The sequence below is a fragment of the Chiloscyllium punctatum genome, chromosome 32 (genome assembly GCF_047496795.1).
Source record: "Chiloscyllium punctatum isolate Juve2018m chromosome 32, sChiPun1.3, whole genome shotgun sequence".
NCBI classification, from domain to species: Eukaryota; Metazoa; Chordata; class Chondrichthyes; order Orectolobiformes; family Hemiscylliidae; genus Chiloscyllium; species Chiloscyllium punctatum.
The window spans coordinates 28076403-28220581 of record NC_092770.1 but is presented as its reverse complement, the minus strand read 5'-3'; the positions used below and the strand labels follow the sequence as shown (position 1 = coordinate 28220581).

The 144179-nt window shown below is 42.4% G+C and overlaps 1 protein-coding gene across 9 annotated transcripts; it reads right to left on the bottom strand.

Annotated features, from left to right (window-relative positions):
* Nucleotides 1–24138: 24138 nt before the first annotated feature.
* LOC140458002 (sodium-coupled neutral amino acid transporter 4-like) lies at nt 24139–134854 on the bottom strand. 9 transcript variants are annotated; one of them, XM_072551936.1, is made up of 17 exons: nt 134712–134854; nt 80135–80245; nt 73645–73879; nt 69039–69132; nt 68471–68586; nt 62072–62145; nt 61688–61780; nt 54250–54331; nt 49375–49457; nt 47732–47790; nt 45150–45434; nt 44982–45061; nt 43103–43203; nt 42749–42873; nt 29357–29501; nt 28737–28834; nt 24139–27329 (listed from the first exon to the last, which is right to left on the bottom strand). In XM_072551936.1, the coding sequence occupies exons 3-17, from the start codon at nt 73758–73760 to the stop codon at nt 27228–27230; spliced, it is 1653 nt and encodes a 550-aa protein (XP_072408037.1). In that variant the 5' UTR covers nt 73761–73879; nt 80135–80245; nt 134712–134854; the 3' UTR covers nt 24139–27227. The 9 variants fall into 9 exon arrangements, with proteins under 9 accessions (XP_072408037.1, XP_072408044.1, XP_072408039.1 ...); XM_072551943.1 differs by having other exon boundaries at nt 80191–80245; XM_072551938.1 differs by lacking the exon at nt 134712–134854 and adding an exon at nt 134470–134696.
* Between the last annotated feature and the right edge of the window lie 9325 nt (nt 134855–144179).

The following is a 144179-nucleotide window of genomic DNA, read 5'->3' as shown; positions in this document are numbered from 1 at the left end:
TGGTCTTACCGTTAATTGAAGATTGCATGTTCCTTCTGTATGATCAGTTGGTTTATATTAAAGAATAATATGATGCCTGTTAGGTTTAAGAAACATGAAAACCTAATGTTTGACCCACTCTTTGATGAGGAGCTGGGTGATGAGTTAACCAAGCTACTGTTCACACTGCTGACACACGGTGATGCACAAGCTGAATCAGTGGGCGGCATGGTGGTTAGCACTGCTGCCTCACACCAGGGACCCGGGTTCAATTCCTGCCTCAGGCGACTGACTGTGTGGAGTTTGCACATTCCCCCCGTGTCTGTGTGGGTTTCCATTGGCTGCTCTGGTTTTCTCCCACAGTCCAAAAACGTGCAGGTTAGGTGAATTGATCGTGCTAAATTGCCTGTAGTGTTAGGTGAAGGGGTAAATGTAGGAGAATGTCTGGGTGGGTAGCGCTTCAGCAGATTGGTGTGGACTTGTTGGGTTGAAGGGCCTGTTTTCACACTGTACGTAAGTAATCTAATCACATCATCAGGTTCACTGATGACACGACTGTAGTGAGTCAGCAAACAGAGAGGAGGTGCAGCAGCTAATGGACTGGTGCGGAGCCAACAACTGTCTCTGAACGTGGACTAAATGAAAGAGATGGTTGTTGACTTCAGGAGGGCATGGAATAACTACTCTCCACTGGACATTTATTGCTCCCCTGTGGAGATTATGAAGAGCACCAAACTTCTTGGTATACACCTGGACCCTCAACACCAGCTCCACAGCCTAGAAAGCCCAGCAGTGTCTCTATTTTCTGCATAGGCTGAGGAAAGACCCACCTATCCTCACCACATTCTACAGAAGGTTCATTGAGAGTACCCTGGTTCAGGAATTGTCCTGTCTCACATTGTAAGACCCTACGACAGATAGCGATGACAGCTGAGAAGATCATCGGGGTCTCTATTCCCTCCATTACAGACATTTATACCACACGCTGTATCCAAAAGGCTAAGAGCATTGTGGGAGACCCCACACACCCCTCACTCAAACTCTTCTCCCTTCTGCCATCTGGCTGAAGATACCGGAGCACTAGGTCTCTCATGGCCAGACTGACAACAGTGTCTTTCCCTGAAACACTGTATGATCAGACTCTTTCCCATCTGAAATTCTTTGCATGACTTTGAATTGCTGCTAGAACAATGCCTATTAATTATCATTCTTTTATTACACTGAAATTTGAGTGTTTTGCACTTCTTATGCACTTTATGCTGCCCTGTGAATGATTGTGTAGTTTGTGCTGTCCTTGCAGCAGTTAGTCCTGGAGGAACACTGTCTTATTTTTTATTCTATCAGTTATGCACGGTAGAAATGACAAATAACATCTACTCTCCTAGTTAGGGACAAGATGCTGCTATCATGAGGAGTTTTCTAAAGACGGGCATTCCATCTCCATCCTCCAACTCACTGCTGAAGACAAACCCTGGCCAGAACATGGCAATTGCCCCTTCCTAAGGGTAGCACAGTGCTGCCTCATAGTGCCAGGGGCCTGGGTTCAATTCCAGCCTTGTGTGACCCTCTGTGTGGAGTTTGCACATTCTCCTTGTGTCTGCGTGGGTTTCTACCCGCAGTCTAAAGATGTGCAGGTTCGGTGAATTGGCCATGCTAAACACAGGGATAGTGTGGGATTCCCTTCAGAAGGTCAGTGCAGGACTCAATGGGCCAAACAGCCTTTTTCTGCACCGCAGACGTTGTATAATTTATGATTCTCAGTTGCAATCCAGGAGCCTAATGAGACCTTCTCTAAATCTCCCCATCTTAGAGGGTCAAAGGCCCAGAGCTGTGGCCACTGACGCCAGATGTTTTCCCTCTTCATTTTAAAATTTCTGTCTATTTTCAGGTGACATCTCCAGTTTGAGATACCTTACTGTCACCTGCCTATATCCTTCAAAAGCATCAACCTCTTGGTGGTGGAGCCATTAGACACCATTGGGATAGGGACCTGGAGATTGCAGTGATGCCTCAGAACCTTCAAAGTTCCAGAGATTTATAGAATCCGTACAGTGTGGAAACAGGTCATTTATCCCAACGAGTCCACTCTGACCCTCCAAAGACTATCCCCTCCAGATGCATTCCCCTATCATATTACTCTACATTTTATCTTAACTAATGCACCTAACCTATACATCACTGGACACTACGGGCAATTTCACATGGCCAATTCACCCTAACCTGCACACCTTTGGACTGCGGAAGGAAACTGGAGCATCCGAAGGAAACCCACGCAGACATGGGGAGAACATGCAAACTCTTCACAGATAGTCGTCCGAGGTTGGAATTGAGCCGGGTCCTAGCACTGTGAGACAGTTGTGCCAACTACTGAGCCACCATTCCAGCCTCATTGTGAGGAACTGTGTACAATGTAATCCTAACTCCAGCATTCAGTCTCTCTGAGTGAAGTCTCTTGTTGCAAGGTTTCAAATGCTAAATGCCACTTAGCAGCACAATAGAACTGAAACAAAACCGAAAAATTTCAGCAACAGGTCAGACTGCATTGATAAAGAAAACAGACATGCTGACTCTCCGTGGATACCTTTAATTAAAGTAATGAAGATATCGCAAATGACCAGTTTACAAGAAGGAACTGAGCTGGGGAGTAGGTGAATGAAGAAAAATATCAAACCATGGGAAAATAAATGAAGCATAAAATGATTAGTTGGAGAGAAGGAGATGTTTGACTGATCACAGAATTATTCCGTGGCAGAAGGAGGCTATCTGGGCCATCGTGCCTCGTTCTTTACCTCATGCCAACCTCTTGCCTTTCCCTGATCTCCCTGCTCACCATCTCTATCCAAATAATAATCCAGTGTTCACTTAAATGTCTTGATTGAATCTGCCTCCACCACATCTCCAGGCAATGCATCGAGACCCTAACTACTCGCTGGGTGAAGCATTGTTATTCCCACATCAGCTTTCTTTCGTTGCTTGTTACTTGTTAGCTCAGAGTCAAAAAGTGTGGTGCTGGAAAAGCACAGCCGGTCAGGCAGCATCCGAGGAGCAGGAGAGTCGACGTTTCAGGCATGAGCTTTTCATCAGGAATCGTGTTGAAGAGCTTATGTTCAAAACATCGACTCTCCTGCTCCTCGGATGCTGCCTGACTGGCTGTGCTTTTCTCGTGCCACACTCTTTGACTCTGACCTCTCGCGTCTGCAGTCCTCACTTTCTCCTACTTGTTAGCTCAGTTGGCTGAACAGTCAGCTTGTGGGGCAGAGTGCCCACGCACCCGGACAGCACCTAGAGAAAACCCACACAGACACAGGGAGAATGTGCAAACTCCACACAGTCTCCCGAGGCTGGAATCAGACCTGGGTCCCTGGTGCTGTGAGGCAGCAGTGCTAACCACTCAGCCACTGTGCCACCCAAAAAAGATGGAGCTGTTTTCCCTGGAGGGTTGGTGGCTGAGGGGTGACCTAATAGAGGTTTATAAAATCATGTGGGGTATGGATAGGATGAATAGCCAAGGTCTTTTTCCCAGGGTCAGAGAGTCCAAAACTGGAGGTTTAGGTTTAGGGTGAGAGGGGAAAGAATTAAAAAGGATCTAAGGAGTAACTTTCTCACTCAGACGGTGGTGCGTGTATGGAATGAGCTGCCAGAGGGAGTGGTGGAGACTGGTACAATTACAACATTTAAAAGGCATCTGTATGGGGTATATGAATAGGAAGGGTTTAGAGAGATATGGGCCAAATGCTGGCAAATGGGGCTAGATTAATTTAGGATATTTGGTTGGCATGAATGAGTTGGACCGATGGTTCTGTCTCTATGCTATATGATTCTATGACTCTATGACACTGATGGTGAAAAGATATGGCAGAGCCACCAGTTGAGGAACAGAAAGGTTGAGCAGCAAAGTCAACGTTTTTAAACAGAACTGACAGCTTCTGAGGGTTTAGTCTGTGCCCTTTGTCAAAATGACAGTGTGAACACTTTTAGTTTCTAGCTTTAATGAAGCATATTCTCCTGAAATAGTCCACAATGTCCCTTCACAGACACTCTGCAGCCGTTTCAGTTCAGGTTGGAGATTTCCAGTGGTTCCCTGTGTGTGTTTAGATGGGGATATATGCCCTTGAAAATCACAGGCTGGATTTCCTGGGGTTGGGGATGGGGTAAACAAGAGGGTGGAATGTTCCCCCTTCTTCTGGTGTAGATGGTGACTCCAACCTCCTGCCCCCTGCTCTCTTGTCAGTGCAGTCTGCAGCCATTACCCCACCCCTCTACATACTACACCCCTCCCAACCCCCACATCTCCAAGACAGGTTAGACTGGGAGTGGGGGGGGGGGGGGGGGGGGGGGTGAGGGGAGCAGTGTGGGGCTCCCAAAAAGGACGCTGACAAGTCGGTGGAGTGGCAAGATAGGTGGCAGAGGAATTGTGGGGTGATACACTTTGGTCAGAAGAACACCGAAAGACACTCGAAAACAGGCAGTACAATTCCAAAGAGGGTACAGGAGCAGAGGGAGCTGGATGTATAAGTGCAGAGATTACTGAAGTGACAGCACTGGGGGAGAGAGCAGTTAATAAGACACCCAGTGACCTGAACTTCTATTAACAGAGGCAGGGAGTAGCAGAGCAGGGAGGTGATGCTGAACTTGTACAAGATGTGTATTTGACCCCAGCTGGCGTACTGTGTACAGTTGTGGGTGTCGCGTTATGGGAACGGTGTGAGTACATTGGAGAGAGTGGAGAAGTGATCTGAAGGCTGGTTCCTGGGCTGAGCAACTTCAGTGATGAGGAGAGATTGAAGAGATTGGGACAGTTTCTCCTTGGAGAGAAGAGGGCTAAGAGGAGACCCGATAAAGGTTTTCAAAAATGGGCAAGCTGGACAGCATAGATTTGGAGAAACTGTCTCCGTTCCTAATAAGAAAAAAACATGAGATGGTATAGGTTTAAATTGATGTTCAAACAAACCAAGAGTGAGGTGAGAGAAAACAAAATTCACCTGGTGAGTAGTTAGAGTGTGGGATGCGCTACCTGTAAATGACGTGGTTGTGATGAAGGAGCAACGGTCCGAAAGCTAGTGCTTCCAAATAAACCTGTTGGACTATAACCTGGTGTTGTGTGATGTTTAACTTTCTACACCCCAGTCCAACACAGGCATCTCCAACATCATGGCTTTAAACGAGGTGGAGCTGGTCAATTGTGAAAGATTTTGAAAAACATTGGAAAATCGTTGTTACCTGTAAAGAGGGTGAGCTTAGTATTGGGTTTCAGTGACCTGTGGGGTGGTGTGGACAGGGGAAGATCATTCTTAAACTCAAACAACTAGCATTGATAACAGATTTGACTGAAAATTGAGTAAAAATAACAAAACAAATTACTCATGCAAACTTGTTTTCAGGGAAGGCCATTATTACAAACTAGACGGCACAGAAGGGAAGCAAAGGTATTATTGTTAGACTCTTAATTCAGAGATCTGATTAATGTACTGGGTTTGAATTCTGAGTAGATGGTGGAATTTGAATTCAATTTTAAAATAATCTGGAATTAAGAATCTGATGGTGACCATGGAACTATTGCAATTTTTTGGAAAATCCCATTGGATTCACTAACGGTCTATAAGAAGGGAATTGTCATCCTTACCTGGTCTGACCTGCATGTGACTCCAGACCCATGGAAAGGTGGTTGACTCTCAACTGCCTTTTGGTGCAGCTCGGGACAGGTCATAAATGCTGTGAATGAATGTATAACAAAATGCTCTTTGATCCATAAAATGTTTATAATTCTTGATCTTAAAATTACACTGCAAGTTAAATGTCGTTTCAGCATTCTATTGCTATTGGCATGCAGTGCATTTTCAGCACTAGTAGTTGATGAAGAAATATCAGCTCTTTCTTTTAATATATGAATTGTCCTTTGGAAATGACGTAGTTGTGGTTGCCTGGAAATGTGAAGGCAGATTTAGTTGAGAAATTCAAGAGGAAATTAGATATTTGTTTGGATGGAAATGGTGTGCAGGGATATGGGATAAGGGCAGGAGATTGGGTAATATAGCTGGTGCAGGCATGATGGGCTGACTGGCCTCCTCCTGTGCTATCATAATTCTGTAATTCTAGTTTTGAAATAGATGCAACCACTTCTCCATCTCAATCCCTTGATCATCTCAGTTGATGCAAGTGACCAGGAGTGGGACTAATTAGAATTCCCCTAGACATAGCTGTCCAATGACTCAATGTCTTACCTTCTGTGTTGTGCCATGATTGGAGGAAATTACAGATATTAGATAGGAATTGTGAACATTAAATAACCTGTTGCTTCCAAGACCAGGTTGTTAATTTCAGCCAAATTAAAGTCATTAAGACACAGGGGAAGCCATTCACTCCAACTCCAAGTGATGCAAAGCATTAAACTACATGGAATTGTAAAATGAATATTCATGATTAAAAACACAGAGAATGCTGCAGAAACTCAGCAACCATAGGCCTTGAGGATAGTGGGGAGGCCAAGCCTGACAGAGTGAGGAGAAACCAGTCCTCACAGAGAGAACAGGAGATAAGCCTCATGAGAGAGGAGGAGCTAGGCCTCATGGGAAAAGAGGTGCCAGACCTTCTGGAGAACGGAACTAGGCCTCATGGAGAGAGAGAAGTGGCTAGGCCTGGCTCAGAGAAAGGAGGAGTCAGACCTCATGGATAGAAGAGGAGCTTTTTTCACAAACAGAAGATGAAACAGGCCTCGTGGGTGAGTTAATGCTGATGAAAGTGACAACTCAGTGACTTCTGGTAAGATTCAGTGTATTCTGTTCACAACCATAATACGTCAGTCCTCTTTTAATTTCGACCCTTCATATTGAATCCTGAGGATATTCCTGCCTTGATCTTACTGCTTTCTATTCTGTTTAGATTAAATTAAACTGTTATCTGGCACTAAACGTGAATGTTAGAGTATAAAATATATTTAGCTTTGTACTTTATTATTCAGATAATTGCATTAGATGCCTGAAATAAACACTTATTTACTTCCATGGTGAATTTTGTGTGAAAATACTAAACTGAAATCCTGTCCCAAACTTTCAATCCATTTAAATATGTACAACCTCCTATGTATAATGTGCACTTCACCATGACCAAATTGAAAAATATTCAAAAACAAGGTTAGATTAGATTACTACAGTGTGGAACCAGGCCCTTTGGCCCAACAAGTCCACACCTATTCCCCTACATTTACCCCCTCACCTAACACTACAGGCAATCTAGCATGGCCAATTCACCTAACCTGCACATTTTTGGACTGTGGGAGGAAACCCACACAGACACAGGGAGAACGTGCAAACTCCATAGTCAGTCACCTGAGGTGGGAATTGAACCTGGGTCTCAGGTGCTGTGAGGCAGTAGTGCTAACCACTTTGCCACCCAAATGGGGAAACGAGTCAATAGTCAACAAACTAAGATTATGACAATAATTTGAAGCAGAGATATGAAAACAAATACAAGAAGGTGAAGTTTGATTTTCATTAAAAAGGCACGTTGACCATGTCTATTAGGGCTAGCGTTAGATTTAAACTCAGAGGTAAGATTAGCCATGGCTATTTACAGACAGGCCTTCCACTGTTGCAGTACTTTCAATTTACCAGCAGATGGTAGTGCTGCACTGTTCATGAAGTGACACACACACACACACACGGAGGTAGGCAGACAACAGAATGTATTTTTTGGTTTGCAAACAGGTTTTATTCCTTAATGCTTTTGTAAGTCATTTTGTGCACAAATCAGGACACAATTCAATATAAAATAGTCTTATATACATACAAGCATGTCAGATCTGTAAAATTAATATAAATATGGAATCTCACTGGTACATTGGATGTTTGTAAATTGGGGATGACCTGTGCAAAACTATAACAAAGTTATGCCTGGGTGGATCTTTACATTTTTTTGGATTATTTTCTCTGTTCTGTAGTTATGTACAATTTGCAAAAATAAAAAAAAAATCGATTGTTTCTGACTTTTTATGGATAAGGATTCATCTGGAATTGTGGATAATCAGGAATATCAAAAATCGATCCCTGACTTTTGTTCCAGATTTCTGAGATCCATCCCAAATGTTTTGCAATGAGAAATGGCAACTATCTCTTTTATTGGCATATTTTTGGGAAGTTCTGTTCTTGGGCATGATCCTCACTTCATGAGTGATATTTGGGACTGGGAAAACTAGGGCTAATGCTGTGCCTTATAAATTGACCTGGGTTTGGCAAGTATGCTTGTTGTTAATCTTGATGAAACCAATATTTCTAAGATCCAGCAAACTCTGTAGTGAGTACTTTACCTCTCCCAATTTGCTGTTGATTGTGACATTATAGCTTAATGGGGTTAAGTACACTGTCCAAAGGCAGCCAATCGAAGTGAAGGATTCTCACAGACAGCCAATGTACATTTGAGAAAAAAGTTAAGTTTATTCCACAAAAGAAAAAAAACACATAAAAGAAACTTGCAAAGATTTTAACACAAACAGTTACAAGAAAAATGCAACACTTCTCTCAGCAACATCCTTTACAGATACTCAATCTCACAGCAGCATCACTCCCAGCTTCAGTCAGTCCAGGAGAAAAAAAACGTGAAATTAGTTTTTGTCCTAAGTTCTGACTCCCTGATGCAATCTCCCCAGTTTTAGAACCCCCATTCCTTCCATTAACAATCAAGGTAACCCAGAAATGTAGCTAAATTCAACTCCATAAGATGCAGGATAGAAAGGTAGTCATATTCCTGACATGATTCAGGTCCTCAATGAATGATTTAAATGATAAAATGTATAAGCACTTCAATGTTATATTTGAATGGTGTACAGGTTAGTCATTTTTAAATAATCGAGAATTTATTTACCTCTGCCTTAAAAATATTACAAGATTCTATTTTGACATATTGAGATGTCTGTTTGTTGTGAAAAAATATTGTGGAAATGAGAGTTTTTTGATCATTTAGAAGTGGTCAGTTTCCTGATGTCTATTTTATTGCTAATTTCTTTTGGCCGTGAATCTAGATAGGATCCCAATTTAAATGACCCTACCACCATGAGTTGATGTTGGTTTAATGTCTGATGCGTTTTGGTTCAGATTGATTGGGAATTGTATAACGAAGAAGGGCTTATGCCCGAAACGTCGATTCTCCTGCTCCTTGGATGCTGCCTGACCTGCTGCGCTTTTCCAGCAACACATTTTTCAGCAATTGTATAATGGTGTGTTTGTGATAGTCTGTTTGAATGATTGAACAGTTCCAATAGCCAGGCTGAACCATTTTCTTATACCGAGACACTTGGGTGATATCAAAAAACAATCTGCTCGTTAGCATTGCATCAGATTTCATATCCATACAAGTCTTTGATAGTCACTGCATATTGGTCATTGTCAGGAGTTGATGTGCAAGTTCCTATTTGCTGCTGATAGCATATTCCTGGAAGAATCTGCAGAGGCTGGATTGGTAACATTAGTGAAGAATTAACACTTGCCCTTTGTCTTTAGGTAAACCAGTGACACACTGAATTACAGCCAAGGCAAACCACACCAAAGTGTTCAGTGGTAATGAAGGGCCTGGAGTAAACTATGCACTGGTCTTGCCACATCAGAACGGGTGATATTCTGCTGCTGTCAGTGAACAGACATTGCCTGTTCACGTTAGAAAGACCAACTTGGCTTTTGTCCAGTTGAAGGGACAGGCCTTCCCTCTGCCATGTAACTGGTTTCAAACGCAACTCCCCACTTTATCACACTGCTCTGAGCTTGACCTTTTTTAGAATTCGTTTGTGGGATGTGTGTGTTGCTGGCTGACCAGCAGTTACTGCCCGTCCCTAGTTGCCCCCTGAGAAGGTGGGGGTGAGCTGCCTTCTGGCTGTTGTGGGTGTGTTCGTTCGGTTGTGTAAATTCACTTCCATTTTGTTGATTCAATTTCCAAAATAATGACAAACGTCACTTTTTCATAATGTTACCCCTTCTTATCTGCTTATTGTGAACCACATTGTTCTTAATGATCAAAAGGCAATGGGGGAGAAAGCAGGAACAGGGGACTGAGTTGGATGATCAGCCAGGATCATATTGAATGGTGAAACAGGCTTGAAGGGCCGAATGGCCTACTCCTGCTCTTATTCCTTGTGTTTCTAATCAAACTTATTTTAAAACAAGTGGCAACTGCTGGTTAACAGCCTAAGCTGTGATCTGGAATGAAGAGATATATCTTTATACAGAAAAATGTCAAAATTATTCCATCTGTTCCAGATACCTTCACATTGTCCTTCAATGATATGTGTTCCTGGGCAAGAGTTTCAGAAAGTAAATACAGCCATTCAGAATTCTGCCAAAAATATTAACATAATATTTCTCCGTTCACAGATGTACAAGTCAAATAAATTAATTTTCAGAATTTGAAACTGTATAGACAATAATGATGTTTATATGGCTGTTTACCAGAACAAATGATGTCTAATGTCTACATCCTGACACTGAGGTTAGCTCAGGTGGCTGGATGGCTGGCTAACAGCATGGGTTCAATTCCTGGACAGGCTGAGGTTATTATGATTTAATTCTCCTTCTCAGTCCCTCCCCTTGTCTGAGTTTTGGTGGTCCTCAAGTTAAACCATCAGCAAGTCACCTCTCTCTAATGGAAGAGCAGCCAAGGTCTGATAAGGCTATGGCAGAGCTACCTGACATTAACATACCCTGTATTTGAACTTGTCAACACTTTTCCTAAATTATATGTTGTTTGGAAATAAACTCTATTGGAAATAAAGTCAGTTATCGAGATGGATATTTTTCTGCCTGGCATAAGGAATGTTCCAGAGCAATGATTAATTAATCACAACAATCTGGTAGTGTTTCTGGGCTGTAATGTATTGAGTTGGGGCTATGAAACTGGTGCATTTTCATCAGTGCTGTATACTTGCTTTGGATTTATGACGTTAATTGAGTTCTACTTGAATTTTTCTCACAGTTGAAATCTTTAAGGAATGAAACTGTTTGTATTCCCAAGTACAAAAGGTGATGGATCATCAATCATAGACGGGTAGAGCCTAGAGTAGGTCAACAAGTCTATGTACCAACTGTATCTCTATGTCCCATGATAATTAAGTTTTATGCAGGAGGAATACTTGCATTAATGTATCCATTACTTCCTGGACCCTTGCAGTTAGTTGTGTCTTTCCTAATTTCATTGTTTTTTGCCTTCCCTTCACTGTCTCTGCTCCTTTTTCTTTGTCCCATTTAAGTATTTGTTTGGTTATTTTTATTTATGATTGCCTCATATTTATTATGCTCCCAAAGGGACAGATGATATTTACAAAGAAATTCAAACTTCCATGAAAGACTGACATGCAGAGATTTCACTTTTTTTCCAAAACAGATCCTTACTTTAACAAATGACTCATAACCATTGAGTAAACACTCTGTTCATTCTGTCCCCGATTTATCGTTAGCGGGTTAAACCACCAGCATAATCAGCGCTTCTGCTGATTTTCAGATCCTCTTCCTATCAGAGGCTAATGCCTAATTGGATATGATTGGGATGTTGGTGCTTGGAGTTATCAGAGCTTTGTGGCTTTTATCCCTTCAGTGTGAAGCCTGAATCTGTGTGCTCACCCAATAGCAGAACTGGTCGGAGGGCAGAAGACCTGAAATAATGATAGCTACTGATTGGGAACAAAAGGAGCCCGTTCAGACCCCAGGAAGCCTTGTAAAAAGACTGCAATGTCTATCTTTTTAAATTTATTTCATAATTTCCTGACTTCTACTTATAGTATATTACAGATATATACAGTACAACATTTTTCTGTTTTTTTTGTACCTAACATGGCACTGTGTCAGCGACATTGCACACCGTTCACTGTACTTTTGTTCGTTTGTAACTGGAGTACACTTGATAATAAACCTAATTCTAATTCTAATTCTGGTATTGTTCAGTTTCTGTTTTAATTCCCTCGGTTAGGTGTATTTGTGTTTTTGTAGGGACGTGCAAGTAGATCTTCAATTGGAACTGTGCATTGGCTGAGATATCTTGCTTTGGAAAATGGGTTAGAGAAAGATAGCGGATGTTTTGATTTCTTCACCCAGTGCCTTCCCTTTCTAAAATACTCTTTCCTCCACTAGCACTCTCGTGTAAAATGGCAAACCTGTGAATTGGTGAGATGGGAGTTTAGGGTTTTAAATTTTAAGGGTTATTCTTGTCCAAAGCTCTTTCTTTCAAAATTCTCTGGACTCTGGGATTATTCCTGCAGTTTGGAAGACAGCAAATCTCATTACTTAAGAAAGAAGCAAAAGAGAAAATAGTGAACTGCTGACAGCCTGATGTCAGTCATAGAGAAAATGCAAGAATCTATTACTTAGGATATGATAACTGGACACTTGGTTGGTAATGATATGATAGGTGGCATGGATTTGTGAATGGGAAACTGTGTTTGAGCTTGTTGGAGTTGTTTGAAGATGTCATGACCAATATTGATAGAGGAGAGCCAATGGAGGGTGTATACTTCGATTTTCGGAAGTCTTGCAATAAAGTTTTCCACAGGAGGTTGGACAGTAGGTAATGTACTGGGGGATTGATGATTGATTGTGTCTGTTTGTTACTGAAAGAGCAGAAGTAAATAGGTAATTCCTGTGTATTTATATCTGTGATAATACAGCAAACATTGCTTTAAATGGCACCATATCAAACCGGCAAAATTATATCTCTCAAATACAGCAATCTATGTGATGTCCAAGTATTTAAGGTGTAAATAAAGTGCATCAGTGATGCGTCTACCCCTTGCATTATGTTTTTATGACCTCCTGTGTGTTACTAGAATGACTTTGGAAGGTGTGCGGATGTTTTTCCATGGAGGTTTTGATGGATGTTGATGTCTCGAAATTTCAAGGTTTATTGCAGTTGTGTTTATTTTTATTCATTGATGGAATGAGGGCGACACTGGCTAGGCCAGCATTTATTGCCCATCCCTAATTGCCCAGAGGGTGGTTAGCAGTCAATCACATTGCTGTGGGTCTGGAGTCATGTTGGCCAGACCTGATAAGGGTGGCCGATTTCCTTCCCTAAAAGGCATTAGTGAACCAGATGGGTTTCTCCGACAATTGGCAGTGGTTTCATGACCATCGTTAAACTCCTAATTCCAGATTTTTAAATGCATTCAAGTTCCACCATCTGCCATGGCAGGACTTGAACCTGGGTCCCTGGAATTAACAGTCTAGCAATAATCCCACTAGACTATTACCTCCCCTGATTGCATGCCACTTGATTATCTGGAAGATTTGATCAACCAACATACTCCTGCTCCTGTAGGTGCGGGTTATTGAATCATTTGCTGTATTTCCAAATTTGCAGATGATGCAAAACTCAGTCAGAATATGGGAGGAAGATGAGAAACCAGTTTGAGGAGGATTAGGACAGACTTGGTGGATGAGCAAGAATATGAAATAAAATGTGGGAATATCCAGAGAAAAAAAGATGTGCAGAGAATTTCTTAAATGGTAAGAGGCTGGGAGGTGTAGATGGACAAAGAGACCTCAGTGCCCTGTTGATAAGTCACTAGAAGCTGCCTATGGGTGAAGAAGCTGTTAGGAAGGTGAATGGAATGTTTACCTTGATTGCAAGAGAGTTTGAGTACAGGAATGGTGAAGTCTTGCTTCAGCTGTCAAGGAGCATGGTTAGACCACACCCGGAGCACTGTGTGCGGTTCTGGTCTCCTTATCTCAGGGAAGATATTATTTGCATCGAGGGAGTTCAACAAAGGTTCACCAGACTTGTTTCCGGTATGGTGGGCCTATCCACTAAAGAGAGATTGGGCAAACGAGGCCTATATTCTGTAAAGCTTTGAAGAATGAAAAATGATCTCATTGAAATTTACAAAATACTCAAAGGGATAGACCAGATCAGATAGTCAGATGTTCCCCTGGGTGGGGGAGTCTACAATCAGAGTGGACCATTTAAAAATAAATAGGTAATACTTGGGTCTAAGAGGAGGAGAATCTTTTCTCTCAGAACTTTTGGAATTGTCAATCACTGAGCGCTGTGGAAGTTCACCTTAGTGTATGTTTCAGGTGGAGGTTGATAGATTTCTGATTATCAGTGGCACACAGGATTATGGGGGTGGATTGGGTCAAACACATTGAAGTGTTTGCTCAGCCAAGATTGTATTGAATGTCAAGAAAGGCTTGAGGGGCTGAATGGCCCAGCCCTGATCCTATGTAACATCTAGAACTGCTTGAATGCAGTTTAACATTTTACTTGGAAGTTCTTGTTTGATTTTAAATTCTCTTAGAGGGCTCAGGGCAAGGTTAAGTAAACAAATCAAGGCGCCCGTTACACAGCAGTGAAAGCAGCCAATTAAGGAACGGGTTTTTGTATCTTTCTGTTAATGGGGTGATCTGACTCCCAGGATTATAATGAAGGAAGGTTAAGTGTTCTATCATAGAGTGCTCTGGTAGTAACACTGTGAGTGTGGTGACTGGGGAGTTTGGTGAGATGGGGAGGTGGTATTTTTCTTCCTTCTCTTTTCTGTATCTATCGACAAGGAGAGCAGGAGTTGAATAACTGCACAGGAGGGGTGAGTCTGAAAATATGTAAACGTGAATAGGAAACGTGAACAGGAAAGCAGGTGTGAGGAATATCTGATTGGTCATGATTGTATTGAATGGCAGAGCAGGCTTAAGGGGCTGAATGGCCCCCTCCTGTTCCTTTTTTTTATGGCTTTATGGAAACATAAGCTCATCAAATGGGACAAGGAGCCCACATAGACTGATCCTTGGTTAGTAAGCGGAGGTGAGTATTTCTACTGTCCAATCTTCAGAGAGAACATTGATCTTTAGTTTAGATTAAGAGTGTTTAAACAATAAAGAATAAACTAAGGTCCCTGGTAAATAGTACTCTTTTAACCAGAGAAAGTACATAGAATATAGAACAGTATAGTACAGATGTGGTGCTGGCCTTTTTATCCTACTCTAAGATCAGACTAACCTACATTCCCTTTATTGTACTCACTTCCATGTGCCTATCCAAGAGTTGCTTAAATGTCCCTAATGTGTCTGACTCGACTACCACTGCATTCCATGCACCCACCACTCTCTCTGTAAAGAACCTATCTCTGACATCTCCCTGAAAACTTCCTCTGACTAACTTAAAATTATGTCTCCCCCACCCCCTTGATAGACATTTTAGTCCTGGGAAAAAAGTCTCTGGTTATCCACTCTATCTACGCCTCTCAACATCTTGTACACCTTTATCAAATCACCCCTCATCCTCCTTCACTCCAATGAGAAAAGCCCTCAACCTTTCTTCATAAGACATGCCCTCCAGTCCAGGCAGTATCCTGATAAATCTCCTCTGTACCCTCTCTAAAACTTCCAATTCTTTCCTATAATGAGGTGACCAGAACTGAACACAATATTCCAATGTGGTCTAACCAGGGCTCTATAGAGCTGCAGCATAACCTCGCGGCTCTTAAACTCAATCCCCCATTAATGAAAGCCAATGCGCCATATGCCTTCTTAACAACCCTATCAACTTGGGTAGCAACTTTGAGGAATTTATGGACATGGACCCCAAGATCCCTTTATTCCTCCACACTGCCAAGAATCCTGCCTTTACCCTGTATTCTGCATTAGAATTCAACCTTCCAAAGTGAATGACTTCACACTTTACCAGGTTGAACTCCATCTGCCACTTCTCAGCCCAGTTCTGCATCCTGTCAGTCTCGTTTCATCCGAGAACAGTCTTCCACACTATCCACAACTCCACCAACCTTTGTGTCATCTGCAAACTTATTGCCCCTTCCACTTCCTCATCCAAGTCACTTATAAAAATCACAAAGAGCAGAGGTCCCAGAACCGATCCCAGGGGAACACTACTTATCACTGAGCTCTAGACTGAATACTTTCCATCTATCACTACCCTCTGTCTTCTATGGGCCAGCCAATTCTGTATTCAGACAGGTTTCCCTGCATTCCATGCCTCCTTACTTTCTGAATGAGCCTACCATGGGGAACCTTATCAAAAGCCTTATTAAAATCCATGTACACCACATCCACTGCTCTACCTTGGTCAACCTGTTTTACCATATCCTCAAAGAATTCAATAGAATTAATGAGGCATGACCTGCCCCTCACAAAGTAATGCTGACTATTATAATCAAACTATGGTTTTTCAAATATTCACACATCCTGTCACTCAGAATCCTCTCCAATACTTTGCCACCACTGGTGTAAGGCCGACTGGTCTGTAATTCCCAGGATTATCCCTATTCCCTTTTTTGAACAAAGAAAGATATTGCCACCCTCTAATCATCTGGCACAACTCCAGCGAACAGTGAGGATGTAAAGACCAAAGGTACAGCAATCTCTTCCCTCACTTCCTGTAGTAACCTTGGGTATATCCCATCTGGCCCAGGGGATTTATCTGTTCTTATGTTTTTCAAAAACTTCCTAACATCAACCTATCAGTCTTTTTCACACTCTCCTCAGAAACATCAAGGTCCAGCTCAGTAGCCTCCCCTACCTTCTCCGACTGCAAGTGCAAGTGCCCTCCACTACCCCTGAACGACCCTACCCTCATGCTGGCCATCCTCTTGTTCCTTACAGAAGTGTAGAGTAAATGGAGAAAACTTTAAAGGTAAGTTATGGCAAGGCAGTTGGACGAGGATGAATGTTTCTTCTGGGCAATTTGGGAAGTGAGGGGTGTTTCTAGTAGCCGGGTGACCATGCTTGTCGGAAGTTTCTCCCATTGCAGATACTGGAAATCTACATGTCCTGGATTCACTGTGGATTATGCAAAGCTGAGATCTTAATGGATACCATATAGAGTGAGATGGTCCTCTCCAGTTCGAAGGCACATTTGGAAAAGGTATGGGCAACTGCCAGACAGAATAAATGCAATTGGCCGGTGGTGCAGGAGTCCCCTAGGGTCACTGACCCCTCTCCCTTACAAATTAGCAATTTGGGATACAGCTGCGGGAGATGGCTTCTTGGGGAAGGTAGTGACAGTGAAACCCAGAGCACCAGGAGTGGCTCAACTTCACAGGAGGAGAGAAAACTTTATTTAAACAGAGTAAGAGACAATAAAACAGATAAATGTAGGCCTGTTAGCTTAGTGTTTGTTATTGGGAAGAGGTTAGGGTCTATTATAATGTATGTAACTATGACCAAGCAGAGTCACCATAGTTTCATGAAGTGGAAATCTTGCTTGACTAAATTTACTAGAATTGTTTGAGCAGGTAATGAGCAGAATAGATAAAGAGAAAGCTACAGATATAATATACAAGGTCAGTAAATGTTGGAAAAAACTCAGCAGGTCTGGCAGCATCTGGGGAGAAGAAACAGAGTTAATGTTTAAGGTCCAGTGGCCCTTCCTCAGAACTGAGTAGATGTATTTGGATTTACAGAAGATGTCTGATAAAGGTGCCACACATTAGGCTACTCAATAAGAGCCCATGGTTTTGGAGGTACTGTGTTAGCATGGGTAGAGGATTTGCTAACAAAAAGATGACAGAGTTCAGGATAAGGAGCAATGTCTGGAGGGTAACCAGAACTAGGAGAGTGCCACAGGGATCAGTGCTGGGGCCACAATTATTTACAATGTACACTAATGACTTAGATGAGGAAGAGAAGGTTCTATTGCCAAGTTTTGAGAGTGACATAAAAATAGATGGGAAGGCAAGTGGTGAGGGTAACATAAAGAGTCTGCAGATGGACACAGACAGGTTAAACACATGGACAAAATTTGCCAGATTGAATGTAATGTGGGAAAATTAGAGGTTATGATCTTTGGCAGGAAGAATAGAAGAGCTGACCATTATTTAAATGGTGAAAGACAGCAAAAAGTTAAGAAACAGAGGGGCTATGAAGTCCTTTTGAATGAATCACAAAGTAGCGTCAAGCTCATTGGCTAATAGAGAAGGCAAATGATTAGGGGCAGTTGTGCCAGATAGCTCCTTTGGCTGGACAGCTGGTTTATGATACAGAGTGACACCAATACTATGGGTTCAGTTCCCATACCCACTGAGGTTGCCATGATGGTCTTACCTTCTGAATCATGCTCCTTACCTGAGGTATGGTGCCCATCAGCATAACCCACCACCAGTCAGCGCTCTCTAATGAGAGAGCAGCCCTATGGGATATGGTGACCTTGAAATAAGGGCCAACATTCCAATAGCCTTCCTGATAACCTGCTGTCCCTGTGTGCTAGCTTTCTGTGTTCTCTACACAAGTCCCTCAATGGATAGGATAAATAGAAAAAGTCTTTATCCTGGAGTTAGGGGGAGTCCAGAACTAGAGGGCATAGGTTTACGGTGAGAAGGGAAAGATATAAAAGGGACATAAGCTGCAACTTTTTTCACACAAAAGGTGGTGTGTGTACGGAATGAGCTGCCAGAGGAAGTGGTGGAGGCTGGTACAGTTACAGCATTTAAAAAGCATCTGAATGGGTAGTTGAATAGGAAGGATTTATAGGGATATAGGCCAAATGCTGGCAAATAGGATGAAATTAATTCGGGATATCTGGTCAGCATGGACGAGTTAGACCAAAGGGCCTGCTGTCCAACTCTCCGACTCTTCCACAGCTATTAATTGCCTGTTTCTATTCAGCACCCATCTTCTCCATCTTCTCTCTTGTTCCTCCTCTACCTCTATCAGAAAAAAACATGTTCTAACATCTTTCAGTTCTGCAGAAGAATCATACCAGAATCAAAATGTTAAATCTGTTTTCCTCTCCCTACAGATGATGACAAATTTGCTGAGTTTCTCTGGAATTCTGTGATGGTTTCATATTTCCAGCATCCACTTGTTTTACTCCTTTAGAGTTGATCAGTTCAGCCCTGAACACTGAGAGAATCCATCACGACCTGACTGAGCAGCGGTCTGAGGACTCTGAATATCCATCTGAGAATGAAGACACAGCGTTTTTTAGATATATCATGAGAGACAGTCCTTCTAACAGTTCAGTTCTCCCTCAGTACTACACTGAAATGCAAGCTTAAGTTGGATATTTAAATATCTGGAGTACTATTATGAACATAGAATGTTGAACAGCACAGAAGAGGAACAGGCCCTTTGGTCCATCATGTCTGTTCTAACCATGATGTGGAGGCGCCAGTGTTGGACTCGGGTGGTTAAAGTCAGAAGTCACATAACACCAGGTTATAGTCAAACAGTGACTTCACCTGATGAATGGTTAGCGCTCCCATAACTTGTGATTTTTAACTAAACCTGTTGGAAAATAACCTGGAATTAAGATAGCATGATACTGTTCTAAACTAATCCCATCAGTCTACACGTGGCCTGTATCCCTCTATCCCATGACTGTTCATGTCCCTGTCTAAATGCCTCTTAAATGTTGCTCTGGTATCTGCTTCTACCGTCTCCATTGGCAGCATGTTCCAGGCACTGATCACCCAAGAAAGCCTTACCCCACCTTTTAAACTTTTCTTATCTCACTATAAACTTATGCCCTGTGGTATTTGACATTTCCGCTATGGAAAAAAGAAAATACTTCTATTAGGTTGTCTCTCAGCTTCTGAAACTCTTGGGAAAACAATCCAACCTCTGCTTATAGCCAAAACATTCCAATCCAGGCAACATCCTGGTAAACCTCTTTCGCACCCTCTCCATAGCCTCCACATCCTTTTTATAGCAAGGTGACCAGAACTGCACACAATATTTAAAACGTGGCCTAACTGAAGTTTTATACAGCTGCAACATGACTTGCCAATTTTTATATTCAATGCCTCAACTAGTGAAGGGAAGCATGCCCAGTGCCTTCTCTACCATGTTGTTCACTTGTATTCATGGAACCATAATTATCTGATTCAACCAGGCAAGATAGTGATATCATTGAGTTGACAGAAGTGTAAGGCTGGTTTGTCTTTTACAGTACAAAGCTAATGAAGTGAATATTTGAAAAGATGATTGATCTTTTAATACACATAAGTTATTTGTTTTTTTAACTTGGTAAAAACAATGACTGCAGATGCTGGAAACCAGATTCTGGATTAGTGGTGCTGGAAGAGCACAGCAGTTCAGGCAGCATCCAAGGAGCTTCGAAATCGATGTTTCGGGCAAAAGCCCTTCATCAGGAATAAAAGGGCTTCAGGGCAGAGGAAATGACCTGGGTGTTGCAGTGGGAGAGGGACTCCCTGAGATTCTTGTAGAGAGAGGAGGAAAACGTCTTCAAGGCAGGCATCCTTGCAAGAGGATACACAGTAGGGTTTTTTTTTAACTTGTCCATGCATTAAAGTAACAAAAGTCAATGTCACCACCTCTGTGCACTTTTACCTGTAATGTAAACACTAACAAAGTGATTTAAAATGAAATAGCATTGGTGTGCTGGACAATCAAGGGAGAATAAAAAACCCTGCAGTTATTCTATTCCACACCTTCAAGTATTCTAATTAAAAACCTAAAGAACTGCAAACGCGTTAAATCAGAGACAAAAAAATAGAAATTGCTGGAAAATTTTAAGCAGGTCTGGCAGCAACTGTGCAGAGAAATCCGAGTTAACAGAGTTTGAAGGAAGGGTCACTGGACTTGAAACGTTAACTCGGATTTCTCTCCACGGATGTTGCCAGACCTGCTGAGCCTTTCTATTTTTTTTCTTCAAGTGGCCCAGTGGTTAACACTGCTGCCTCACGGCGCCAGGGACCTGGGTCAGATTCCAGCCTCGGGCAACTGTCTGTGTGGAGTTTGCACATTCTCCCCGTGTCTGCGTGGGTTTCCTCCGGGTGCTCCGGTTTCCTCCCGTTGTGCAATTAGTTAGAGGGAAATGTAGGGAAATGGGTCGGGTGGGTTGCTTTTTGGAGGGCCAGTGTGGACTTGTTGGGCCAAAGGGCCTACTTCCACACTGTAGCGAGTCTAATCTAATCAATTTAAGTTTTGCATATGAATGCTGTGACCTGAATAATCCTCACCTTGTTCATAAACTGCTGTCTCTAAAATGTGAAGCCATAGTACAGAATTTAGTCACAGCCTCAACGCAATATGGATTTTGACCTTTTGAATGTCTCGTCACTAACTGCGAGTAAATGTTTGGTTTTACGTTACCCTTCACCTGTGATTATGCAGCTTAAGTGTTGAAAAGCTCTGCGGATGTCCTCACTGGCTGTAAAATACTACAAGGAGTACTGAGTCTGCACTCTGTATCACAGAAACAGAAATAAATCCATTGGCTCACGTCATTGGCTACAGACTAGTCTGCTCTGTCTTATCAAAAACAAACTGGCAATGTGATTGACTCTGTCAGGTGAACTCAGAGAGATCTATGTCTTTAGTATAAAAATCCACTGGAACATTTAACTTCCCACTCACTTTACTCAGCAGAATCATTTGTCAGTGACTAACAAATAATGACCACTTGCAGCCTCTTCATTAATCTTTAATATGTATAATTTTCGTCAGTTAAGAACCAGCTCTCTATTGGGAACATTATTTCATTTTCAGATTAGGCAATTTACAACCTTCATAACTGAACATCAAATGATGAATTCTGTCCTCTATTTGAATAACCTCTCTCCTCATAATACTGCCAGGGTTTTCTTTACATGAGCTTGTTCTCAGTAGACACAACCTAGTTTCTGCTATTAACACCAACTCTTCAATCTATATAATTTCTTTACTATTATTAGCATTCCCTTTGCCTTCATTCTGTGGCATCTTTACCATCTGCTCCTCCTCTCCCTTTTTGTCTAGAGTATGATCCCATCACTTTCCTAGCCCTTTTCATTTATGAAGAAGTCATACTGGACTCAAAACGGTAACTCTCTGCTTCTCTATCCACAGATGCTGCTAGAATTGCTGAGATTCTCCAACACATTCTATTCTTATTTTAGGGATCTGTAGTAAGTGAAGGACATTACAGGGAAAAGGAATAGAAGTAATCTCCTCTATCCATGTTCCCTGGACCGCTGGAGACTGAGAGGTGACCTTATAGAGGTGTAGAGAATCATGAGGGGCATGGATAGGGTAAATAGAAAAAGTCTTTTGCCTGGGCTGGAGAGTACACAACTAAACAGCATAGGTTTAGGGTGAGTGGGAAAAGATTTACAAGGGACTTAAGGGCTAACATTTCATGCAGAAGGTGGTACGTGTATGGAATGTGCTGCCAGAGGAAGTGGTGGAGGCTGGTACAATTGCAGCATTTAACAGACATCTGGATGAGTATATGAATAAGGAAGGGTTTGGAGGGAAATGAGTTGAAAAATGTGTTGCTGGAATTTGTGAATTTGTGATGGATGTCCATCCATCCTTCTCCATTGCCAGACCATGGCAACACGACGCCTGGAGAAAGAGCGCCTCATCTTCTGCCTAGGAACCCTCCAACCACAAGGGATATCCGTCACAAATTCACCTGCACCTCCACACACATCATTTACTGCATCTGCTGCAGCCGATGTGGCCTCCTCTACATTGGGGAGACAGGCTGCCGACTTGTGGAACATTTCAGAGAACACCCCTGTGACACCCGCACCAACCAACCCAACTGCCCCGTGGATGAACACTTTAACTCCCCCTCCCACTCCGCCAAGGACATACAGGTCCTTGGCCTCCTCCATCGCCAGACTATGGCAACACAACGCCTGGATGAAGAGCGCCTCATCTTCTGCCTAGGAATCCTCCAACCACAAGGGATGATGCAGATTTCTCCAACTTCCTCATTTTCCCTCCTCCACCTTATGTCAGTCCCAACCCTTGGACTCAGCACCGCCTTCTTGACCTGCAATCTTCTTCCCGACCTCTCCGCCCCCACCCCCTCTCCTTAACCTCCTTCCACCTATCGCATTCCCAACGCCCCTCCCCTAAATCCCTCCTCCCTACCTTTTATCTTAGCCTGCTTGGCACACCTTCCTCATTCCTGAAGAAGGGCTTATGCCCGAAACGTCGATTCTCCTGTTCCTTGGATGCAGCCTGACCTGCTGCGCTTTTCCAGCAACACATTTTTCAGCTCTGATCGCCAGCATCTGCAGTCCTCACTTTCTCTTTTGGGGGGAAATGAACCAAGTGCTGGCAAATTGGACTAGATTAATTTAGGTGATCTGGTTGGCATGGATGAGGTAGACCAAAGGGTCTGTTTCCATGGCATACATCTCTATGCCTTTCTTCAAAAGAAGTGTCCAGACAATTCACTTCTGTGTCAGCATTTCAAAGCATCGTGATTCTTTGCTAAGCTAATGGTAGGTTTGACTTTCTTCTCCAGCTGGTGAATGATAGAAACACAGCCAATATTTACACTGTTATTTTTCTTTAAAGTGATAAACACAAGAATACACCTCCTAACCTGACAATCAGTTTATTTTTTTCCAGTGACCAGCAATGCCCTTCTCTCCATTTATTTTATTTTTTCTCCTCCTCTTTTTATTAACCCCCACACTCCCGCCTAACTGCGGTAGTGCTTATTTTTTCCCCAGCACCCATGGTGTGTGTGTGCAGGTGTGAGACACAGTGAAAGACACAAAGTGCACGAATCTTTATTCAATTTCCACCACCAGGAAGATAGGAAAACACCCGAGTGGCCAGTGACAAGCAGTGCCCTTCATATCAAAGGGCAATGCTGTGTGATCAAAACAGTGAAGGGGAGGGTAGGGGTTAAATCAAAATAGAGTTGGAGAGGGAAATAATGCACTCCACTCCCTGTGGTGCCCACCTCTCCCTGAACAACTCCAGGGTGTTGGTGGGACAATCAGTTTAATGTATCTTTTGTATATGTGCTCAAGAATCCCCAATTAATGCCCACTACCTGCATATGATCGAGCATAGTTAACATGTGACTTCTCAATATGAACCTTCAGCTGTGCAATGCCTGAATATTCTATATATGGATTTCTAAAAGGTTTTTTGGTCAAATTTAACAGGAAAGATAAATACAAATGAAATTGGTATAATTAATTAGAGGGAACGCAAGGAGAAATTTTCTTCTTTTCACACATATTATGATCTAGAAATCATAGATGGAAATGGTTTCAGTAATAAATTTCTAAAGGGAGTTGGTTATACACCTGAATATGATAGAGAACGAGCAAAGATTTGGGACTAATCCGATATAGATTCAAGAGGAGGTACAGGCGCATTGGCCCTCAGTCCTCCTCTCCTTGATCATTTTATAGCTATATATGTGTGATTGCCAGTTCGGAGACAGAACTCACATAATTCCAGCACAAATAAAATGAAAGAAAAATGTCTTTAAGCAGCTTTATTGAGCATTATGCATTTTCTCACAATTTTTCTTGTTACAAAAAAAAGCCTACGTCTGTCTTTCCAGTAATGATAAGTCAGAAAGATTATACAGATTTTCAGTAAACTAGAACATAATTTCTATCTTGCTAGCAGCTTCACAAAATTGTACAAAAATACGAACCACTTCATGAATATTATACATAATTTATATCATAAAACAAACCAGAACTGATCACCACTCCAAATGAATCATGGTAAGACATTTGATAGATCATGGTTGATCAAGTGTAGCTTTACTGAAAAGGGTAAGATGGGACATTTATTTTAAACATGAGAAAAGAAAAGCAAAGAAGTCAGTTGTCATATTATGGCAAACTTACCAACGCTGATTGAAGCATATCCTTAAAAGATCTTCAAGGTAAACTGTTCATCAGGCTCTTTTAAAGTTGTTGAATACTCCTGGGTCAATTATGCATGGCTCTCCCACTAGCTCAAGTGCTTATCGTCCAAATACCGTATGCCTTACTGCCTGATTTCCCCAGGACTACAGAAATGATCAATCAAGGACAAATGCAAATAGTGGGAAGCCAGCCTAGAAAGGCAGAATTCATTTCTGAACGAGTCTCAGCCAAGCATCTCAGTGCCATTGAGCCCTAAATTCTGAGACCCTTAGGATCTAATCCCAAGGAGAGGTTGGTGGAGTGAAGTTCTGTTTTATCTGAGATGCCATCAATAATTCTGTCCAGCTGGGCCTACACATCCAGTGCCCATTTTGCTGAGGACATATTAACTTCTCCTCTTACATCTTCTACTGTGGAACTTCCTTCCTTAGCACCAGCAATGGTGACACTGAACATCACAAACCATTTGATTGAATACACGTGTAAAAAAAAAGTCTGTCAAGTTGCCGAGAATGACTGTTACACCAGGCATCAAAAACTTACACAAGTTTAGCAGGGGGATCCTGATTTACAATGCATAAAATACTCAAGTGAAGACACACCATTTGAGTAATCAAAAACATTCAAACAAGAACAAATCTCATCAGCAGGAAATTCACTTGTCACACATACCTACATCTATAAATAAAGTTCCACTTTGGCTAGTTAAATACAGATACTTCTGCTGAGTATTTGTTGCCCATCAGAATGACCACAAGCCTTTATCATGATACAAACATGTTTGTACAATAATGCAGAAAAGACATAAACTAGCTTGAAGTTCCAGAGTACCAAAAGTCACTCAGAAATTTGTTGCGCTATCAGTACTTCAAAGCATGATCAAAATCAGGAAGTATGATTTTTTTCATATTACATTTTTTTAAAAATGCTGTTTTCAAAGTACATCAAACACTGAATTTAATCATAGTGGATTAGAGGAACTTCTGGGCAGCCAATTCAGATGTCAAAGTGTACTGTGCGAACGAGTAAATATTTGTATTGTAATACAGTTGAATTAAATTGCTGGACAACTCAACAATTAAAATGCTAAGGAGAGGCTAGTTTAAAACTAAATCTGATTCATTGATAATCCTAGAGATTTTTTTAAAATTGCAACTGAACAGAAACAATACTATACATTTTAATTTCAAATACATCAACTCATAAAAAGAATACATACACTGACGAAATCATTGCCTGTGGTATAACATTCTCAATAACTAGTGCTAGTTTAAAACCATTTCACTCTCTCACACCTTTCTGTTTATGTATGGAAGACAAAGCAATCTTTAACTTGTTCTGCAATTTTAAGAGTATTTGCAAAACACCATAAGAAATATGACCTTGAAATGTTAGAAAAACATAAATTTATACATGTTGGCGAGGTAAGGCAATAGCTTACATACTTGACTGGATTTTGTGAAATGATCCAAAATTTCAGATTGATATGAATCTTCTACCTTTCTAAGAGGTAATAACTAATGTGTATGCTATACTAATAATCCAGTGAAGTTAAAAGATTCCTGACATATTGCATATCTTTACAGATTAAAAGTTAGAATGAAATAAGTTTAATTAGTTCAAATCAGATAACACAGGTATAATTTTATATTAAATCTTATGCAGCTTTCATTCATGAAAGGCTATTCATGACTACAGATGACTAGTCCGGTGGCTCAGTGGTTAGTACTGCTGCCTCATAATGACTGGGACCTGGGTTCGATTCCACCCCATTCCCATTCACCCCATGTCCGTGTGGGTTTCCTCCAGGTGCTCTGGTTTCCTCTCAGTCCAAAGACATGCAGGTTAAGTGGACTAGCCATGCTAAATTGTCCCATAGTGTCCAGGGATGTGTAGTTAAGTGGATTAGCCATGGGAGATACAAGGATAGAGTAGGGTGGGTACGTCTGGGTGGGATGCTGTTCAGAGGGTCAGTGTGGACTTGATGGGCTGAATGGCCTATAGTGATTGTATGATTCTACTTCCAGGTGTTGTAACTGGCATGAACGAAGGATTGGAGGAGGTAAAGAAGGAGTTCAAAACAAGGTTCTGGACCTTTACTCCAGACATGCAAAACTTTCTAACGAAAGACCGTTTAATCAATTGTAATCCTAAACTGAAAAATGAAGAAGCTGTTTAAAAAAAGGGATGCTTTTACTTTACCAACCCTGTATGTTGTAGCAGCTAGATGCAATTTCTATGTCTAAAAAGATAAGAGGCTAACTCTAGCAGAGGTGTTTTATAAGTTAGAAAATGCATGCGCACGCTTGGTGTAATATTTGAAAATGATGTACAACCTCAGAGACAAAAAGGTTTCCAATATTTGAGCAATAGGTACATACTTTCCGAAACTGACTATAGTCAGCGGTCAAAGCATGCTTTGTCTGACGTATTGTGCTTTTATTCCCAGCACATCCTATGATTCGGAATTTTATTTTCTCTGTGAAATCCAAAGACATCTTATGTTCAACCAAAGCAATCCCTTGCAAGAGCTAATCTTCAGATATCTACAGCCAACAGCTAGTTGTAACTCTTCATTAGCTCAAATCTCTGGAATCATACTGTTGAAAGAAAGAAAGAGGAATGGCACAGTCTCTGTCCTTCGGAGTGGATTGTAAAATGCAGAAATCAATGTTTCTGCTCAGTGGCATTAATGGCCACCTGAACTGGGTGAGTTGTGAATCCAGTCAACGACTATGAGAGTCATACTTCCAATCATAAAGATAATGCCAATGGTAAGAAAAATCATAGCCTAGAAAACATAAGGCACAGAAAAAAAATTAACATTTCACAACATTTTGCAACTCAGACTTAACATATTGCTTACCATATCAATAGTGATTGCATTTTTCAACACAAAACAAGAAATTATAGTGGGATTCCCAACTATAATTAAACATTTTAGAAAATAGTGCAAGACTTGGAATCTCCAATGTCTATGGTAAGAGACACTTCATTATTTTAGCAATTCATCACCTGGCAAGTAATAATTGCAGAGGATGGTTGAGGTCAAGTCATTGAGCGTACTTAAGACAGAGACAAGATTGGTCAGGGGATCAAGGGTTACAGGGAGAAGGCAGGAGGATGGGGTTGAGAAATATATCAGAGTGGCAGAGCAGACTTGATGGGCCAAATGGCCTAATTCTGCTCCTAGTTCTTACAGGAAGTGTTTCTTTAAGATCCTTCAGGATGTAGAAAGGGAGTTAAACATGTGTGCATTCTCAATTAGAATTAGAATCCCTACTGTATGGAAACAGGCCTTCAGCCCAACAAGTCCACACCAACCCTCTGAAGAGTATCCCACCCAGACTCATTCCCCTATTATGCTACATTTACCCATAACTCATGCACCTAACCTATAATTTAGCATGGCCAATTCACCTAACCTACACATCTTTGGACAGTGGGACAAAACTAGAGCATCCGGAAGAAACCCACACAGACACGGGGAGAATATGCAAACTCCACACAGACAGTCGGCCAAAGTCGGAATTGAACTCGGGTCCCTGGTGCTATGAGGCAGCAGTGCTAACCACTGAGCCACCTTGCCACCCCACTTCCCCTTTGTGGACTTCCAGATGGCATCATTGTTAACCATCTCCTTTATTATCCCCAGGCTTTGGGAGCTGGATCAACACTTGGGCAAATGGAAGTGTCCTGTATTGTTGAACATTGCTGGCACAATAGCCCACTAACGTTTCTGAGCACAAGTACCTGCCTGTTAATGATTTATGAAGATAATAAATACCTGAAGAATGGTATGGACAGCAAATGAAAAGAAAAGTTGTTACAGTGTCACTGAACTAACAATAGGTGGGTTAGTCGTGGGAAATACAGGGTTAGAGGGACGGGGTAGGGCAGTGGGTCTGGGTGGGATGCTCTTTGGAGGGTCAGTGTGGACTTGATGGACTGAATAGCTTGCTTTCACATTGTAGGGATTCTGCGTAGCAGAAAAAGAATCAAGGGGCTAAAAGGTCTACTTGCATTGCTATGTTTTTACGACAGTGGGCGAGATGTGAAGTTAAATTATGGTCATAAATATCAGAAAACATGTTTCAAGATGTTGAAATATTGGTCTGTGCAACCCACGACTTCAAAGCTTACCCTAAGAAATTTGTCATAAACAATTTTAGCTCGTAATCTTGTATCATTTACTAACCCCAATCTTTTGCATGGATTTCATTGATTCTTTCTTCACAAGTCTGATGTAACAGGCTGACGGGAGGATGAAGATAAGCATTGTTGCTGCAGATGCACCTAGAACACAGAATAAAGAAAAACCATCAAGATTAAACATCTTCATGCTTTACCAGGATGCTGCCTGGACTGGACGGCATGTCGAAAGAAGAATGGTTAAGGGAGCTTTTCTCATTGGAGTGAAGAGGAGTGAGAGGTGACTCGATAGAGGTGTCTAAGATGATGTGACACACAGAGTGAATAGTCAGAGACTCTTCCCCAGGGCAGAAATGGCTGTCATGAGGGGCATATTTTTAAGGTAATTGGAGGAAGGTTTAGGGAGATGTCAGAGGTAGGTTCTTTATGCAGAAAGTGGTGGGTACATGGAATGTGCTGCTGGGTATGGAGTCAGAGACGTTAGGGATATTTAAGCAACGCTTGGATAGGCACATGGATGTTAGTAAATTGAAGGGTATGTAGGTTAGTCTGACCTTAGAGTAGGATAAAAGGTCGGCACAACATCAAGGGCCAAAGGGCCTGTACAGTACTGTTCTATTTTTCAATAACGTAATGCCAGTTACGCAGTGATACCCATGAGCTTACCTATAAACCCAAAAATGTCCCGAATGTTTGGAACAAATATCACAAGAAGGTTGTCTAAAATTAGCAGGATTGTTCCGATTATAATGTGTCGTATCCAGTTGAAAGGTCTTCTCGGACATACCAGTTCCTGAATCGATGTTCGGATCTGTAGACATGAAATATGATGAGAAAAATGTTTCAAACATTTTGCAAACTATGTTATATTGCATACTCACCCACACCCCTAAAACTAAAATTGCATAACAGACAATCCCAAAGGACTGCCCTAGCAACAGAAGAATAAAAAAAGTTTGCAGCCCCCCCCTCCATTTCTGATCTACGCCAGCCCTTTTTCATTGTCAGAACCGGATGTTGCAAACTTTCCTGCACTTACTTAAGATATTCAAAGGCAACTTTTACTAATTAAAATCAGACTTGGCATATGAATGCAACTTTGCCTTGGTGCTTTTAGCTGACAGAAGCCGTTAAATAGATAGGTTGTCCACTTTAGTAGCAAAAACTGGAAGGCAAGTTATTATCTGAATGGTAACAGATTGGGAAATTGGGAGCTGTAATGAAACTTGTTGTAGCCCAGCTGCTGGAAGGAAACATACAAGTGTAGCAGACAGTGAAGACAATAAATGGCCTTCATAGCGATGGGATTCGGGTATAGGAGCAGGGATGTGTTGCAGCAATTGTTCAGGGCCTTGGTGAAACCACACCTGAAATACTCTGTGCAGTTTTGGTCTCCTTATCAGAGGATGGATGCTCTAGCTATGGTGGGAGTGAAACAAAGGTTTCCCAGACTGATTCCTGGAATTGTTAGGACTTTATTCCCAGAGTTTAGAAGAATGAGGAGGGACCTCATAGAAACCTATAAAATTTGAACAGGAATAGACAGGATAAATCAGGAAGGATATTGCCGATGATTGGGGAGTCCCGCTTACGGAATCAGGGGAACAGTTCGGAGATATGGGTTAGGCCACACAGGATTGAGGTGAGGAGAAATTTCTTCACAGACTGTGAGCTTGTGGAGCTCTTTGCCACGGAAAGCAATTGAGGCCAAAACATTAAATGTTTTCAAAAAGTTGTTGTAGCTCTTAGGGCTAAAGTGAACAAAGGGTATGGGGAGAAAGTGGGACGGGGGTTTTGAGATGAACTTTAATTACACTGAACGGGGAACAGTTTAAAGGGCCGACTGGGCCTGCTTCTGCTCCAATATTCTATTACGAGACAGCAACAGCAACTAAAGTCTGAAAATAAGGGTCTTACTCCACAAGCTGCATGCGCTCCTTGAAACGTGTTCCAACATTCTGTTAAGGTCATGGCTGATCAGTGACCTAACTCCATATACCTGCATTTATTCCATATCTCACAATACCTTTGGCTAAAAAAACCCCACAATCTCTGGTTTAAAGTGAACAATTGATTTTGGTGTTCATTGTTGTAGTGAAAGACAGTTCCAAATGTCTACAACAATTTGAGGACCTGTCTCCCATTTACATGCCTCAATAGGTCTTACTCTAACTTTTGAATGAGGCCCAAACACTGCCCACTAGTGGAGTATCTGGGTAACAAAGTTGTCTCATAATTTACTCAAGTGCTATTTCCTGTCTCTGAGTATTTATTGCTGACAAGCATTTGAAATCATTAAAAGGAATTGAGGAGTAGTGTGTCCCCTGAACCTCTGTAAGCACTCTCCTGGTCTCTCAGTGGAGCTATGAAAGGAGAACAGCCATAAAATTTCAAGTAAAATCAGAAGAGGATGTAGCAAACCCATCGTTCAGTGACTTCAAAGCTAATTAACATGAGAAAAATTTATTTAAAAAAATACTGGGGAGGCACGGTGGCTCAGTGATCAGTACTGCTGCCTCACAGCACCAGGGTCCCAGGTTTAGTTCTAGCCTCGGGCAACTGTCTGTGTGGAGTTTGCACATTCTCCCTGTGTCTGCATGAGTTTTCTCTGGGTGCTCCCGTTTCCTCCCACAGTCACAAAGATGTGCAGGTCAGGTGAATTGGCCGTGCTAAATTGCCCATAGTGTTAGGTGCATTAGTCAGAGGGAAATGGATCTGGGTGGGTTACTCTTCAGAGGGTCGGTATGGACTGGTTGGGCCAAAGGGCCTGTTTCCATACTGTAGGGAATCGAATCTTAAAAATTGCGAGTGACAGGCTTCCCCTATTGCGCAGGTTAGAAGACTAAATAAAGGTTTGGACGCGGGATAAAGATAGCATTGAACTTTATTTGAACCATCTGAAAGAAATACCAATGTGAAGTCTGAAGCAATGAATTAGTTGCAATGAAACACACAGAAAAAATCATTCAAGTGCAGTAGCTGCGAGTGTAAATGCAGATGGAGGAGATGTTTGTCTGTTTAAGTCTATGGTGGTAAATATAAAATATTTTGTTTTGGAATAACTCTCGTCCATTAGAATAACTAGTGTCCTTTACATATACATCTGCCAGCACAAAAAAAGTGGCTTACAAATATTATTGACTCCTACAAGGGTAGACTCTATGATATTTACAAACTGTTGCTCCAGTTTTGAATGTAAATTACTAAAATGATGGCATAACATATATCTCTATTTTAATAATTCCAACCAGGTAATTCTCTTGTTGGAATATCACACAAATAAATTTCATTCTCATCTTCTGAGCAGGTATATGTTAATGTACCTATACCGCAATGTCAACGAGATTGTTTTACAGCTGAAAACTCCATAATTGTCCCTCTTGTTTAGATATAATCAAGTTAGAAAAATAATTTATTGTTGAAAACTGTCGAAGCATGAATGAAAAAGCATGAACAAACGCTACAGTTGATTCAAACCTTCCATTTTATCTCCAAACCCCACCCCTCCCCTCAAAAGTATTAGCATTTCCCAATGATGTACTCACTACTCCAGTAACATCCCATTCAAATCAATGCATCGTTTGTGGTTGCTATATTTCAGTATCATTCATTGGCCTCTTCAATGTGTTCAACTGCCTCTCTTCCATAGTCCCCTTCAGCTAAACCTCTCCTTGTGTGTGCCGCTAATAGCTGTCTAATCACAGCCAGCAAAATGTGAGCAACTTCTCTCTGCCTGTCCTTGAGTACTCCAAGTTCCATCCTTGGCCTCCTTCATTTGTTCACTGTCAAACTGCCCTTTGTTTAGAGTCAGTTTCCACAAACCCACTGTGATCACCCAGCTTCTCTTTCCACCATCTTGTCTGTCCTTGCTGCCTGACATTAATTTGTAGATGAGACTAGAACTTCATTTCTGGCAACTATCCCTCTCTTACCAAGGATGACAAGATGGAAATCATTTTATTCAGACACTATCAGCCAAAAGCTCTTTGCTACTGACATCCCCTCACCCTTTGCTTGTTATCCAAGTCAACTGCAGTATCTGATCACCACAGAATCCGATCCTCTACTGTGTGTTTCCACCTCTGCAACATTGACCAGGTTTGTTTTTACTCCACTCCCATTAAAATGCTTACCCACGCTTTTGTCATTGCTCTGCAACTGCTCCAATTGATCCTCTCAAGCATCATCCTTCACAAGCTCTGACGAAGAGTCATCTAGACTTGAAATGTTGGCTTGTTCTCTCTCCATGGGTGCTGCCTGGCCTGCTGTGATCTCCAGCATTTCTTGTTTTCACTTCATAAGCTCTAACTTGTCCAAAACTGTGCTGCCTACTTCCAGGTCCAATTCACCACAACATTCACTGTTACCGCGGCCCCCAGTTCATCAAATTTAAAATTTGTGACCCCTGACAAAAGACTCCTTGGTTTTTGACCCTCCAAACATCGACAGCTTCTCATCCCAGCCTCTCCTCTCTAATGTTGTACTGCTGGACACATATCATTTTCCTGTTCCAAAGATTTTAGTTGTGACATTTCCCTTTCTCACCCTCAGCACCTTAAAATCCCTTGATTGTAAAAGTCTATATTACAAAACATCCTTTTATCATCCATGCTTCTAGTCATCTTTCCTAACTTCCACAACTGTTGCTCAGCATCCATTTAGGCACCCTGGTTCCAATTTCTCCATTGCATACAGACATTACTTGGCAAAATTATTACTTTATTCTAGATGGCTGTTGCTTTATGAAGCCTGCAGTACCTCTAATTAAACTCAAGGGGATGCTCATTCAGAATTGGTCATTTGTGAATCATGTGATATGGTATGAGGACAAGAGTTCTTCAGGCAATGAAGAAAAGGCAGAATTCAAGGAAAGCTTCAGTGAACTTACCCAAAGTACTGACAGCTTTTTCTGACATAAAATGCACTGCAACAAAATGTTGATTTTAATTACTGTTGCAGTTTTGCAACTTCCAAATTTTTTAGCTAAATGATAGCAGGCCATTCAAGTAGTTTGTTATGTATTTTGTGTTTAAATCCTTGAAAACTATTCAGATTGTAATCTGTCTCGCTAGTCTACTAGGTCAGTGTAATGCTCCCTAAAGAAACATCTGATAAAGGGTATAAGGAATGATTGTTAGCAGAAACAGTTTGAAAGATTTTGCATTAAAGGGTAAGATAGTAAACAATGTTTCAAAGATCAGAGCACTCGATAACACCTTAAAATGACCCATTTTTGTGATCAGGCCATTATAGTTCTGAGAAACATTAAGGTTAAATTCCTGCAGGGAGGCGATGGCCTTGTGGTATTACCACTGGACTGTTAATACACAGACCCAGGAAAGATCTGGGTTTGAATGCCACCAGGACAGATGGTAGAATTTGAATTAAGTAACAAAACAAAACTGGAGAATCTAATGATGACCATGAATTGATTGTCAGAGAGAAACCCTCCTGTTCATTCACGTTTTTTGGGGAAGGAATCTGCCATCCTTACCTGGTCTGGACTCCCCCTCCCACTCTGCTGAGGACATGCAGGACATGGGCCTCCTCCACCGCCACTCCCTCACCACCCGACGCCTGGAGGAAGAACGCCTCATCTTCTGCCTTGGAACACTTCAACCCCAGGGCATCAATGTGGATTTCACCAGTTTCCTCATTTCCCCTTCCCCCACCTCACCCCAGCTCCAATCTTCCAGGTCAGCACCGCCCTCATGACCTGTCCTACCAACTTATCTTCCTTCCCACCTATCCATTCCACGCTCTTCTCTGACCTATCACCTCCATCCCCACCCTATTCACCTTTTGTACTCTATGCTACTTTCTCCCCACCCATTTATCTCTCCACTCTGCAGGCAACCTGCCTCTATTCCTGATGAGGGGCTTTTGCCCGAAACGCTGATTTTCCTGCTCCTTGGATGCTGACTGATCTGCTGTGCTTTTCTCTAATCCAGACTCTGGCCAATATGTGACTCCAGACCCACAGCAACATGGTTGACTCTCAGCTGGGTTGAGGGATGGGCAATGAATGCTCACCCAGCCAGTGATGCCCTCATCCAAAGAAAGAATAAAAATCCCCCACATTCAGCTCTTATAAGCCCCAAATGGAAGAGAAATCTGGTTTGCTGCCCGTACCATGTGCGAATGAGGTGAGGAATAGGGAGAGAAAGGAGTTGAACACGTGGCTACAGGGATGGTGCAGGAGGGAGGGTTTTGGGTTTTTGGATAATTGAAGCTCTTTTTGGGGTAGGTGGGATGTCTACAAGCAGATGGTCTTCATCTAAACCAGAGAAGTACCTCTGGTTGGATTTAAACTAATACAGCAGGGGGATGGGAATCAAAATTGTAGGACAAGTACAGAAGAGGATGAGAGTAGGGAGTTCCCAAATCAAGTATCTGACACTGGCAACTGGTTTGAAGTGTGTGTACTTCAATGTGAGGAGCATCTGAAATAAACTGCCAGCGTGCGTTGGTACCTGGGACTTCGATGTTGTGGCCATTACATGGATAGAACAGGGACAGGAATGGCTGCTGCAGGTTCCAGGATTCAGATGTTTCAGTAAGAACAGAGAAGATGGTAAAAGAGGGGGAGGTGTGGCATTGTTGATCAGGGACAATATTACAGTTGTAGAAAGGATGTTTGGGGACTCGTTAACTGAAGTAGTATGGGCTGAGGTTAGAAACAGGAAAGGAGAAGTCACCATGCTGGGTGTTTTCTATAGGCCTCTGAATAGTCCCAGAGATGTAGAGGAAAGTGTAGCAAAGATGATTCTCGATAGGAGTGAGAGAGGCAGGGTAGTTGTCATGGGGGACTTCAACTTTCCAAATATTGACTGGGATCACTACAGTACGAATACTATAGATGGGACAGTCTTTGTCCTGTGTGTGCAGGAGGGCTTCCTGACACAGTATGTAGACAGGCCTACAAGGGGCGAAGCCACTTTAGATTTAGTACCGGGTAACGAGTCTGGCCAGGTGTTGGATTTGGAAGTAGGTGAGCACTTTGGCGACAGCGTTCACAATTCTGTCAGGTTTACTTTAGTGATGGAAAGGGATTGGTGTACTCCACCGAACAAGAGTTACAGCTGGGGGAAGGGAAATCACGATGCAAATAGGAAAGATTTAGGAAGCGTAGAATGGGAAAGGAAACTGCAGGGGATGAGCACATTAAAAATGTGGAGCTTATTCAAGGAAAAGCTCCTGTGTGTCCTAGATAGGTATGTACCTGTCAGGTAGGGAGGAAGGTATAGAACACATGAGCTGTGGTTTACTCAGGAAGTGGAATCCCTGGTCAAGAAGAAGAAGGCTTATGTTAGGACAAAATGTGAAAACTCAGTTAGGGCGCTTGAGGGTTACAAGGAAGTCAGGAAAGACCTAAAAAGAGAGCTCAGAAGAGCCAGGAGGAGACATGAGAAGTTGTTGGCGGATAGGATCAGGGTTAACCCTAAGGCTTTCCATAGATATGTCAGGAATAAAAGAATGACGAGAGTTAAATTAGGGCCAATCAAGGATAATAGTGGGAAGTTATGTGTGGAATGAGAGGAGATAGGGGAAGCACTAAATAAATATTTTTTGACAGTGTTCACTACAGAAAATGAAAATGTTGGCGAGGAAGATACAGAGATACTTGCATCTAGACTAGAAAAGATTGAGGTTCACAAGGAAGAGGTATTAGAAATACTGCAGAGTGTGAAAATAGACAAGTCCCCTGGGCCAGATGGGATCTATCCTAGGATCCTCTGGGAAGCGAGGGAAGAGATTGCTGAGCCTCTGGCATTGATCTTCAAATCATCATTGTCTACAGGAATAGTGCCTGAGGACTGGAAGATAGCAAATGTGGTTCCCTTGTTCAAAAAGGGTAACAGAGACAACCCTGATAATTACAGACCAGTGAGTCTCACTTCAATTGTTGGTAAAGTGTTGGAAAAGGTTATAAGAGATAGGATTTATAACCTTCTAGTAAAGAATAATCTGATCAGGGACAATCAGCACGGTTTTGTGAAGGGTAGGTCGTGCCTAACGAATCTTGAGTTTTTTGACAAAGTGACCAAACAGGTAGATGAGAGTAAACTGGTTGATGTGGTGTATATGGATTTCAGCAAGGTGTTCTATAAGGTTCCCCACAGTAGGCTATTATACAAAATGCGGAGGAATGGGATTGTGGGAGACATAGCAGTTTGGATCAGTAATTGGCTTGCTGAAAGAAAACAGAGGGTTGTAGTTGATGGAACATGTTCATCTTGGTGTCCAGTTACTAGTGGCGTACCGCAAGGGTCGGTGTTGGGTCCACTGCTGTTGTCATTTTTATAAATGACCTGGATGACAGCTTAGAAGGGTGGGTTAGTAAATTTGCGAATGACACGAAGGTTGGTGGAGTTGTGGATAGTGACGAAGGATGTAGTAGGTTGCAGAGAGACATAGATCGGATGCAGAGCTGGGCTGAGAGGTGGCAAATGGAGTTTAATGTGGACAAGTGTGAGGTGATACACTTTGGACGGAGTAATCGGAATGCAAAGGACTGGGCTAATGGTAAGATTCCTGGGAGTGCAGATGAGCAGAGATCTCGATGTCCATGTACACAGATCCCTGAAAGTTGCCACCCAGATTGACAAGGTTGTTAAGAAGGCATAGAGTATTTTGGCCTTTATTAATAGACGGATTGAGGTCCGGAACCAGGAGGTTATGCTGCAGCTATACAAAGCTCTGGTACGGCCACACTTGGAGTATTGTGTACAGTTCTGGTCACCACATTATAAGAAGGATGTGGAAGCTTTGGAAAGGGTGCAGAGGAGATTTACTAGGATGTTGCCTGGTATGGAGGGAAAGTCTTACAAGGAAAGGCTGAGGGCCTTGCGGCTGCTCTCGTTAAAGAGAAGAAGGTTGAGAGGTGACTTAATAGAGACATACAAGATAATCAGAGGGTTAGATAGGGTGGACAGGGAGAGCCTTTTTCCAAGTATGGGGACGGCAAACACGAGGGGACACAACTTTAAAGTGAGGGGAAATAGGTATAAGACAGATGTCAGAGGTAGTTTCTTTACTCAGAGAGTAGTAAGGGTATGGAATGCTTTGCCTGCAACGGTAGTAGATTCGCCAAGTTTAAGTGCATTTAAGTTGTCATTGGACAGGCATATGGATGTACATGGAATAGTGTAGGTGGGATGGGCTTCAGATTAGTATGACAGGGCGGCGCAACATTGAGGGCCGAAGGGCCTGTACTGCGCTGTAACGTTCTATGTTCTAAACCTCTTTCTAACAAACTGCTCAGATCCTACAGGGAACTACAATATTGTTTTTGCAGATCATTTAACAGAAGGTTGTGAAGGAGCCCTTTGGTATAGTTAAGATATATACGACAGAACCATTATACTCTGGTCCAGATTGGTGAAGTTTCACCTTGTGGTACTGGTGACACTCAAAAGTTTGATTACGTTCATTGTTACAGCTTAATCTATGCCCGTGACAAGACCCAAATCAGATGCTAGTCTTTTCTATTTTGAACGAATTACTCCAAGGCAAGCTGATTTTGTTCATGCAATACAGATAATTAACAGCACCAATATCAGTTTAATTTGTTTCATTAAAGTTCATTGTAGAATTAAGATTAGAAAGTTCATCCAAATGTCATTGCCATTAGGCTGAACACATTTATTTCTTGGATTATGAATGGGCTTTACAAGTAAATTAAATTATCAACAAAGGTTAGTTCATCAAAAGCACCTTTATTTTGTCAGTGATGAGAAAATGAAACATATTTCTCTTTCAGGCTGCTCTAGGTTATGTGTAACAGAGTTGTGCTATCCTTCTGTTCAATTCAAATCAGCAGAGTCCTCACAGTAGGAATTCTTGAGTTCCCACACTAGCCATGTTATATTCTTGGGGTGATATTACAGTATTGTTCAAAAGTTACAGTAAATTAAAACTCAAACCTATTTCATTTATACACTGCCTCACCACCCAAATAAACTTCCATCCCATCAGCAGGGCAGGATTTGAATCAAAAGTGGAGGACAATGTTCTACCTGTGTGCAGTCCACAAATAAATAGGGCTTTTAAAATAAATTAGGAGAAAGTGAGGACTGCAGATGCTGGGGATCAGAGCTTAAAAATGTGTTGCTGGAAAAGCACAGCAAGTCAGGCAGCATCAAAGGAGAAGTAGAATTGACATTTCGGGCAAAAGCCCTTCATTCCTAAAGAAGGGCTTCTGCCCGAAACGTCGATTCTCCTTCTCCTTTGATGCTGCCTGACCTGCTGCGCTTTTCCAGCAACACATTTTTAAGCTTTTAAAATAAATGGCTATATGGTTTAGCTAATTCCAAGTTAATTCACCAGGAGACAAGTGCCTAGAATAGAGCATTACAAATGTCTGCAAGGTTAGAGGTGCTCTTTCAAGTTGTGATTTGTTTTAAGAAACCAAAAGGAGGAAGAATATCCAAGGACTCTCAAAATGTGGTGCCTTTTAGAAACCTTCAAAGTTTAATGAAGACTTAACTACTTAATTCTGTCTGAATGCATTTTCTAATGAAATCATTATCCATCATTTATTGTTGAAGTATATTTCCTGCACTTAAACACTACCTCCTTCAGTGAGTAATATATATGATCAAGCACATTCCTTTCTCAGTCTCACCATCTATATGCTACATTTAACTCTGTAACTAACCTGCTTGCCAGTGACCACAATTCTAACTACATCCTTTGGCTGTAAAGCACATTGAGTCATAGAACAGCACAGCACAGGAACGGGCCCTTCAGCCCACAATGTTGTGCTGAATGTGACCCACACTAAACTAATCACTTCTACCTGCCCTTGGTCCATAACCCTCCATTCCTTGCGCATTCATGTCCCTATTGTATTTGCCTCCACCACTATCCCCAGCAGCATGTCCCAGACTCCTTCCACTTGGTGTTAAAAATTTGCCCCTCATATCTCCGTGGGCGGTATGGTGGCACAGTGGACTTGTTGCTGCCTCACAGCGCCAGAGACCCGGGTTCAATTCCCGCCTCAGGCGACTGACTGTGTAGAGTTTGCATGTTCTCCCCGTGCCTGCGTGGGTTTCCTCCCACAGTCCAAAGATGTGCAGGTCAGGTGAATTGGCCATGCTAAATTGCCCGTAGTGTTAGGTTAGGGGTATGGGTGGGTTGCGCTTCGGTGGGTCGGTGTGGACTTGTTGGGCCGAAGGGCCTGTTTCCACACTGTAATCTAATCTAATCTCCTCTGAACATTCCCCCTCACACTTTAAATGCATACCCCCTAGTATTAGGCATTTCAATTCTGGGGAAAAGATTCTGACCATCAGCCCTATCTGTGCAGTTTATGATTTTATAGACTTCTATCAAGTTACCCCTCCAGCGCTCCAGAGAACAACAACCTGAGTTTTTCTTGCCTCTCCTTTGTGATAATAGATGTATAAAGATGCAATTTATTTCTTTACAGTGGTCGTTACCTTAACAAAAGTACAATGACAGAATTTATTTGAACATCAAGAGCAAAGTCAAACTTTAGAGATAGGATAGAATCCCTACAGTGTGGAAACAGGCCAGTTAAGCAACAAGTCCACACCAACTCTATGAAGAATAACCCACCCAGACCTATTCCCCTACCCTATAACTCTACATTTATCCCTGACTAATAAAATTAGGAGAATTTTATTCTCCTAAACTACATATCCCTGAACACTATGGGCAATTTAGCATGGCTAATTCACCTAACCTGCACATCTTTGGATTGTGGGAGGAAACCAGAGCACCCAGAGGAAACCCACGCAGACATGGGGAGAATGTAGAAACTCCATACAGACAGCTGCCCGAGGCTGGAATCGGCGCTGTGAGGCAGCAGTGTGAACCACTCAGACACTGTGTCACCCATAGCTCCTGAAATCCAACATGTTCAGCCTAACCAAGCAAACAGTAGGTATACATAATGCTGTAGCTTAGCAACACTAACTTATACTTAAAGTAAGGCAGATGGCATAAAAGAAGTTTAATGAATTTTATTAAAGGTGGAGTCAGCAACAACAGAGGCTTGTCATCATTAGGAAAGCCTGGGTTTACTAAAACGAGGGGTACGGTGTTGCCTGATTTGGCTACCCGAAGTTCCCAAGCTGAAGTAAGCAGGCCTGCAGGCCTAAAGCAGAAAGTTGAAGCTACCAGCCTGAACAACACAAGCCACCACTGTGGCTGACCTGGCAAGAAGCACAAGGAGGAGATTTGAAGAGTCAGTGCCCTTCACACCTGTTTAAACCAGAGTGAGAACTGACATAAACACCTTTCAGGACAGCCCCAAACAACCAGATTCATTCAGTCAGTCAATTATAAAAGCTTCCTTGCTAATGTTCTCTTTTCCTTAAAACGTTCAGCTGCTAGAAACCGAGCAACAAAAGCTGCCTGTTGCCAACGGTTTCAGTTTGTAAAAAGAATAACGAGATTTCATCCAAATTATTTGCTTCAGTGCTGAGGAAAATGTTCTTCAATGTTGCTACTCATTACTGGTTAATAAGCTTTATACAAACATGCTTGATGTTATTTTTCAGGAAGCTAGGTCTGATATACAGATAAGACCGACTGGACAGAACCTCTTCACACTCTGGCTATTTTAACCATGTTAATTGTTTGAAGGGAAGGAACACTGAGTTAGAGCAGTACTGTGACCGAATAAAAAAAGCTGCAATTTAAAGTTCAATCCATCATTGCCTGACCCTGGGAAGATACACTGCTGGTGAAGTATATAAACTGGAGTGAGTTTTTCAAAACTCCCAGAACAGGCCTTATTAAAATCGACCTGTTCAGAATGCACAGACTCCCTCATGTCATCAACATGTGCTAAAGCAAAGAAACCTCAACAGATTTTAACAAAATACAATTAATTGTCAAGGCACATTTTTATAAGCATTCAAGAACATACTGAAGACATTTAGACCTCCCAACCTTTAAACATCTCTTTATTTCCAGCAACAAAAGCCTGATCCCTCATGTTGTAATTTGAGAGAGCATTTCCACTGCATATTATAATTCTTATGAAGGAATATCAAATGAAAAGGTTAACAGCTAGTAATACAGTTTACATAGAGAAACATCAATGATATTCCTTTGTACAGGACAATTTACTGAATGCATGCTTTTTTTTTCCAGGTAACAGTTTATACTACTGTATCCAACTCACACTGTAGCTTGTAAATTCAGACATTATTAGGTACTCAGGGTAAGGGGACAGGGAGGGGGACAGTGGGGCATTGGTGAGAGGAGCCGAATAGAGAAGGGGCCCAAGGTTTCCTGGAGAAGGGTGCCTGGAATTGTAAGCATTCTTCCACTAGTGTCAAGTTTAGGAATCATAGAATCCTGAATTAATGTCAGAAGCTTTACACAGAGCCTGAACTGTGCTGTAATATTCTTCGGCCCTCAATGTTGCGCCGAACTGTGAAACCAATCTGAAGCCCATCTAACCTACACTATTCCACTCTTGTCCATATGCCTATTAAATGACCAGTTAAATGCCTGTAAAGTTGGCGAGTCTACAACTGTTGCAGGCAGTGCGTTCCATGCCCCTGCTACTCCCTGAATAAAGAAACTACTTCTGACATCTGTCCTATATCTATCACCCCTCAAACTTTACTTCATTGAAGAGTGTATTTTCCACTTGCCACTCCATGCATGCATTAATATAATGTTGTGCTGTATCAAATTTGCTGCAATTGTCCAAATTTGTTTGCTGTTCTCTCGGCTCAAACTCGATTTTTAACCTTCCCGCTCTGGGTTGGATTTGAACTTAGAACTCAGGGATTGAGAGGACTATATTATAGTTCATGAGCCAAGGTAACACATTCTTTAGAAACAGGAGTGGTGTGCCGATGGACTTTTTGAATGAATTGTCCAAACTTCAACATCCCTGGCAATCGTTCCCAATTTGGATGTTGACAAGGAAGGCACCTTCCTGAGTGTTATCCGTGACAATGAATAGATTGTGGATATTTTCTCTCCCCACAAATGTCAAAATCATCCAAAAGTAACAGAACAAAAAGTAGCCATTTGGGCTTCAATACCATGAGCCATGTCCTTACTTACCGGGAAAAGTACAATGGGTACTGTTAACGTAACTGCCACCAGCACAGCCAGACGGACACACAACAGTAACACATCAAAATTATATACTTTTGTAAAAGTATGAAGCAACTCCGTTTCAACTTGTCCTGTGTGGAAGGAGAAAGGGAAAAAAAGCACACAATCATAATCTGAAAGCAAAAAGAGATAGAATGAGCAGCAAAAGATGGCACTTTATTTGCACTAATTGACATTTTGCAAGTTTCATCAATTGGAGCAGTGGATTGACGATGCACACTTCGCATTTGATTCAAAGAAACAAAGGTTTGGATTATCAAATGCAGCAGATTTTGCGTCAATGTTCCTTTTCTCACTCACCATAAAAGGTCAGGTATCCAAAAAGAGCTGCCAGGAGATACATGATGAACATCGCGGCAATTGACACATTGGAGACATATTGCATTTTCTTTTGAGAACGACTGAAAAGGTAAGCAGAGGTTTTTTTTTTAGAAAAATGTCTATATACCAGATTTTCCAAAACAATTAAAGATTCTATTTTATTTCCCATTCTAAGACCTACCTGGGCACTTGCAGAACACAGGTTGGCAGAACTGTTCATGCAAAGTGGCATTAAAAACAGAAAATGCTGAAAATATTCAGTATGGCAGCTACCATGGAGAGAGCAAGTTAACCTTTTCAGGTCCAACATCTTTCAACAGAACTCATCAGACCTGACTGATGGTTAATTTTTAAAAAGTTAACCTGATTAGTTTAGACAATAGAACAATACAGCACAGAACAGGCCCTTCGGCCCACGATGTTGTGCCGAACATTTGTCCTAGCTTAAGCACCTATCCATGTACCTATCCAATTGCCGCTTAAAGGTCACCAATGATTCTGACTCTGCCACTCCCACAGGCAGCGCATTCCATGCCCCCACCACTCTCTGAGTAAAGAACCTACCCCTGACATCCCCCCTATACCTTCCACCCTTCACCTTAAATTTATGTCCCCTTGTAACACTCTGTTGTACCCGGGGAAAAAGTTTCTGACTGTCCACTCTATCTATTCCTCAGATCATCTTATAAACCTCGATCAAGTCACCCCTCATCCTTTGCCGTTCCAATGAGAAAAGGCCTAGCACTCTCAACCTATCATCTTACGACCTATTCTCCATTCCAGGCAAAATCCTGGTAAATCACCTCTGCACCCTCTCCAAAGCTTTCACATATTTCCTAAAATGAGGCAGCCAGAACTGCACACAGTACTCCAAATGTGGCCTTACCAAGGTCCAAGGTTTAGTGTCTCTCTACCTAGGCACTGTGGAATATTTCAGCATTTTCAGTTTTTTTTTTCAGTTTTTCCAGCTCCATTTATTGTTTTGGTCAACTCCTCGTAAAGAACAAAATAATTTTGTTTTGATCCATTCACAAGATATGTGCATCACTGGCTGGGCCAGCGTCTATTGGCCAACGCCACACTGTCGAGAGGTAAGGGTTAACCACATTGCTGTGGGTCTGGAGTCACATGTAGGCCAGACCAGGTAAAGTAAGGATGGTAGATATCCTTGTCTAAAGGATGTCAGTGAACCACTTGGGTATTTTCCACCCAACAATCAGCAACTCTTTCACTGTTATAATTAGACTCTTAATCCTAGATTTTTATTGAGTTTGAATTTCACCATTTGCAACAGGAGGATTACAAACCTAGGGTCCCAGATCATTCTTTGGGTCCTTGCATTAATAGTCTAGCTATAATAATTACTAGGCCAAAACCTCATCCTCCAATTAAAATTAACCGCTATAACTTCTTCAGCTTTCATTTGAACAGAATACAGGGACGTCAGTAGACATGGTCTTGCCCCCAGGATACACGAGTCCAAAACTAGACAGCTTAGCTTTAACATGAGAGGACAAAGACTTAAAACTGACCTCAGGGGGAGACTTTTCACGCAGAGGATGGTGCGTGAAAGGAATGAACTGCCAGAGAAAGTGGTGGAGGTTGGTACAATTACAAACATTTAAAGGCATCTGGATGGGTATATGAATAGGAAGGGTTTGGAGGGATATGGGCTGGGTGCTGGCAAATGGGACTAGGTTAGGTTGGGATATCTGATCGACATCTGATCGATGGACTGAAGAGTCTGTTTCTATGCTGTACATCTCTATGACTCTACTCCTTCAAGATTTCAACCTGTATTTTGTTTTACTGGGATATTTACTCTTTGCAAAAGTAAAGGACTGTGAGAAGTTCCTACCCTTTAAGTTCGCTGTAGATTGGAAGTACCTCAGGGTGACACACAAATGAAAAGGCAAGAATGGGGATGGTGTACGCCGTCTGAAAGAGAAATGAAGACAGTCTCTTGAGGTTCTGAAAAATCAGAGAGGAGAACTGTTCCCTCCCGATAGTTAAAAGTCTGACATACCTGTGAGTTGAACACCAGGTATTTTGGTTTGCACATATCAGCTTCAAGATGGGCTTCATAACTGACCCCATTGGTGTGGATGAGGGCATAATCTTCATCTTCTGCTGCTGTGTGTCCATTAACGTAGGGCATCATAAGGTTCAGGTCGTGATGAGTGGTTATGTTACGGATCACTGGATACTCTGTTAACGAGTGCCCTGTGGTGTTTACCAATGTTGTGAAGTTTCCTGAATGATGATCCAGTGGAAGCAAGGGGCAGGGAATCTGAAATTTCTTATATATGACCTGGAAGAATATTTCAGGAGATTTACTTTAAAGTAGGGTGTTTTGTGCAAACATGTACTGAATAAACATAGTTAAGGTACAGAGCAATCCTCCACATTACAAAGAAAATAGACGACTATATGTGGGGTTCTGGATTAGTGGTGCTGGAAGAGCATAGCAGTTCAGGCAGCATCCGAGGAACAGTAAAATTGATGTTTCAGGCAAAAGCCCTTCATCAGGAAGAAGGGCTTTTGCCCGAAACGTCGATTTTACTGCTTCTCGGATGCTGCCTGAACTGCTGTGCTCTTCCAGCACCACTAATCCAGAATCTGGTTTCCAGCATCTGCAGTCATTGTTTTTACCAAGGTGACTATATGTGGGGGCCAACAGCCCCAGCTGAAAAGTGAAGGAATGAGCCCAAATCATGTTGTGGTTGTACAGGACACTGGTTAGACCGCTTTTGGAATACTGTGTGCAATTCCATTCTCCCTGCTGTTGGAAGGATGTTGTGAAACTTGAAAAAGGTTCAGTAAAGATTTACAAGGATGTTGCCAGGGTTGGAGGGTTTCAGCTATAGGAACAGGCTAAACAGGCTGGGGCTGTTTTCCCTGGAGCGTCGGAGGCTGAGGGGTGACTTTATAGAGGTTTATAAAATCATGAGAGGCACGGAGAGGGTGAATAGTCAAAGTCTTTTCCCTGGGGTGGGGGAGCCCAGAACTCGGCTTAGGGTGAGAGGGAAAAGATTTAAAAGGGGCCTAAGAGGCAACTTTTTCAGGCAGAGGGTAGTGCATGTACGGAATGAGCTGCCAGAGGAAGTGGTGGAGGCTGGTACAATTGCAGCATTTAAAAGGCATTTTGCTGGGTACGTGAATTGGAAGGGTTTGGAGGGACATGGGCCAAGTGCTGGCAAATGGGACTAGATTAGGTCAGGATATCTGCTTGGTGTGGACGAGTTGGACAGAAGGGTCTGTTTCTGTGCTGTGTGTCTCTATGACTCTATCTCCACCAGATTGGGAGTGATGATTGGAACAGAAACAATTTTCAGCTCTTACATTGAGTTTAGCTTTTATTACAATTGCCAAGTGTCAAAGCATTAACAACCAAGGTGATTGCTTTTAACCAGCATGGACCCAATAGGCTGAAGGGCCTTTTTCTGTATTGTAGACCTCCATGACTATGGGAGGTCACCACTGGAAAGGTAGGTGTGTGGTTGCGTGGGGGCAGACTCCAGTGATGAGGCTTGAGGGTGCATGGTTCATCAGGATGTGGCAATGGGGAAGACACAGGGTGGGGGCAACGACCTTGGAGCCTGGAGGCTTCCACTGGGCAGAGGATACCTGACCAGGAGCTCTTCCCTTTCTGAACAGACAATAGGCCCATCAGTCAGCCTGGCACCCATGGACGCAGGGAAAACCCTATCAATGACAAGAGAAGAACCTCTGAAGATGCCACTGAAAATTCTCAGTTAGCCCAACACCCTCACTGCTGTGGATAAAATCCTGGAGAATATTGGAATAACAACATTAGTTTCTGTAACCCCTTTATCAATTGGGACACATAAACAGTGTGCTTTCTGCCAATCTCTCCCATGGCTCATATGACTGTCTCTTCCAGGCAGAGAATCCCAGTCCAACTTTCCCAGCCCAAGAGGTAAGCCTCTCCCCTGCATGGCATAGATATTGAAGCTAAACAGACGTACTGAGCTTGGTGTGCTATTGGTCTAAACAGCAATTTACAAGGGATTGTAATGATTTCATCGAATTATATATATAGTGCAGAAGAGGACCTTCTGCACATTAGGTCTACACCAGCAAAAAAAAACTAAATCTACATTAGTTCCATTTTCCAGCACTTATTGTTTCTTCTGGTCATTGTTTATGGAAGCTTCTTCTATTATTCTGCCATGCAAGTTTTGGGGGTCTGTTAGCTCAGTTAGCTGGATAGCTGGTGTGCTATGTCGAGTAATACCCACAGCATGGGTTCAATGCCCGCACTAGTTGAAGTTGCCATATTGCCATAAGGGGTTCCCTTCCTCAACCTTTCCCCTCGCCTGAATCATGGTGCCCCTTATGTCAAACACCCACCACTCGTCTCTCTCTCTATATAATGGTGCAGTAAGATTATGGTGATTTGACCTTTATTATACATTCCTGCTGTTTATCACATACCCTATTACAAAGGGCTGGTCATTTTCTGGAACAAAGGCCTGCAATTGACATGAATTGGTAGATTGATTGTCACTGCTGCCTCCAGAAGAGGACCTGCTTTTTCTATAGCTTGCCTTGGTTTATGGTATAATGCAGTCAGTCTGTACTCACAACGCATATGAAGAAAACCATACAAGAGAGCGAAAATCCACTTGTGTATCCAAGGTACCCTGTTCAGGGAAAAACAAAATAACAGCGATTGGAATTATTTTATATCACTTCTATGACAATACCAACCATCTCTTTAACTTTTTTTTAACAAAATGCCTGAATATATGGACAGTGAACAATATGATTAAGACAAAATCAAAACAAATTAAGAGTTGTTTCTGAGCAAGTTCAATGGGTTGCTCACATAAATCAAACTACAGAGAACATACAGCATTCACTCAAATCTTCTCCTACCCATCCTCATCTAGGTCTATCGGCATAAACCTCCATTCCTTCCTCTCATGTTTATTTAGCCTTAAGCTTATGGAGCAGAGCTCCAAAAGCTTCTGATTTCAAATAAATCTGTTGGACTATAACCTGGTGTCGAGTGACTTCTGACTTTGACCACCCCATGTCCAACTCTGGCACCTCCACATCACATTTAGCTAAAAATCACACAACTCGGGGTTTCAAATAAATCTGTTGGACTATAACCTGGTGTTGTGTGATTTTTAACATTGTAAACCCCAGTCCAATACCGGTGTCTCCAAATCATCATATTTAGCCTGCACTTAGATCCATCTATTGTATTTGTCTCAATTATTCAACAGTTGTGGTAGTAAGACCGTAAGACATAGGAGTGGAAGTGAGGCCATTCGGCCCATCAAGTCCACTCTGCCATTTAATCTAGGTGATGAGCATTTCAACTCCACTTACCCACACTCTCCCTGTAGCCCTTAACTCCTTGCGAGATTAAGAATTTATCAATTCTGGCCACTGTAAGTTCCACAGTCTCACCACAAACTGAGTAAAGAACTTCTTAATTCCTTACTTGGTGGCTGCTAATTTTCCAGTTCCCACAAGTTAGAAGCACTTCCTCTGTATTTACACTAATCAAAATCTTTTAAAGACCTCCACTATAACCCCACCCCACCCCCACTCAGCCTTCTCTCTTCAAGAGAAAAAAGAGTGAACCTGCAATCCTATTGCCATGCTCTTGATAATTGCTGCAAATTTGTTAAAACAGATCTTGAAACTAAAAATATGTTTTGACACATTAAAAAAAATCAAAGAACTGTGGATGCTGGAAATCTGAAACAAAAATAGAAATTGCTGGAGAATCTCAGCACGTCTAGTAGCATCTGTGGAGAGAAAGCTGGCTCGAGTCCAGTCACCCTTCTTCAGAACACATTTTGATACTACATTTCTCCTGGGACAAACATGGTAACTGGAACAGTGCAATGTCTGTACTTTTATTATGTTTATCATTGCAAAACCAGTTGGTTAAAGCCATATCCTCAACAAAATGTTAATACGTGCAGCACAACACACAAACATTAGCTGCAAATACAGATTATGAAGTTAAGCAATAATTTCAAAATCTTAGAATAAGGCAAGAGGGGCCTAAATAAACGGTTTGAGGCCTAGTATTCCTGATGCTTCATTTTAATTGCAACACACCAGAAAGGCACTTAGATTCTGTTAATACAGCGCTAACAATGTAATTTAGTGTAAATTTAGCACTCCCTTTGGCGCTCTCAGGACAAACTGCAGAAACAGAATCAGAGACCATGCAGGAATTACGTACAGGTGTTATAACCTACCTAAGTTCTTGAGAAACGTAAGTGGCAGAATAACACATAGCGACACAAGTACAACAAGGTAGTTGCCATTTGTATACCACACTCTGGAACAGAAAATTTATATCCATCACAAAAACAAGGCAATAAATTGTGAAATATTGTCATGTTTCAAGTTCAAATTGCTTGATATCTTTTCTCCAGGAATGCAACTCAAAAATTAACATAAAAACTCTGCACAGATCCCATGACAAATATATTCAGGTATCCACTACAGATAATAATTTAGCAGGTTAAGCATTTTGGTCACTATTTATGACTTGAAACTAGGTGTTGCCTTATACATAGGTCATTGTGGTGCATGGCACCTTATCAGATCCTGGCTGGTACACCCAGTCTGCTAATAACTTGATTCTGCTGTTGTTCTTCTGTTGTTAGAGTCTGAACTCAGCAACTAAAGGCGACTGGCCCAGATGGAGTCCCTGGCCGTACACTCAGATCATGTGCAGACCAGCTAGCTGGGGTATTTGCTGACATCATTAACCCCTCCTTACTATGATCTGAAGTCACTCCCCGGTGCCAACGAAGAATCATACAGCGTGCTTCAATGACTACTGCCTGACCTTCATTATTATGACATGCTTCAAGAGGTTAGCCATGGCTCACATCAACTCCATCAGACTGCCTTGATCCTTTGCAATTCACAGTTCCATGGAACACACCATCTCCCTGGCCCTACACTCATCCCTGGAACATCTGGATAACAATAATATCTGTCAGGTTCTTACTTATTAACTGCAGTTCTGCCTTCAACACCATAATTCCAAACAAACTGATCTCTAAATTCTGAGACCTCTAAAATTCGGCTCCCTCGTCTGTCACTGGACCCTTGATTTCCTGACCCATAGACTGCAATCAGTAAGGATAGACAACAACAACACCACTATCATCACCTCCACTGTAATCTTCCAAACCGGTGCGTTGCAAGGCTGCAGACTCAGCCTCCTACTACACCCCTTTTACACTCAGGGATGTGGGGTCAAATTCCAACTCTATTTGCACATTTGCTGGCAACCCCACTGTTGTAGGTTGATCTCAAACAATGAAGAGACAGGGTACAGGAAATAGATTGAGTGTTTAGTGGCATGGGGTAAAGGCAGCAATCTCCTCTTCAACATCAGCAAAATGAAAGAGCTGGTCATTGACTTCAGGAAGAGGAGTGGAAGTCAAGAATCCAGTGACAGAGGTGGAAGTGGTTGAGAGCGACAAGTTCCTGGGAGTGATGGTCACCAACAATCCATCCTGGTCCACCCACGTGGATGCAATGGTCAAGAAAGCACAACAACGCCTCAACTTCTTCAGGAAGCTAAGGAAATTCTGCTTGTCCACAAGAACTCTAACCAAGTTTTAAAGAAAACACCACAGGAAGCATCCTGTCTGGAAGCATCCTGTTGGGATATGGCAACTCTCTTCCCGACATCACAAGAAACTACAGAGAGTTGTGAACACAGCCCAATCCATCACACAAACCAGCCTTCCACCCACTGATTCTGTCTGCCTCGGGAAAGCAACCAACATAATCAAAGACCTCTTCCACTTCTGTTAAGCAGAAGATATAAAAGTTTGAATACACGTACAAACAAATTCAAGAACAGCTTCTTCCCCACTGCTATAAGACTTTTCAACGGACCTCTCAAATGATAACTCTGATCTCTCACCCTGTACCTTCTCTACGCTGTAACACTGCGTTCTGCGCTCTATTCTGCTACCCTGATGTACTTTGTATTGTCCAATCTGCCCAAAGAGTATGCAAAGCAATACTTTTCACTGTATTTCAGTTCATGTGACAACAATAAATCAAATCTAATAAATCACATCAAATCAACTTTGCTCATATCACACTAGCTCCCAATCTCCTACGTAGGCTTCTATTTCACAGTGACCTACCTTCTCACCATACAAAGCAGCGAAATCAAACTGTGCTGTCTTTATGCAATGCATGAAACTCTTCACTCTCCATGCACTGGACAACAGAGAGGTTGCAGCACTGGAAGAGGCCACGAAACCATCATGACTGAACTGGCTGAATAAATTAACTACTTATTCAAATTTTACTTTGTAGCAGCTGTTCTGCAGGCTACTGCTTTCAGGACCAAATCCAGACTGCTCTCAAACTGGGCAGTGAATTCCAGCCAGCCAGCACCCTCTGAGCAAAAACAATTTTCCTCATGTCTCCTCTAATCATAGAGTCATTGAATCATATAGCATAGAACCAGGCCCTTCGGCCCACCAAATCTATGCCTAAATCAAGCACCAATCTGCACTAATTCCATTGATCTGCAATTGGCCCATTGCTTACTGTGCCCTGGTATTTTAAGAGCTCATCCAGATGCTGCTTAAATGTTTTGAGAGAATTTCTGCCTCCACTACCCTCTCAGACAGCAGGTTCCAGATTTCTGTCACCCTCTGGTGAAAACATTTTTCCTCAGATCCCCTTTAAACCATTGACTCCCCACCTTAATCATATGACCTCTGATCTTCGCCGTATCTGCCATTGTGAAAAGATTCTGATGATCTACTCTATCTCTGCCTCTCAAAATCTTGTATACCTCAATCAGATAGCGAGTTTTGAGAAGATTTGTAGCTTAGGTTGAGGCTCTGAATGTAGGTTTGCTTGCTGAGATAGAAAGTTGGTTTTCAGACATTTCGTCAACATCATTAGTGAGCCTCTGGATGAAGCACTAGTGGTATGGCCCGCTTTTTATTTATGTGTTTAGATTTCTTGAGTTGATGATGTCATTTCCTGTGGTGATGTCATTACCTGTCCTTACTCACAGGGGGTGGTAAATGGGATCCAAGTCAATGTGTTTGTTGATAGAGTTCTGGTTGGAATGCCATGCTCGCACGTGTCTCTGTTTGCTTGTCCTAGGATGGGTCTATTGTCCTAGTCAAAGTGGTGTCCTTCCTCATCTGTATGTTAAGACACTAGTGAGATAATAGTGGCAATGAACACTAACTAGCCACAAAAAGAAATGACCCACTCTAACTAGTATCTTAACATACAGATAAGGAAGGCCACCACTTTGACTGGAACAACACATCCATCCTAGGACTCAAAGCATGAGAATTCCTAAAAGGATGTCCTTCCAGCTGGAACTGCATCAACAAGCACATTAACTTGGAACCCATTTATCACCCACTGAGAAAAAGAACAGGAAATGACATCACCAACCCAAAGAAATCTAAACACAAATAAAAAGCGGGCCATACCACCAGAGCTTCATCCAGAGGCTCACTGATGATGTTACCTAGTATGGTGACAAAACGTCTGAAAACCAACCATCCAGCTCAGTGAGCAAACTTACATCCAGTGCCTCAATCAGATTTTCCCCTCTGCCTCCTCGGCTCCAAGGGAAACAAACCCAGCCTATCCAGTCTCTTCTCATAACTGAGACTTTCCATCCCATGCAATATCCTGCTGAATCTCCTCTGTACCCACTCCGGTATAAATCACATCCTTCCTATAGTGTGGTGACCAGAACCGCATCTGTGGCCTAACCACTGATGTATGAAGTTGTAATAAGACTTCCTTGTTCATATATTCAATCTTCTGGGTAATGATGGCAAACATCCCTGCCCACCTGTACTGACACCTTCAGGGATTCTATGGACTTGTACACCAAGTTCCCTTTTGTTCCTCAGAACTCTCTAGGGGCCACCCATTCATTGTGTATTTCCTTCCCTTATTAGATCTCCCAACATCCCACCTCACAATTCTCAGAAATAAAATTCCCTCTGCCATTGCTCTGCCCAATTTATCAACTGATCGATATCAGGTTGTAACTTGAGAGCATCCCCCTCAATATTAGCAACACCAATTTTTTAAAAATCTTAATTGGAGAGGAGATGATAATCTTATAGGAGAAAGTGAGGACTGTAGATGCTGGAGATCAGAGTTGAGAGTTTGGTGCTGGAAAAGCACAGCCAGTCAGGCAACATTCGAAGGGCAGGAGAGATGCATTCCTGATGAAGATAATCTTATAACTATATATTGAAACACACAATTTTTAAACAAACTTTGAACTTAAGAAGGCAATATTCTAACCCATACACTTTGTATAATAATCAATATTCACAGTACTTGTTCTAAATTTAAATGGTTTTCATTCCATTAATATAGTGTCCACCTTAGCATTGCAAAATTTTCCAGTTATAAGTCCTAATAGCAAATTAATGCAAAGTCCACACTATATGAATTCCAGCTGGGGTTTGATTAGAACCTCTCACTGCTGACTCATTTATTAAATTCTCAGAGTTATGATTGGCAAATGTAAAAACCATTAAGGGTGATGGTTACTTAAATAAAGTAGAAATAATGTTACGATAGATCACAATTATTTGGGAATTTGCTGTTTAAGTCTTTCCTTCAGATCAAGTTGTCCACCAGATTCCTGGAAATGGTGATTTATTGAATAACCTCCTAAGAAACACACACTGGAAACTGACAGGCAAGACAGCAGCAGCACCTGGGAATTTTCAGCGGATAAAATGACAGGAAGGGTGCTTTTCCAAATGAACAGCTGCAACTACAGAGGGAGGCCAAGCATCGAAATGTAAACGGAGAATCTCCCACTGAAGTTACACTGGGGAGAAAATTCCTGGGAAAAGTTTCTATCAGAAGGCAAAGGGGTCGTGAAACCTTGTTTGTGATTGTGAACAAGTGCTAGGGAAAAACGTTTATATCAACTCCAATAGAAAATAATTAAAATTTGGAACTGAAATTTGTCAGGGACCAGTATTCACTCAGAATACAACTACTGTACTATTCATTTGTGATTAGCCATGAACTACAGTTACATGTATCAAATTAATTGCTTCCTTTAAAGCTATAATGCATACCCATTGATGTCTTCAATTCCCATAAATGACCGTATTACTTCGGGTAGTTCATACTTGACTATGAAGAGGTAACTTGACATAGCTGTAACAGGAATGGTTTTGTTAGGTACACTACTGTCAAAACTGTCACTTCACTCAGTTTTAAGAAACATTTCTAAGGGGAAAGGAATTTGACAAAATAATTTTGATCTACTTTCGAGAATGCCAGGGAATGATTATGCACATCATCAGTGTTCTCCTGAATAAAACCCGCCAACAAAATTTATTTGATTGTTTCGTGGAAACGTTTAGATTGCTCAGTAGCAGCAGTGTGTACCACCTACACAATCCACTGCGGAAATTCACCAAATCTCCGTAGACAGCACCTTCCAAACCCATGACCACTTCCATCTGGAAGGATAAGGGCAGCAGATAATGGGAATACCCTGCAAGTTCCCTTCCAAGCCACTCACTATCTTGACTTGGAAATATATCACCAGTCCCTCGGTGTCTCTGGGCCAGTAATGCTATTGTGGGTAACATTTTATAGAAATTAGAAGCAGGAGTATGCTATTCAGTCCTTTGAGTCGGATCCACCACTTAATGTGATCACTGCAGATCCTCAATGTCATCTTCCTGCTTTCTCCCCATAACCTTTGATGCATTTACTATCTAAATTTTTATCAGCGTCTTTCCTGAATCTACTCAAATGACCCGGCCTCCATAAATATCTGTGGTAGTGAATTCCACAGGGTGACCACCCACTGAGAAGAAATGTCATCTCAGTTCTAAGTGCCCTCCCCCCGCATCCTGAGACTGTGTCCCCTGGTTCTAGACTCCCCAAGATGGAAAATATTCTCCCCGCATCTAGTCCTCCAGTCCTGTTCCAATTTTCTACAATTCAATCCAATCCTTTTTCATTCTTCTAAACCCTAGCGAACACAGATGCTGGTAAGTCAGTGTTTAAACAAGAGTAAATGTGAGGTTAGGGAGAGAGGATGGGGCGGGGGGAGCTGAGTCTGGGTGGGATTCTCTTCAGAGTGTGTGTGGAGTGGCACGGTGGCTCAGTGGTTAGCACTGCTGCCTCACAGCGCCAGGGACCTGGGGTCAATTCCAGCATTGGACGACTGTCTGTATGGTGTCTGCACTTTCTCCCAGTGTCTGCGTGGGTTTCCTCCAGGTGCTCCAGTTTACTCCCACAATACAAAGATGTGCAGGACAGGTGAATTGGCCATACTAAATTGCCCAATGTTAGGTGCCCTAGTCAGGGTTAAATGTAGGGAAACGAGTCTGGGTGGGTTACTCTTCGGAGGGTCGGTATGGACTTGTTGGGCCTAAGGGCCTGTTTCCACGCTATAGGGAATCTAATTTAATCTGAGTGTAGACTTGATGGGCTAAATGGCCTCTTTCCCCACTGTAGGGATTCTATGAATGTCTCTTCATACTTGCGGGGAATGAACAGCAGTGGTTCAAGAAGGAAACTCACCATTACCTCCTGAAAGGGGACTAGGGATGCGCAATAAATGCTGGCCCAACCAGCACTGCCCACAGCTTATGACTAAATAAAAAAAATATTTTTTGTCAGGGGAAATGAGAATAGAAATAAACCATAATTAAAAAGAAAATAACATCACACACAGGACAAAGTACTGCTTCATGTACTGGATAAGCTAGCTATAACCTGGCAATATCCACAAGGTTCACCTCAGGTAGAATTACATTTGTCAGCAAGCTATATAGAGAATTCTGCCTAACATGGTGTAATGGGAGAGATGAATTTTCTGGAGTTTGACCTTGCTGCATTGGACTGCCTTGACGGTGAAAAATAAGAAACAGACAGCGATGAATGCATGATGAAGGGCTTTTCCCCAAAACGTCGATTTTACTGCTCCTCGGATGCTGCCTGAACTGCTGTGCTCTTCCAGCACCACTAATCCAGAATCCATGAATGCATGCACGTCAGGGAACTTGCTGAATCTTCCATGTATTGAGCTAAGTGGATAAGGAATCAAACACTTCAAATTTGGGATGATGCAGAATTAGGCCAACCTACCCACTGATTAAGCTGAAGTTTCAGGTATTCATTCACAGGATAGAGGGTGTTGCTGGCTAAGCCACATTGCTGTGGGTCTGTCAAGGATCAGACCAGGTAAGGATTGCAGTTTCCTTCCCTAAAGGGCATTACTGAACTGGAAATGCTTTTCCTGACAATTGACAATGATCTCATAGTCATCAATAGACTCTTAATTCCAGATTCTTATCGAACTCAAATTCCACCATCTGCCCTAATGGGAGTCAAACCCAGGTACCTGGAACACTACCTGGGTCTCTGGATTAACAGGGAGAAAGTGAGGACTGCAGATGCTGCAGAGTCAGAGTCAAACATTTGGCGCTGGAAAAGCACAGCAGGTCAGGCAGCTTCCGAGGAGCAGGAAAGTTGATATTTCAAGCATAAGCTCTTCGTCAGGAATGGGCTTATACCCGAAACGTCAATTCTCCTGCTCTTCGGATGCTGCCTGACCTGCTGTGCTTTTCCAGTGCCACACTTTTTGTCTCCGAATTAACAGTCCAATGATAATACCACTAGGTCATTGCCTGTTTGTACTCAGTTTTGTGAAAGTCATTGATTCATTGAATGTGTTAGTGGGACTTATTTGCAGGCTTTAAAATTTTTACCACATTTTATTTCACATAAAAAATCTTTACAGGTGCACTTGTTCCAATTTTGTTTTAATTGGAGATGCTAAAATGTTCATTTATGTGTACGTGGGATGTGAGCATTGTTAGCTAGGCCCTCATTGATCGCCAATCCACAAGAAGCCCAGAGAGGTTGCTGATGCACTGTCTTCAACAAGCAGTACTGTGCCTGGGTGTGTAGGATCATGCGTGATGCTGTTAGGAAGGGAGCTTGAGGATTTTGTATTTTTGAATTAATGTTAAACTCATGCAGATGTAAAAATATCGCTAATTACTTCTCTGACATTTTTAAAGAGTAGGAGAAAGTGAGGACTGCAGATGCTGGAGATCAGAGCTGAAAAATGTGTTGCTGGAAAAGCGCAGCAGGTCAGGCAGCATCCAAGGAGCAGGAGAATTGATGTTTCGGGCATGAGCCCTTCTTCAGGAATGAGGAAGGCGTGCCAAGCAGGCTAAGATAAAAGGTAGGGAGGAGGGACTTGAGGGAGGGGCATTGGAAATGCGATAGGTGGAAGGAGGTAAAGGTGAGGGTGATAGGCCGGAGTGGGGGTGGGGGCGGAGAGGTCAGGAAGAAGATTGCAGGTTAGGAAGGTGGTGCTGAGTTCGAGGGTTGGGACTGAAACAAGGTGGGGGGAGAGGAAATGAGGAAACTGGAGAAATCTGAGTTCACCCCTTGTGGTTGGAGGGTTCCTGGGCAGAAGAGGAGGTGCTGCTCATTTTTAAAGAGTCACCAAGCAGAAAAGATAAAACATTAACCATAATCGAAAATTTGACATGAAACAGTTGTTTTAAAAATTTTGCATCAATTCTTCTGAATCGTCAAAGTTAAAAATCACACAACACCAGGTTATAGTCCAAGAGATTTACGTGTAAACATTAGCTTTAAGAGTGCTGCTCCTTTAGCAGGTGGTTGTAGGATCATAAGGCACAGAGTTTATAACAAAAGTTTACAGTGTTGATGCATATGAAATTACATACTGAAAAAGACCTGGATTATTTGTTAAATCTCATCTTTTAGAATGACCATGTTGGCTTCAGTTCTTTCATATGTAAATCCCAGAACTTTTTAAAAAAAATTACAATCTCAAGTGAACTTTAACAATAGGTGCCAGGTCGGCCCAGATAATGTATTGAAAGTGTGAGCTTCCCTGTGAGGCTGCCTGTGCCATAATGGTCAGACTGATTCTAATCTAATAAAAGGGATTTACAGAATCTTACATGGAGGCATGCAGTTTTTGAGCAAAATAAAATGTAATTCTGCAAGTACAAATTCACCCCACAAACCTGTGTGTGTGTATGTGTGTGTGTGTGCGCAGGTGGCGGGGGCATGAGTGTTTGTGAGAGAGCGTGTCTGTGTGAGTGTAAAGGGGTATAAGTCTGTGAGAGGGTGCGTGTGTGGTTGTGATTGTGAATGTGTATGTGCGAGCATATGGGAGAAAGCTTGGACATGAGAGAGGGCATGCATGAATGTGTGTGTGTGCACGCGCGTGCGTGTACTGGGGTCATCTGTAGTGTGACATGAACCCCAGGTCCTGGTTGAGGCCATCTCCATAGGTACTAAACTTGGCTATCAGCCTCTGAAGGGCTGAAGTCGAATGTCCCAGACTGCTGAAGTGTTCTCCGACTGGGAGGGAACACCCCTGTCTGTTGACTGTTGTGCGCTATCCATTCATCCGATGCCATAGACTCTGCTCGCTCTCACCAATGTACCATACCTCATGGGGTGTTCCCTCACAGTTGGAGAACATTTCAGCGGTACAGGACATTTGACCTCGGACCTTCGGGTGACCATCCTCCAAGGTGGACTTCAGGTCAGACAACAACGCAAAGTGGCCGAGCTGAGGCTGATAGCCAAGTTTGGTACCCATAGGGATGGCCTCAACCAGGACCTTGGGTTCATGTCACACAACAGGTGACCCCATTACATTACACACACACACTCACGCAGACCCTCTCTCATACACAAGATTTCTCTTATACTTTCATAGACTTATAGCCCTTTATACTCACACTCATACACATCCACACCCTCATGCGACTGCACCCCCCAAACACACACACACACACACACACACACACACACAAATAAAAGTTTGTGGGGTGAATTTGTACTTGCAGAATTACATTTTATTTTGCTCTAAAACTGCATGAATCCATGTAAGATTCTGTAAATCCCTTTTTAGAAATAGAATCAGTCAAACATTGGGGCACAGGCAGCCTCACACAGGGAAGCTCACATCTTCAATGGTTGGACATGGCACCTATTGTTAAAGTTCACTTGAGATTGTAACTTTTAAAAAAAAGTTCTGGGATTGACATATGAAAGAAGATTCTAAAAGATAAGAGACTTAATCCAAGTCTTGTTCAATATATAATTTCAGTTGCATCACACTGTAAACTTTTGCTATAAATTCTGTGTCTTATGACCTTCTACTCTACAACTACCTGATGAAGGAGCAGCGCTCTGAAAGCTAGTACTTCCAAATAAGCCTGTTGGACTATAACCTGGTGTTGTGTGATTTTTAAACTTTGTACACCCCAGTCCAACAGATCCAAATCTGAACAGTCAAACACCAAGTGTCATTTAATTATTTTCACATGGAAACCATATGCTCAGTTTCAAAGGAGGCATTTAGCACATCAAACCTAAGCTAACTCTTCCAAGGTATCCCCATTCCTTTTCTCTTTCCTCATATCCCTACATTTTCTCTCTTCCAAGGTTTTTGTGCAATTTCCTCACGAAGGCTGCTAAGCAACCTTTCTCTATTACATTAGGAACCACAAATCCAAATGGCTGCAAAATATTCTTATCATGTCACGTCTTAATCTTTTGACTGACCCTCCATCATAAGGTCAAAAGAGGGGATGTTCGCCGATCTTTGCTCAATGTTCAGCACCATTCCCAATCCCTCCGCTATGAAAACAGTCCATGTTCAAATTCAACAAGACCTGGTCAATATTCAGGCTTGCGCTGACAAGCAACCATTAACATTCACACCACACAAATGCCAGGCAATGACAATCTCCAATTAGAGACAATGTGACCATAACATTGACATTCAATGGTGTTAACATCACTGAATCCCCTACTCTAAAATTTCATGGGGTTACCATTGAGCAGAAACTCAACTGGAGTGGCTATAAGAGCAGGTCAAAAGCTAGGAATACTGCAGTGAAAGTGAGTAACTCACCTAACTTCCTAAACCCTCTCCACTATCAATGAGGCACAAGTCAGGAGTGTAATGGAATACTTCCCACTTGCCTTGATGGTGCAGCTCTAACAACACTAAAGAAGCCTGACACCATTCAGAACAAAGCAGCTCGCTTGATTGGTACCACATCCATAAGCATCCACTCCTAGTACCAACGTTCAGCAGCAGTAGTGTGCACTATCTACAAAATGCACTGCAGAAATTCACCAATGATTCTTAAACAACACTTTCCAAACCATGACCAGTTCCAGCTAGAAGGACAAGGGCAGCAGATACATGGGAACACCACCCTTTGCAAGTTTTTCTCCAAGCCACTCACCATCCTGACTTGGTAATATACCACCATTGCTTCACTGTCGCTGGGTAAATTCCTTCCCTAATGACACTGTGGGTTAGCCTAAAGCACGTCACCTGCAGTAGTTCAAGAAAGCAGTTCACCACCACCTTCTCAAGGGCACGTAGGGGCAGGAAATAAATGCTGACCCAGGCAGTGACACCCACATTCTGAGTGAATGAAAAAACAAAGTAGCTGTGTCCTTAGATGATCAACCCTCTGGTAATTTAAAACAGCTTGTCTTTATATACTCTGCATCCTCATTACGATTGTAATCACCTCTGTCATGTCTCCTCTTAGCTTTCTCTGCTATCAGGATACTTAGCTGGTGGATGCATGAGGATGTGGCATTTAGAGGTGAAGATTAGAGGATCTAAAATCTTCTTAAACACAACAGTGGGTCGCCTAAACAGTTTGGCTTGGCAATTTCTCACCCCCTCAGAATTTTCTGGGTCAATGGGCCTGACTTCAGTTCACACATACCACTACAAGGAATGTTATAATGTGTTCCCCTCGAGCTGAAACAATAGCCATTTACAGGTTGGCTCTGTGGTCAGCACTGCTGCCTCACGGCACCAGGATCCCGGGTTCGATTCTACCCTTGGGCAACTGTCTGTGTGGAGTTTTCACATTCTCCCTCTGTCTCTGCGGGTTTCCTCCTACAATTCAAGATGTACAGATTGGGTGGATTAGCCATGTTAAATTGACCATAGTGTGCAGGCTAGGTGGATTAGCCATGGGAAACAGAGGGTTACAGGGATAGGATTGGGCCTGGGTGAGATGCTCTTTGGAGGGTTGGTGTAGATTTGATAGCCCAAATGGCCTGCTTCCACACTGTAGGGATTCTATGAAAATTTTATTTTTAATATCACTTTGTCAATTTTCTATTTTTGCTGCTGATGCCCTTTCTCACCTCATGGGTTTCAACCTTTCTAACAGACTAATGTATGGGACTTTATCAAATGCCTTATAGATCTTCAAAACCCTTGTCTACTTGGAGTTTTTTAAATGAGAAAATAGAATCAGTTTGTCAAATTGTGATTTTCCCTCCATAAATCTGTGCTGGCTCTCCTGCTTCCCCACCACCAGGATTAAACCCAGGATGAAAATGGTTTTTGAATAGACACGCCATAATCAAAACTCGAATGGTCAATTCCTCTGTAAAGTATTACAAAAACAAACAGACTTAAGTATACATTCTGCCAAACAGAATAATTACCTCCAATATTTTGCAGCGTAATAGAACCAAAGGCTGCAATTTTCCCAGGCCACCCGAAGGCTCGTTCTCCTAATTTCTCATAAACCAAAGAGCCTGTTTTTCCAAAACAAAACCCAAAGATTTTAGTTAAACAAAATTATAATACATACTTGGAACAAGTGATGCTGTCAGATAGGAATCGGAGACAGTAGGCAAAACGAACAGATCAGTTGCTAGGTTTTACTCATGCCTGATATTCATTAAACCCTTTCTGTATTTCATGTTCAATTCTATTACAGATTATAAGCAAATGGCTGATACAAGGCTGTCCTTCAGTGCAGAGGCAATTTTCTATCTTATCTCTCAACACATGCTGCTAAATCTCTAAGAAAGTCATGCCCTTACCTCCTTCCTTTGCAGTCTTTAGTAAGAGATGAATAGAATACAATGACAATACAGCCACTGTAGCCAACAAGATCCTGTAAGAGAAGGAAAGGTGAGGAATAACATGGTTGTTTTTGGGTACAGCACAGCAAGCACAGTGTCACATTGTTGTCAAACTAAGCTAACTGAGTTTTAACATCTCATAGGAAGTTCAATAGTTCATTTATTGTTTCTGTTATTACCCCTTTCAGTTTTGAATGCAAAATGTTAAAATAGTCACATGTGAAATCTATCCTGGTCAATTCTAACTGAGATAAACAAATTGTGTAAAATGCTGAAAATCCAGAAGAAAAACAGAAAATGCCAGAAACACACAGCAGTTAGTCAGTCAGTAGCTGTGGGATGTGGACGGATCTGTAGGTGACTATTGCTTGCAACTGATCTCTTTTTGTTTCTCCAAAGGATGTTGATGAGACAGCTCAAGATTTGTCAATATTAGTACAACTGTGGGTATTGAATGCTCTGAGCATCATATCAACCTCAGTTAGAAATGAACACAAAAACTTTAGTTTGATATTACAACCTGTAGCAATTTGAAAGAAGAGGTAGTGTGACTTCCTGAACAATTATTCATTAAAAAGGTTTGAGCCATTCTCTTTGCTAAGTCTTTGAAAACACAGTATAACCAAGAGACTTTGAAAGCAATATTTTACAGGACAATTTGATTAACTATTTTAGTTTATGACTCCTTCAGTATTTTTAATTATTAATGAAACTTTTGAGATGAAATGTAACAAGACCAGATTAAGTTTTGAGGGAGGCATGTTAAAAATTAGAGAATAAAAACTGTAGTTGAGAACGCAATGATTTTGCACCAAACCTTTGTGATCTATATATTTCCCTGAAAGTTTATACCTTAATCAAGCCAGTGTTATTAGACTTTTAACTTTTAATACCTCAATTAAAGGTGAGTCAATATCACTAACAATTTTGTGGATGTACTAATTTTGTGGATGTGCAATGTTCCATATTAAATTTACATACAGTTAAAAAGTCCAGCATTCAGATATTGACTGATCACAGAGTGGTCTGGTATGTAGAAATATAATCATGACTCTTTACAGAAATAACTAACAGCTGTTTCTGTTCATCAAGGTTGCTATCCTACATAGTTTAGACTGTCTACTGTGCCATTCCTCCACTACCTCCTTTGATTCTATAAACCATTTTTCAGAATGTAGAGATGTACCCTCAATGTGCCCTTGAATCATTCTTCAAAACAATTACCGTCAGGAGGTATAAATGTTATCCCATTACAAATCAGTCCACCTTATTCAATATTCATTTTAAGTTTCAAATGTCACTTTGCTTGTAGTGAACATTCTGTTCCAAAATTAAGGTAAAATCTAACATTTTAAATGACAACTTTATATGTTAGAAGTAATATTCAGTGTTGCTGGATCAAAAACCTGGGGCTTTCTCCCTATTGGCATTAGGGGTCTACCTAAAGCACATGGACTAGGTCAAGGAGGCAGATCACCACCACCTTCTCAAGGGCAACTAGGAGCAGGCAATTAATGCTGGCCCAGCCAGCAACACCCACATCCCATGAATTAGAATACAAAACAAAAAGACTGTAAACAAAGTTGGTCAGACAGTGTAGAGCAAACAAAGAGTTCATATCCTTATGTGTTTTTCTTTGTTCATGGAATGTGGGAGATTGCTGATTAATTGAACATCCGTAATTCCCCTTTAGTTGGAGATGGTGAGCCATCTTCTTGAACCGCTGCAGTCTACAGTGAATGCACATTGCTGTAAGGAGGGGAGCTGTGGAAGTCTGACCCAGAAAGAGGTGCGGGCATGGGTGATATAGTTACAGGTCATGGTAATGTGTGGTTTGGAGGGAACTCACAAGCGGAAGTATTAATATGATTGTTCTTTCCTTGTTCTTCGAGATAGTGGTGAAAGGGAGTGCTGTTGAAGGAACCTTGCTAAGGTGCAGCAGTGAGTCTTGCAGATGGACACATTGGAAAGAGGAGCAGGAGTATGCGTTTCAGTCCTAGAACATAGAACATAGAAAAATACAGCGCAGTACAGGCTCTTTGGCCCTCGATGTTGCGCCGATCCAAGCCCACCTAACCTACACTAGCCCACTATCCTCCAAATGCCTATCCAATGCCCGTTTAAATGCCCATCAAGAGGGAGAGTTCACCACTGCTACTGGCAGGGCATTCCATGAACTCACGACTCGCTGAGTAAAGAATCTACCCCTAACATCTGTCCTATACCTACCACCCCTTAATTTAAAGCTATGCACCCTCATAATAGCAGACTCCATAAGTGGAAAAATGTTCTCATGGTCAACCCTATCTAAACCCCTAATCATCTTGTACACCTCTATCAAGTCACCCCTAAACCGTCTTTTCTCCAATGAAAACAGCCCCAAGTGCCTCAGCCTTTCCTCATATGATCTTCCTACCATACCAGGCAACATCCTGGTAAACCTCCTCTGCACCCGTTCCAGTGCCTCCACATCCTTCCTATAGTATGGCGACCAAAACTGCACACAATACTCCAGATGCGGCCGCACCAGAGTCTTATACAACTGCAACATGACCTCAGGACTCTGGAACTCAATTCCTCTACCAATAAAAGCCAATACGCCATATGCCTTCTTCACCGCACTATTTACCTGGGTGGCAACTTTCAGAGATCTGTGTACATGGGACATCAAGATCCCTCTGCTCATCCACACTACCAAGTATCCGACCATTAGCCCAGTACCCCATCTTTTTGTTACTCATACCAAAGTGAATCACCTCACACTTACCCACATTGAACTCCATTTGCCACCTTTCTGCCCAGATCTGCAGCTTATCTATATCCCGCTATAACCTGACACATCCTTCCTCACATTCAACCCCACAACTCCACCGACTTTTGTATCATCCGCAAACTTGCTCACCCATTCTTCTAGCCCCTCCTCCAGGTCATTTATAAAAATGACAAACAGCAATGGTCCCAAAACAGATCCTTGCAGAAAACTGCTAGTAACTGCACTCCAAGATGAACCCTTACCATCAACTACTACCCTCTGTCTTCTTCCAGCCAGCCAATTCCTAATCCAAACCTCCAACTCACCCTCAATGCCATACCTCCAATTTTTTGCAGTAGCCTACCATGTGGAACCTTATCAAACGCCTTACTAAAATCCATATACACCACATCTACCGCTTTACCCTCGTCCACCTCCTTAGGCACCTTCTCAAAGAATTCAATAAGGCTTGTGAGGCACAACCTGCCCTTCACAAAACCATGCTGACTATCCTTGATCACATTATTCCTATCCAGATGTTCATAAATCCTATCCCTTACAATTCTCTCTAAGACTTTGCCCACAACAGAAGTGAGGCTCATCAGCCTATAGTTACTAGGATTATCCCTACTCCCCTTCTTAAACAAGGGAACCACATTTGCTATCCTCCAGTCTTCTGGCACTATTCCTGTAGACAATGAGGACATAAAAATCAAGGCCAATGGCTCTGCAATCTCCTCCTTTGCTTCCCAGAGAATCCTAGGATAAATGCCATCAGGCCCAGGGGACTTATCTATTTTCACCCTTTCCAGAATTTCCAACACCTCTTCCCTGCATACCTCAAAGCCGTCCATTCTAATTAATTGTGACTCAGTATTCACATCGGCAACAATGTACTGTTCCTGAGTGAATACTGACGAAAAGTATTCATTCAGTGTCTCCCCAATCTCTTCAGCCTCCATACCCAACTTCCCACTACTATCCTTGACTGGACCTATTCCTACCCTAGTCATTCTTTTATTCCTGCGTGTTTGCTCTGCCATTCATGATGACCGTGGCTGAACATCCATCTCAATACCCTTTTCCTGCATCTCACAACCCCCAACCCATATCCTTTGATCCCTTTAATACTATATCTAAATGCTATATCTACCTCCTTTTTGAAAGTATATAATACTTTGGCCTTGGCCAAATGGAGGAGGGGTTAAACACTGAAGGTGGTGGATGGGCTGCTTTTTCCTGGTTGGTGGGGGGAGGGGGGTGGTGAGCTTCTTGGGTACAGTTTCTATCTGGATAAGCAAAAGTAAATAAGGGGTTGGATGTGTTTAGCACGTAGTGACCCCAGTTCTGCCTCTGGGAATGAAAGCAGGAATGGATTCCATTCTGGCAGGATACTGGGACATTAACAGACCACTGTCCAGGCCTCGAGTTGAGATGATAGGCTGGCACCAAGAGCTGCTAGCTGAATTGGAGCTGTTGGCACTGCCACTGCTTGTACAGACTATTGCTCAGACTGCAATACCAGGGAGATATTAGAGCCCTTGAAGGATGGAGAGCTTGGTTGGGGGAATCCAGGTCCCAGTGACTGTGAGGGGGATTGGGTTTGGTACTTGGCACAGGGAAGTATCATTGCTGGGAAGGTCAACCTGTTATATCTGCAGGCTACTCCATAGACCATGGAATGCAGATCAAGGAGAGTGCCTCGGATGGGGTCAAGTGATTCTTAACTCATCAGTCACAAGGTTTATTTTCTCTCCCTTAACAACCTTAACTGTTGCTGGTAATATGTGATGGGATAGGAAAATGCTAGCTTTCACTGAGAAGTGGTCCCCCAGTATATCTGTTGCCCTCCTAACTCCTAGTCCATCTTTACAGAAAATATTCAACCCCAAAAGTGGTAGATAACCCTTCAAGAGCAAGCATTGGTAGAAAAATGTCGCACATTATCGCAATCAAACAATAGACAGTAAGCATAGCCCAAGTGAATAACCAAAGCAGTGAAATTCAGTAGCAAGACTGTGGAAGCCTGGATCGGTGAGATGTTTATCAAGAAAGCTATTTTGAAAATGAAACAGAGAGCTGAATCTTCTTGCTTTTTGATTAAGTGTGAGCTGTGTAGTGTTTGTTGGAGGTTTTCTTGATGTGGGGTCTAAGTGAGATTTCTCTCAGTTTCTCATCAAACTCACCTCATTAACTGCCAACTGACTCCCCCATAGCATCCCTCTTACCCCACATCATTCCAGGATAGTCAATGAAAGACTGGTATCCATTGCACCCACATCAGCTAACGAAAGCCCACTGTGCACTTGGATAAATTCCCCTACATTTACCCCTTCACCTAACACTACGGGCAATTTAGCATGGCCAATTCACCTAATCTGCACATTTTTTTTAGACTGTGGGAGGAAACCGGAGCACCCGGAGGAAACCCACACAGACACAGGGAGAATGTGCAAACTCCACACAGACAGTTGCCTGAGGTGGGAATTGAACCCGGGTCTTGGCGCTGTGAGGCAGCAGTGCTAACCACTGTGCCTGTAACATCTTCCCTCACCCACCACTACCTATATACCACTAGTGCTGCATGCCCTCTGTGCTGTCTTCTCACTCAGGACATCTCTCCACCAACAGCAACAGCTCTGCCACCCACTTTCTTCTCCTGTAGTATCTGCCTACCTCTTATGTAGGAGGAAAGCAGCCAGCTATAGAGCAGTAAGAGGCAAGGGGCATGGCTAGCTTCCTGACTGTAGCTCCTCACCCTTTACGAGGGAAGTATGCTGACTGTTACCACTCTGAGTGGCTGGCTGACTGACCATGTCCAAGCCCCTGGACTGGTGCCACAGACTGCGCATGATGTACAGTCCTGTGACCAAACATTTCTGAAGAAGAGACTCAAAAAGGTAGCTTGGTTTCACTATCCACAGATCCTGCCAGACCTGCTGAGTGTTTCCAGTATTCTCTCCTTGTTTCATTCACATGCTGCCATCGTGACAAGAGTGGTCACTCTCTCCTGACTTCTTGGGTTACAGCTCTTTGATTCATGTTCAGACTAAGGTAATACTGTAATGAAGTCAGGGGCTGAGTGGCCTGAAACTGAACATCAATCAACAGTTTATTCAACCTGATGCAACCTTAAAATGTACTTCAAAGACCTGCAGACCCTGGAAATTTGAAACTGAATTTGCTGGAGGAACTCATCAGGTCTGGCTGCATCTTCGAAGAGAGAAAGCAGAGTTAACATTGAGAGCCCAGTTCTGAAGAAGGATCAGTGAAATCCAAACTCTGCTTCTCTCTCCACAGATTTTGCCTGACTTGCTGAGTTTCTCTAACATTTTAAACAAAACAGTGGAAATTACATTTCACCAGCTGTCAGGGATTTTGGGATAGACTGAACCTGAGAGAGCGAGAGAGAGAGAGAGAGAGAGAGAGAAAAAAAAAGAGAGAAAGAGAGATGATGCAAAGGCTAGTCACTTTTTTTCTCTCTTTTTGGACATATTTATTAGTGCTGCCTATTTTCTTTCCAGTCTGTTATAATTTTGGATTGCACACTGTAAAATCTAAATTCCATCCCATTTTACGAGATAAACCAGCTTTGGAATACTCACACAAACAGGATAATCCCAGTATTGGCCAAAGCGTAGGAGAGACCGAGAATGCCGCTCCCCATGATAGCATTGCTGAGGTTAAAAGCTGACATACCAAATGACATCATTCCAGGGTGCTGCAGATGATCAAAGATGCAAGTCAGTATAAATCTAAACTGGAGTCTTCACTATCAATTTTCTGTCTGGTACCATTCAATGTTGATGATTTTGCTTTACGTTAATATTTAATGCTAATGTTACTGTATTGTAACACTTACTGTTAATTTTCTGTATTATATTTCTTAATGTTATTTTATGTCTTGTAACATTACAGTTAATATTACTGTATTGTAACATGGCAGTTAATATTACTTTAATATAACATATCGTTAATTTTCTGATTTGTAACTTCTTAATTTTACTGTATTGTAACATTCACTGTTAGTTTTCTGTGTAGTAGCATTTAATATTGATTTTCCTGTATTAGAACATTTACTGTTAATTTTACATCAGGAATAAAATTAGGAACCTTTCAAATAAAAAAAAAGCCTGAGAAAATGAAAAGCAATAGACTGATAACATTACTCACATATTCTTCCTGATATTCTTCAAATTTTGTTTTCCCTGAAAATTCGTTTGTCAGAAACCTTTGAGTTTCGATATCTTCTTCATCATGGAATTGACTGTTGAAGGGAAGCAAAGCAAAGTTAGCCAAGTTTCAGGTAAACGATCAAATTCTTAAGATGTGTGGGTTTGATGGCTTGGTCGTGCTAAATTGCCCATAGTGTTCAGGGATGTGTAGGTTAAGTGTATTAGTCAGGGGAAATGCAGAGTAATAGGGTCTGGGTCGGTTTACTCTTCGAAGGGTCGGTGTGGACTTGTTGGGCCAAAGGGCCTGTTTCCATACTGTCGGGATTCTATGATTCTATGAAATCGCTATCAACATCCTGGGGGTTACCATTGACCAGAAACTCAACTGGATTTACTATATAAATACAATGGCTACAAGAGGTCAGGGGTGCGGAATACTGCGGTAAGTAACTCACCTCCTGACCACCCCCCCACAAAGCCAGTCCACAAGGCCCAAGCCAGGGGTATGATGGAATACTGCACACTTGCCTGGTTCAACAACACATAAGAAGATTGACACCATCCAGAACAAAGCAGCCGTTTGATTATCACAAGTATTCACTCCCTCCACCATCGAAGCTCAGTACACAGTGCTGCTACTGCTGTCTATAAGATACACTGCAGGAATTCAGCAAAGATCCTGAGACAGCACCTTGCAGACGCAAGACCACTTCCATTCAGAAGGACAAAGATGGTAGATAAGAACACCACCACCTGCAAATTCCCCTCCAAGCCAATCACCATCCTGACTTAGGGACTTATATTGCTGACCCTTCACTGTCACTGGGTCAAACTTCTGGAGTTCCCCATCAGCATTGTGGGTCTACCTATAGCACAGGGACTGTGGTTCAAGAAGGGAGCTCACCACCACTTCCCAAGCTCAAATAGGGTGGATAATACATGCTGACCCTGTGATGCTCACTCATAGAGTCACAGAGATATACAGCATAGAAACAGACCCTTCTGTCCAACCCACCCATGCCAACCAATTGGTATCCCAAACCAATCTAGTTCCGCCTGTCAGCACACAGCCCATATCCCTCCGAACCCTTCCTATTCATATACCCATCCAAATGCCTTTTAAATGTTGCAATTGTACCAGCCTCCACCACTTCCTCTGGCAGCTTATTCTATACATGTACCACCCTCTGTGTGAAAAAGTTGCCCCTTAGGTCTCTTTTATATCTTCCCCCTCTCACCCTAAACCTAGTTAAAAATTACACAACACCAGGTTATAGTCCAACAGGTTTAATTGGAAGCACACTAGCTTTCGGAGCGAAGCTCCTTCATCAGTTGATAGTGGAGGGCTCAACCCGAACACAGAATTTATAGCAAAAATTTACAGTGTGATGTAACTGAAATTATACATTGGAAAATTGATTGTTAAGCCTTTCATCTGTTAGAATACAGTGATAGTTTCACTTCTTTCATGTGTAAATCCCACAAAATCTTTTTTTTAAAAAGTTGCATTCTCGGGTCAGCTGTTAACAATGGTGATAGCTAGACAATATGTTGAAGGTGTTGGCCCCCTGTGTTCTCTGTCTATGCCATGACGTTTAGATTGATTCTAGTCTAATAAGTGAGATAACAGAGTTTTACATAAATTCATGCAGTTTTTGAGCTCAGAGTTCGACATGAATGCATGCAGTTTTTGAGCAAAGTACAATGTAATCCTGAAAGTACAAATTCACCCGACAAAATATGTGTGTGCATGTGGGTCTTTGTCTGTGTGTGTGTGTCTGTCTGTCTGGGTTGGGGGCTGTGAGTGTGAGAAAGTGTATGTGTGTGTGTAGTGAGTGCAGAATGTCTTAAGTCTGTGAGGGGGTGCATGTGAGAGTGTGGGAGTGTGTGTGTGTGTGTAGTGCAATGGTGGTCACCTATAATGTGACATGAACCCAAGGTCCCAGTTGAGGCCCTCCCTATGGGTACGGAACTTAGCTATCAGCCTCTGCTCGTCCACTTTGTACACCCCAGTCCAACACCAGCATCTCCAAATCATGACCCTAAACCTATGCCCTCTAGTTCTGGACTCCCCACCCCAGGGAAAATACTTTATCTATTTATCCTATCCATACCCCTCATAATTTTGTAAACCTCTATAAGGTCACCCCTCAGCCTCCGATGCTCCAGGGAAAACAGCCCCAGCCTGTTCAGCCTCTCCCTGTAGCTCAAATCCTCCAACTCTGGCAACATCCTTGTAAATCTTTTCTGAATACTTTCAAGTTTCACAACATCTTTCCGATAGGAAGGAGACCAGAATTGCACGCAATATTCCAACAGTGGCCTAACCAATGTCCTGTACAGCCGCAACATGACCTCCCAATTCCTGTACTCAATACTCTGACCAATAAAAGGAAAGCATACCAAATGCCTTCTTCACTATCCTATCTACCTGTGACTCTCTAGGACCTTACCATTAAGTGTATACATCCTGCTAAGATTTGCTTTCCCAAAATGCAGCACCTCGCATTTATCTGAATTAAACTCCATCTGCCACTTCTCAGCCCATTGGCCTATCTGGTCTAGATCCTGTTGTAATCTGAGGTAACCCTCTTCACTGTCCACTACACCTCCAATTTTGGTGTCATCTGCAAACTTACTAACTTTACCTCTTATGCTCGCACCCAAATCATTTATATAAATGACAAAAGGTAGAGGACCCAGTACCAATCCTTGTTGCACCCTACTAGTCACAGCCCTCCATGACCTCCCTCTGTCACCTACCTTTGAGCCAGTTCTGTATCCAAATGGCTAATTCTCCCTGTATTCCATGAGCTCTAACCTTGCTAACCAGTTTCCCATGGGGAACCTTGTCAAACACCTTACTGAAGTCCATATAGATCGTATCTATCGCTCTGCCCTCATCAATTCTTTTTGTTACTTCTTCAAAACACTCAATCAAGTTTGTGAGACATGATTTCACACACACTAACCATGTTGACTATCCCCAATTAGTCCTTGCCTTTCCAAATACATGTACATCCTGTCCCTCAGGATTCTCTCCAACAATTTGCCCACCACTGAGGTAGGCTCATGGGCCTATAGTTCCCTGGCTTGTCTTTACCACCCTTCTTAAACAGTGGCACTCCGTTGGCCATCCTCCAGTCTTCCGGCACCTCACCTGTGACTATTGATGATACAAATATCTCAACAAGATGCTCAGCAATCACTTCCCTAACATCCTACATCCCATGAGTGAGTTTTAAAAAAATAACTCTCAACTCATGGCAAAACTAACCTTTTGTCTCTTTAAAGGAAACATCCACTTATGGTAACTGTGGATGAGGATTGCCATTTGGTTCATTCGATCATTGAGATGCTACCTTCTCCTCATCAGTGTATCTAAAATTATTCATCCTTTGATTCCCAATCTACCTAGATTTTAATTCTGCTCCAAGCAATTGTTGAGATAGAAACTGAGACACTATGCTTTGTGAATAGAGTTTATTTACTACTCAGTCTTACAGCTCTTTCCACACACCATTCCTATCTGTTCTCCCTCTAAAGATATTTTCTAATCAACCCATTCAGTGATGTTATTAGATACTGCTGGAGCAGATGGCACCTGAACTCAGGCCACCCAGCTCAGAGATAGGGACACTACTGCTGTGCCACAACAGCCCCTAAATCCCTCCTTTACAACTACCTGGCCATTTCCTCATCAGTTAACCAATTACCTTATTAACTGCCAGATTAATAAGCAAATCTTTCACATATTCATCACTTTATTAGAAGTTTAATCCCATGATCAGCTGTAAGTGTTCATTTAACCAGTTTGGACTACACTCCATTCTGATGGTAGATCTCCTCTGAAAACCTCTTTCAACTTCACCTTTAACTAGTTTAGCAGCATCCATGAAGTAGTTATTTTACATGTTAAATTATATTTGGTACTGTTCCAGCTACTTACATGTTTTGTCCAACTTTATGTATCGTTTCAGAGCTGTCAATATGTCAAAAGCACGAGCATAACAAGTAAACAGCTGCTCTTTGTTTGAGACAGCTCATGTTAACTAAAATGACTCAGAACAGAATTGAATCACTACAGTGTGAAAACAGGCTGTTTGGTCCAAGTCCACACTGACCCTTCGAAGATTAATCCACCCAGACCCATTCCCCTAGCCTATTACTTGACATTTCCCCTGACTAATGCACCTAACCTAGATATCCCTGAACACTATGGGCAATCTGATATGGCCAATTCACCTAATCTGCACAACTTTGGACTGTGGGAGGAAACTGGAGTGCCTGAAGGAAATCCACATGGACACTGGGAGAATATGCAAGCTCCACACAGAGTTGCTGAGGTTGGAATCAGACCCAGGCCCCTGGTGCTATGAGGCTGCAGTGCTAACCACTGAGCCACTGAGTCATCCTGCTTGCTTCATGTTACATTATATACCTTAACCATCTTTCCATGGAGACATTAATTTGTTTAAGTCCCAGGTGAAATATTAAAATACAGAACCCAAACTCACATTAAACCACATTCAGCTTTTGAGATTAATACTTTTATAAAATATTGATTTTTAATCATCTGCCAGAGTTGGTTTTCTCATGCTTACCTGCTGATGGTAGCCTTCTCTGAATTTGTCAGTTTCGTATAGTCATCATCCATACCACATTCACTGTGACTGTCATCAGCCTCTGTATTAACTCTCTTAAGCTCCATGCGATCCATACTTCTTGTCAAAATAAGACCAGTCCAAAAGGAAAAAAAACAAATACAGTGGTCCTTTAAATCTTTCAGGAGGTTCGATACCTTTTCAACTTCAATATTTACTTCTTGGACACAGTGTTCTGTTGAATAAAAGTAAGAAAAACAAATGACGTTAGTTTAATATTCTCTGTGTAACAACTAGCATACCTATTCCAAACAGTTACCCTTCTTTAAAGTATTGAAGGGAGGGTTGTCATACACTTGCCAGGGTAACTATTCTTGCCATTGACATTCAGAGTATCACTATGTAACCAAGCAGGCTACAAACAGAATACACTGAGAGTACCATAAAGATAATGTGGAAATATTTGCACAATCCATAAGCCCACAAACAAACAGAACATATGTCTCCAAGTGCTTGTCCTTTCTCTCCATCATAACATATCATTTGAACATGGATTCCTTAGAATCCCTAGAGTGTGGAAACAGGCCCTTTGGCCCAACAAGTCCACACTGACCCTCCAAACAGTATTCCAACCAAACCCATTCCCCTACCCTATTACTCTACATTTACCCCTGACTAACGCACCTAACCTACACATGCCTGAACACTATGGGCAATTTAGCACAGAGTATAATGCTTAATGGAAACTGGATAAGAACTTGAACAAAAGAAATATTAAAACAAGGGATAAGAGATCACTATTAAAGCAGTTAACTTCATCTGAACTGCAAGAGGAGTCAAATGGCAGAACTTAGTGTTGAATTCAGTAACGTGGACCAGTTGAATTTGGAAAACACTTTCTGAGATGATGGTGGAAGTAGACTCAAATAGGGCTTTCAAAAGGAATTCAATATATATTTGGAAGGGAAAAGTTTGTGGGGCAATATGATTATAGTTCAATTGCTGTCCCCAAGAGCTGGCATAAGCTCAATGAAGTGAATGGCCTTCATCAATGCTGGCTCAATGAAATGTAGTAAAAATACATTGCAGGGTCCTCTTGTGACACAGTGGTAGTGTCTCTACCCCTGGACCAAGAGACTTGGGTTCAAGTCCCATTCATTCCAGAAGTCTGTCATAACATCTCTGAATATGTTGACTAGAAAAATAGATTAAAACTAAATTGCACTGCCAACAAATAAGCTTGGAGGTGCTCAAAGTAAGTAGTTGAGGACTAAAGACATGGAGTTTAATTTAGATAAATATGAGATGTTACATTTTGGGAAGGCGAATTGGGGCAGCACTTTTACACTTAAATGGTAAGGTCCTAGGGAGTGTTGCTGAACAAAGAGTGCAGGTTGATAGCTCCTTGAAAGTGGAGTCTCAGGTAGATAAGATAATTAAGGCAGCATTTGGTATGCTTTCCTTCTTTGGTCAGAACATTGAATGTAGGAGTTTGGGAGATCGTGTCACGGTTGTACATGACATTGGTTAGGCCACTTTTGGAATACTGTGTGCAATTCTGGCCTCCCTCCTATAGGAAGAATATTAAGAAACTTGAAAAGGTTCAGAAAAGATCTAAAAGAATATTGCCAGGGTTGGAGGGTTTGAGCTGTTGTGAGAAGCTGAAGAGTCTGGGCCTGTTTTTCCAGGAGCATAGGCACCTGAGAGGTGACCTTATAGAAGTTTACAAAATCATGAGGGGCATGAATAGAGTAAATAGACAAGGCCGTTTCCTTGGGATGGGGGAGTCTAGAACTAGGGCATAGGTTTAAGGTGAGATGGGAAAGATACAAAAGGGACCGAAGGGGCAACTGTTTCACACAGAGGGTGCTGGCTGTATGGAATGAGCTACCAGAGGAAGTGGTGGAGGTTGGTACAATTACAGCATTTAAAAGGATCTGATGGGTATATGATTGGGAAGGGTTTAGTAGGATATGGGCCAAGTGCTGGTAAGTGGGACTAGATTAATTTAGGGCATCTAATTGGCATGGATGAGTTGGACCGAAGGGTCTGTCTCCATGCTGTATATCGTTATGACTCAATAACAGGTGTATTATTTTGTTTTCCTGTCCAGCGGCCTTGGCAACAAATGACCAATTATGTTAATTGTGTATCACTCATGGTAAACTATAGGAATGCAAGTTGTTGATTGGGCTGTTACTTGAGTATATAGAAACATAGGAAATAGGAGCAGCAGTTGGCCATTCAGCCCTTCGAGTCTGCTCCACCATTCAATATGATCATGTGTGATCATTCAAATCAATACCATGTTCTTACTTTCACCCCATGCCCTTTGATTCCTTTAGCCCTAAAAACTATATCCAACTTCTTCTTGAAAACATTCAATATTTTGGCCTCGACCATAAGATAGATACTCTAATCAACCTGTTCAGACAAATTATGTCACAACTTTGATACTTGAACCCAGATCTCCAGAGATAGGGACATTATCATAGCACCGGAAGAGCTTGAAACATCAGACAGACGATTTGCTTTTAGCTGAAATTATTTTGTCTGCAGCACTCATTGAGGTAGTCAGAAATTAGCCATAATCCACAATCCACAAACCATTAGAGAGATATTCAATTGCTTCAGAGCTTAAGAAGCACCACTCTGATCAAATGTGGAGTAAGGAAAAGAGGGAGATCTCCATGAACTCGCCATTATGGGACTGAATCAGTGTTACCGGCATTTCTCTGCACCATAGGCGAGCTATTGGATCCACTAATTCCACTCTGTCCCAATTCAATGTTCTGGATTTTCAGAACACACAGTATGATTGCTCAATACAACACATTGATCATGCCAATAACTAAGCACTCCCCAAATATTTACCCTTTACAACCAGTATTATCAAACTTTGTAACTGACTGAAGTCACTCTAATAGTTGTTTTAGGAATTGTGCAATAATGGGAGATGATTAAATAGAAACCTCATTGATAATCAGGCTGCACTATTTATTAAAGTGACAAAGTGAGTTTGATACTATAGAAAACACTGCTAAAGGTAGATTTTGAGGGGGTTATGGGTCAGGTGCAGTGCCCAGCTGGAGCCTGGGTTGAACTGGGAAAAAGGCACACACCTCAGTACATCGGGAGCAAGACAGTGCTGCATTTTATGGAGAAACAATATCTGGCTCCATGCTCTAGGTTAGGAAATTACTCAAACAAGCAGAAGTAGTGGTGTAACTTGATGTTCCACATATTGTGGATGCTCAGTGCCAACATATGGACAATGCTGAGACAAACCTTGTTCGATGAGACATCGAAGAAAAGACAAATTATATTTTTGCTTTTGCCATTACAATTTGTTTGGTACCCTCTCATGCACTGTTACAGTTTTGGCTCAACTCTTGCCCATGGATTAGAAGGTTATGGATTCAATTCAATTCAATTGAACATAATCCAGGCTGTGCAAAGGGTATGCTGCACTGTCAGTGATCCTGTTTTTCAGATGAGCCATTAAACTTTAGCTCTGTCTGCCCTCACAGATGGAACTTTAAGGCTTCGTGCTTGATTTTGAAGCAAGATAGAGGCATTATCCCTAATATCCTTAATCTCTTTTTGAGAGGTTGCTTATCTGGTCATTTTACGATTGCTGTTTGTAGGAGCTTGCTGTGTACAAATCATCATTTGTATTTCCTTAATTCTAATAATGGCAAGTTGGGATTTGCTGCTGTTATGAAAGGTGCTATAAAAATGCAAATCTTTGGTAGTACAGCACCCTCTCAGTACTGCATTGACACAGCGTGCAGTGTTTTGGATGAGTGTGGGCAAATGAGCAAATTAAATCAAGACCCTCTGTGCCCTACCCAGTAAAAGTATGGCATTATTGCAAAGATAAGGCCAGTTCTCCCTGGTGCCCAGGCCGATAGTGATTCCTCAATGGACATCATTAAAGATAAATCATCTGGCTATTATCACATTGTGCAGTCACGCTGTGCACAAGTTGACTGTTGCATTTCCTACATTACAGCAGTGACCGCAGTTCAGAAATCTTTTATTGTCTATACATTTTGAGATATCAGAGATTCAAAAACATTCACGAGTCTAAATTGCAAGCCTGTGAATCCTGTGTCGGTCTGAGGTTAGTGGGGACTGACTCAGTGGGATGGTGAGAGGGGGAGAAGAGCTGTTCTTACCTCTGGCAGAGGGGATGATGTGGGTTCTGTTCTGTAATTAAGCGGGCACAGTCTCTGTGGTTTCTGCACCGACTGCATTCAATCTAGCTCTGTATTTTTGCTGCTACACCTTGCTTGGTGATGGTGAATCCCTGTCCTTTAGACTCTCTACACCTTGCACCAATCTCTGAGCTTTTCAATTCTGGGTATCCTGTTTCAAGCAAAGGGGGCAGGCTTGGCATCTCAGAACGTGGTGTCCCTTCACCACCAACATCCCCTCCCCCCAAACTGGCTGTGGAGAGTCTGTGCCATGGTCTGCTCTAACCCATTCTTATCAGAGTGACAAACAGAGTCCTCGTCGTATTAAAACCAGTGTCCCATCTGAATTCTGCCAAGGTTTGATCAAGTTAGAAGTATACCACATTATTGGAAGCTAACCAGTACATCATATATGAAAAGTGAAACTTTTTTAATGTGAATCAGTGTGCAGTACCCGCTGGTTAATTCTTAAATAAAAATCGTTTGCCTTGAACTTATTCATGTAATTATGCTGCGCTGAATAGAGAATTTAAATAAATGAGAATGAGAAAAGCATGACTGGTATGAAAAATATCCTGCTGGCATTAGCGTTTGATATTATCATCATCTGAAAATATATCAGTTTTAAACCAGGCACGACGAGACAGAAATTGTGAGCTCCTGTTGTGGACAGTGGCAGATGGTAGCTAAAAATAGCCCTGCTGCCTGGCCTGGCAATTCTCTGGCTCCCCCTCTAAACCCTACCTCCATTCAATGGGTAGAGGACAGCTCATGAAGAGCCAATGGAGGCCTATTAAAGGAGGCAAGCTGGACAAACTTCAGGAAACGCTCAATCTTCTGGAGGCGGGGTTACAAATCAGGAGGTGGCACTGAGTGGCAGACCAGTGGGAATGGGCAATGCTGTAGGTAAACCATGGAGACCCACATGGGTGCAGGAATCTTCCTCCATGTCATTTAAGGGACACTTCCGTGAGCATCATAATGAGCAGCTATTTTCCCCAAGAGTAAGTTCAGGACCCAGAGGAGTCCTGACCATTAATTCCCAACCTGGGGGATGTCTTACTCAATGTCACACAGAATCATAGTTAAACTACCTCATTCTTTAATTAGATTGACAATATAAATCCAACTTTCTTGAAGCATCACAGGAGAAGCCGCTAGTAAATAATGGCACAGTCTTAGCTTTTTCAATGAAATTATTGAAAGCAAAATTCTTTCTTGGTTTAATGAAGAACAAGTCTGTGTTATTACAATTGCATATCCTTTACTTTCATTGCGGTGTGTCTGAGGCACTGATACAATCAATGCAAACAAGAAGCAAGTGCCAAAATTTAAAATCAAATAGATATCTATCTGAGAAAATAGTTTTTTGCCTCAACTTGGATATACCAATTGGTGAACAAATCCCTTGCTTAGTTTAGAACTCATGTTATATGAGCAAAACTTACACGGAACAGTTTCAAAGTGTGATTAAGATGTCAATGCTAAAGTCTTTTGTCATTTGCAGTGACCCCAGGGAAGAATATTTCAATGGTTTATTCATCCTCAAAAAGCCGAGGATGACAAAGATTGGAAACAGAAACCATTGGCCTGTATAGGAATAATAGGTCGTTTTGGATAATGCTGGTGCACTGATGACTGGGTACTGTTACCAAGGGCTTGAGTGCAATATAGCCTGATGGGAATGTAAAGAAGGTATTGGAGATGTTGGCACAACATTCCTGATAAAACAAAGTATTTTCTGATGACATAATCTCAGTTAACTTGGCATTCCTCTGATTGCATTAATGAAGTTCCGATGCAAAGGAACAAATTGCTTTGTTAAAGTATACTTTAGAAATGTCCAGCAAAGGAAGTGTTATGTAAGTTGTGAGGATTTTCATTAGCAGACAGAAGGGAATAAAAAGGAGAAACAATTATTTTGTTCCAATTGTGGTTAATCACAATTTCCAGCTTCCCAATTAAACTATTTCTTCCATTAAACTCAACGGAGCATGGGCTTTTGCTGTTCTAGGTGGGAATAAATTATTGGTTGGCCTGAAACTAAAGCACGAAGTAGAAACTTTGTTTGATTATGAGAAGCTGCTTCATCCAAAGGTATACATAAATACACAATGATTCAATATAGTGAAGCATTTCATGTATAAAATGATCATAAAATGCAATCATTTGATTTGGAGGCATTAAACTGAAATTGCTATATGCTGAATTTGCATAAAAATACTGCAATAGTTGCAAAGTAATAACATGTGCATTATAAAATATTTTAAAGACATCTCAGGCTAACTTACTAAAAATAACCAAGTCCCTTCAGATAATTCAAGCAACGAGATGCAGATTCTTTCACCTTTTTGTTTAAAATCAAACCTTCATAATTCTGAAACTCAACCTCTTTTGACTACCTGGAAATAAAAAAAAGACGAATTAAGCAATGTTGATTTTAAAATATACATTAATCATATACTTCAAAATATATATTTTAAAAGCAATTTTGTAAACGCAAATATTCCTGACAAATGTGCTTAAAATTCATGGTCCATTCCTCTTTATTTAAAGTTGATTTAATTTAATTATTTCAATTGTAATTCTGAAAAAGATATAAAAACATAAAATACTGGAAATAGTCAACAGGCTTGGCAATATCTGTGGACAGAGGGAAAGACCGTTCACATTTTTAGTCAAGTTTCCCTTTTTAAAGTGTGCAATTACTTTTTGCAAGATAATTCAATCAGAAATTGACTTGCAATAAAGGGCTTTTGCTTAAGAAATCAGTCTGGATAACCCTTACCTCTTCCAGAATGTTAGGGTTTGAACCCTACTCCAGGACCTGAATGTTTAATCAGAGTTTATTTTCCAGTAGAATACTAGCTTTCCGGTATCCTAGGCAACAGTTATCTCTTAACAAAGATCACCAGAACTCTTTAATTGCCAATTTGTCACATGACTGTTTATGGAGCCCAAATGTGTGTAAATTGGCAGCAGTGTTTTCCTACCTTACAACAGAGCTACACATTAAAAGTGATTATTTTGCCAATGAGAACTTTGGGATGTCCTGAGGTTGTGAAAGTCACTAACTAAATGCAATTATTTTCTTTCCTTTTTGCCCACTCTTGTTTGGAAAGCTCTGACTCTTGCCAAGTTACGATTTGACAGACATTAGTTGCTCTCTAGTACACCTCTCAGAATCAGCTGAAGTATAAAACAAGCCATGTGGCACTGACTGTCAAAGTTGGTGTATCGTACACTTCAATACCAAATCTGATAGCAGGCTGGGGAAATCGACCAAGTAATGCCCAGGTAACATAGAACATAGAACAGTACAGCGTAGAACAGGCCCTTCAGCCCACAATGTTGTGCCGACCACTGATCCTCATGTATGCACCCTCAAATTTCTGTGAACATATGCATGTCCAGTAGTCTCTTAAATGTCCCCAATGACCTTGCTTCCACAACTGCTGCTGGCAACGCATTCCATGCTCTCAACTCTCTGTGTAAAGAACCCGCCTCTGACATCCCCTCTATACTGTCCTCCAACCAGCTTAAAACTATGACCCCTCGTGTTAGCCATTTCTGCCATGGGAAATAGTCTCTGGCTATCCACTCTATCTATGCCTCTCATTATCTTGTATACCTCAATTAGGTCCCCTCCCCTCCTCCTTTTCTCCAATGGAAAAAGTCCGAGCTCAGTCAACTTCTCTTCATAAAATAAGCCCTCCAGTCCAGGCAGCATCCTGGTAAACTTCCTCTGAACCCTCTCCAAAGCATCCACATCTTTCCTATAATAGGGCGACCAGAACTGGACGCAGTATTCCAAGTGCGGTCTAACTAAAGTTTTATAGAGCTGCAACAAGATCTCATGACTCTTAAAGTCAATCCCCCTGTTAATGAAAGCCAAAACACCATATGCTTTCTTAACAACCCTGTCCACTTGGGTGGCCATTTTAAGGGATCTATGTACCTGCACACCAAAATCCCTCTGTTCCTCCACACTGCCAAGAATCCTATCCTTAATCCTGTACTCAGCTTTCAAATTCGACCTTCCAAAATGGATCACCTCACATTTATCCAGGTTGAACTCCATCTGCCACCTCTCAGCCCACCTCTGCATCCTGTCAATGTCCCGCTGCAGCCTACAACAACCCTCTATACTGTCAACGACACCTCCAACCTTTGTATCGTCTGCAAACTTGCTGACCCATCCTTCAATCCCCTCATCCAAGTCATTAATAAAAATTACAAGCAGTAGAGGCCCAAGGACAGAGCCCTGTGGAACACCATTCACCACAGACTTCCAGGCAGACTTCTACTACTACTCGCTGTCTTCTGTTGACCAGCCAATTCTGTATCCAGACAGCTAAGTTCCCCTGTATCCCATTCCTCCTGACCTTCTGAACGAGCCTACCATGGGGAACCTTATCAAATGCCTTAACTACAGTCCATCTTCACCTATCTGTGGCCACTCTTCGCAAATTCTAAATTCACATTGTACTTTACGATATACAGAGTTGCCACTGCGATTTCCAAGTGGAAAACAGTACTGATGATTCTCCATTTAAAAGTATTTTGATTGCAAAAACTACAGTTGATGTGGAGGTGCTGGTGTTGGACTGAGGTGGACAAAGTCAGAAGTCACACAACACCAGGTTATAGTCCAACAGATTTGAAATCACAAACTGCCCCTTCATATCATTGTACTCCTCCTGCTCTTCTATTACCGTTGAGAACTTTGGCTTTACCTGAAGGGGCAGAGCTCGGACAGCTTGTGATTTCAAATAAACCTGTTGGTGTCATGATCAAAACTACATTTGGTTTTGAATAAAGCAAATTTATAAGACTTGAGGCATAATGCATTTCAAAATACATTATTTTGGAATACTTTTCAACATAAATTACTGACACAGCTCAAGATAATGTGACATCACATTCTCCACTTCCATTATTTGCATTTTTTTCCTGCATTATCGAATAAAGAAACCTCATTTGGTAATATTTCAGAGTTCATGATTGTTTGGCAGAATGAGAAAAACCAACAAAAGTATTGTTCTGCAGTGTAGCTTAATCAATCGCTGACTGAACATTAATTTCTAAAATTACTGTAATACAGGATGATAAATGGAATCTCAAATTTCCAAGTTAATGTTGATCACGCTTTCGGTGCACCTTCTCTGCAGCAGTAACATTATATTCCTCATTATGTTCTATTACCCTAATATACTTTGTATGGTATGATCTGCCTGTACTGCACGCAAAACAAAGCTTTTCACTGTACCTAGGTATATCTGACAATTATAAATCAACTCAACATTTTTCAAAGTGCCATCAGAAAGAAATTGACCAGTATTCAATGTCATTTCTTTGATAAAATGGATTCAGCAATCCTAGCTGTAACAGTGACTGCACACATCTCAGAAAATCAATTCTATTGCAATTCCATAATCTTGTTGAAATAAAAAAAGCATAACAGCTAAAATGTTTAAATATGTAAGTGAACAGAAATATAGGAGTTTATAAATTCATTCAATTACATAAATTATTACCTTGATCCCTGTGTCAAAACTCTCACTCAAATTATTGCTTAACTCTGAAAAGCAACTTTTGTACTGTTGTACATCGGACCATTGGCTGATTGCATCAGATGGACAGGTGAGCGGATGAATAAAAAAAGAGGGGAGTAAACTAAAAGAGCCAATCATCAAATGTACCAAACCCAACGCTTCCATTTAAAGCCTACTTACGTCAGTGACACGAAAGAGCAGTATCTTATCCAAAATCAAGATTAACCCAGGCCCTAGTTCACCTATCAATCTGGCAGCACAGCAACATTCTACACCATCCTTCCAAAGTAGGTCTCATTGAAAAACAAAGCATCCTCTGGACATTAATACTACACAATAACAAGAATGATCTGATTGTCATGCTTTTTATTGTCTGAGCAAATACTGATTTTTAGCAGAATGTTCCCAGAAGTTATTTTTCACTTTAAGCTTTCCTTCTACGTTTATATGTTCAAAGACACAAAACACCACCAGGTTTAAAAACAACAACCACTAGATAATTTCGGGCTTGATATCAAAATCAATGTGGTGGCTTAGTAGTTAACACTGCTGCCGCACCACACCAGGGACTCAGGTTCGATTCCACCCTCAGGCGACTGTCTGTGTGGAGTTTGCACATTCTCCCTGCATCTGCGAGAGTTTCCTCCCACAGTCCAAAGATGTACCAGATTAGGTGGGTTAGCCATGGGTAAATGCAGGGTTACCAGGGATGGGGGTGGATCTGGGTAGAATGCTCTTCAGAGGGCCAATGTGGACTCTTTTCACACTGTTGGGATTCTATGATTCTACGTATTAATTGAAAGTGTATTTGGGTTTTAAACAGCTGAGACTGCAGGAAAAATGAGACACGGCACAGTGCTCTACAGCATTTATGATCTGGGAGAAAAATGAGAGAGAGAGAGAATGCGTTGGGTTTGGATTTCAATGCTTTGGGCATTGATAAATATTTAAAATTCATTCACAGGATGAGTACAGTGTTTATTGCTTGTCCCTAATGACCCTTAGATTAGATTAGACTCCCTACAGTGTGGAAACAGGCCCTTCAGCCCCACAAGTCCACACCGACCCTCCGAACAGCAACCCACCCAGACCCATTTCCCTTTGACTAGTGCATCTAACACTACGGGCAATTCAGCATGGCCAATCCAACTAACCTGCACATCTTTGGACTGTGGGAGGAAACTGGAGCACCCCCATGCAGACACAGGGAAAATGTGCAAACTCCACACAGACAGACAGTCACCTGAGGGTAGAATCAAACCTGGGTCCCTGGCACTGTGAGGCAGCAATGCTAACCACTGAGCCACTATACTACCCCATGTTAAGAGTCAAAAGTTAAGAGTCAAAAAGTGTGGGGCTGGAAAAGCACAGCAGGTCAGGTAGCATCCAAGGAGCAGGAGAATCGACATTTTGGGCGTAAGCCCTTCATCAGGAATGTGGGGAAGAACACTGCCTCCCACAGGAACCTCCCAAATACCCAAGCAGTTTTCTTAAAGGATGGCACTGCTTGCTCTGGAATTTACAAGGATCTTTAATAGGGGCCAAAACAAATGCGGTCAATCAGAATCTCCTAACATAGCCAAATATTAACTTCCAAACTCACTTCAACCGAGCATTGAAAAGGGGTCATCCCTGGACCATTGGTCAGGTAACTTTGAAAGATTTGTCAATGCCAAGAACTCTTCAATGACAGTGCCATCGATCACAGGTCATCAAAAAGAAATTATGTGTGGGAGAGGAGTGGTATTATCACTACACTGTTGATCCACAGACCCAGGTAATGTTTTGGCGACCAGGGTTTGAATCCTGCCATGGCAGATGGTGGAATTTGTATTCAACACAATATCTGGAATTTAGTGTCGGAAGATGACCACGAACAGACCATTGTTGATTATTAGAAAAACCCATCTGGTTCACTACAGTCTTTTAAAGGAAGGAAGCTGCTTTCCTCACCTGGTCTGGCCTACATGTGACTCCAAACCCACAGCAACGTGCTTGACTCTCTGGAATGGACAATAAATACTAGCCTGGAGATAAAAGAACTGCAGATGCTGGATTGCAAAGGTAGACAGGCAGGAGGCTGGAAGAACACAGCAAGCCAGGCAGCACCAAGAGGTGGAGAAGTCAACATTTTGGGTATGACCCTTGGGTTATGCCTGAAACGTTGACTTCTCCATCTCCTGATGCTGCCTGGCTTGCTATGCTCTTCCAGCCGCCTGTTTTGAATAGTTTGGATTCCAACATCTGCAGCTTTTTTTTCAATCAAAATCAAACTGGTTGAGAGCCCAGGAGGAGTTGGTGACCACTATCAACCAGATAAAACAGCAATGACTCCTGGAGTCAATAGGACAAGATTCCACCATGAAGGGTGGTGGTGATCCTTCCCCACATAAGTACCATGAACTTTTGCTGAAGAGGTCAGCATTCCATTGGATCGGAGAGATGCTGGTACCATCACCCTCTCACTAAACTGAGGAGAAAGGTCAGATTGCTCCAACAGTAGTGGGGTCAGCCGCCTTTGTATTGTTGGGGAGAACCTGGTTAGATTATGTCTAAAAATACTTGTGCTTATCATCGCAAAGGAAACCTCCCAGAGAACAAGTGTGGTTTCAGGGCAAACACAGGCACAACTGACATGGTACATGCACTTCGGTAAAGCCCAAGAAAAGGCGTCATGAGTGAAACAAGACCAAAACATCTCCGTTGTAGATCTCATCGCGTTAAGCAGATATGGACTTTTGGAAACTTCTTCAAAAATCTGGAAGCCCAGTCCGGCTCCTGTCAATAGGAAACAGTTTCATGAAACAAGTACACAGTCAAATAAAAGCAAAATGCTGCCTTCGCTGGAAATCGGAAATAAAAACAGAAAGGGCTGGAGAAACGCAGCAGGTCGGGCAGCAGCTGTAGAGAGGGAGAAAGAGAGTTAACATTTTGAGTGTGATATGAACCTTCTTCAGAACTGAAGAGTGACATTGGACTCCAATGTTAATTCTGTTTTTCTCTTTACAGATGCTGCCAGAGTTTCTCCAGCACTTTGTGTTTATTTCATGAAACCCAGTTTGGGCAAGTCATGCACATCAGTCACCAATCGAACTGGCTCTGAATCTCCAATAGCACGCAGCAAGGGTGTGTGCTGGTCCTGACTTATTTTAGATTAGATTAGGTTCCCTACAGAGTGGAAACAGGCCCTTCGGCTCAACAAGTCCACACCGAACCTCCGAAGATTAACCCACCCATTTCCCCTCTGACTAATGCACCTAACAGAATGGGCAATTTAGTATGGCCAATTTACCTGGCCTGCACATCTTTGGGCTGGGAAGAAACGAGAGCACCCGGAGGAAACCCACGCAGACGAGGAGAATGTGCAAACTCCACACAGTCAGTCGTCCAATGTTGAAATCGAACCTGAGTCCCTGGTGCTGTGAGGCAGCAGTGCTAACCACTGAGCCACTGTGCCACTCCACACACACTCGGAAGAGAATCCCACCCAGACTCAGCTCCCCCCGCCCCACCCTGTCTCCCTAACCTCACACTTACTCTTGTTGAAACACTGACTTACCAGTGTCTGTGTTCACTAAGGTTTAGAAGAATGAAAAAAGGATTGGATTGAATTGTAGAAAATTGGAACAGGGCTGGACAGACTAGATGCAGGGAGTGCTAACCACTGAGCCACCGTGCTGCTACTTCAGAATGGCACTGCAGCAGGTAACAAGAGACCTTAAGGAGGGAGTTCGCGTTGGCTTCCAGAATGAAGGGGGCCTTTTCAACCTCAGAGAAAAACAAAGGCACCACTCATCGGTAAAACATGTTTTCACTGATGGTTGCACTCTCCTGGCTCACAGGCCGTCAGACCTGCACTGTACAACATGTGTTTCTAAAGCCACACAACACTTCAGGCTAAAAGTCAATCTAATGAAACAGTAAAGTCCTGCACTCCAACAAAAGGATATAAGCCATCAAGCATTGACATCACGGGAACTGGGCTAAATGCTGTCAAGTGATTTATCCATCTGTGGAATGGCATCTTGTTTGATGCCACCAAAGACAAAGAAAGTGAACAATAGGCATCCTAAAGCAAACTGAGTATTTGCAAAACCCTACAAATGAGTGTCAAGCAATCACAGTCTCAGAACACAGATCAAGCTCAGCGTAGACCACCTCATCACCTTTTTGCAAAAAGTGCTGAGACATGGGGTCTGTACCAATGAGGTGTACACTTTCAAAAGCTCTTCCACCAAATCTGTCTCCCCAACATGCTCATGGTTTCCTGAAGGGATCACATCACAAACACTGGAAATGGCCAACATCACCAGCAGCAAGACACTCTTCCTGCACAGCCAACTGTGTTGAGTCAGGCCACATTACCCAAATGGACAGTTGCCTAAGATAGTATTGTGCCTGGAGATAGCAAATCAGGAACACTCCAGAGGCCATGGAGACTGAGTAAACAGCCAACATGGTAGACAAGGAGAAGTATGACTATTCCTTTACCTGCTTCAACTGTGGAAGTATCTGATGGTTATAGATAAGTCTAGCTAGCGACCAATGGGCCTGTAGCCAATTCGTTTTCTTTCATTTGTTAATGGGATATGAACATTGCTGATTGGGTCAGCATTTATTGCCCGTCCCTAATTGCCCAGAGGATAGTTAAGAGTGAACCATATTGCTGCTGGTCTGGAGTCACATATAGGCCAGGCCAGGTAAGGATGTCAGATTTCCTTCCCAAAAAGGATGTTAGTGAACCAGGTGGGTTTTTTAATTGACGGCGGCACCACCACCTGCCCCAAAACGAGTACAAGCCTCCTGCAATCTTCAGCGATGAAGAAGTGCCAAAAAGGAGAGAGTGAGAGGAGTGCACATTACAGCATAATGGTAAGGAACTAAAGAAAATGCTAGTCATAGCATTATTAATAAAGCAATGACATAAGTTTGAGGCAATAACAGCAGAAATTAGAAAGCAGAGAAGTGAGAGAACACCCTGAACAGACACTGAGTTTACTTTTGTACCCTCAACAGGGATGAGTGAGAAAGGAAGAGTCCTTCCTCCTAACTCTATGTGAGCAGAGTTCAAAGTTATAAAACTGAATCTATTGCAAAGAACAAATGCTGGAGATCACAGCAGCTCAGACAGCATCCATGGAGAGCAATCTAACATTTTGAGTCTAGATGACTCTGACCAGAGCTGACGCAAAGTGTGGAGGGGGGCAGCATTTATATATAAATAAAGCATGAAGGCTGTCCCCCTCCACACTTCTCATCAGCTCAGATGAAGAGTCATCTAGAGTTGAAACGTTTACTCGCTCTCTGTCAATGGATGCTGGCTGACATGCTGTGACCTCCAGTAATTGTTGTTTTCAGTATAGATTCCAGCATCTGCAGTAATTTGCTCCTGAATCTATTGCTATTTGGGTTGTTAATGGAGTTAAGAGCTAGCTATAAAAAGAAGCAACATTGGTGATGTTATAGACTTTTCTTTGAGGTCAGAAGAGGTAGTGAAGTCAAAATAGTTAATAGATGAACAACTGCTAAGAGTGAAACATTGTAAATAAGGAGAAATATCTATTAGTTTGATCATGTCTATATCTGGTGCCTGTAACTGTAAACTGAAGCAAATCAGACCACTGTGCAGACTGTTCCTTCCAAACAAATCGAATGGAGAGGACCTGAGGGTTGGGAGGTCAGAGAGGAATTACAATATCAAGTCATAGAAGGCTAGACTGAAACTTGTCCAATGCAGTGTTTGGAATTGGTTAATTTCCTGATTTCCCAGCATATGATACCAGTTGAAATGGTGAAATCTCATTCGTAGAATTCCTTTAAGTGAGAGCCAGACCAGTTACTAGGCAGAACATCTTGTAGAAAATCTAGGTATTGCAGGACATTAACCAGCATCGAGCCATCTCTGTACATTAGTGACTTTCTTTTAACTGGGGTCAGAAAGAAATTTCCTCCCACCGTTAGTTGACTGGGATTTTTCTTTGGATTTTTGTCTCCCTCTCTCAGGGAATGATGTATTACTGAGGTGTGTGTGTGTGTCTATTTTGGTGCACATTTGCTTGGGACAAACTGGATCCATCCAGTGGTCATTGTTGATTCATGGATTTGAGCAACAAACATTTTGAGATGCAATGTTTTCAGTTTGGCTGCAGTTATCCTTCAGCAAAACAATTGGTACCTCTGGGAAGCAAATAGTTTTAAAATCATGACAAAGGTCATGTTGCGCTGCAAACAGCACAACCACCCCCCTCCCCTCCCCACCAGCCAAGGACAGCATTGCCTCACGTCCATGTGCCAATTGTTCAATTTTGTCCATGGAAAGTTGGCTCTTTGTCAATGCAAACATCTTTCAAAATAAAGTTTAGAACGTTTGCAGGCAGTCACTCTCTACCCACTACTCTTCAGCCAAAAATCTTGATCAGTTTAAAAAAAATCAGCCAGAGATGCACCACTTTTGATAAAAGTAGAAAAGCACTTTGCAATTCACATGTATATTGTATTTGGTATACAGCAGTCAGAAGAAATATTAGCTTGGAGTTTGTAGCTGTAATGGTGGTGAAACTCTCAGTCTTTACTGTAATTACCAAATGAAACCTACAGTAGCTTTGCTGTTCCCACTTGTAGAGCTAAATATGGAAGTCAAGAACTGACTCTCGGTGATTCTTTGATCATATCAGCTACATTGCTGAAGCCCGCATAGGTGACAATTCGGTACAAGTCGCTGAACTGCTGAAAGCTTTTCTACTTTATAATCTCTCTGGTACAAACTCTTGAAAAGACATATTGCTAACAAGGTGCGACTGGGGTTTTATCCACGTATTATATCACAACTACTTCAAGAAAACCTCTAGGGCTCTGGAAGCAAATTATACATTTTTGTACTATCAATGCTTTCCATTTTAATTCAAACTTCCACAATATAATACAATTTCAAAAAATCATTTGTATCAAGTTTCAGCTTCTATGAGTATGCCCCAATCTTTATAATTGATATTTTCTCCCCACAAATTTAAATGTAAGCATTCTACCTCACTACCAATTAGTCAAAACTCCCAAGTTCCTTGGAGCCTGAAGGTGACCTCCTAGACCTTCCCAATGCCTGCAGTCAGTCACCTGGAAGGGCACAGAGAGCAACACGATGACAAATCTTTGACTGTAATGTTTCAGCACCATCACACAGAAACATGATGAAAAACCAAACCAATGATTCACCACCTGGTTGGCATGGCCAGTAATGGCCCACTGTTCTAACTTGTGACCAGAAAGAACACTCTCACAATTTTAACGACTAACTGTATGTCTCCAGCAGTTTTTGAGTCATAGAGATGCACAGCACGGAAACAGACCCTTCAATCCAACTCGTCCACGCTGACCAGATATCCCAAATTAACCTAGTCCCATTTGCCAGCCCTTCAAACCCTTCCTATTTACATACCCATCCAGATGCCTTTTAAATGTTGCAATTTTACCAGCCTCCACCACTTCCATACATGCACCATCTGTGTGAAACAGTTGCCCCTCAAGTCCCTTTTAAATCCTTCTCCTCACATCCTAAACCTATGCCCTCTACTTGTGGACTCCCCCATTCTCAGGGAAAAGCCTTGTCCATTTACCCTATCCGTGCCCCTCATGATTTAATAAACTTCTATAAGGTCACCCCTCAGCCACTGACGGTCCAGGGAGATCAGCCTCTCCCGATAGCTCAAATCCTCCAACTCTGGCAACATCTTTGTAAAGGGCACACTAGACACGTGGAGACTGTTTAAGGAGCAGTTGTTGTGAGTGATGCACAAATTTGTTCCTCTGAGACAGGTAAGAAGGGGTAAGATTAAGGAGCCTTGGATGACAAGAACAGAGGAGCTACTCATCAAAAGGAAGAAGGCAGCTTATGTAAATTAGAGAGAGCAAGGATCTAGCACAACTTTACAGGATTACAGGCTTGCTAGAAAGGAGCTCAGAAATGGACTGAGGAGAGCCAGGAGGGAGCACGAGAAAGGCTTGGAAAGAAGGATTAGGAAGAACCCAAAGGTATTTTACTCATGCGAGAGGAATAAGAGAATGATCAGGGAGAAGGTAGAGCCAGTCAGGGATAGCATAGGGTTATTGTGCGTGGAGTCTGGGCAGATAGGGGAAGCCCTAAATGAGTTTTTGCTCCGGTTTTCACCAAGGAAAGGGACCTTGTTGTGAATGAGAACTTTGAGGAGCTGGGATACAGGCTTGACCAGATCAAGATTGATGGTGTTGATGTGCTGGAAGTTGTGGCAAACATTAAGATTGATAAAGGATAGTATTCATGACTATTTGGAAAAGCATAGTGTGATTAAAGGCAGTCAGCATGGCTTTGTGAGGGGCAGGACATGCCTCACAAATCTTACTGAGTTCTTTGAGGAGGTGGCATGACAGGTCGAAGGTCGAGCAGTGGATGTGGTGCATATGGGTTTCAGCAAGGCATTTGATATAGATCCCCGTGGTAAGCTCATTCATAAAGTCATGAAGTATGGGATACAGGGAGATTTGGCTATCTGGATTCAGAATTGGTTGGCTGACAGAAGGCAGAGAGTGGTTGTAGATGGAAAGTATTCCGCCTGGAGGACAGTGTTGAGTGGGGTCCCGCAGAGATCTGTTCATGGGCCTCTGCTCTTTGTAGTTTTTATAAATGACTTGGATGAAGAGATTAGAGATGGGTTAGTAAATTTGCAGATGACGCAACAGGTTGGAAGTGCCGTTGACAGTATTGAGGGATATGCAGGCTGCAGCGCAACATAGACAGGATGCAGAGCTGGGCTGAGAAATGGCAAATGGAGTTCAACCTGGATAAATGCGAAGTGATGCATTTTGGAAGGTCAACCTTGAATGCTGAATATAGGATTAAAGACAGGATTCTTGCCAGTGTGCAGGATCAGAGGGATTTTGGTGTTCGAGTACATAGATCCCTCAAAGTTGCCACCCAAGTGGATAGGGTTGTTAAGAAAACATATGGTATTTTGGCTTTCATTAACAGGGAGATAGAGTTTAAGAGCTGCAAGATTTTGCTACAGCTGTACAAGTCCCTCGTGAGACCACACTTGGAATATTGTGTACAGTTCTGGTTGCCCTACTATAGGAAAGATACAGAGGCTTTGGTGAGGGTGCAAAGAAGGTTTACCAGGATGCTGCCTGGACTGGAGGGCTTGCCTTATGAAGAAAGGTTGACTAACCTCAGACTTTTCTCTCTTGTATACCTGATCGAGGTATACAAGATAAAGAGAGGAATGGATAGAGTCAATAGCCAGAGACTTTTCCCCAGGGCAGGATTGACTGGCACGAGGGGTCATAGTTTTAAGATATTAGGAGAAAGATATATAGGAGAACTCAGAGGAAGACTTTTTATGCAGAGAGTTGTGAATGCATGGAATGCATTGCCAGCTGTGGTGGTGGAAGCAGAGTCATTAGGGACATTTACGCGACATGCACGTGGACAGCAGTGAATTGAGGGGTGCATAGGTTAAATTACTATATTTTACATTAGGATTAATCCGTGGCATCGTGGGCTAAAGGGCCTGTTCTGTGCTGTACTTTTCTAAATCTTTTCTGAGCCCTTTCAAGTTTCAAAACATCCATCCACTAGGAGGGAGACCAGAATTGAACACAATATTCCAAAAGCGGTGAACCAATGTCCTGTACAACCGCAACTTGACCTCCCAACTCCCATGCTCAAAAGGAGTTGATTGGACTGCAGGCAGACCCACTGTCTGCTTTGGTTACGTAAAGTGGCACTCAGATTGGGAAACAATGTTCCCAGAAATAATAAGAAAGGAAGAAAACATTTGCATTCACTTAATGAATTACAAATCCCAAAAATTTGTGCTCAAAGTGCTCCACAGCCAATTAATTTTATTGAGTACAGTGTAATTACCTCTGTTTTAATTGGCTAGCAGCCTAATGCAGGGGTTTAATGCCTGTGTTGGGCAGGGAATTTCTAGGATGTCCAATCCAATGTAACAGGACCTCCAACAGCAGGCAGCAATGGTGAGCAGCAGACAAACAGGAGGCTGAAGGAACACAGCAAGCCAGGCAGAGTCAGGAGGTGGAGAAGTCAACATTTTGAGTATTAACCCTTCTAAGCTGTGTTCTTCCAACCTCCTGTTTGTCTACTTTTGATTCTAGTGCCTGCAGCTTTTTTTTGGCTCTAATCAATGGTGAGCAATTGTGCCAAGACTTCCACCAGCAGGTGGTGATAGTGAGTGGGGGGGGGGGGGTACTGCGACAGTTGAATAGACCCTCTCGAGAAAAAAAATGGTATCTTTGTGGGAAGGAGGGCTCATGAGAAGAAACACTTCCCTTTTCAACCTCTTCCCTTCTTGTTTGTAATAACCTGATGCCAGTGGAATAAAGAATCCTTGCTTCATCATGTTTGCGTCGTCTGTGTTTTCAAGTCTCATAATACAGACATAGAACATAGAAAAGTACCGCACAGAACAGGCCCTTAGGCCCACGATATTGTGCCAAGGTTAATCCTAATGTAAAAGATAGTAACAACCTACACACCCCTCAACTCACTGCTATCCATGTGCATGTCCAGCAGTCACTTAAATGTCCCCAATGACTCTGCTTCCACCACCACCACTGGTAACGCATTCCATGCATTCACAGCTCTCTGTGCAAAAAACCTACCTCTGACGTCTCTTTTATACCTTCCTCCTAATATCTTCAAACTATGACTTCTCATACCAGTCAATCCTGCCCTGGGGAAAAGTCTCTGGCTAACCCTGACCCTGTTTTTAATATGTGAAATTGGACTTTTAAACTGAACATGATAGTGCAACTTTCAGACTTGAACCTTCAAGTTAAAGATGAGACACTGAAACCTCTGTCTCTTACGTATAAAAAAAACCCGAAAGATATTTCCTTTGGTGAACGGCTGAATTTATTTTGAACTGCAAACTATGCACCAATATATTTCCAGTTGAAATCTTCTCCATATCACTTTGAAAGACTATATAGACTGACATGCACTTAAGTACAAGTTCAAATTAGATTCTTACCTAAAATAGGCCATGGGAATAAGAGAACATGCTGCGTAGATAATATGTACTTCTCTTCAACCTGCTGTAGCTATCTCCAGCAAACATTACAACATTCATTATTGCAAGTAATGCCCACCCAAGATAGGATGTACAGCATGTTTAAGTTTGCTACTGATTGAGCATTATCTGCGAGTTATTAATGCGTCATTTGTCATGTCAGCTGCTGCGACCTGGAAGTCAGAAATTATAGCCTATTTTTTTTCTATGCTTGACAAAATAGGCTTGGTACTGATGATGATAAGATTAAAGACAATTGCAATGACACTCAAACAATGTTGCAGAGACACCAATTATATCACATAATTAACAAGTAAAGCATTAGACCATAACAGCAAATAAAAAGGGCATGGGATTTAATCCCACATTCATGGTGTAGATGTAATTCCTACCACTGACCCCTACAGGTTGTCAGATGTAAAGAGAGTGTTGCTTTTTTCTCTTTTAAGCAGTACGACAGACTGCCTTCATGTCTGTGAACTGAGAATTGACTGGAGTTTCCTCCCTCGATCAGTACTCAATGTAAATATGTGTGATGGAAGAAATGGACCAGGCTCTAGCTTCTTAACTTGTTAAGTCAAGACACCATAGCCCTGCCAGACCATATGGCTGCTCTCCTCATTAGATAAAGACAACTCATGGTGGTTTAACAGGAGGATCACCATGCCTCAGGTGAGGGGAGATGTTGAGAAGGAGAATCCTTTATGACAGCTAGTGTAGGAATTGAAACCTTGCCGTTGGCATCATTCTGTCTGACAAACTAGCTGTCCAGCCAACTAAGCAAAGCAACCCCCTCCCTTGGGTTAACTAGGCTGACATTAGTCACAGCCAAAAATGTGTTGCTGGAAAAGTGCAGCAGGTCAGGCAGCATCCAAGGAACAGGAGAATCGATGTTTCGGGTATCAGCCCTTCTTCAGGAATGAGGAAAGTGTGTCCAGCAGGCTAAGATAAAAGGTAGGGAGGAGGGACTTGGGGAGGGGCATTGGGAATGCGATAGGTGGAGGGAGGTCAAGGTGAAGGTGATAGGCCGGAGTGGGGGTGGGGGCGGAGAGGTCAGGAAGAAGATTGCAGGTTAGGAAGGTGGTGCTGAGTTTGAGGGATTTGACTGAGACAAGGTGGGGGGAGGGGAAATGAGGAAACTGGAGAAATCTGAGTTCATCCCTTGTGGTTGGAGGGTTCCTAGGCGGAAGATGAGCCGCTCTTCCTCCAACTGTCGTGTTGCTATGGTCTGGCGATGGAGGAGTCCAAGGACCTGCATATCCTTGGTGGAGTGGGAGGGGGAGTTGAAGTGTTGGGCTACGGGGTGGTTGGGTTGGTTGGTCCGGGTGTCCCAGAGGTGTTCTCTGAAACGTTCCGCAAGTAGGCGGCCTGTCTCCCCAATATAGAGGAGGCCACATCGGGTGCAGCGGATGCAATAGATGATGTGTGTGGAGGTGCAGGTGAATTTGTGACGGATATGGAAGTGTCCCTTGGGGCCTTGGAGGGAGGTAAGGGGGGAGATGTGGGCGCAAGTTTTGCATTTCTTGCAGTCGCAGGGGAAGGTGCCGGGAGTGGAGGTTGGGTTGGGGGGGGTGTGGACCTGACGAGGGAGTCACGGAGGGAGTGGTCTTTTTGGAACGCTGATAGGGGAGGGGAGGGAAATATGTCCCTGGTGGTGGGGTCCGTTTGGAGGTAGTGGAAATGACGGCAGATGATACGTTGGACATGGAGGTTGGTGGGGTGGTAGGTGACGACCAGTGGGGTTCTGTCCTGGTGGCGATTGGAGGGGCGGGGCTCAAGGGCAGAGGAGCGGGAAGTGGAAGAGATGCGGTGGAGGGCATCGTCGACTATGTCTAGGGGGAAATTGCAGTCCTTGAAGAAGGAGGCCATCTGGGTGGTACGGTTTTGGAACTGGTCCTCCTGGGAGCAGATGTGGCGGAGTCGAAGGAATTGGGAATATGGGATGGCGTTTTTACAGGGGGCAGGGTGGGAGGAGATGTAGTCTAGGTAGCTGTGGGAATCGGTCGGTTTATCGTAAATGTCCGTGTCGGTTCGGTCACCCGAGATGGAAATGGAAAGGTCTAGGAAGGGGAGGGAGGAGTCTGGGACGGTCCAGGTGAATTTGAAGTCGGGGTGGCAAGTGTTGGTAAAGTGGATGAACTGTTCAACCTCCTCGTGGGAGCACGATCTGAGACAGTCCAGGTGAATTTGAGGTCGGGTTCTGAGACGGTCCAGGTGAATTTGAGTTCTGAGACGGTCCAGGTGACATTAGTCACAACCTGTTTTCCTCAGGAGGTTAATGACACAATGACCAATTTTTAAATCAATGCACATAGAAAGCATTATATGATTAGATTAGATTACCTCCAGTATGGAAACAGGCCCTTTGGCCCAACAAGTCCACACCAACCCTCCAAACAGTAACTTACTAAGACCCCTTCCCCTACCCTATATTTACCCTTGACTAATGCACCTAATGCTGTGGGCGATTTAGCATGGCCAATTCACCAGACCTGCACATGTTTGGATTGTGGGAGGAAACCGGAGCACCCGGAGCACAGGGAGAATGTCTGTGTGGAGTTTGCACACAGTCATCAGAGGCTGGAATCAAACCCAGGTCCCTGGCGCTGTGAGGCAGCAGCGCTAACCGCTGAGCCACTGTGCTACCCTGGATACATCACAGCTTGGTATGGAAACTGCTTTTCCCAAGACCATTAAGAAACTACAGAAAGTCATGAACACAGCGCAGTCCATCATCCAAACCAGCCTTCCATCCATTGACTCCGTTTAAACTTCCCACTGCCGAGGAAAAGCAGCCAACATCAAAGATCCCTCCTATCCCAGTTATACGCTCTTCCGTTGGGCAGAGGATATAAAAGTTTGAACACATGTGCAAATAGATTCAAGAACAGCTTCTTCTGCAGTGTTACCAGACTTCTGAATGAACCTCAAATATTAATTCTGATTTTTCTCTCTCTCTGCACCTTTTCTACGCTGTAACACTGTATTATGCACTCTGTTCTGTTAATCTGATACATTTTGCATGACAAGATCTGCTTGTACAGCAGCAAATCAACACTTTTCACTGTATCTTGGTACGTGACAACAATAAATCAATCACATGTTGACAAAACACACATGGAGAAGCATCAAGCGTATCCAACAGCCGTGGAACTATACTGTAGGAGCTCAAACCAGTGTGTTCAGGAAAGCAACAAGAGAAAACTCAATGACAAAATTTCCCTGACCTCCCAAAAGGTTTTTTTTTGTGCACGTTCAAATTTTAAACATTGGGACACAGAGTTGCCAGAAACCACTTCATTAAATTCAGAAAGCATTCACGTTCATTTGGTACCTTTCAGATCCTAAGTATTCCCTGTCACCCCCAAAAAGTGCTCCATAGCCAATGAATTTTACAGGCAATAATAAAGTCATCGTTGTTAAGTCAGAAAATCTGGCTACCAATCTGTGTACAGCAAAGTCACCCAAATAGCAGCGAGAGAAATCAAAATGTAAAACAGAGCTGAACATCCATTCCAAATTCCAAACCCAAGACACCCTGTATGCTTTACAGTCACATCAGAGCTCCCACCCACTGCCTTTCCTCTGACCACTCAACTTTGGTTCTAGAGATGGAGGATCATAACTAAAATCTGGTCAATCTGCTCTGTGCCCTATCAAGGACCCTTGCATCCTTCAGATCATGTGATTATCTATGCTGGAAGCTAGACTTTAGCCTGGGTCTAACTAGAGTCAAGCTGTAGCATATCCTCTTTGCTTATGTACTCTTGGCCTGAGCTCCTAAGCTTTCATTACCACTCTCTAAATATGCCGTGCCACTTTCAACAATGAATCCCAAGGTCTTCTGTTCCTGTAGACATTAAGCTCTAGGTTCAGGTTGCATTTCAACATATTGCTATCTAACTCCAAGGTAATAGCGGCATCACTGAGGCAAGCTGGCAGAGATAGATTAGGACTGTGCTCACCAAATAGTTTAAATAAGATGGCCAATTTGTAAAATAAAGACGATACTCCTCTGCAATGCAATTATTGCTGGCAATAGCTACACTTCAATTTCAGAAGGTATCTATACAATTACTGTGCAGATAAGAATTGATACAAACCTGGAGTCCTTTAAATAACAATTGTATCAACTTAAAATAAAGTTATATTACCAGGTTTGACATTTAATCACTGGAATAATTCACACAGCAAGCGTTTCGATAAATTTTGTGGAAATTTCTTGCCATAAGCCAAAGAAATGCTTTCTCAGGATAGAAAAATACACCTTCAAGAGCTATTATCTTGATCCAACCTACATTATAATTAACCAGCTATTTGCTCTTTTCTAGTACATCTTCTGAGTAAAGCAACCTGTGAAATTGTTATCACCCCTGTCTGGTGAAGGGTTGACTTTCGTATGAACACAAGTGAAAATATCTTAGCTTGCCAAAATCAAAACACACACATCCCTTTCAAAGAAACAGGGTGAGGTAGATCTTATTTAATAACTGGGATAACACACATATTATCAAAAGTTCAAATGAGAGCAATGGTAAATGTACAAGTCACTCAGCTTGTTTAAAAGGAAAACACAAACATATTAGACGTGGTGAACTGTGTATATTCAAACATCTTTTCAGGCCAATCTCTCACACGTTATCATGTTTGGCTGAAAGTAAAGCATGACTCAGCACAAGCAACTCTCTCTCTCTCTCTCTCTCTATGCCGTTCTTTAGTTAACTCCCTGGGGATTTAGCAAAGTAAGAAGCAATATCTTATTTCTGAACATAACCTGAAAGCTCAGCTTCCAGGAGAGGATTTAACTGTCATGGCAACTCTCACAGCGATTCATATTTTGAGTCCATGACCAGTGTTTCAGATACAGGGCCATTGGAACACGAAGATGTGATTACAGAGGGATTTTTAAATTCATTGTGAGGGTGTCACTAGCTACACCGGCATTTATTGTCCATCCCTGATTGCACTGAGGACAGTCAAAAGTCAACCACATTGTCGTGGGTCTGGAGTCAGCAGGTTCCTCCACAAAAGGTCATTGGTGAACCAATGGGTTCTTCTTTCAACCATCAACAATAGTTTCATGGTTATCATTCGACTCTTAACTTCAGATCTTTGATGAATTCAAATTCCGTTATTTGCTGCGGTGGAGGATTTGAACCCATGTCCCCAGGACATTATCTGCTCTGTGGATTAATAGGTCTAGTGATTGCCTCCCAATTCTCAAATTTTCAAAAGGGTTTGGCTGAACATATCATTTATATTACAGTGCAGAACAGTAGGTCACCAAAATAAGTTCAGTTTCTGAGTGGCATTCACACATAAATCGTTATCGTTAATGTTACAGAAACACCTTCCATTTACCTAGGATGCTATATTACATTTTAAAAGGTGAAGGCACTTCAATGAACATAAACCCAAAATAAAGTGCACTGCCAATATAGAGCACAGCAGAGCTGGTGCATGGCTAAAGAGGTAAGATTTACACCGAATCTTAAAGAAATAGTGAAGGGGGAAGTTTTAGGGAGGGCACACCACAGCTTAGATAGCTGAAGGCACAAGTGATGACGATGGTGCACAAGCAGTAGGAATACACAAGTAAATACATTAAACAATATAAACTATTTGGAGGCTAGAGGAGCTGGAAGCATTACAGAGATGCGGAGGACTGAGGTCATGGAGGGATTTGAACACCAGGATGAGACTCTGAGGGGTGACCTGATAGAAGTTTATTAAATCATGAGGGGCATGGATAGGATGAAAAGTCTTTATTCCAGGGTGGTGGAGTCCAAAACCAGAGGACATGAGTTTAAGTGAGAGGGGAAAAAGAAAGGACCTGAGGGGTCACTTTTTCACGCAGAGGGTGGTACATGTATGGAACAAGCTGCCAGAGGAAGTGGTGGAGGCTGGTACAATTACACCATTTAACAGGCATCTGGGTAGGTATATAAGGGTTTAGACGAACATGGATCAAATGCCACTAGATCAGACTGGGATGGGTGGTTGACATTGAGTTATAGAATCATAGAATCATAGAGATGTACAGCATGGAAACAGACCCTTCAATCCAACCCGTCCATGCCAACCAGATATCCCAACCCAATCTAGTCCCACCTGCCAGCACCTGGCCCATATCCCTCCAAACCCTTCCTATGCATATACCCATCCAAATGCCTCTTAAATGTTGCAATAGTACCAGCCTTCACCACGTCCTCTGGCAGCTCATTCCATACACGTACCAACCTCTGCGTGAAAATGTTGTCCCTTAGGTCTCTTTTATATCTTTCCTCTCTCACCCTAAACCTATGCCCTCTAGTTCTGGACTCCCTGACCCCAGGGAAAAGACTTCATCTATTTATCCTATCCATGCCCCTCAGTTTTGTAAGAGAATCAACGATTCGGGCATAAGCCCTTCTTCAGGAATGAGGAAGGTGTGCCAAGCAGGCTAAGATAAAAGGTAGGGAGGAGGGACTTGGGGGAGGGGCGTTGGGAATGCGATAGGTGGAAGGAGGTTAAGGTGAGGGTGATAGGCTGGAAAGGGGGTGGGGGCGGGGGGCGGAGCGGTCGGGAAGAAGATTGCAGGTCAAGAAGATGGTGCTGAGTCCAAGGGTTGGGACTGAGATAAGGTGGGGAGGGGAGTTGCAGGAATGAGGAAGCTGGAGAAATCTGCATTCATCACTTGTGGTTGGAGGGTTCCTAGGCAGAAGGTTAGGTTAAAATCAACTAGGAGAAAGTGAGGACTGCAGATGCTGGATTAGGGTGACAGTTAACCCTAACCCTAATCTACTGCGAATCCTCTTACAAGGATGCCTTCCTTGAAGAAGCTCTCTCCCTACCTCTACAAGGATTTCAGTGAGTCCCTCTCTCACTGCACCCCACAGGTCATCTCCTCTGCCCTGAAGCTCTTCAGCCACGATCTCAAACTGACTCGCATATTCCGCCTAGGAACCCTCCAACCACAAGGGATGAATGCAGATTTCTCCAGCTTCCTCATTTCCCCTCCCCCCACGTTATCTCAGTCGCAACCCTCGGACACAGCACCGTCTTCTTGACCTGCAATCTTCTTCCCGACCCCTCTGCCCCCACCCCTTCTCCGGCCTATCACCCTCACCTTAACCTCCTTCCACCTATTGCATTCCCAACGCCCCTCTCCCAAGACCCTCCTCCCTATCATTTATCTTAGCCTGCTTGGCACACCTTCCTCATTCCTGAAGAAGGGCTTATGCCCAAACCGTCGATTCTCCTGCTCCTTGGATGCTGCCTGACCTGCTGCGCTTTTCCAGAACACATTTTTCAGCTCTGATCTCCAGCATCTGCAGTCCTCACTTTCTCCTCAGTTTTGTAAACCTCTATAAGGTCACCCCTCAGCCTCTTACGCTCCAGGGAAAACAGCCCCAGCCTGTTCAGCCTCTCCCTATAGCTCAAATCCTCCAACCCTGGCAACATCCTTGTAAATCTTTTCTGAACTCTTTCAAGTTTCACAACATCTTTCCAATAGGAAGGAGACCAGAATTGCACACAATATTCCAACAGTGGCCTAACCAATGTTCTGTACAGCCACAACATGACCTCCCAACTCTTATGCTCAACATTCTGACCAATAAAGGAAAGCATACCAAACGCCTTTTTCACGATCCTATCTACCTGTGACTCCACTTTCAAAGACCTATGAACCTGCACTCCAAGGTCTCTTTGTTCAGCAACACTCTCTAGGACCTTACCATTAAGTGTATAAGTCCTGCTAAGATTTGCTTTCCCAAAATGCAGCACCTCGCATTTATCAGAATTAAACTCTGTCTGCCACTTCTCAGCCCATTGGCCCATCTGGTCCAGGTCCTGTTGTAATCTGAGGTAACCCTCTTTGCTGTCCACTACACCTCCAGTATTGGTGTCATCTGAAACCTTACTAACTGTACCTCTTATGCTCGCATCCAAATCATTTATGTAAATGACAAAAAGTAGAGGACACAGTACCGATCCTTATGGCACTCCACTGGTCACAGGCCTCCAGTCTGAAAAACAACCCTCAACCACTACCCTCTGTCATCTACCTTTGAGCCAGTTCTGTATCTAAATGGCTCGTTCTCCCTGTATTCCATGAGATCTAACCTTGCTAATCAGTCTCCCATGGGGAACTTTGTCGAAAACCTTACTGAAGTCCATATAGATCGCATCTACTGCTCTGCCCTCAATCTTCTTTGTTACTTCTTCAAAAAACTCAATCAAGTTTGTGAGACATGATTTCCCATGCACAAAGCCATGTTGATTATCCCGAATAAGTCCTTGCCTTTCCAAGTACATGTGCATTCTGTCCCTCAGGATTCCCTCCAACAACTTGCCCACCACTGAGGTCAGGCTCACCGGTCTATAGTTCCCTGGCCTGTCTTTACCGCCCTTGTTAAACAGTGGCACCACGTTTGCCAATTTCTAGTCTTCCAGCACCTCCCCTGTGACTATCAATGATACAAATATCTCAGCAAGAGGCCCAGCAATCACTTAACGGTCTGTTTCCGTGCTGTATTGATAGAGTGGGAGCTAATTTAGGACAAAGATGGTGAGTGAATGGCACTGTATGAGCTCGGATATGGGTACGACCAACTCATGTCAATGAATCAACATGATCCTGTGTGTTAGAACAGTGGGCTGAAAGCATAAGATGTCTTGGAAAGTCAAAACGTTTCCTACACTTCCTGGAGACCTCTCCCCATTTGGATTTGTCGATATTTTACGTCATTGGCCAATGCAAATTTGTTGATGCCCAAACAGCAGGAAATCCGCCTGGCTCTTATGATTAAGTATTCGTTGGAAAATGACACTGCATTTCAAATTACTCAGTTGAAATCTGTGGTATGAAAACAGGGCAAGTTCTGGAAATCAAATAACTTCCCACAGTGCATTATATTTGGTTGGACTAACGTAGTCAAAGTAAATTAATTCACTTAGGTTTCACTATTCGATATTGTCACCTGTGCTAAAATAAGTATGGTCAATAACTGAAATGATGCACTACGCAAAAAGATTTTACAATAGCCTCCAAGTTTCAGCTACATAAATCTTTTACTACATACCTTGTCCTGACTATGACCAGTGGAATGCACTGGCAATCAAGCCCCATTACTCCCACAATCATCCCATTGATAGAATTATTTTGATTCAATCTGAAAAATGGCCAGTTGTTTCCTTTTTGTACTGCTATCCAGAATAAATGAGACTTTCATCAGTTTCCTTTAATAAACTCAAAACTAAATTCTGTTTTAAATAATCAAGTTATTTTAAAAATCAAGTGGGAAAACTAGTTAACAACTGAAGCTGTAATCCCAATTTAGAAATATATCCTCTTTCAATCCCAAATCAAACACACTCCCATCACAAAAAACCAAAGTCTCTGCACAGTTACTTTTTTGAAAAGTGCAAAAGAAAAAAATATTTTATGGCCAAACTAAAAGATAGAATTTGATTAATTCTCCCAATCCACCGTATTTCTTCTTTATGAAATCGAATTGCTGACAGCTATACACTGAAGGGAGGTCTTCCACACAAACATTGGTTCAAATGTAGGCAAGGTAGCCATAAGTCTTTTGAAAATAATCGCACCTCAGCTTCTCAGAATTTATAAGATAGTCAAAATATTGAGATGTGAAATTGACTCAGGTTCTAATTAGTTCCATTAAAAAGGACAGGGAAGAAACTTATAGCTTTTACTACAAGCTTTGGGAGATCATTTTTCTCCTGGGTCCCTTGGCTTTTGAAAAAGAAACTAATGCTGGAGAGGATTGCCAGGTCGCAGCAGCACAAATTTCCCTAATCTATTCCAAAACCAGATTATCCAGCAATTAAGGGCAATAAACCTGTATTTCCCTAAAAGCATTGCTTGGCTGCTTTTCTGAAGTCATTTGACTTTCATTAGCTAGCAGATGGGCCACAGCCGACATTAAATTGTTGACCTCATTCCTTGGTTAAAAAAAAATCTATTTAATCCAGAAAGTACCCAAACTGTTCAATATCTTGCAGTTTTCACATGGTCCATAAATATATGCAGTCAGATCTTCTATAACATGGATGGTTGTGTTCTTGTGCAACCCCATGTTATAGAAAAATTACGCTTTAGAAACAGCGCTTAAAATGTTGGTGATGTAATCACATTACAGCCAACACACGGTTTGAAAGTTCGCACTTTAGAAACAGCATCTCCAATTTGTCAATTGAGTTATAGTGAATTCACAGTGAGGAAATGTGTTATAGCAAACTGACCTGTTGTCATGCAGTTGCAACATGGTCTCACCCTTGGGGAATGCAAATCATTTCCAAATGCATTTCATTATGATGTAGACGTGAAATATACACAACACAAAAGTACATACATTAATAACATCAATTTTGTGTAAGAAAAGATGATATCTCCCTAGCTGTTGATGTCAATGGTGCTTGCCAGTATCCCTTCCATAAATAGATCTTAAGGAAACAGGCACTACCAATGCTATCAACACAATTTTCTAACCAAAGCACTGTTGTGAATCTGATTTTATTACTGCATTTACTATCCTGAAGTCAAAACAGAATCTTGTTGACCCAGCAAATTCAGCAATTATTACAACTGGAGAACTCCAACGATTTTGAGAGATCCAACAAGTGATTTTCTAGCGTATATTGAATTTCGACTTTTCCGTGTACGAGTTTCTCTGGACTTATAGAGTCATAGAGATATACAGCATGGAAACAGACCCTTCGGTCCAACCTGTCCATGCCGACCAGATATCCCAACCCAATCTAGTCCCATCTGCCAGCACCCGGTCCATAATCCTCCAAACCTCTATTCATATGCCCATTTAAATGATAAAAATGGTCTTTTATTGATACAGATTTCCCATATCCCCAAGGATATTTTTCTATGTTGCAGATCTCCATCCACATCATCCCTTGCTAAAGTTGTACACCCCAATTTATCTCCATAAGATTTCCTTCAATTCTGTAGGAAACCTAAACTACACTCTATGTCTTCCCTTAAGGATAAGTATATGGTGGCTTGCTGACCCATATTTAAGAGTTATCTAACTGAGATAGGAAGATCAATTTATGAGTGGCCTATGTAGACTTCTACCTCGATCTCACTTTCTCTGTCATCATTAACTCTTCTTACTATCTGACATTCCTGATGAAGGGCTTATGCTTGAAATGTTGACTCTTCTGCTCCTCGGATATTACCTGACCTATCGTGCTTTTCCAGTGCCACACTTTTCAACTTACTATCTGACACACGCGATTCTTCTTATCTTCCTTTTTACAATGGTATTGGAACATTGGAACTGAAGCAGGTCATTCAGCCTCTCAAGCTTGTTTCACATTCAAATGACATCACGGCTGATCCGTGGCCTAACTCCATATACCTGCCTTTGGCCCATATCTCCCTTATAACTCCATATATCTCCCTCAATCGCCTTGCATAACAAAAAATTATCTATCTCGGATTTAAAATTAACAACTGATCCAGCATCCACTGTCATTTGTGGAAGGGAATTCCAAACCTCGCCCAACCTTTATATGTAGAAGTGATACCTAACATCGTTCCTGAACGGTCTGGCCCTAATTTTCAGACTATGCAGTCTAGTTTTAGAATCTTCACTTCAACAACTTGATAGGACACCACCAATTTTTCTTCCCAGGATCTGGAATATCTATCCGATAATTCTCCTTTCAAACCTTAGTTATCTTTTACAGACCACTAAATGTTCCTTTCAAAGTCTCACTGTGTAAAAGGTAACAATCTTAACACTTCAGTTCCTGTTAAATTATCATATTTCAACATCTTTCATCTTTGTTTTTTCTTAAGAAAAAAATGCTCCTGTGAGTTTCTCCAGGAACACTGGCACATAATCAAACATAGAGGATTCATCTTCCAGCCCTAAATGTGCATCAATTTTAGTGGACCTCTTATCTCATGATCATAATGGATTCAAATGAATTAAACCTTATTGACTCAATAAGTGAGATTCTGGAGGCAAATAAACACAAATCCATCCATTTCTCCTCATCATGGAGATCTTCATGACAATATGCTTCAATTATTGACTTGACAGTCCAATGGCATCTCTCTGAAGCTTCCTGTTTCTGTGAAGTTATCCAGTCAATTAAAAAAAGGACCAAATTTTCCATGGCCACTTTAGCTGTGATTGGTCACAAAGGCTCCTACCACTCTGTCCAGGAACTCATGCCCAGGAACTGAATTACCACATCCAGAATAGAAAGCTGGAAGGTTGGTGTCCCACTTTTGTTTTGGTAACAGTCATATACAGTCTACTAATATCTGACTGAACGGTTTCTCAAAAAACGATTTGGACATTAAAAGGTGCCAGAATAATTGCAAATTGCAGAATTCTTGGTGAAAATGGCATATTTCACAAAACTCCACTATGTCTTTGTGAAGAGTGGCCAGTAAAAATTATGGCATATTAATGCTGGGGCTTTCATATCACTACATTCCTGACAAAACAATTTGATGAACTACCCACATTTACGATGGGGGCTAGTTAGTCCTAATGGCTGGATAGTCAGTCTGCAATGCTGACAGTCTGGGTTCAATTTCTCAGCTGGATGAAGGACTCTCCTTCTCAACCTTTCCCCTCACCCAAAGCATGGTGACCCTCAGGTTAAACCACCACCAGTTATCTGATTGTAAATGAGAGACAGCAGCTCTACGGCCTGCTGAGACTATGATGCTTTAGCAGTTCCACTACCTGATCAACAACCATCTATTCTTCCAGACCTGTAAAGAGGTCTCTACTTCCTCCCCATTTATAACATTGTACACTCCAGACTTCCCTTAGCCTTAACTCCAGTGGGGGCTAATTTTACTAACTTCCATTACACCAGATCTGCTGGCTGAGCCTCAATTGAAGGACAAAACACTCATTTTGGATTATTTACACCTTTAAATAAAAGGTTTGGCTACGTTATTACTTTGATGATGGACTTTGTTTAGCTATTCCTCTGGTACCACCAATGAAGGAAAGGTATCTGTAACCTGTTGGAACTGTTCCATCTCTTTGTCTTCAATTGGACTTTCTGTTATTTTGGGCAAAGCTACAACTTGCACTCCTGCCAAATAAATACTGGGGATTCCATTCACCTTATCTGTATGAAATTTCTAAACAATGCCTACTTTTATTGTTGTTTCGGACATTAAGTCACATACAAAGTGAGCGCTGTACAAAGGAATGGGTATCTACTCTCCACTAATACCAATTAGAACATAGAACGGCATTGAACAGGAACGGGCCCTTCGGCCATGATGTTGTGCTGAACATGATGCCAAATTAACTCAGCCTTTCTGCCTGCCAATGAGCTCATATCCCTCCATTCCTTCAACAATCACGTGCTAATCTAAAAGTCCCTGAAATGCCTCTATTGTATTTGCCTCTGCCAACATCATAACCAGTGAATTCCAGGCTCCTACCACTCTATAAAAAAACATGCCCCTCATGTCTCCTTTGAACTTTCCCCCTCTCAACTTAAAAACATGCCCCATGGTATTAGACATTTCAACTCTGGGAAAACGTTTCTAGATTGTTGAAAGATTATTAAAAAAAATTATTGGAAGGTTGGCTTTCAGCATACCCTTTGGATTAAAAGTTATGCCTTTCTCCAGGAAAAGAGTTTGAATAACTCCTATATTCCTTAACACAGTTAAAGATTAGCTGTATCATGGGAGAAATCAGGGTGTACTTTTCCTCTCGAGAAGAATTCTTTCCATCTGAAGTCTCCTTTATTAACCTATAAAAGCCCCATGATCAAGGGACAGATCAAGACCCATAGAGTCTGCTCCACCATTCAATGAGGATTTCATAATCCTCAACTCACATTCTCCTGCCTTGCCCCCATAGCTCTCAATTCCCCTTAATGATTAACAGGGGAAGGGGAGGGAGTGACTTGCAGCATTGAGTGAAAACTATGACAGTTGTCTTTCTTCTGACTTCCTACATTTTTGAAATAAATCAAGGGTTGCTAGGTAACCATCAGCACAGGGTCCCACTCTCTGTTGCAACGCCATTTTTGAGCAATTAAGAATGTGACTATTGTCAAAGTACACCCTCATTTCTCCTATGATGCAACTAATCTGTAACTGTGCTAAGGGATACAGAAGTTAAATCAAACTCTTTTTCCTGGAGAAAGACATTACATTTCATCCAAAGGGCACGTTGAAAACCAACCTTGCAATAATTGGCTTTACTGGAGAACATGTACCCATATCTTTGTACTGAGGACACTCATGTCCGAAACAGTAAAAGTAGGCATTGTTTAGAAATTTCTCACAGATAGGGTCAATGTAATCCCAGCTTTTTTAAAAAAAATGGCAGGAATGCAAATTGTAGCTTTACCCATAAATCATAGAAAATTCAATGGAGTGAAAGGGATGGAACAGTTTCCTTCATGTATGGTACCAGAGGATTGGCTAAACAAAGTCCATTGCTTGCCAAAGGTCTCAGTGATAAAGGACATAGTAATGTCACCAAAACTTTTATTTAGATATGTGGATAATTAAGAGCAATAAACCCCATCTCTCATCTCCCCAAAAGCCTAGCTTGGCTCTTCTTCCAAAGTGGAGAAAGTGAGGACTGCAGATGCTGGAGATCAGAGCTGAAAATGTGTTGCTGGAAAAGCGCAGCAGGTCAGGCAGCATCCAAGGAACAGGAGAATCGACGTTTCGGGCATCAGCCTTCCTGAAGAAGGGCTGATGCCTGAAACGTCGATTCTCCTGCTCCTTGGATGCTGCCTGACCTGCTGCGCTTTTCCAGCAACACATTTTCAGCTCTTCTTCCAAAGTTCCATTTCTGTAGTCAACAGGTGGTTCATAACCTTAAACTGTTGACCACATTTCCTTGTAAAACCCAGTTTAATCCTGAAGCTCGACAGGTAATTCCATATCTCCCAGTTTTTCATATAGTTTGTAAATATAGATGTATAGCCTCAATGCACCAGAGTTTTTTTTACTTGATCGCCTACCGGATCCCTTTCCAATGGCATCTGTTCCTCTCTTTGAACATAATTCCATGTTAGACCTATGTCTAGAAAGATGAGTTTATTTGCTTAATTAGCTTGTTATAAACTCATACAGATCTTGAAAACAAATCACACACACAATGTTATGTATGGATAATCTAGCTTCTGGATTTTCTTTCCTCTACAGATCTCATAAAATGTAGATCTCTAGTATACAGGATATTTAGGTGTTAATCTGACCTGTTGCCTCAAGGCTATGTTTCAAGTGGAGAAGGATTTGTAAATTGGCACATCCTGATAATGATCTTTGTGAATGGTTTGCATGGAGCTCAGGTCAGTCAGGAGGCAATTCTTAGCTGTTTATAAGTTTTGGGTGGGGTTTTGCATCCATAAGTAACATGTGATATGGTCATCCTTGAAATGGGATATGTGACGGATGCACCTTGGATTCAATTTTACCCATGGCTGTTACTATTCCAACAAGTTGGGTTTATATAATGTGCAGTTATACAGTTATCACACTGAAGCATAGGAAAAAGAATTTGATGTCAGTGACATGAGGAATGGCCAAGAGTTTGGTCAAGGAGGTGATTTTAAGGATGGTCTTAAAGACTTGTGGAAAGGCTGACGAGTTTCTACAGTAAAGTCACCATAGCCCCACTCTCTCATTGGCCTACTCCTGTTTCTATTTACCATAGTCTACTCAGCCGCTCAAGGCTATTTTGCCATTCATTAGGATCATGCTGATCCACCATTCCTCATGTCCACTTTCCTGCCATTTCCCCTTCAACCTTGATTCACGACTGATCAAAAATCTATCAATCTCCGCCTTAAATATACAAGGAGCTCTGAAGAAATCCCTTCATTTATTGGTCTTAATTTGGTCCCCCTCAGTTCTGAGTTGATAGCCTCTGGTCCTAAACTCTCCCATGAAGGGAAACATCCTCACAGCATTTACCCTGTCAAGTCCCTTAAAAATCTTACATGCTTTAATGAGATCACATCTCATTTTTCTAAACTCCAATGAGTCGAGTTTAACCTTTGCTCATAAGACAATCCGTCCATATGGGGGATCATCGCAGTGAACTTTCTCTGAACTGTCTCCAATAAAATGATTGCATACCTTAATTAAGGGGATCGAAACTGCTCACAGTATTCCAGATGTGGTCTCATCAGTAACGTGTACAGTTGCAGTAAGACTCCCCTACTCTTGTACACCTCCTCCTTTGAAACAGGGAAGAATAAACCATTAACCGTCCTGATTACCTGCTGGCATGGCTTTCTGTGCTGTGTGCACAAGTTCCCCCAAATCTGTTTGTGTTGCAGTTTTCTCTCTGTTTAGATTGGACAAGGGAGTGGGTAGTGATTGTTTAACCCAAGGGTCACCATGCTTCAGGCAGGAGGGGGCAGCAGGGGAGAGCAGTGTTGAGGAGGGAAGTCCTTCATGGTCATCTCAGCCAGTGTGGGAACTGAGCCCACGCTGCTGGCATCACTCAGAGTCAGAGACCAGCTGTCCAGCCAACTGAACTAACCAACATATGACACTGCCAAAGCATGGAAGTGGGCAGCATGGGACTGTGGAAAGTCCAAGAGGTCAGAATTCAAGGAATGGAGAGTCTGTTTGAAGAGCTGCAGGATGTTAGAAATGGGGAGGGGTGAAGCTACAGAGATGTGAAATTGAAACTTCTGCGCTTCAGGTGCTGGGGGGAGGGGTGTGGTGATAGGGAGCTAACCCTGGCCAGTGGTGACAGGGTGGAACATGTGCTGGTTTGGATATAGGCAGCAGAGATTTGAATGAGCTAAAATGTTAGAACGTAAGAGCTAAGAGCATCAGCAGACCATTCAGCCCTTCGAGCCTGCTTCGCCATTTAACATGATCAAGGCTGATGGTCTCAATCTCAACACGCACTTTCCTGCCTACTCCCCATAACACTTTAACGCACTACTAATTTAAAAAAAAAATTATTTCCTCTTTAAATTTACTCAAAGTCCCAGCATCCACTGCGCTCTGGGCAATGAACTTCACAGATTCAGGATCCTTTGAGAAAAGTAATTTCGTCTCATGCCTGTTTTAAATCTGCTACCCCTTATCCTAAAATGATGAGGGGGAAATGAGAGGCCTATCAGTGGAGCACTGATATAGTTGAGCCTCCAGGTTACAAATAGGGAGGGTTTCAGCAAAGGAATTGGGGGGTGGGGGTCCACTTTACGGATCTCAAGTTGGCCACCTTTGTGATATAGAAAGGAGGATTAAAAAAAAATTACCTCACGCTTAAATAGGGAGCTGTATTTGCAAACACCCTGAAATAACCACTAGATAGGAGGACATCATTACTGACTGGTGTGCTGAAGGGGCCAAAACAGGTTTTATTAGTGGATATTTATTAACCAAACTTCCATAAAAACATCTTCAGAGGTAACTTTCGACAAAAGGAATCACGTAGTAAGATATGCAGACGTCAGTAAAGATTGCAGAGGTTGAAGTGATCACATGTGAGTATGTGGTGAACTGAGACGCAGTGTTTGCTCACATCAGAACGAATGGATCAACATCAAATCAGTCACATTATGCACAGTAAAGTTCACTGCCCATTAGGAGAAGTTGCATGAAGTGTACAAAACAGAACACAGCATCATCGACAGACTACTGCATATTCCAGTCTGGATCCTTCACTGATTCAGCTCATCTGACAAACCCTCACTCACAACATGGTTAATGTTCAATTGTGTTTCATCCTATCGACTATTGCAATCATAAATGTAGCAATGCTCACCTTTATTAGTTTTATAATGAAGGAAAGAAATCGCTGTGTGTACCCATTTAGGCAAGTACAAATCAAAAATAGAAATTGCTGGAAAAGCTCAGCAGGTCTGGCAGCATCTGTGGAGAGAAATCAGAGTTAACGCTTCAGGTCCCGTGGCCATTCCTCAGAACTGATTTCAGATGAAAGGTCACCAAAACGTTAATTTTGATTTCTCTCCACAGATGCTGCCAGACCTGCTGAGCGTTTCCAGCAATTTCTATTTTTGTTTCAGATTTATAGCATCCACAATTCTTAAGTAGAGATCAAACTGACTTTCACATAATTTTTAAACATAAAGTTTCATGTTTTGTGTTTATGTCTTTATCTGAACTTCTCCATAGTGTTCCTATCCAATTACTCCCTCGTCCCAATAGATCACATATTCTCCAAGGACTTTTACCTGATGGTACTGCATTCTTCTGCAGGTACTACACTTACAGCTGAAGTACGACAGCATATTGCACCATCTTTCAAAATCAATCTTCTCTCGGAATATAGTGCTCATGGAACCGTGCATTAAAACAATCCAAAATTCCTGCCAGCAATGGATTTCACAATATTTTAAAAGAGCACCATCATTCTGACTCAACCTCTTTCAGAGATAAAAACTGAAGAAACTGCAGATACCGTAAATCAGAAACAAAATCAGAAGTTGCTGGAAAAGCTCAGCAGGTCTGGCAGCATCTCTGGAGAGAAATCAGAGTTAACATTTCGGATCTGAACTCAGTTCTGAGGAAGGGTCACTGGACCTGAAACGTTAACTCAGATTTCTCTCCACAGCTGCAGTCAGACCTGCTGAGTTTGTCCAGCAATTTCTATTTTTGTACACTTGCAACAGGTTTACTAGACCGGAATCAGTGAGGATCATCTGTATCATTCCCGGCATCCAATCCAGAATGCAACTCGATAAATTGTAGCATTGCCTGGGTAAGGTATACAGGTTTGTTACATGAGTTGCATGAAGTACTCTTGGAACACGTTTATTATTATTCAATTGCCACGAGCTGACACCAAAATTTATTTGCGATCATTTGTTTGCTCAGTGCATTATGTTTGTGTAACCTAAAAACTGAACTGCAGTTTGCTTGTAATGGCTGATGAACAGCACATTCCCACCCTGACCTAAATGTAGCCTAGCCCCAGCTCCTTCCATTCCAGGATCCTGCAGTTAAGGTGTCGCCTGTCCTGGCAACTCATTCGCACGCCAGATGATCTGGCAACGCAGTTGGAAGATGGGGCCTGCATTAATGTTCTTTCAATGACCGGAAACCCAAATTGCAGGTAAGGTACTTTTTGACTACAGTTACCACTGCAAAATATTCTTGAAGTGTTCAGCAGTGTTTCCGACAGTCTTTGGTGCAGAGGTCCTGAATTTGTTTCAGAGTCTTGTTGTGTGCCTCAGAGAGAGAGCACAGAAGACTGGGTGACCTGTCCACATGAAGAATATATGTGGTCCAGGGGTTAGCAATGCTAGTGCCTCTGGGTCTTCAGCACACAACGGGGAGATGGGCCGCAAATTACAGAGAGGGAAAGCTCCATGACATTGCCTCTGGCATCTATGATCTTTGACCATGACGGAAGACTGGAAGATGGTGTCATTGCATTTTTAGGAAAGAGGTGAACACATTGGAGAGAGTGCAGAAGTGATTTAATAGAATGGTTCCAGGGATGAGAAACCTCAGCCTCGAGGATAGATTGATGTGTTTGGGATTCTTCTCCTTGGAGAGAAGATGCCGAGAGGAGATCTGGTTAAGGTTTTCAAAGTCATGAGGCGGTTGAACAGAGTGGATAAGGTCAAGCCATTTCCTCTTGGAACAGAAACAAGGGGAGGAGGGCACTGGTGTAGTGTGATGGTAAATGAAGCAAGGGTGTTTGATAACTGTTTTTCTCACTTCCCTGAGTAGTTAGGATGTGGAATGCGCTGCCTGCACATGGTGTGGAGTCAAGTTCAATTGAGGCACTCAAGAGGGCATTGGATGGTTATTTAGATAGTAATGGTGTGTCGGGGGAAAAAGCAGGAGGCTGGCACTAGGTAATAGAATCAGTACAGGCGCAATGGGCCAAATGTCACCTTTCTTGTGGTATTTTTCACCTCTACCTGTACATATTACTGGATAACAGTTGTCTGGTAGTAGTGAACTAACTCAACCTCCTTTGTCTTCCGCCTATCCCATGATCAGGGATAGAGGATTCACCACCAGAGGGTAGCTACAGAAGAAGCCTTCAAAGATATTAACAGGAAAAGACTGGGTAGATAAAGATAAGACTATTCCCACTGGTTGGGGATTCTAGAACAAGGGGCATAGTGTGATAATTAGGGCCAGACCATTCAGAAGCAAGCACTTCTACACAAAAAAGGTGGTACAGGTTTGAAACTGTTTGTCATTTATATAAATGACCTGGAGGAAGGGTTAGAAGGTTGGGTGAGCAAGTTTGCGGATGATACGAAAGTCGGAGGAGTTGTAGACAGTGAGGAAGGATGTGGCAGGTTACAGCGGGATATAGAGAAGCTGCAGAGCTGGGCAGAAAGGTGGCAAATGGAGTTCAATGTAGCTAAGTGTGAGGTGATTCACTTTGGTAAGAGTAACAAAAAGATGGGGTACTGGGCTAATGGTCGGATACTTGGTAGTGTGGAAGAGCAGAGGGATCTTGGTGTCCATGTACACAGATCTCTGAAAGTTGCCACCCAGGTAAATAGTGCAGTGAAGAAGGCATATGGCGTACTGGCTTTTATTGGTAGAGGAATTGAGTTCCAGAGTCCTGAGGTCATGCTGCAGTTGTATAGGACTCTGGTGCGGCCGCATCTGGAATATTGTGTGCAGTTTTGGTCGCCATACTATAGGAAGGATGTGGAGGCACTGGAACGGGTGCAGAGGAAGTTTACCAGGATGTTGCCTGGTATGGTAGGAAGATCCTATGAGGAAAGGCTGAGGCACTTGGGGTTGTTTTCATTGGAGAAAAGAAGGTTTAGGGGTGACTTGATAGAGGTGTACAAGATGATTAGGGGGTTAGATAGGGTTGACAGTGCAAACCTTTTTCCACGTATGGAGTCAGCTATTACAAGGGGGCATAGCTTTAAATTAAGGGGGGGTAGATATAGGACTGATGTTAGGGGTAGGTTCTTTACTCAGCGAGTTGTAAGTTCATGGAATGCCCTACCAGTAGCAGTGGTGGACTCTCCCTCTTTATGGATATTTAAGCGGGCATTGGATAGGTATATGGAGGATAGTGGGTTAGTGTAGGTTAGGTGGGCATTGATCGGCGCAACATCGAGGGCCGAAGGGCCTGTACTGCGCTGTATTCTTCTATGTTCTATGAAACACTCTCCAACCAACAACAGTGAGTGCTATCTCAGTGTTAATTTTAAATCGGAGATAAAATAAATGTTTTGTTTATTATTAATACCTTTGCTTATTATGCCAAAAGGTAGGCATTTGGAGTAAGGCCACAGATCAGCTCAGTTAGTGACAGAACAAGCTTGAGGGAGTCCTGTTCCTATGCAGCTAACAAGAAAGTCTATTGCACGATAGCAATAGGTACAAATACACTTGGTCAGATTCACGAGAACCTGAGGGTGAAGAACTCCTCATCTCCGCCTACAGTGTATGTGTGTGGGTGGCATCCGTAGAATGATTGGCATCAATGAGGCAAGGACATTAACTTTTTCAGAATCAAGACCATGGAAGCCATAAGGATAGAAGATGGAGGACATTTTGCCCAGCGAGTCTGCTCCACCATTCAGTCAGATGGTGGCCGATCCCTTAATCCTCAATTCCACTTTCCAGCCTTTACCCCAGAACTCCTGATTCCTTCATTAAAAAGGTAAAAACTGAATATGATGGAAATCTGAAACAAAAACAGAAATTGCTGTAGAAACTCAGCAGGTCTAGCAGCATCTGCCAAGAGAAAGCAGAGTCAACATTTTGGGTCCAGCGATCCTCCTTCAGTGGATCCCTTATTGATTAAAAATCTGTCGAGGTCAGCCACAGTATATTCAGTGACCCAGCCTTGACATCCCTCTGTAGAAAGAATTCCATGATTGACTATCTTCCTAACATTTCTCATCACTGTCTTAACTCTGTGAATCTGTCCTCTGATCCGAGAGTTTCCCAAAAGGGGAAACAACCTCTCTGCACTTACCCTGCCAAACTCCTTAAGGATTTTCTACATTTCAATAAGGTTGCCTCTTATTCCCCTAAACTGCAATAAGTCCACACTTTCCTCACCAGGTTTCAGCCTAGGTAAGCTTTCTCTGAACTGCTTCCAATGTCATTATATCTTTCCTTAGATACAGTGTTCAAAACTGTTCCGAGTATTCCAGCAGTGGCCTGATTAGTACTTTGGATAGTTTCTGTAAAACTTCTCCAGTTTTGTACTTATTTGTTTTGAACTAAAGTCAGAAGTCACATAACACCAGGCTAAAGTCCAACAGTGCTCCGAAAATTAAGCCTTTGGACTATAATGTGGTGTCGTATGATTTCTGACTTTGTCCACCCCCGTCCAACACCGACACCTCACATCTATGAAATAAAAGCCAACAAACCACTTACCTTCCCTCATACCTGCTCACCTTGGATGATAGCTTTTTGTGAGTCATGTATGAGGACTCACAAATCTTTCTGTGCTTTTTGAAATCTTTTCCCATTTAAAATGATATTCAGCTTCCTGCCAAAATGCTTAACTTTACAATTCCCCACATGAGGTTCCATCTGCCATGCTTCTGTCCATTGGGGTAACCTGCCGATATCTCTCTGTAGACATCCTCATTATTCTTCTTTCCATCTCTTTTTTATGTCATCTACAAACTTGGCTGGAGTATTTTTCATTTCCTCATCGAAGTCATTAAAGTAATTGTGGTCCCACCACTGATCCTTGTGGCACTCCACTAGTTAAAGGCATTCCTGATAATGCCTCTTCCCCCCCCAACTCTCTGTCTGCCACTAGTTAGCCAAGCATCTATGTTATCTTATTAAAATAAATAATGTTTGCTATCTTATCAATGCTTTATCTTATACAACACTCGAGTGTTGCCTCGCAACTAAATTGGACGGGGAAATGGTCTACTTTCAGGTAACTCTCAGCAAGTTTTACTTTGGTTGGTTTATAGGTGCAGCTGTAAATTTTACAAAAGCATAAAGAGACAGTTTAGATCTCAAGTCTTAACTTCTGAACAATTAAGCAGTCTTGGGACCACCGTCCCCCATTCACTCTACCACCACCACTTTTGGATTCAAATAGCCTCCTGCCAATATTTTCAGAGGAATTAAACAGGAGCACATGTTTCAAAGGAAGCAGGCAAGAGCTGAGTAAAGGTGATTTTGATTTGGTCAAAAACTGAAGGCTCTGATCATAAAGATTAAAGAATTGTGAGGAAAGACAAGGGCTAGGTCAGAGGCAAAGGGAAGAAAGTCTGCTTTCAATTGGTTTTCCAGAGCAAAGAGTTGACCTCAACCAAGTGTTGCAAATAGACACATTCCAAAGAACAGGACAACGTGCTGAAGGAAAAGACATAGGAGCAGAAATTAGGCCATTCAGCCCATCGAGTCTGCTGCCATTCAATCATGGCTGATACGTTTCTCAAACTCATTCTCCCCGTAACTCTTGACTCTCTTGATACTCAAGAAACTATCTCACAGTCTTAAATATACTCAATAACCCGGCCTCTACAGCCTTCTGTGGCAATGAATTCCATTGATTCCCCACTCTCTGGCTGAAGAAGTTTCTCTTTATCTCCATTCTAAAAAGGTCTTCCCGTTGCTCTAAGGCTGTGCCCTCGGGTCCTAGTCTCTCGTACCAATGGAAACATTGTCCCAAACATACACTCTGTCCAGGCCATTCAGTATATTTCAATTAAATCCCCAGTCATCCTTCTAAACTCTATCGAGTATAAGCCCAGAGTCCTCAAATGTTCCTCATATGTTAAGCTTTTCATTCCTGGGACCATTCTCGTGAACTTCCTCCAGTCCAGGCCAGTACATCCTTCCTGAGATATGGGGCACAAAACTGCACACAATACTCCAAATGTGGTCTGACCAGACCCTTATAGAGTCTGATTTTATATTCAAGTCCTCTCAAAATAAATGCCATCATTACATTTCCTTCCTAACTACAGACTCAACTGAGAAGAGTTTACCTTGAGAGAATCCTGGACTAGAACTCCCAAGTCTCTTTGTACTTCAGAAATTTTTTCTCAGTTAGAAATAGTCCCTGCCTCTAGTCTTCCTACGAAGGTACATGTGCTCACAATTTCTCCCACTGTACTCCATTTGTCAGTTCTTTGCCCACTCTCCTAACCTGTCCAAATCCTTCTGCAGCCTCCCTGCCTCCTCAAAGCTACCTGTCCCTCTCCCTATCTTCGTATCAACTGCTAAAGCTTGGGCCAGCTGCTGCCAGTGCACAGTGGAGAAAAGCCACAGTCTGAGGTCTTTCTGTCAAAGTACAACAGGCGTCTATCCAGTTATCAGAATCCCCCAGTACCTCAAATGCTTATAAATATAGTCTTGGAAAAGCAAGAAAGAAATGCTTTGTTCTACATCTGTAAACTCTGCATAGACTTAAATTGCTCTAGTAATTATGTTTGTATATAAAAACTTTTATGAATAAAATAAGTTTTTGAAATTAAAAAAGTACCCTTAATTTGCAAAAGAGCAGCAATAACTGTCTTGTGTGCATCTGCAGAAGCTAAACACTGGAAATCTGGGAAAAATACTCAGCAAGTCAGGCAATATCTAACCATGAGAAGCAGAACTAGTTTCAGTTAGTTGTCATAAATTGGTGATTGATCTGAAACAGAAACACTGCTTCCCTCTTCACAGAAGCTTTTTGAGTGTTTTCTGATTTTACTTCCCCTGCATATCCATCGGATACGATCTCACACTTTCAGATCTGCACGAATGCCTTCATTTTTAAACCACTCCTGGCTGCTGAAGGTGAATAAGTGTGACTTAAAAGAAGTTCTGGGACTTACATATTAATGAACTGAAACCTGCAACCCATTCTAAAAGATGAAAGATTTAACAGCAATCTAGGTTTGTTCAATATATCATTTCAGTTGCATGAAACTGTAATCTTTTGCTCTAAATTCTGTGCCTTATGATTCTGTTCCACAGTTACCTGATGAAGGAGTGGCACTCCGAAAGCTAGTGTGCTTCCAATTAAACCTGTTGGACTATAACCTGGTGTTACGTGATTTTTAACTTTGTACACCCCAGTCTAACACCAGCATCTTCAAACCATGCCAAATAAATCTGTTGGACTATAACCTGGTGTTGTGTGATCTTTAACAAGGTATATAGAGGTAAAGACTAACACATGACTGAAGATCATCAGTGCAGTTAGAGTGGGACTGAGAGTCTGATTCTTCCTTCTAACCTAAAGACTTGCTGAAGGTATCTGATTACCAACTTAGGGCTAAAGGAATGGCATTTCGTTGCAATATAAGACACACAGCTGTCCACATTTGCTCTCAAATGTTTTCTCAAATAGCAAGGAGTGATGTGAACCTAGAAGGTTCTTGGTATGAGAAAGAAGAGTTAATGGTGATCCTGATTTACAGCGTAAACACAGACAAGAGGCATTATATTTAATCTACATTTATATTGCACCTATAACATATTAAAGCTTCCTAAGGGAAGTTCCAAATCAACGTGAGGTTGAGCCATGTATGGAGATATTCAGATAAATGACCAAAAGCTGGGTCAAAGCGATCGAATTTGAGAAGAGTCTAGAATGAGAGAGAGTATCAAAAATCACACACCACCAGGTTATAGTCCAACTGGTTTATGTGGAAGCACTTGCTTTCGGAGCGCTGCTCCTTCATCAGGTGGTTACCTAGTGCTTCCCAATAAACCTGTTAGTCTATAACCTGACGTTGTATGATTTTTAACTTTGTCCACCCCAGTCCAACACCAGCATCTCCAAATCGTAGAATGAGAGAGAGGACGGGATTTGGAGATGCCACTTTGAAAAGCTTGAAGCAATAGTGGAGTGGTTAAATTCAGGGATTCACAAAGCAGAACTGGAGGGAAGCAAAAATCCTGAGAGATTAAAAGAAAAGTCTGAGACATTAACTTTTCTTCTCTCTCCACAGATGCTGTCAGACCTGCTGAATACTTTCAGCATCTTTTGTTTTTACTTTGGATTTCTAGCATCTGCAATAATTCGCTCATGTTGCCAAGTTTGGAGTTCAGGTGGTCAGCACTTTTTACTGGGAATAGGGCTGAGAGGAACATGAATAAAATGATGGTGGACTGTGGAGTCAGCCTGGAGTATGGAGGATCTGTTCTCCTAGTGGAGGGAGAGTGAGATTCTAAAGTTAAGAAAGGGAAGGAAGTGGAGGGCAAATTACTGAGGATTTGCTGCGGCAAGTGAAGATGGAGAGGTGCAGGATTAGTTGTGAACAGATGAACAAAATACTGGTGGATGTGGAGGTCACCATAAGAAGTGGGTCAGAGGGACAGAGACCAGATTCTAGCTGAAGCTGAAAAAAAAACAATGAAACCAGTTGGCCAAACTCAGCATGCACCAGCAGCATTGGCAGAAGGTCATACAAACATAAACTAGAGCAGGAGTAGGCCATTCAGCCCTTCGAGTCTGCTCTACCATTCAATGGGATCATGGTTGATTATCCTGCATTGCGAGTAAAGTAAAGAACTAAATTAATTAACTTAAAATTAGGGACATCCATTCCATTATTTCCTCTTTAATACAGCTTACTCTCTTAGTTCCACGTATGCAGTCTGTTAATTTGCCAAGATCACAATGTACTAGTGGACGACGGAAGTTATTATTTTATTTAAGCCTACACTAAGCTCAGTTTTCTGTACATCATTGTTCTTTCCTTTAGCAAATATTTTTGAGGAGTATAGTTCTGCCCAGAACTCAAAGAAAATAGCAGTAGGCCATTCGGCCTTCGAGCCTGCTATTCAATATGATCATAGCTGATCACCCAACTCAGTGACTGTTCCCACTTTCTCCCCATATCCACTCCGCACCCACCAACAGCTTTGCGTCAGTTGAAGAAGGCATAATGTGTGGAAAATATTCTGTTTGTAAAGGACAGGGCCCTGTGTTTGAACAATTGCATTTTCCAAGTCTGCTGGTAAAGCATACACAGTATGTTTATCTCACTAAGAGCCAATGACACGGCTGATGTGTGGTACTGTTACTGGACTGGTAACCCAGAGGCCCAGGCTAACGTTCTGCTTCCTGATGAAGGACTTATGCCCGAGACGTTGATTCTCCTGCTCCTCGGATTTTCCAGCAGCACACTCTTGACTCTGATCTCCAGCATCTGCAGTCCTCACTTTCTCCTAATGTCCTGGGAGACTTGGGCTCATAAACCCACTACAGTAATTGGTAGAATTTGAATTCAATTCGTAAAATGTGGAACTGAAGGCTAGTCTCAGTAATAATGACCACAGAACCATCATCACATCTCTGAAGACGGGTGACAGAACTCAAAGTGCTTCCTGTACAAAGATGCTGTAAGATCTGCTGAGTTTCTCTAGAAATTTCTGTTTTGTTTGTTCCAGCATCTACCGTTCTTTAACTTATTCTGATAGAGACCCAGTTGTCCTTACTCCCTGCTTCTTAATCTTAATGCAGCACCTGATGAAATACCTTTTGGAAAGCAAGTACATCACATCTACTAGTTTTCCTCTATCCACCACGAATATTATTTTGTTAATAATCCAATATATTAGTTACACATAACTTCCCTTTTTGAAAGCCATGTTGCCTCTGCCTGGTCATATAGGAAACCATACAGGGCACAAGACTGGGCACACTCTCTAAGGAAATGCAGATTAGCATTAGAGGTAGTCCAAAGGAAGTTCAATAGATTGTTCCTGAGTATGGAAGGACTATTTTATAAACCAAGGTGGAGTAGGTTAGACCCGCACTCATTGATGTTCAGGAGAGGAGACCTTACTGAAACATCCAAGCAAAAGCAGTAACTGTGCAGGTTCACTGTAGTTTCTTTCTCTCTCTCTCTCCTGCAATGACCTCACCATGTGCTTCCTTTGTCTGTTCTTCACCCTTTTAAAACTGCTGATGTTTTAACTTTGTTTTTCCCAAATTCCAAAACAATGCAACAGCATTTAAACCGTAATTGTTGCTCCTGGAATTCGAGGAAATCCCCTCCAATACCTAAAAAAAGGAGCAGCTGTTACAGTCAGAAATTTTTCCCATCCTCCATCTTGGATTACCCAGAATCCTCATCTGGGATTGTTGTTTCCTACTGTGGTAGAAGCTAGGGCCAGAGGGCATAGTTTCAGATTAAGGGGTCACACAGATGAAGCAATGGATCTTCTCACAGAATCCCTACAATGTGGAAGCAGGCCATTTGGTTCATCAAGTCCACACTGACCCTCTGAAGAGCATCCCACCAACCTATGCCCCCACCCTATCCCTGTAACCCTGCATTTCCCACCTAGCCTGCACATTCCTAGACACAATGGGTCATTTAGCATTGCCTACCCACTCTAACTTATACACCTTTGGACTCGGGTAAACGAATCTGTGGAATTCTTTACCACAGAGGTCAGTTGAGGTTGAATCATTTAGTGCATTCAAGGCTAAGACAGCCAATTTTTTTTTTAAATCAGTAAAGGAATCAAGAATTATGGGAAAAGGCAGGAAAGTAGAGCTGATGATTATCAGATCAGGCACGATCTTATTGAGTTGCAGAGCAGACTCGATGGGCCGAATGGGTTACTGCTGCTCCTACATCTTATTGTCCAGTCCTGTTTTGTAGGAGGGAAAACAACCAGAGCAGTTACTTAATTAAATATTTCCATCTGCTCTCCTCCATTATCAAACTGCAGCTTGCTGTGCAGAAAATTTGTTTCTGCATTTCCTACATTACAACAATGGCTACATGTCATGAAAGTATTTCACCAGTTAGTAAACATTTTGAGCTGTCCAGCAGTTCTGAAAGCTGCTGTCTAATTCAACTCATTCCACTGACTAGAACTTGAATATTGCTAAGAAGAGGACACATTGCTAAGGCTTCATATCTGGCACTCATCAGGACAAAAGCAAGAATACAAAAAGGTGAGAGACTTAACAAACAATCCAGTTATTTTTCAATATATAATTTCAGTTATACCACACTGTAAACTCTGTGTCCTATGATCTTATAATCCTCAACCACCTGATGAAGGAACAGTGGTCCGAAAGCTACTGCTTCCAAATAAACTTGTTGGCCTATAACCTGGTGTTGTGTGATTTTTAACATTTCAAAAGGTCATAACTATTTATATTACAGGAGAGGACTGGTTGGCCTGGCAGCTTTGTTTGGCTAAGACATTGCTCTGAAGAAAACGACAGGGAGCCTTTGGATTCTCCAGCTCCTGGGTGGGCAACGGGAATGCAAGGCAGTAAAAGTTGTTTCCTTACTTTTCCGAGACTGGTTCCCTGTGTACGGACACATCACTTTCAGCAAGAGTAAATGATCCACACTCTGAGCCTGACTGGTAATTTTAAACTGGTTCTTAGTGTAGCTATTGGTGCACTCAGGATTGTTCAACAAGTGCTGCCCCGATTACAAGTGTTTTGAAATAGGTGTTTTCTTTCAAAAATGAATATTGTAAGCACGGGCTAGTTGAGTATACCCTGGCTATTAGGAAAAATCAAAGGCACTTCTGTTTGCTTCAATCATACAATAACTGCCATGTGGTCTATGTATCACACTAACCCTGAAATGCAATGGTGTGGTGGGCAGGGAGTCTTTTCAAACTGATAGCAGTATTAGCGTAGTGGAAATAGAACTCATGAAATCATTACATGATAGCAACGTGATGACTTGCTTAACATATAGCTCACCTTTTGAGAGGTCTTACCATTCCTGGTCCCTTTTCAGGTCTTTAGCCCATTTGAGAGTTTGCACAATACAGTGAACAATGAACGATCTGGTCAGGACAGTCACTGTCCTGCACAATGGCTTGGTTGTGCTCTACTTCTGCACAATGTTTACAAAATGGCAAATGCCCTATTTACAAGATTGCTGATGCAGCCAAACCTATAACCACGAAGCTTTAGGAATCCCAGCATGTTTACTGTCTGATGACGATGGCCTTCCGGCAGACTGCAGTGGAGCATCCGAGCACGGATTTCACAACAATCCTGCCTGTTCCATCTCAAAAAAGTGAAACTAGCAAAAGCTTAAAGCATATTAAACTGATTACAGGTGGGTGTAGATTCAAGGATTGGAAAGATGTCACCGATGCGCTAGAAGCTTGCATCAGCTGGAAGTTAAGGTTCGTTCCATCAAAAACAGATTTCTTGTGTAAACTGACAAAAACATGAATGAGATCTTGAGATCTCGATGGATCTTGAGAGATTTCCATCGCTACATCATTTACTTGTGCATATATAATGTCAATAAATCTGAAAGTAACTCAACAAGTTAAGTTCACAAGTTGAATGGCTGTAGAAGGGTAACTTGTAACTTCCCCCTTGGATTTTTGGTAGCAGTCCACTAAATCTACGCTTCACTCCTGCCAAAGCCAATGTACCCTAAGGTGTGCTGCACACAACTGCTGACAGGCTTTCCAATGTGATATAACCAAGGCTCAGGAATGCAACTGCTGTATACCTTCTTACCCTCCCCAAGGCGAGCTTCCATTCGCACGTGCACGTCATTTAAATGGTCTAAGTGCATGGACTCTAAATAGTTTAGGACTTCCCATGTTTCTCACTTTTCGATGCTTCTAAAAGTGGTTTTTAAGCTTTGTACCATTCAGGTCTGGATGTCAGACATGCACATAGATAACGCAGAGTGAGATGGTAGAGAGATTCCATTCCTGATGAAGAGCTTATACTCAAAATGTCGACTCTCCTGTTCCTCGGATGCTGCCTGAATAGCTATGCTTTTCAAGCACACGTTTTGACTCTTGAGCATTTATTTAGACCTGACACTAAATCTTTCTCAATGTCGTCACCTCCTAAGTCCATTCCTATCTTTTTCTGACCTCTCCCCACATCAGAATCAACCAGATTTATGCAAACAGTTCTTAAAGTTGCAAATAACATCCTCAGTGACAAGAACGAACACAAATTTTTTCCTCATTCTTTTCTGTCTGTTTGCAATCTACAACATGGTTGAACACATCACCATCTTTAAATACCTTCCCCATAGCTATGCAGGACCTCTACTCAGCTACTCTATTCTCACGTGTACACTGTACTCAGAGAATACAATGGTTTCTCTATATGCTCCCACACTGGTGTCAGCCAAGGGCCCATCTTTGATCCCCTCCAATTTCTTATTATGGTAGGTCAGTTAGCTCAGTTGACTGGATTGTGATGCCACAACTGGCTGTCAGGCTATCATGAAGGTTCCACCTTCTCAACCTCACCCGAGGCTGTCAATTTAAATTTATCACTGCTCTCTAATGAGAGGGTGGGACCATGGAAACTTTGTTTTTGGGTAATGTCACTGAGGGGCATGTAGATTATAAACAAAAGCAATGAATCCATTTTCACATGTATACTAATGACACCAAGCATGATCTCACCAACATTGCCTCCCTTCACCATGATTAAACTATTCAGCTGCTTATCTGACCAACAAGCATCCTGTTGAGCAGAAATCTTCCCCAATATCGGGGAAGCTAAAGTCATTATTTCAGAGTGGCGGATCAAGGTTAGTTGCATATTGCCACTGTCAAACCTTTGACTCTCTTTACACGAATATCCTTTGTAGTATGTTTGTTCAAAGAATCTATGATACAAACTGCAGTTACAAAATGGGGCTGGTGATCTCAGTCATAGTAATTTTATGCTTCTTGTCTGTTGCTTTTCAAATAAAGTGGGCAGAGGGAGAACATTTGGCAAACTTTAATTGCCACTAATGAGGCCTTTTTGGAGAAAGTGTTGTGTTATCCATCTGCCATTCCCAGCAGGCTGCTCACTAACTACTATCGCCAGGTTACATCTGTGCATTTTAGACAGTATGCCACAGCTTTCACTTCGCAATTTTCTGCATTTTGAGAGATCAGGTACATCTTATGTTTGGCCCTTCCCCTTCTTAGTCCAGGTGTTGTGCAGGAAGCTTTACTACGCATTATGAAATTGATCGTTACTTTCATAATGTGGAGCAACACCGTCATAGTCCTGTTCACTAGAGAGAGAAATGACCTGAGGGTCACCACACCTCTGGCTAGGAGAGAGGTTCAGAAGGAGAGTCTCTCATGGTAATCTCATTTGGTGCAGGAACTGAACCCACACTGTTGGTGCCACTTTGAATTGCAAACCAGCTGTCTAGTTGAGCTAAGCCACCCTCTACTATAGGTACGACCCTGTGAATCTTGCCAGCGAAATCTACCAACAATTTCTACTCATCCACAACTCCTGCTTAGCAAAGCAGCATAAAGCTCCCTAACCTTCCCAGGCTACCTGCCTTTTTGACTTGAAATGCAGGTTTACCTGACGTTATGGGGCAGCACGGTGGCGCAGTGGTTCATACTGCTGCGTGACACAGTGCCAGGGGTCGGGGTTCGATTCCACCCTCGGGCGACTGCCTGCATAGAGTTTGCACATTCTCCAAGTGTCTGCGTGGGTCTCCTCCGGATGCTCCGGTTTCCTCCCACAGTCCAAAGATGTGCAGGTTTGGTGATCTGGCCATGCTAAATTGCCCACAGTGTTGAGGGATATGCAGGCTAGGCACATTAGTTAGGGGAAATGTAAAGTAATAGGGTAGGGGAATGGGTCTGGGTGGGATACTCTTCAGAGGGTCGGTGTGGACGTGTTGGGCCAAGTGGCCTGTTTGTACACTGTAGCGATTCTATGGTTCTTTGTTATTCACCCTCAGGGGTTGGTTAGCTCAGCTGGCTTTTTACATGGAGTAACACCAACAGAATGGGTTCAATTCATGCACTGACTGATGTTACCATAAAGGACTCTCCTTTTGCCTGACATGTGCTAACCCTCAGGTCAAACCACCAATCATCTCCCTTTCTCACCAGAGAGCAGGACTATAGTGACTTTATTTATTATTTTCATTTCAGCCAATTTTTACACACGGTCTAACAAAGTTTACCTCAAACTAGCTTGAGCTGAAAATGTGTTGCTGGAAAAACGCAGCAGGTCAGGCAGCATCCAAGGAGCAGGAGAATTGACGTTTCGGCCATGAGCCCTTCTTCAGGAAAGAAGGGCTCCTGAAGAAGGCTCAAGCCCGAAATGTTGATTCTCCTGCTCCTTGGATGCTGCCTGACCTGCTGCGCTTTTCCAGCAACACATTTTTCAGCTCTGATCTCCAGCATCTGCAGTCCTCACTTTCTCCTCAAACTAGCTTAGCCACTTTAAATAGATTTTAAATAAACAAAATAAGCATTAATTTCCATCCCTTTTCCAAGCTGGATGCAAATTCCATGCGTTCCAATCAAGTCTGACTCAATTTCCAAGCTTAACTGGCAAATAACTGGGATCATCTCAACCAGAAAGCTAACACATTTTATCTCAGCATTCAATCATTGAGTTGCATCTGACAAACACTTTCATGTCAGCGAATCTCCCATTGAACAACACAAGGATTATTATCTCAATCTAGTCAGCTTCTCGAGCTGATTGCCTTCCTGTAATTAATCATTCTAGTGTCTTTCCAATGAGGAAGGCTTCAGCAGCAATAAATTCTTGGACTGGATTTGGAAAAGCAGAGGGGGAACTGTTCACCCATCCCCACAGAATGGAAGTATGCCAACAGGTGAAGCATTGGATTGACGCCTATCCTGCAGCTCCACCACAGAGCCAGCAGCTAAACAAGGCAAGAGTGGGACTGCTGCTTCTCAGTGTGACAGTATCAAGGATGGTCAGCAACCAAAGCAAGGTCAGGGCTCTGGTGGGAGGTGCTGACAGGACTGCAAGGTCAGGCAGAAAGAGCAATAGCTCAAGGAGATCACCAAGTCCTGGGTTTTTAAGAAGGGTTGGCATCCAAGTGCCAAGAAGTGGGATTTGACCGTCGCATCAAAAGACATAGGAGCAGATGGCAACCATTTAGCCTGTCAAGTCTGCTCCACTATTCAATGAGATCATGGCTATCTCATAATCCTCAACCCCACTTTCCTGCCTTTTATCCATGGCTCTTAATTCCTTCTGGTCCTAGCTTCTCTCACAAAGGGCAACAACTTTGCTGTATCTGTCAATTTCCTCAAGAATCTTGTGGGTTTCCATAACATCTTCTCTCTACTGGCTCAGTAGTTAACACTGATGCCTCACAACGCCATAAACCTGGGTCCAATTCCAGCCTCAGGTGTCTATCTGTGTGGAGTTTGCACTGTTTCTTCCCACAGGCCAAAGATGTGCAGGTTAGGTGGATTAGTCAGGCTAAATTCCTGATGAAGGGTTTATGCCTATACGTTGACTCTCCTGCTCCTCAGATACTGCCTGATCTGCTGCGCTTTTCCAGCACCACACTTTTTGACTCTGATCTCCAGCATCTGCAGTCCTCACTTTCTCTAAATTGCTAAATTGCCTATAGTATCCAGGGATTTCGAGGTTAGGGGGATTTGCCGTGGGAAACAAAGGGTTAAAAGGATAGGCTAGGAGGCTGAGTCAGGGTGGGATGCTTTTCAGAGAGTCAGTGTGGATTTGTTGGACCAAATGGCCTGTTTCCATGCAGTAGGGTTCTACGCAACCAGCATGTGAAAGGACACAGGAGATATTGGACTTTCATTTACACTTGCCATGTACACAAGAGAGAAAAAAAATCATCAATTAACCCATGGCCAAAACACAATGCTCAGGATATACTTTATTTTCATAAAATGAATCCCTACAGTACAGAAACAGGCCATTCGGCCCAACAAGTCCACACCGACCCTCTAAAGAGTGATCCCTCCAGACTCTTTCCCTATTACTCTACATTTACCCCTGACTATTGCACCTAACCCACACATCCCTGAATACTATGGGTAAATTACCTTGGTCACCTCACCTAACCTGCACATCTTTGGACTGTGGGGGGAAACCTCACGCAGACATGGGGAGAATGTGCAAACTGCACACAGATGGTCATCCAAGTGTGGAATTGAACCCAGGTCTCTGGCACTGTGAGGTCGCCATGCTAACCACTGAGCCACCATGCTGCCCATTTCTTGATAAACTATATATACTTTGAGCCATTTGGCATTAACCGTGCAGCACACATCAGGCCCCTACAATATTCTGAATGCCTTATTTGAACCCCCAACAAGAACAGGGATGTGAGAGTTAAAATATTGCTAGCATGTTCTGAACCACGCTCAGATGTCACTTGAATGACCCATCACTGCAAAAGCCAGAGAAATTTTTGGGCACCTGGGGTAGAGCTAATTACAGTCACAAAGATGGAAGTTGACAGTCTGTGTGTTGGACAGGATTACATTTACATTTCAATAGTATTTCACATACATCCCTGCATTTTGCACAAGGCATCTTTATCTAGACACAGAGATATTTTGAGCATAGTGCAGACCTCTGAAATCTCATTATGCAAAAAACACCACTATCTGCTATTACAGTTAGATCGCAATATAAATAAAGTTATTATTTAGTTTCTTTACTCTTCACACCAATTCACTGAATCTAATTTTAAAACAAAAGAACTGCAGATGCTGGAAATCAGAAAAAAAAACCCTGAAAATGCTGAAAAATCTCAGCAGGTTTGGCAACATTGTGGAGAGAAATCAGAGTTAACGTTTCAAATCCAGTGACCATTTTCAGAAAAGGGTTCCGAAAAGAGTCACTGGACCCAAAACATTGATTCTAATTTCTCTCCACAGATGCTGCCAGACCTGCTGAGATTTTCCAGCAATTTCTGTTTTTGTCACTGAATCTAATTGTGATTTGGAATAGTACCTTATCCTGAGAAGTAGTCTTCATGTTAAGCCCTCACAGTATGTATCACACAAATATCTACCAGAGAGGACTCCAGGTTACTAGTGCCAATCCTAAATCTGATTATAATCCTACGTGCAATTTTTGCAAACAACCACACAGTGTTGTGTGGGAAATCTGGAGTGGTGTAGTTGCTGGAGAAGTTTGGAGGGATCGTCTCCTCTTGGAAGACAATCATGGTTCTCATTGCCAGTGTGAGATGAATTTGGGAATGGGGAGGCTAATCCCAAACTATTTTCACTTAACAACCAAATTCACGCACACTTCAACAGACAGAAAGAACCTGCATTTACACAGCACCTTTCAAATTCCAAAGATGTCCCAAATCATTTCACAGCCAATTGACTATTTCTGAATTGTATTGTATTTCCATTATATGACAGAACAACCAATTTTCACAACATCAATGAGATAAAAAGCCAATTTATTGATAAGAGATAAATTGTGGCCACAAAAGTTGAACGAAACAAAATTACGTATTCTTGTACGGATCACGGTCAGACTTTTCATGACAATCCAACAGATTGAAGCGTGTCTCCTCTGAAAGTATACACAATGTCTCCATTAACATGTTGAAGTGTCAGTCTAGGGTACGTTCTCAAATTCTGTATACAGGAAAGCCATTGAATGGGAACAGGAAACTGCTTCTTCATTCAGTTCCTCTACACCCAAACACCATCATCCACCTCCCTGAATTTATCAATACTCGAGTGGAAATCTGTAACCTTGCTGGAAATAATGTTTAATGGGACAAGGCATCTGTCCAAGAACCTCCCACTACAGTACAGCAAGCAACTGAAAACCATGTAAAACCTAATGGACTGACAGCACCAAAGAATATAGAGTCATATAGATGTACAGCATGGAAACAGACCCTTTGGTCCAACCCGTCCATGCCGACCAGATATCCCAACCCAATCCAGTCCCACCTGCCAGCACCTGGCCCATATCCATCCAAACCCTTCCTATTCATATACCCATCCAAATGTCTCTTAAATGTTGCAATTGTACCAGCCTCCACCACATCCTCTGGCAGCTCATTCCATACACGTAGCACCCTCTGCATGAAAAAGTTGCCCCTCAGGTCTCTTTTATATCTTCCCCCTCTCACCCTAAACCTATGCCCTCTAGTTCTGGACTCCCCAACCCTAGGGAAAAGACTTTGCCCATTTATCCTATTCTTGCCCCTCATAATTTTGTAAACCTCTATAAGGTCACCCCTCAGCCTCTGTCGCTCCAGGGAAAACAGCCCCAGCCTGTTCAGCCTCTCCCTGTAGCTCAGATCCTCCAACCCTGGCACCATCCTTGTAAGTCTTTTCTGAACCTTTTCAAGTTTCACAACATCTTTCCGATAGGAAGGAGACCAGAATTGCATGCAATATTCCAACAGTGGCCTAACCAATGTCCTGTACAGCCGCAACATGACCTCCCAACTCCTGTACTCAATACTCTGACCAATAAAGGAAAGCATACCAAACGCCTTCTTCACTATCCTATCTACCTGTGACTCCACTTTCAAGGAGCTACGAACCTGCACTCCAAGGTCTCTTTGTTCAGCAACACTCCCTAGGACCTTACCATTAAGTGTATAAGTCATGCTAAGATTTGCTTTCCCAAAATGCAGCACCTCGCATTTACTTGAATTAAACTCCACTTCTCAGCCCATTGGCCCATCTGGTCAAGATCCTATTGTAATCTGAGGTAACCCTCTTCGCTGTCCACTACACCTCCAATTTTAGTGTCATCTGAAAACTTACTAACTGTACCTCTTATGCTCGCGTCCATATCTGATGTGAAATGTAAATTGTGAATATGGTCTGCAACGGTAAGTGTGATGAGGCATCTCTACTGAAAGAACTCCCTTTGTGATGTAATTTAGGTAATGTCAAATTTGAACTGAAACACAGTGCATATACAAATGTAGGAATTAGGAGTACACTACTCAGCTCCTCTAGTCTGCTCTACCACACGAGTACAGATTAAGATTAAGATTAAAGGTGTGTCTTCAACTACATCTTCTTGCCTACCCCAATGGCCGCAGACACCTATCAAAAACCTATCTTCTTCTGAAACTTAGAATCCCTACAGTGTGGAAACAGGCCCTTCGGCCCACCAAGTCCACACTGACCCTCCGAAGAGTAACCCACTCTCTTATTTCTCTACATTTCCCCTGACTAATGCGCCAAATATTACAGGCAATTTAACACAGCCAATCCACCTAACCTGCATATCTTTAGACTGTGGGAAGAAACCAGAGCACGCAGACACAGGGAGAATGTGCAAACTCCACAGACAGTTGCCCGAGGCTGGAATCAAACCTGGGTCCCTGGAGCCGTGAGGCTGCAGTGCTAACCACTGAGCCGCTTGGAAGAATTCAAGGACTTCACCTTCACCACACTCTGTAGACAGGAGTTTTAGAGATTCACAACTATCAGAACATACATACAAACAAGAAACAACAGTCAGCCACTTGGTCCTTCGAACTTGCTCCCCCATTCATTCAGATCATGGCTGATTGGATTTTAGCCTCCACTCTACATTTCTTTATACCCCCAACAATCTTTCATCCCTTTGCTCATCAAAAAAAATCTATCTACCTCAGCCTTTAAGAATATGTAAAGATTCTATTTTGAGAAATCGAATCCCAAAGACTCTCAACGAAAGACATTTTCTGTCTCAAATGGGAGACTACTGAGTTGTAAACAACATCCTCTAGTGTGAGACCCCTTGACAGTGGGGGGGAGAGTTATTCTTTCAACAACAAACCTATCAAGCCCCCTCAGAATCATGCCTGTTTCAATAAGATCCCATCTTATTCCTCTGTTTTTACAAATTTCATTAATAAAATAATATTTTTGGGAGAAAATAGTTTTGAAGAAGCATTAGGGAACAAAAGGGGAGAATATAGCCATTCAGTATCATGTAATTGAAACCTGCATTTCCACTGCCTGGTAACCTATCAAGGTGTCTGTCAGCTCACAGATGGTAAATTCACGCAGGAGACTGGTACAGGACTCCCAAAAAAGTAAAGTTGGCGAGAAAAATCTTCACAGTAAGACTGCTGTGTGAAGTACACCAAGCCACTGAAAATGCAAAAACTGAAGTTGCTAGAAAGCTCAACAGGTCTGGCAGCATCTGTGAACAAAGTCAAAAATCACACCACACCAGGTTATAGTCCAACAGGTTTAACTGAAAACACTAGCTTTTGGAGCGCTGTTCCTTCATCAGGTGGTTCACCAAGTCCACCAACCACCAGATGAAGGAGCAGTGCTCCAAAAGCTAGTGTTTTCAATTAAACCTGTTGGACTATAACCTGGTGTTGTGTGATTTTTAACTTTGTCGACTCCAGTCCAACACAAGCACGTCCACATCATAGCTTCTGTGAAGAGAAGTCAGGAGTTAATGTTTCGGGTCCAGTGACCCTTCCTCAGAACACCAGACCCGAACTGTTAAGTCTGATTTCTCTCCATAGATACTCCCAGAGCTGCTGAGCTTTTCCAGCAATTTTGGTTTTTGTTTCTAGATTTACAGCATCCGCAGTTCATTCAGTTTTTATTTAGTGGAAACCGTGTAGGACAGCCAATGGTAGGCAATGAGAAACCTGGGTTAGATCACTCCCTTTGGTACCCATTGGTGCCACTTTGTGCCCAGGTGTATGTGGAGAGTCAGACCTGAAGATTTTGAAAACCAAATCACTGTGTTCCCCCCCCCCCCTCCCAACACACACACACACACACACACACACACACAGCTTACCCCTCCCCCCCCCCCACCCCCTTCCCTGTGCCAGCCCTTTTTAACCCATTCCCTCCCACACCCACTCCTCTGCCTGGGCCACCCACTTTGCCGCGAACTCTCTGCCAGGAAGCGGAGTGGGGATAGAAACAAAACAGGGAAAAGGATAGATCCAGTACAAGGGCTGAAAGATCCCAGAGATCCAACATTCAATACGGAGGCGGATACAACAGGCACCAGAACACACAAAACAATCTAGACTTTAAACACATTCCGGCACATGTGTATACCCAACGCCGAGCTTCCCCGGGCAGACACAATCTGAAACAATTCCTACCTGAGAACCACGAAGTCAGCACATTTGCAGAAATAATGCTCAGACACCGCGCGGTTAAAGGCAACACAACAGTCACAGCAAAGCTGGTTTGTCAGAAATCAATCGGGAAAGAGGCTGTTATATAAAACACACACCCCGTCTAGAAACACCTCACTAACGCGCCTGCAATAACACAGAGCGAATGGACTTTAAAACAGTTCAGGTCGTAAAAAGATGATTCTCACATTGACACCCCAACAAGTATTTAACAATCCTCTCTTTACTCACGCATTTCCAGATTAATTGACGCTTTTCTTAACTGTCCACTTGCACATTTTGTAATAGCTTCTAACTTGCCGATACACCAACATCTTAATTTCCAAAATAAAAATACACTTCCTTTTTAAAAAAAAAGAAGCAAAATACTCAACGCTTTGGACCGATTAAATTCAGCTTTGGGTTTGCAAAAGGAACTTAAATGTTTTTATTAACTGGCTTTGTTTCCCCCTTAAGTCTTGGTCTAAACCCACCTTTAAATGGCAAGTGAATCGAGCAATTGTCATTTTTCAGAGGGGCTCCTCTGCATTTAACAGTGTTGGAGAGATAGTGGAAATTTCCACCATGTGAGCAGAGCACAGAAAACACTCAGTTTCATGTTTCATGAATGACAGGACACGCCCTGGACCAGTCTATCAAATCGGAACTGTCCAAGAAGAACCAGCATAAACAAAGGGGACTCCAGTTCACCACAGTATCCGCTTTGCAAACACAATCTGGCGGTGCAGTGTTGTCCTTAAAGGAATACTGACTGACCTTCCCAAAAGTCAGACACCCCAAAGAAGTCTAATTCGTGTCTCATTAAAGAAAAAATGCACATTGCCAACAGACCCAATGCTGTCTCCTCTATGTTTCTCTTTGGAAATACTGTCCTTACTCTCTCATCTGTCTTAGTCTCATATAGCTGCAAAAAAACTTCCCTCCCCCACCCCAGGATTCCCAGGCCGAGAGGGTAGTTGTGCAAACGCTACATGTGGCGTTTCTGAGTTGCAATTTTGACTGCGGTGCTGCTGAGTGTGGATTGTGCTTTTTTTCCAAACATGTTCATTCATAGCAAACGTGTGGAGTCCGGTTTTCCTGGTGCATTGGTGACTGTAACGGCGTTATTAATAGTTTGAGTGTGCATCCACGTTTCTTTTTCCAGAAGAGTAATGTACTGAAGATGGTAGGGATCTGAATTAAAAGCAGGAAGTTCTGGAGAGACTTGGCAGCATCTGTGGAGAGAGGAATCCAGCTAACATTTGCAATTCAATACGGATTCTTCCTAGCGCATCATGTTAGACTTCACTCACAGGAACATTGGAAACTGGGACAGCGGTAGGCCATTCCATCCCTCCAGCCTGCTCTGCCAATCATAAACATAGAACAGCACAGAACAGGCCCTTCGACCCTCGATTTTGCGCTGACCTTTTATCCTACTGTAAGATCAGACTAACCGACATACCCTTCATTGTACTAACTTCCATGTGCCCATCCAAAAGTCACTTAAATGTCCCTAATGTACCTGACTCTACTACTAATGCATTCCATGCACCCACCACTTTCTAAGTAAAGAACCTACCTCTGACATCTTCCCAAAACCTTCCTCCAATCACATTAAAATTATGCCCTCTCATGATTGACATTTCTGCCATGGGAAAATGTCTCTCTATCCAGTCTATCCAAGCCTCTCAACATCCTGTACATCTCTATCAAGTCACCTCTCATCCTTCAAAAAAACAGAGAACATTACAGCACAGTACAGGCCCTTCGGCCCTCAATGTTGTGCTATTTTCTGTGTCTGTAGATTGATAGAAGCAAAAATGGCCTTCAGTAGTTCTTCTTGTCAGATGTGGGAGCTTAGGGAGAGTTTACAGGTTACTGAGGATTATATCTGTAATAAATGCCATTGCTTGCGAATCTTATCAGATCGAACGGATCGGTTGGAGAGACAGTTAGAGGCATTGAGGAATTTACAAGAGCAAGAGGATGTGATGGATGGCAGTTATAGAGTCATAGAGATGTACAGCATGGAAACAGTCCCTTCGGTCCAACCCATCCATGCCGACCAGATATCCCAACCCAATCTAGTCCCACCTGCCAGCACTCAGCCCATATCCTTCCAAACCCTTCCTATTCATATACCCATCCAAATGCCTCTTAAATGTTGCAATTGTACCAGACTTCACCACATCCTCTGGCAGCTCATTCCATACATGTACCACCCTCTGCGTGAAAAAGTTGCCCCTGAGGTCTCTTTCATATCTTTGCCCACTCAGTCTAAACCTATGCCCTCTAGTGCTGGAATCCCCGATCTCAGGAAAAAGACTTTGTCTATTTATCCTATCCATGCCCATCATAATTTTGTAAACCTCTATAAGGTTACCATTCAGCCTCTGACACTCCAGGGAAAACAGCCCCAGCTTGTTCAGCCTCTCCCTTTTATTCAGATCCACCAACCCACCAATCCTTATAAATCGTTTCTGAATCCTTTCAAGTTTCACACTATCTTTCCGGTAGGAAGGAGACCAGAATAGCACGCAATATTCCAACAGTGGCCTAACCAATGTCCTGTACAGCTGCAACATGACCTCCCAACTCCTGTACTCAATACTCTGACCAATAAAGGAAAGCATACCAAACACCTTCTTCACTATCCTATCTACCTGCGACTCCACTTTCAAGGACCTATGAATCTACACTCCAAGGTCTCTTTATTCAGCAACACTCCCCAGGACCTTACCATTAAGTGTATAAGTCCTGCTAAGATTTGCTTTCCCAAAATGCAGCACCTCACATTTATCTGAATTAAACTCCATCTGCCACTTCTCAGCCCATTGGCCCATCTGGTCCAGATCCTGTTGGAATCGGAAGGGAGAAAAGTCGCAGATACAGTCGGATAGATGGGTTAACTCCAGGAAAGGTAAAAGGGGTAGGCAGGTAATGCAGGAGTCTTCTGTGGCTATTCCCATTTCAAACAAGTATGCTGTTTTGGAAATTGTAGGGGGTGATGGATTCTCAAGGGAACATAGCACGAACAGCCAAGTTTCTGGCATTGAAACTGGCTCTGATGCAATGAGGGGTATGTTGGGTTCCAAAAGGTTTATTGTGTTATGGGATTCTCCAGTCCGAAGTACAGACAGATGTTTCTGTGGCCAGCAGTGAAAAATCAGAATGGTGTGTTGCTTCCTTAGTGCCAGGATCAAGGATATCTCAGAGAGGGTGCAGAATGTTCTCACGGGGGAGATGGGCCAGCAGGAGGTCATTGCACACATTAGAACCAACAGCATTGGAAGGGAAAAGGAAGAGGTTCTGAAGGGTGAATATAGAGAGTTAGGCAGGAATTTAAAAAGGAGCTCCTCAAGAGTAGTAATATCTGGATTACTCCTGGTGCTACGAGCTAGTGAGGGCAGGAATAGGAACATAGAACAGATGCATGCATGGCTGAGGAGCTGTTATATGGGAGAAGGATTCACATTTTTGAATTATTTGAATCCCTTTTGGGGTAGAAGTGAACTGTACAAGAAGGACGAATTGCACCTAAATTGGAAATGGACTAATATACTGCAGGGAGATTTGCTAGAGCTGCTTGGGAGGATTTAAACTAGTAAGGTGGGGGGTTGGGACCCAGGGAGATAGTGAGGAAAGAGATCGATCTGAGACTACAGTTGAGAACAGAAGCAAGTCAACAGTCAGGGCAGGCAGGGACAAAGCAGAGAACAAGGTAGGGTTGATAAATGAAACTGCATTTATTTCAATGCAAGGGGCCTAACAGGAAAGGCAGATGAACTCAGGGCATGGTTAGGAACATGGGACTGGGATATCATAACAATTACAGAAACATGGCTTAGGGATGGACAGGACTGGCAGCTTAATGTTCCAGGATACAAATGCTACAGGAAGGATAGAAAGGGAGGCAGAAGAGGAGGGGGTATGGCATTTTTGATAAGGGATCGCATTACAACTGTACTGAGGGAGGATATTCCCAGAAATACATCCAGGGAAGGTATTTGGGTAGAACTGAGAAATAAGAAAGGGATGATCACCTTATTGGGACTGTATTACAGACCCCCTAGTAGTCAGAGGGAAATTGAGAAACAAATTTGTAAGGAGATCTCAGTTATCTGTAAGAATAATAGGATGGTTATGGTAAGGGATTTTAACTTTCCAAACATAGACTGGGACTGCTACAGTGTTAAGAGTTTAGATGGAGAGGAATTTGTTAAGTGTGTATAAGAAAATGTTCTGATTCAGTATGTGGATGTACCTACTAGAGAAGGTACAAAACTTGACCTACTCTTGGGAAGTAAGGCAGGGCAGGTGACTGAGGTGTCAGTGGGGGAGCACTTTGGGGCCAGCGACCATAATTCTATTAGATTTAAAATAGTGATGGAAAAGGATGGACCAAATTTAAAAGTTGAAATTCTAATTTGGAGAAAGGCCGATTTTGATGGTACTTGGCAAGAGCTTTCAAGAGCTGATTGGGGGCAGATGTTCGCAGGTAAAGGGACGGCTGGAAAATGGGAAGCCTTCAGAAATGAGATAACGAGAGTCCAGAGACAGTTTATTCCTGTCAGGGTGAAAGGAAAGGCTGGTAGGTATAGGGAATGCTGGATGATTGGAGAAATTGAGGGTTTTGTTAAGAAAAAGAAGGAAGCATATGTAAGGTATAGACGGGATAGATCGAGTGAATTCTTCGAAGAGTATAAAGGAAGTAGGAGTATACTTAAGAGGGAAATCAGGAGGGCAAAAAGGGGACATGAGCTAGCTTTGGCAAATAGAGTTAAGGAAAATCCAGAGGGTTTTACAAATACATTGAGGACAAAAAGGTAACTCGGGAGAGAATAGGGCCCCTCAAAAATCAGCAAAGCAGCGTTTGTGTGGAGCAGCAGGAGATGGGCGAGATACTAAACGAGTAGTTTGCATCAGTATTTACTGTGGAGAAGGACATCGAAGATATGGACTGGAGGGAAATAGATGGTGACATCTTGAAGAATGTCCATATTACAGAGGAGGAAGTGTTGGATATCTTGAAATGCATAAAGGTGGATAACTCTCCAGGACCTGATCAGGTATACCCTAGAACTCTGTGGGAAGCTAGGGAAATGATTACTGGGCCCCTTGCTGAGATATTTGTATCATCGATAGTCACAGGTGAGGTGCCAGAAGACTGGAGGTTGGCTAACTTGGTGCCACTGTTTAAGAAAGGAGGTAAGGACAAGCCAGGGAACTATTGACCAGAGAGCCTGACATCAGTGGTGGGCAAGTTGTTGCTAGGAATCCTGAGGGACAGGATGTACATGTATTTGGAAAGGAAAGGACTGATTAGGGATAGTCAACATGGCTTTGTGCATGGGAAATCATCTGTCCACCCTGGAGGCTCCCTACCTCCATTCCTGATGAAAGGTTTTTGCCTGGAATGTCAATTTTCCTGCTCCTCAGATGCTGCCTGATCTGCTGTGCTTTTCCAGCACCACACTAATCTAGCATGTGAAATCATGTTTTCCAAACCTGATTGAGGTTTTGAAGAAATAACAAATGATTGATGAGGGTAGAGCTGTAGATGAGACCTATATGGACTTCAGTAAAGCATTCGATAAAGATCCCCTTGGGAGATGGTTAGTAAGGTTAGATCTCATTGGATACAGGGAGAACTAGCCATTTGGATACAGAACTCCTTAATGGTAGAAGACAGAGGGTGGTGGTGGAGGGTTGTTTTTCAGATTGGAGGCCTGTGACCAGTGGTGCCATAAGGATTGGATGTGAGCATAAGAGGTATATTTAGTAAGTTCGCAGATGACACAAACATTGGAGGTGTTGTGGACAGTGAAGAAGGTTACCTCAGATTACAACAGGATCTTGGTGAGATGGGCCAATGGGCTGAGGAGTGGCAGATTGTTGGAGGGAATCCTGAGGGACAGGACGTACATGTATTTGGAAAGGCAAGGACTGATTAGCGATAGTCAACATGGCTTTATGCGTGGGAAATCATGTCTCACAAACTTGATTGAGTTTTTTGAGGAAATAACAAATAGGATTAATGAGAGCAGAGTGGTAGCTGTGATCTATATGGACTTTAGTCAGGCGTTCGACAAAGTTCCCCATGGGAGACTGATTAGCAAGGTTACATCTCACGGAATACAGGGATAACTCGCCATTTGGATACAGAACTGGCTCAAAGGTAGAAGACAGAGGGTAGTGGTTGAGGGTTGTTTTTCAGACTGGAGGCCTGTGACCAGTGGAGTGCCACAAGGATCGGTGCTGTGTCCTCTACTTTTTGTCATTTACATAAATGATTTGGATGCGAGCATAAGAGGTACAGTTAGTAAGTTTTCAGATGACACCAATACTGGAGGTGTAGTGGACAGCAAAGAGGGTTACCTCAGATTACAACAGGATCTGGACCAGATGGGCCAATGGGCTGAGAAGTGGCAGACAGAGTTTAATTCAGATAAATGCAAGGTGCTGCATTTTGGGAAAGCAAATCTTAGCAGGACTTATACACTTAATGGTAAGGTCCTAGAGAGTGTTGCTGAACAAAGAGACCTTGGAGTGCAGGTTCATAGGTCCTTGAAAGTGGAGTCACAAGTAGATAGGATCGTGAAGAAGGCGTTTGATATGCTTTCCTTTATTGGTCAGAATTTTGAGTACAGGAATTGGGAGGTCATGTTGCGGCTGTACAGGACATTGGTTAGGCCACTGTTGGAATATTCCTGTCAGAAAGATGTTGTGAAACTTGAAAGGGTTCAGAAAAGATTTACAAGGATGTTGCCAAGGTTGGAGCATTTGAGCTACAGGGAGAGGTTGAATAGGCTAAGGCTGTTTTCCTTGGAACATTGGAGGCTGTGGGGTGACCTTATGGATGTTTATAAAATCATGAGGGGCGTGGATAGGATAAATAGACAAAATCTTTTCCCTGGGGTGGGGGAGTCCAGAACTAGAGAGCATAGGTTTAGGGTGAGAGAGGAAAGATATAAAAGAGACCTAAGAGGCAACTTTTCCACGCAGAGGGTGGTACATGTATGGAATAAGCTGCCAGAGGAAGTGGTGGAGGCTGGTACAATTACAACATTTGAAAGGCATCTGGATGGATATATGAATAGCGAGGGTTTGGAGGGATATGGGCCAGGTGCTGACAGGTGGGACTAGATTTGGTTCGGAATATCTGGTCGGCATGGATGGGTTGGACTGAAGGGTCTGTTTCCATGCTGTACATCTCTATGACTGTATGACCTGTGAAATCAATGTGAAGCCTATCTAACTTACACTATTCCATTTCCGTCCATATCCAATGACCATTTAAATGCCTGTAAAGTTGGCGAGTCTACAACTGTTGCAGGTAGTGCATTCCACACCCCTACTACTCTCTGAGTAAAGAAACTACCTCTGACATCTGTCCTATATCTATCACCCCTCAATTTGAAGCTATGTCCCCTCATGCTAGCCAGCACCATCCCAGGAAAAAGGCTCTCGCTGTCCACCCTATCTAACCCTCTGATTATCTTATATGTATCCAATGAAGTCACCTCTCAGCCTTCTTTTCTCTAACGAAAACATCCTCAAGTCCCTCAACGTTTCCTCGTAAGACCTTCCCTCCATACCAAGCAACATTCTAGTAATTCTCCTCTGAACCTTTTCCAAACCTTTCACATCCTATAATGCGGTGACCAGAACTGCATGTAATACTCCAAGTGCAGGTGCACCAGAGATTTGTATAGCTGCAGCATGATCTTATCATTCTGAAACACAATCCCTTTACTAATAAAAGCTAACACACCATATGCCTTCTTAACAAACATATCAACCTGAGTGGCAACTGTGAGGGATCTATGTACATGGACACCAAGATCTCTCGGCTCATCTACACTGCCAAGAATCTTACCATTAGCCCAGCACTCTGCATTCCTGTTACTCCTTCTAAAGTGAATCTCCTCACACTTTCCTGCATTAAACTTCATTTGCCACCTCTCAGTCCAGCTCTGCAGCTTACCTCTGTCCCTCTGTAACCTACACTCTCCTTTGGCATTATCTACAACTGTACCGACCTTAGTGTCTTCCGCAAATTTACTAATCCATCCTTCTACGCCCTCATCGAGGTCGTTTTCAAAATGACAAACAACAGTGGACCCAAAACAGATCCTTGTGGTACCCCACTAGTAACTGAATTCTAAGATGAATATTTCCCATCAACCACCACCCTCTGTCTTCTTTCAGCTCGCCAATTTCTGATCCAAACTGCTAAATCGCCCTCAATCCCATGCCTCCGTATTTTGTGCAGTAGCCTACTGTGGGGAACCTTATCAAATGCCCTACTGAAATCTATAGACACCATATCAATGGCTTTACCCTCATCCACCTGTTTGGTCATCTTCTCAAAGAACTCAATAAGGTTAGTTAGGCATGACCTACCCTTCACAAAACTGTGTTGACTACCTCTAATCAACCTGTTCCTATCGAGATGATTATAACTCCTATCTCTTATAACCTTTTCCGACACTTTACCCAAAACCAAAGTAAGGCTCACTGGTATATAATTACCAGGGTTGTCTCTACTCCCTTGCTTCGCTCCAATGAAAAAAGCCCTAACTCCCTCATCCTTTCTTCATAATGGTCCAGGCAGCATCCTGGTAAATCCCCTCTGCATCCTCTCTAAAGGTTCCTCATCTTTCCTATAATGAGGTGACCAGAACTGAATATAATATTCCAAGTTTGGTCTAACCAGGGCTTATCTTGTGATCAAGGATGATCATCCAGTTCCATATCCTTGTCTCGCCCTCCTCCCATATCCCTTGACCACTTTTGCCACCAGAGCTACTTCAGCCTCCTTCTTGAAAACATACGGTGGTTTGGCCTCAACAACTTCCTGTGGTAATGGATTCTACAGGCTCTGGGTGAAGAAATTTCTCCTCACCTTAATTTTTTTACAAGCTTTGATCTGTACATCCCTGTTTACTATGATCTGCCTGTGATTGCTCATAAACAAAGCTTTTCACTGTAGTTCAGTATGCATGACAATCAATCAATCAATCAATCAATCAATCAATCCTAAATGGTTTACCCCTTGTCCTTAAATTGTGACTCCTGGCTCTGGACTCTTCCTCCTATTGGAACACCCTTCCCACATCGAACCATCTAGTCTTGTTCGAATTTTATAATTTGGGGGTGCTGGTGTTGGACTGGGGTGTAGAAAGTTAAAACTCACACCACACCAGGTTATAGTCCAACAGGTTTATTTGGAAGCACTAGCTTTCGGAGCGTCGCTCCTTCATCAGGTAGTCAACTACCAGACGAAGGAGCGACGCTCCGAAAGCTAGTGCTTCCAAATAAACCTGTTGGACTATAGCCTGGTCTGGTGTGAGTTTTACAATTTCATAGGCTTCTATAATATCTCCACCTCATTCTATTAAACTCCAGTGAGTATAATCCTAACTGACTCAATCTCTCCAAATGTGTCAGTCCAGCCATCCCAGGAACCAATTTGGTGAACCAAATTCTGGGCTGAATCTATTTTTTCGGAGAAGGGTCAGTTTTCTTGAGTATCACACAGGATTTCTCTCCAAGATGCCTGGATAGTTTTCTTGCTGCATTGTACCAAACTTGCCCGTTGACTACCTTCCTGTTGAAGGGCTTATGCTCAAAACATCGATTCTCCTGCTCCTCGGATGCTGCCTGACCTACTGTGCTTTTTCAGCACCACACTCTCGGCTCTGATCTCCAGCATCTGCAGTCTTCACTTTTTCCCTATTGGAGCTGTGTTATCTAGTTCTAGCTCCACCTTGCCACTCACTGTACCTGGAACAGTGATGGATAACCCAGAATGGACTGCCAGTGCCATCTTTAACAGGACTGTCAGGGCAGAGCTGTTCATAAGTTTGTTAGTAAGTATAAATCCTGACTGGCAGGCAACTCGTTGCTGCCTAGCCAGAATCTCACTTTGAAGTTATTGAAAAGCAACAAGTTTT

Coding starts and splice junctions, on each gene's coding strand:
- LOC140458002 (XM_072551936.1), bottom strand. CDS start 73,760: ATGGATCGCATGGAGCTTAAGAGAGTTAATACAGAGGCTGATGACAGT. Junction 68,587..69,038: donor AAGAATATCAGGAAGAATAT/GTGAGTAATGTT, acceptor GATCATCTGCAG/CACCCTGGAATGATGTCATT. Junction 43,204..44,981: donor ATCTACAGCGAACTTAAAGG/GTAGGAACTTCT, acceptor TTACCTTTTCAG/TCGTTCTCAAAAGAAAATGC.